Source organism: Hyperoodon ampullatus (assembly GCF_949752795.1).
Source record: "Hyperoodon ampullatus genome assembly, chromosome: 15".
Lineage (NCBI taxonomy): Eukaryota > Metazoa > Chordata > Mammalia > Artiodactyla > Ziphiidae > Hyperoodon > Hyperoodon ampullatus.
In genome coordinates, this window is record NC_136928.1 from 16,557,828 (window position 1) to 16,661,379 (window position 103,552).

Genomic DNA, 103,552 nt, shown 5'->3' on the forward strand with positions numbered 1-103,552 from the left:
ATATATATAATCTAAAAAAAAAAAAGGTTCTGAAGAACCTAGGGGCAGGACAGGAATAAAGACGCAGACATAGAGAATGGACTTGAGGACACGGGGAGGGGAAAGGGTAAGCTGGGATGAAGTGAGAGAGTGGCATGGACATATATACACCACGGCATGGACATATATACACCACCAAATGTAAAATAGATAGCTAGTGGAAGCAGCTGCATAGCACAGGGAGATCAGCTCAGTGCTTTGTGACCACCTAGAGGTGTGGGATAGGGAGGGTGGGAGGGAGACACGAGAGGGAGGAGATATGGGGATATATGTTTACGTATACCTGATTCACTTTGTTATACAGCAGAAACTAACACACCATTGTAAAGCAATTATACTCCAATAAAGATGTTTAAAAAAAGTCTTTTCGGGCTTCCCTGGTGGCGCAGTGGTTGCGAGTCCGCCTGCCGAGGCAGGGGACACGGGTTCGTGCCCTGGTCTGGGGGGATCCCACATGCCGCGGAGCGGCTGGGCCCGTGAGCCATGGCCGCTGGGCCTGCGCGTCCGGAGCCTGTGCTCTGCAACGGGAGAGGCCACAACAGTGAGAGGCCCGCGTACCGCAAAAAAAAAAAAAAAAAAAAAAAAGTCTTTTCAACACATAGTGCTGAGTTAATTGGAAATCTATATGAAATTTTAAAAATCTCAACACTTTCCTCAATTCTACACAAAAGTCAATTCCAGATGGACTGTTGTAAAATTAACAAGAAATAATGTTTATAGATGAAAATATGAGACACCATTGCAAACTTCAGGTAGGAAAAATTTTCTTAAATAGGACAGAAAAAAATGAACATCCATAGAGGAAATTACTGATAAATTGGACATTATTTTATTTTTTTATATTTATTTATTTATTTTGGCTGCATCAGGTCTTAGTTGCGGCGTGGGGTCTTCGTTGTGGCATGTGGACTTCTCTCTAGTTGTGGTGCGTGGGCTTCAGAGCGTGTGGGCTCTGTAGTTTGCAGCACGTGGGCTCTCTCCTTGAGGCATGCGAGCTCAGTAGTTGTGGCACACGGGCTTATTTGCCCCGCAGCATGCAGGATCTTAGTTCCCCCACCAGGGATCAAACCTGCGTCCCCTGCATTGGAAGATGGATTCTTTACCACTGGACCACCAGGGAAGTCCCAAATTGGACATTATTAAGAAATTGTTTATTAAGACACCATTAAGTGAGTGAAAAAGCAAGCCTTAGTGGAAGGTTATTTGCAACACATATATGGACTTGTATCAGAATATATAAAGAACTATAAATTAATAAGACAGAAAACCCAACAGAAAAGTAAGTAAAAGACTTGAATAGGGCCTCCCTGGTGGCGCAGTGGTTGAGAGTCCGCCTGCCGATGCAGGGGATACGGGTTCGTGCCCCGGTCTGGGAGGATCCCATATGCCGCGGAGCGGCTGGGCCCGTGAGCCATGGCTGCTGAGCCTGCGCATCCGGAGCCTGTGCTCCGCAACGGGAGAGGCCACAACAGTGAGAGGCCCGCGTACCACAAAAAAAAAAAAAAAAAAAAAAAAAAAAGACTTGAATAGGAACATCACAAATACATATACCATTGGGAAATAAGCATCTGAAAAGGTGTTCAACCATATTAGTCAGTAGGGAAATGTAAATCACAGCCACAGTGAGACACCATTTTACACCCACCACCTGGTGGGTGTGTAAATTAGTGCAAGTACCTTGGAAAACAGTTTGGCATTATTTACTAACGTGAACATATTCATACTCTTTAACCCAGTAATTCCAATTCTCAATGTATCACATGTGCACCAAGAGACATACACATAACTCTTCACAGCAGCATCATTCTTTTTCTTTTAAGTTTTTTAAAAAATAAATGTATGTATTTATTTATTTTTGCCTGCACTGGGTCTTCGTTGTTGTGCGCGGGCTTTCTCTAGTTGCAGCGAGAGGGGGATACTCTTCATTGTGGTGCACGGACTTGTGGCAGTGGCTTCTCTTGTTGCGGAGCAGGGACTCTAGGAGCGCAGGCTTCAGGAGTTGTGGCGCACGGGCTCAGTAGTTGTGGTGCACGGGCTTAGTTGCTCCCCAGCCTGTGGGATCTTCCTGGACCAGGGCTCGAACCCATGTCCCCTGCATTGGCAGGTGGATTCTTAACCACTGCACCATCAGGGAAGCCCAGCAGCATCATTCCTCTTTTTTTAAAAATTTTATTTAATTTATTTATTTTTGGCTGCGTTGGGTCTTCGTTGCTGTGCACGGGCTTTCTCCAGTTGTGGTGAGCGGGGGCTATTCTTTGTTGTGGTGTGCGGGCTTCTCATTGTGGTGGCTTCTTTTGTTGCGGAGCACAGGCTCTAGACATATGGGCTTCAGTAGTTGTGGCACATGGGATTCAGTAGTCGTGGCGCATGGGCTTCAGTAGTTGTGGTGCACGGGCTTAGTTGCTCTGCGGCATGTGGGATCTTCCCGGACCAGGGCTCGAACCTGTGTCCCCTGCATTGGCAGGCAGATTCTTAACCGCTATGCCACTAGGGAAGTCCCAGCAGCATCATTCTTAACAGCCCAAATAATAGATAGTGTCATATTTGTAAAATGGAATAATACACAACAATGAAAATGAAAAAAACCCTGAAACTATTATTACATTTAGCAACATGGGTAAATTTCAGAAACAAAATATTGAGTGAAAAAAAAGGAAACAAAAATACATACCCTAGGATTCCATTTATAAAACGTCTCCAAATAGGTAAAACTGAACAATTTGTCTTAGAAATCAGGACTCTGGTTATTTGGCAAGACAGGAAGAGTGACTGGGACGGGGTACCAGGGAAACTGCTGAGATGCTGGAGATGCCCTGGATCTTGACCCAGCCAGACAGTTGTTTTATTTGTAGTAATTCATTGTACTTTTCTACGTGGTTATACTTTACCACCAAAAATGCACTCTATGAAGTACCACTAAGATTTTATTTTTTTTATTATTAGATTTTTCTAATAATGAAATACAGAAAATTGGGATCAAATACTTCCCTTATCCCTATAGGTGACATTTTCTAGCCTTTCTCAGTGTATCCGGCATATCAGAATATCAGGTTTATGATCCTATAAGATCATGGTCACAAAGACATTTTGTCAGAAAAGAAAAAGTCCTACTTCTCATTGTAGAATCCAGAGATGTCTGCTCTATTTTACCCCAGAGAGCTCTGAAACAATGAATAACAGAGCACAAAGAGAGTAGCACAGAGAAACACACAGAGGGACAACAGTCTACCCTGTCTGGTTCTGAAGATCTGTGGAAACTCCTCAAATGGACGATTCCTATTCATTCTTTCTCATCAGAATTAACCTGTGTCAATCTGCCATTCACTGCTATAAAGGGAGATACTGTTCTATTGCTTCGTGTATGAATTAACCATTTGCCCCAGTGAAGGTGTTTATTTCAAAACCTTTAAGGGCTAACCTACTGCCAGATGGGAGCTTAGTGAAACCTGAAGTCATTTATCTTTGATCTACTTGCAGAAAATCCTTGCCTCTGAACAATTCAAACTTCACAAGTGACTGAGGTTTGTAGGTAAGCAGAGGGATTTGAAAGATGCTACAATGGGGGCTGCAATAATCAAATGTAGATCAGTTATAGCAGTAGCCAAAATTCAATCAAGGTACAGAATTGGAAGAAAAAATCTTTTTTTTTAATCTACAGCAAGTGTAAACTTCTGATCATAAACACAGTTTAGAACTTTTTAACACATGGAAATTTTTTTGCAATAGGAAATTGAAAGTCCTGGGTTTATGTGGACACATAATGTATAAATTTATGTGAGTTTATACATAAACCTATAACTTTCAATTACTTATTATAAAAAGTTTTCACTAGTCTGTGTAGTTATTAAGGGTTTTTTTTTAAGTCATTCAGTATAGCTTTTTTCTAGTAGAGGCAATCAAGTCCTTTTACTAATGCCTACAAAGCCCAGGATTAACTGTCCACTTCCAAATGGAAGTCCTGAAAATGGTCAAAGGGACTTGTTTCATCATGGATTAACTTGATTATTGAATTTTACAACTCTGGGCTGCTAAGGAAGAGATCTTGAATTTTTTCCCACCTGTGACCATCTTCTTCAGATCTGCCTTTAACTCGATTCTGCAAAGACCCACTGTCTGCTTTTTTCTGAGGAAATTATTATTATAAATAACTACATAAATGTATTAAAGCTATGTTTTGTTTAGCTAGAAATTTTTAGAAGGTGGAGAGAAGTGTAAATGCAGTTGAAGAGAATCCCTCAGCCGAGCAGAGTCTTTATCAGCCATTTGGCTGCAGTGAGGGAAACATATTAAGGCTGCCTGCACTGGAGCACACTGGAGCACAGTTCCAGTGAGTTCTTGGAGATACAGGGAAGTACTGAGGCAAACCTTTCATCCTGATGAATATAAAAAGTAGGTTTCACTCATTTGTTCATTCAGCAAATATTTATTGAACATCTACTATATCAAAGTCACTGGTACTTGAGTGTGAATTGGCGAAAAATGCTGCAACAGTACAATGAAAGAAAAATAGGAAGAACTATATGAAAGTAAATATCAAATTAAGGTTACACCTAAATACAGATAAAAACACTTTCCTCTGAAAACAAGATGATCATGAGGCATATTCCTGATTCTCTCCATCACTCTCATTAGTAGTAAGCCAAACCATAGGTCTATTTGTCTAGAGGCTGTTATCCTGAAGTACAGACATGCACAGATGGAGTTAATTAGCTGCCCTTGAGCTAGGCTTACTTCCAATTGCCTTGACTTTGATGGAAACATCATTAAAGAAACTGGTCCTTTAATAGCAATCCCTGAGATTCCACAGCCTGTTAAGAAAACTGAGGAAGCAGAAGAGATTTCTGTCATATCAAGGAGTCTGAAGTCTTCTCTTTCAGAATATTGCAAAATGGCCTCTCTATTATATCAGATGCTATAGCCTAAGAGATGATGCAAATGCATTAATAATTACTATAATGTCTGTTTCCTACTGAGACAAAACTGGTTTAAGTCCAGCTCAACAAAACACAAAGAGGCAGCAAGCAGAAGATAGATTTTTCCCCCTTAAACCTAAAACAGGACACTGTATTTGTCTTAATAGATAACAGCTCATGTTACCTTACATGTAATTAACATTACCTCCAAAAGCAAAATAAACATAAGATAATAATTCTTCATCCTAGGGAAAAAATGGGATATTTTCTATATTTTATCTTCTCTTGTTTGTTGAGCCTTTATGAAATTTGGTCTTCATTTTACTAAATGTGTAAGTGTAAGGTGCAAAATTTCCTGGAAGTACAGCAAGAAGAAATTTAGAACACAGAAAGCTTTTGCACGGCCAAGGAAACCATTAACAAAATTAAAAGGCAACCTACCAAATGGGAGAAAATATTTGCAAATCATATCTCTGATACGGGGTCAGTATGCAAAATACATAAAGAACTCATACAACTCAATAGCAAAAATGAAAAATTGGATTAAAAAATGGGCAGAAGATTTGAATAGATATTTTTCCATAGGAGACATACAGATGATGAACAAGTACATGAAAAGATACTTAACATCACTAATCATCAGGGAAATGCAAATCAAAACCACAGTGAGATATCACCTCATACCTGTTAGAATGGCTATTATCAAAAAGACAAGCACACCAGAGGGCAGACAGCAGAAACAAGAAGAACTACAATCCTGCAGCTTGTGGAACAAAAACCACATTCACAGAAAGATAGACAAGATGAAAAGGCAGAGAGCTATGTACCAGATGAAGGAACAAGATAAAACCCCAGAAAAACAACTAAATGAAGTCGAGATAGGCAACCTTCCAGAAAAAGAACTCAGAATAATGATACTGAAGATGATCCAGGACCTCGGAAAATGAATGGAGGCAAAGATCGAGAAGATGCAAGAAATGTTTAACAAAGACCTACAAGAATTAAAGAACAAACAAACAGAGATGCATAATACAATAACTGAAATGAAAACTACACTAGAAGGAATCAATAGCAGAATAACTGAGGCAGAAGAACGGATAAGTGACCTGGAAGACAGAATGGCGGAATTCACTGCCATGGAACAGAATAAAGAAAAAAGAATGAAAAGAAATGAAGACAGCCTAAGAGACCTCTGGGACAACATTAAACTCAACAACATTCGCATTATAGGGGTCCCAGAAGGAGAAGAGAGAGAGAAAGGACCAGAGAAAATATTTGAAGAGATTATAGTTGAAAACTTCCCTAACATGGGAAAGGAAATAGCCACCCAAGTCCAGGAAGTGCAGCGAGTCCCATACAGGATAAACCCAAGGAGAAACACACTGAGACACATAGTAATCAACTTGGCAAAAATTAAAGACAAAGAAAAATTATTGAAAGCAGCAAGGGAAAAACGACAAATAACATACAAGGGAACTCCCAAAAGGTTAACAGCTATTTCTCAGCAGAAACTCTACAAGCCAGAAGGGAGTGGCATGATATACTTAAAGTGATAAAAGGGAAGACCCTACAACCAAGATTACACTGCCCGGCAAGGATCTCATTCAGATTCGATGGAGAAATCAAAAGCTTTACAGACAAGCAAAAGCTAAGAGAATTCAGCACCACCAAACCAGCTCTACAACAAATGCTAAAGGAACTTCTCTAAGTGGGAAACACAAGAGAAGAAAAGGACCTACAAAAACAAACCCAAAACAATTAAGACATACATATCTATAATTATCTTAAACGTGAATGGATTAAATGCTCCAACCAAAAGACACAGGCTTGCTGAATGGATACAAAAACAAGACCCATATATATGCTGTCTACAAGAGACCCACTTCACACCTAGGGACACATACAGACTGAAAGTGAGGGGATGGAAAAAGATATTCCATGCAAATGGAAATCAAAAGAAAGCTGGGGGCTTCCCTGGTGGCGCAGTGGTTGAGAGTCCGCCTGCTGATGCAGGGGACACGGGTTCATGCCCCAGTCCGGGAAGATCCCACATGCCACAGAGCAGCTAGGCCCGTAAGCCATGGCCACTGAGCCTGCGCATCCAGAGCCTGTGCTCCGCAACGGGAGAGGCCACAACAGTGAGAGGCCCGCATACCGCAAAAAAAAAAAAAAAAAAAAAAAAAAAGAAAGAAAGCTGGAGTAGCAATACTCATATCAGATAAAATAGACCTTAAAATAAAGCATGTTATAGGAGACAAGGAAGGACACTACATAATGATCAAAGGATCAATCCAAGAAGAAGAAATAACAATTATAAATATATATGCACCCAACATAGGAGCACCTCAATACATAAGGCAACTGCTAACAGCTATAAAAGAGGAAATCGACAGTAACACAGTAATAGTGGGGGACTTTAACATCTCACTTACACCAATGGGCAGATCATCCAAAATGAAAATAAATAAGGAAACAGAAGCTTTAAATGACACAATAGACCAGATAGATTTAATTGATATTTATAGGACATTCCATCCAAAAACAGCAGATTACACTTTCTTCTCAAGTGCTCATGGAACATTCTCCAGGAAAGATCACATCTTGGGTCACAAATCAAGCCTCAGTAAATTTAAGAAAATTGAAATCATATCAAGCATCTTTTCTGACCACAATACTATGAGATTAGAAATGAATTACAGGGAAAAAACCATAAAAAACACAAACACATGGAGGCTAAACAATACGTTACTAAATAACCAAGAGATCACTGAAGAAATCAAAGAGAAAATCAAAAAATACCTAGAGACAAATGACAATGAAAACACAACAATCAAAAACCTATGGGATGCAACAAAAGCAGTTCTAAGAGGGAAGTTTATAGCTATACAAGTCTACCTCAAGAAACAAGAAAAATCTCAAATAAACAAGCTAAACTTACACCTAAAGGAACTAGAGAAAGAAGAACAAACAAAACCCAAAGTTAGCAGAAGGAAAGAAATCATAAAGATCAGAGCAGAAATAAATGAAATAGAAACAAAGAAAACAATAGAAAGATCAATAAAACTAAAAGCTTGTTCTTTGAGAAGTTAAAGAAAATTGGTAAACCATTAGCCAGACTCATCAAGAAAAAAAGGGAGAGGACTCAAATCAATAAAATTAGAAATGGAAAAGGAGAAGTTACAACAGACACTGCAGAAATACAAAGCATCCTAAGAGACTACTACAAGAGACTCTATGCCAATAAAATGGACAACCTGGAAGAAATGGACAAATTCTTAGAAAGGTATAACCTTCCAAGACTGAACCAGGAAGAAATAGAAAATATATACAGACCAATCACAAGTAATGAAATTGAAACTGTGATTAAGAATCTTCCAAAACAAAAAAAAAGACAAGTGATAAGAAGTGTTGCAGAGGGTGTGGACAAAAGGAGGAATGTGCACTGCTGGTGGGAATGTAAATGGGTGCAGCTACTATGGAAAACAATATGGAGGTTCCTCAAAAAATTAAGAATAGAAGTACCATATGATCCAGCAATTCTACTTCTGGGTATTTATCCAAAGAAAATGAAATGAAAATGAACCCCCATATTCATTCCAGCAATATTTACAGTAGCCAAGATATGGAAACAACCTAAGTGTCCACGGATGGATGAATGGATAAAGATATTGTGGCATGTATATACAATGGGATATTATTTAGCAGTAAAAAAGAAGGAAATCTTGCCATCTGCAACAGTATGGATAGGTCTTGAGTGCATTATGGTAAATGAAATAAGTCAGACAGAGAAAGACTGGTACTGTATGATCTCACTAAAACAAAACGAAAACCAAAGAATGAGCTCATAGATACAGAGAACTTATTGATGGTTGCCAGAGGCAGTGGGCTGGGGAGGAAGTGGGCAAAATAAATGAAGAGGGTCAAAGAGTACAAACTTCTAATTGTCAAATAAACAAGTCATGGGGATGTGATGTACAGCACGGTGACTATAGTTAATAATACTGTATTGCATATTTGAAAATTGCTAAGAGTAAATCTTTAAAGTTCTCATCATAAGAAATTAGGTATGATGATGGATGTAACTAGACTTACCACGTTAATCATTTCACAATGTAGACAAATATTGAATCAGTATATTGTATACCTGAAACTAATATAACATTATATGCCAATTATACCTAAATTTTTTTAAAAAGGGAAGTAGGTTTTCCCCAACATTAAATCATCGACTTGTAGAAAGAGAAGGGGCTCAGAAAGGACACTAGGAGCATGTTTCCCAGCTGAAAAGCTGATCTTTCTCAAAGGAGAGCTTCCCTGTGCATCGGGGCCTCTAAAATTTCTCTCCTTGGCTTCATTGGCTCCTTGTTTGACTCTCTCTGCCACACCTCTGCCCACCTTAACTGAAAGTAATAAAGGTGAACTCTCCAACCACAGTCCAAAGAAAGGAACTCTTATTATCCATGAATCTGGGTGCCCATCAAGTGCACGTTCTTTTCAAAGACCTAATCCTTTCCACTCCTCATCAATAGACTAAACTCACCATCGTTTCATTCCTCTATTTTCATTAGTAGATACAGCAAAATATCCTTTTTTTTTAAAAAAAAGAGGAAATAAAAGAAAAATCTCCTTTGAAATACTCTGAAAGTTTATCGTTAAAAATAGAACTCCCATAAGATCCAGTGATTCTACTTCTGGGAATATATTCAAATGAAAACATTAACTCAAAAAGATCTGCACCATGTTCATAGCAGCATTATTTACAAAAGTCAAGACAAAGAAAACCATAAACAAGACCAAAAGACAACCCTCAGAATGGGAGAAAATATTTACAAATGAAGCAACTGACAAAGGATTAATCTCCAAAATTTACAAGCAGCTCATGCAGCTCAATATCAAAACCACAAACAACCCAATCCAAAGATGGGCAGAAGACCTAAATAGACATTTCTCCAGAGAAGATATACAGATTGCCAACAAACACATGAAAGAATGCTCAACATCATTAATCATTAGAGAAATGCAAATCAAAACTACAATGAGATATCATCTCACACTGGTCAGAAAGGCCATCATCAAAAAATCTAGAAACAATAAATGCTGGAGAGGGTGTGGAGAAAAGGGAACCGTCTTGCACTGCTGGTGGGAATATAAACTGATACAGCCACTATGGAGAACAGTATGGAGGTTCCTTAAAAAACTAAAAATAGAGCTACCATACGACCCAGAAATCCCACTACTGGGCATATACCATGAGAAAACTATAATTCAAAAAGAGTCATGTACCACATTGTTCATTGCAGCTCTATTTACAATAGCCAGGACATGGAAGCAACCTAAGTGTCCATCAACAGATGAATGGATAAAGAAGATGTGGCACATATATACAATGGAATATTACTCAGCTATAAAAAGAAACAAAACTGAGTTATTTGTAGAGAGGTGGATGGACCTAGAGTCTGTCATACAGAGTGAAGTAAGTCAGAAAGAGAAAGACAAATACCGTATGCTAACACATATATATGGAATTTAAGAAAAAAAATGTCATGAAGAACCTAGGGGTAAAACAGGAATAAAGACACAGACCTACTTGAGAATGGACTTGAGGATATGGGGAGGGGGAAGGGTAAGCTGTGACAAAGCGAGAGAGTGGCATGGACATATATACACTACCAAACGTAAGGTAGATAGCTAGTGGGAAGCAGCCACATAGCACAGGGAGATCAGCTCAGTGCTTTGTGACCGCCTGGAGGGGTGGGATAGGGAGGGTGGGAGGGAGGGAGATGTAAGAGGGAAGGGATATGGGAACAGATGTATAACTGATTCACTTTGTTATAAAGCAGAAACTAATACACCATTGTGAAGCAATTACAGAGGACAGTCTCAGAGACCTCTGGGACAACATTAAACGCACCAACATTCGAATTATAAGGGTTCCAAAAGAAGAAGAGAAAAAGGAAGGGACTGAGAAAATATTTGAAGAGATTATAGTTGAAAACTTCCCTAATATGGGAATGGAAATAGTTAATCAAGTCCAGGAGGCACAGAGAGTCCATACAGAATAAATCCAAGGAGAAATACGCCAAGACACATATTAATCAAACTGTCAAAAATTAAACACAAAGAAATCATATTAAAAGCAGCAAGGGAAAAACAACAAATAACACACAAGGGAATCCCCATCAGGATAACAGCCGATCTCTCAGCAGAAACTCCACAAGCCAGAAGGGAGTGGCAGGACATAATTAAAGTGATGAAGGAGAAAAACCTGCAACCAAGATTACTCTACCCAGCAAGGATCTCATTCAGATTTGATGGAGAAATTAAAACATTTACAGACAAGCAAAAGCTGAGAGAGTTCAGCACCACCAAACCAGCTTTACAACAAATGCTAAAGGAACTTCTCTAGGCAAGAAACACAGCAGAAGAAAAAGACCTACAATAACGAACCCAAAACAATTAAGAAAATGGGAATAGGAACATACATATCGATAATTACCTTAAATGTAAATGGACTAAATGCTCCCACCAAAAGACACAGATTGGCTGAATGGATACAAAAACAAGACCCATATATATGTTGTCTACAAGAGACCCACTTCAGACCTAGAGACACATACAGATTGAAAGTAAGGGGATGGAAAAAGATATTCCATGCAAATGGAAATCAAAGGAAAGCTGGAGTAGCAATTCTTATATCAGACAAAATAGACTTTAAAATAAAGGCTATTATAAGAGACAAAGAAGGGCACTACATAATGATAAAGGGATCGATCCAAGAAGATATAACAATTGTAAATATTTATGCACCCAACATAGGAGCACCTCAATACATAAGGCAAATACTAACAGCCATAAAAGGGGAAATCGACAGTAACACACTCATAGTAGGAGACTTTAACACCCCACTTTCACCAATGGACAGATCATCCAAAATGAAAATAAATAAGGAAACACAAGCTTTAAATGATACATTAAACAAGATGGACTTAATTGATATTTATAGGACATTCCATCCAAAAACAACAGAATACACATTTTTCTCAAGTGCTCATGGAACATTCTCCAGGATAGATCATATCTTGGGTCACAAATCACAAATTTAAGAAAATTGAAATTGTATCAAGTATCTTTTCTGACCACAATGCTATGAGATTAGACATCAATTACAGGAAAAGATCTGTAAAAAATACAAATACATGGAGGCTAAACAATACACTACTCAATAACGAAGTGATCACTGAAGAAATCAAAGAGGAAATTAAAAAATACCTAGAAACAAATGACAATGGAGACACAACGACCCAAAACCTATGGGATGCAGCAAAAGCAGTTCTAAGGGGGAAGTTTATAGCAATACAATCCCACCTTAAGAAACAGGAAACATCTCGAGTAAACAACCTGACCCTGCACCTAAAGCAATTAGAGAAAGAAGAACAAAAAACCCCCAAAGTTAGCAGAAGGAAAGAAATCATAAAGATCAGATCAGAAATAAATGAAAAAGAAATGAAGGAAACGATAGCAAAGATCAACCAAACTAAAAGCTGCTTCTTTGAGAAGATAAACAAAATTGACAAACCATTAGCCAGACTCATCAAGAAAAGAAGGGAGAAGACTCAAATCAATAGAATTAGAAATGAAAAAGGAGAAGTAACAACTGACACTGCAGAAATACAAAAGATCATGAGAGATTACTACAAGCAACTCTATGCCAATAAAATGGACAACCTGGAAGAAATGGACAAATTCTTAGAAATGCACAACCTGCCAAGACTGAATCAGGAAGAAATAGAACATATGAAGAGACCAATCACAAGCACTGAAATTGAAACTGTGATTAAAAATCTTCCAACAAACAAAAGCCCAGGACCAGATGGCTTCACAGGCGAATTCTATCAAACATTTAGAGAAGAGCTAACACCTATCCTTCTCAAACTCTTCCAAAATATAGCAGAGGGAGGAGCACTCCCAAACTCATTCTACGAGGCCACCATCACCTTGACACCAAAACCAGACAAGGATGTCACAAAGAAAGAAAACTACAGGCCAATATCACTGATGAACATAGATGCAAAAATCCTCAACAAAATACTAGCAAACAGAATCCAACAGCACATTAAAAGGATCATACACCATGATCAAGTGGGTTTTTTTTTGTGTGTGTGCTGTACGCGGGCCTCTCACTGTTGTGGCCACTCCCGTTGCGAAGCACAGGCTCCAGACGCGCAGGCTCAGTGGCCATGGCTCACGGGCCCAGCCGCTCCGCGGCATGTGGGATCTTCCCAGACCGGGGCACGAACCTGTGTCCCCTGCATCAGCAGGCGGACTCTCAACCACTGCGCCACCAGGGAAGCCCTCAAGTGGGGTTTATTCCAGGAATGCAAGGATTCTTCAATATACGCAAATCAATCAATGTGATACACCATATTAAGAAATTGAAGGAGAAAAACCATATGATCATCTCAATAGATGCAGAGAAAGCTTTCAACAAAATTCAACACCCATTTATGATAAAAACCCTCCAGAAAGTAGGCATAGAGGGAACTTTCCTCAACATAATAAAGGCTATATATGACAAACCCACAGCCAACATCGTTCTCAATGGTGAAAAACTGAAACCATTTCCACTAAGATCAGGAACAAGACAAGGTTGCCCACTCTCACCACTCTTATTTAACTTAGTTTTGGAAGTTTTAGCCACAGCAATCAGAGAAGAAAAGGAAATAAAAGGAATCCAAATTGGAAAAGAAGAAGTAAAGCTGTCACTGTTTGCAGATGACATGATACTATACATAGAGAATCCTAAAGATGCTACCAGAAAACTACTAGAGCTAATCAATGAATTTGGTAAAGTAGCAGGATACAAAATTAATGCACAGAAATCTCTGGCATTCCTGTACACTAATGATGAAAAATCTGAAAATGAAATCAAGAAAACACTCCCATTTACCATTGCAACAAAAAGAATAAAATATCTAGGAATAAACCTACCTAAGGAGACAAAAGACCTGTATGCAGAAAATTATAAGACACTGATGAAAGAAATTAAAGATGATACAAATAGATGGAGAGATATACCATGCTCCTGGATTGGAAGAATCAATATTGTGAAAATGACTCTACTACCCAAAACAATCTACAGATTCAATGCAATCCCTATCAAACTACCACTGGCATTTTTCACAGAACTAGAACAAAAAATTTCAAAATTTGTTTGGAAAAACAAAAGACCCCGGATAGCCAAAGCAATCTTGAGAACGAAAAATGACGGTGGAGGAATCAGGCTTCCTGACTTCAGACTATACTACAAAGCTACAGTAATCAAGACAGTGTGGTACTGGCACAAAAACAGAAAGATAGATCAATGGAACAGGATAGAAAGCCCAGAGATAAACCCACGCACATATGGTCAACTTATCTTTGATAAAGGAGGTAGGAATGTACAGTGAAGAAAGGACAGCCTCTTCAATAAGTGGTGCTGGGAAAACTGGACAGGGACATGTAAAAGTATGAGATTAGATCATTCCCTAACACCATACACAAAAATAAGCTCAAAATGGATTAAAGACCTAAATGTAAGGCCAGAAACTATGAAACTCTTAGAGGAAAACATAGGTAGAACACTCTATGACATAAATCACAGCAAGATCCTTTTGGACCCACCTCCTAGAGAAATGGAAATAAAAATAAAGATAAACAAATGGGACCTAATGAAACTTCAAAGCTTTTGCACAGCAAAGGAAACCATAAAGAAGACCAAAAGAGAACCCTCAGAATGGGAGAAAATATTTGCAAATGAAGCAACTGACAAAGGATTAATCTCCAAAATTTATAAACAGCTCATGCAGCTCAATAGCAAAAAAACAAACAACCCAATCCAAAAATGGGCAGAAGACTTAAATAGGCATTTCTCCAAAGAAGATATACAGACTGCCAACAAACACATGAAAGAATGCTCAACATCATTAATCATTAGGGAAATGCAAATCAAAACTACAATGAGATATCATCTCACACCAGTCAGAATGGCCATCATCAAGAAATCTAGAAACAATAAATGCTGGAGAGGGTGTGGAGAAAAGGGAACACTCTTGCACTGCTGGTGGGAATGTCAAATGGTACAGCCACTACAGAGAACAGTATGGAGGTTCCTTAAAAAACTACAAATAGAACTACCATATGACCCAGCAATCCCACTACTAGGCATATACTCTGAGAAAACCATAATTCAAAGAGACATGTACCAAAATGTTCATTGCAGCTCTATTTACAATAGCCCGGAGATGGAAACAACCTAAGTGTCCATCATCGGATGAATGGATAAAGAAGATGTGGCACATATATACAATGGAATATTACTCAGCCATAAAAAGAAACGAAACTGAGCTATTTGTAATGAGGTGGATAGACCTAGAGTCTGTCATACAGAGTGAAGTAAGTCAGAAAGAGAAAGACAAATACCGTATGCTAACACATATATATGGAATTAAAAAAAAAATGTCATGAAGAACCTAGGGGTAAAACAGGAATAAAGACACAGACCTACTTGAGAATGGACTTGAGGATATGGGGAGGGAGAAGGGTAAGCTGTGACAAAGCGAAAGAGAGGCATGGACATATATACACTACCAAATGTAAGGTAGATAGATAGTGGGAAGCAGCTGCAGAGCACAGGGAGATCAGCTCTGTGCTTTGTGACTGCCTTGAGGGGTGGGATGGGGAGGGTGGGAGGGAGGGAGACGCAGGAGGGAAGGGATGTGGGAACAGATGTATATGTATGACTGATTCACTTTGTTATAAAGCAGAAACTAATAAAAAAATAGTGAAGTAAGCAGATTTCACACTCACTATTACTGTATGCATAGAAAGAGCCATATGCATTTTTGTTTTTTATAAGTCATCTCAGATCACTGCGATATGGCACATGAAAACAGAGATTCAGAGGCACAATGTTAATAAATTCATTTAACATTGTCAAGCATTCAAAAGATAAATGCAATCATATAGCAAAAAAAAATCAGTTTGAAACTTTGACCTCTCCCAAGGATATGAAGAATCTTTTCATGTGTCAGAAATCTCTATAGCAAAGATTCCTATAAGAGAGAAAAAAATTATGTAGATTAGTATTTTCAACTCAATGATTTCATGATGAATAAAAAAAATGTGTTCTAATATTACTTTGCTAAGACTTAGGATTTTTCCCTCAGCTTCTGTGAAAGAAAACAGATACAATGTATTTTTTCACTCAGTTTTCACAAGTTGTGATACATCCATATCATGGAATACTACGGATTCAACAATAAAAAAGAATGAACTATTGACACACACAACTTGGATGGATCTCATGGGCATTGTCCTAAGAGAGAAAAACCAGTCTCAAAAACTTACATCCCATGTGTGATTCCATGTATACAACATTCTCAAAAGGACAGAATTATAGAGCTGGAGAAGAAATTAGTGTTTGCTCAGGGATAGGGAGGAGAACAAGAGGACTGTGACTATAAAAGGGTATCATGAAAGAATGAGTTCCTCGGGGCTGATGGAACAATTCAGAACATTGACTGTGATGGTGTCATATGTTCTCTCTGTAAAAAAACTGTGCACACACACAAGTGCATGTAAAAACTAGTGAAAACTGAATAAGGCCTATAGACTGGTTAATTATGCCAATGTCAGTTTCCCGGTTTGCCATTGGGGAAGCTGGGGGAAGGATATGTGGGACTATCTGTACTATTTTTGCAACTACCTGTGAGACTGCTGTAATGATTTCAAAATAAAAAAAAGTAAAACAAAGCAATACAAAACTGTGTTACAGTCACACAATGGAATATTACTCAGCAGTTAAAAGAAATATCCAATAATATCTGATACATACAACAAGCCGGATAAATCTCAAATATGTAGTGCTGAGTGAAAGTCAGCCACTACAGACTACATACCACATGATTCCATTTATATGACAACTTGAAAAGGCAACACTATAGGAACAGGAAACAGATCAGTGGTTGGGGGAAAGTAAATTAAGTACATTGACTGTTGTCTGGATAATAGGTGGCAGTCAAAGGATACCATTTAAAACTAACAGCAAAAAGTTAAAATTTTTTAAAAAAGGGTACTTTAAGGGTACTATTAAAAGTATTAATAGAAAGGTAACCGTTATAATGAAACACAAAGCTTCTTGAATATCAAAAGAAATGTTCACAAGCAAAGAAGAATAATCAAATAAATATCACATAGTAAACGCGGTTATCATAACATAAGATGATATGACAGAGTTGAGGCTAAATTTAACAGTTATGTCAATAATATGAAGGAGCTTAACTCACCTGTTTTAAAAAAATTTCAAAATGATTCATAAAGCAAAACTCAAATCCATACTATATAAAAGCGAGATTCTTAAAATGCATTGATTCAAAACAGTTAAAAATAAAGTGATGGACAAAGATCTACCAGGCAAATGGAGACAATAAGGAAACAGGATTTGTAACTCTAATACCAGACAAAGTAGGTATCAAGTCCTTCCTCCTTCCAAAAAAATTAAATGCATCAGAAAAATAACACTTCATAAAAGCCACAGTCACAATAAAGATATGACAGTTCAGAATATCTATGCCACAAATAAAACAGCAAACCACCTATATAAAACAAAATTTATAGGAGACATAAGAAGAAATAAAAACATACTAATAATAGGTTTTAAAACACCATTCTTAGTAAAACAAGTAAACAAAAATTAAATGATATTATAAAAGAACTACATAAAATTAAAAAGGCAAATCTTTTAGATATATTACACTATACTCTGATAAGAAAGAATATATCTTCTCAAGTGCACATGAACTGTTCACAAAAATTGATCATGCAGTAAAGTACAAAAAAACATCAGTAGTGTCCATAAAATAGAAATATTATAGACAATATTCTCTGATCACAATGCAATAACACTAGGAATTAAAAATGAAACCAAAACAAACAAACAAAAAAGCTCTTCTCATTGAAAATTAAAAGATTTTCTATCAAATAACTCTTGGGTAAAAGTGAAAATACAAACAGAAATTACACAATTTCTGAAAAATAATGATCACAAAAACATTATATATCAGAATCTATAGGATATATTTAAAGCAGCGATCACAGAAAAATTCATAGCTCTGAATATCTACATCAATAAAAGTGAAAGAATGGTAATAAATGAATTAAATTTCTAACTCAAAACTCTAGGGAAAAAAAACCAACAAAGTAAATGAAAAAGCACAAGGAAGGAAATAATATAAATAAAAACAGAAATTAATAAGAAAGAAAAACAGATTAAATCAATAAATCAAAATGCTGGTTCTTTGAAGCAATGAACAAAGTAAACAAACCATAGGCTAAGGTAATCAACAAAAAAAGGAAGAAACATACATATACAAATAAGAAATGACAACAGGATATAACTGTTGATACAGAAGAAATTTTAAAATTTATAAGATATTGCATTGGTTACTTCTGTGCAAATAAATTTGAAAACCTAGATAACTGAAAATCTAGATAACTTTTAGGCAAATAGAGATAGAAAGCTTAAAAAGACCAATTTCCAAAGAAGCACTAGAGGACTTCCCTGGGAGTGCAGTGGTTAAGAATCCGCCTGGCAACGCAGGGGACACGGGTTCGAGCCCTGGTCCGGGAAGATCCCACATGCCACGGAGCAACTAAGCCCGTGCGCCACAACTACTGAACCAGCGCTCTAGAGCCTGCAAGCCACAACTATTGAGCCTGTGTGCCACAACTAGTGAAGCCCGCACACCTAGTGCACATGCTCTGCAACAAGAGAAGCCACAGCAATGAGAAGCCCGCGCACTGCAACGAAATAGCCCCTTCTCACCACAACTAGAGAAAGCCTGTGCGCAGCAATGAAGACCCAACACAGCCAAAAATAAATAAATTAATTAATTAATGAAAAAAAAAGAAGTCATGTCAAGGCTTTAAAAAAATAAAGAAGCAATAGAAAAAGTTATTGAGGAAGTACACCCCACAAAAAAAAAGAACCAAGGCTACGTGGTTTGACAGGTAAACTCACCCAAATCTTTAGAGATCAAATAATCCCCAACTTTATAACTTGTTTCAAAGCACGGTAAACAAAAAATTTTCAAATTCTTTTTTTGAAACAAATATAACATTGATATCTAAACTTGATAAAAAATAGCACAGAGAGAAAATTACAGACCAATATCACTTACAAATATTGATACACAGATCTAAAATAAATGAAATAGTAGTGAACACTGAGAAAATAATACACTATGACCAAGTAGGGGCCATGCCAGAAATTCAAAGATGGCTCAGTACTTGAAAATCTATTAATATATTCACATATTAATAGTTCTAAAGAGAAAAACCATATCTTCATAGATGATAAAAAGGCCCTTGACAAAAACATCCTTTCCTAATAAAAAGTCTTGAAAAAATAGTAATGAGTAGTATTTCCTTAATATCATAAAACATATAAACCTCAATCCTAAAGCCAGTATATTACTTAATGGGCAAACCCCATTGGCATTCCCACCACAGGTCAGAATTAAAACAAGAATGTCCACCTTTGCCACAGCTATTTATCATTATTCTGATGATACTGGCAAATGCAATTAACTAGAGAATACAATTCAAGAGATACATATAGGAAAAGAAGAAATAAAATGATCTCTTTTTGCAGATGACATGATAGTATATCTGGAAACCCCTAAAGATTCAATGACAAAACTTAATGAAACAGTAAAAGAATTTAGCAAGGTAATGTGACAGAAAATAAACATGCAAAAATAGCATCTTTTGAAGATATAATGAATGGAGGAAACCCCATTTACAATAGCAACAAAAAATAATAAAATATTTAGAAATGAACTTAACAAGAAACGTTCAAAACCTACATAAAGAAAAAAACTACAAGCCATGCCTGAAAGACACAAAGGCAAATTTGAACAAATGGAAAGACAGTTCTTCTTCTTGGTTAGGATATCTCAACATAATCAAGAAAAATGAAAAATGAAAGCAAATTGAAACAAATGAATCTAATGTATTTCAAATGTATACCATAACCACAGTGAAAGGAGAAAAAAAAGAATTAATCCAAGCAAGTTATGAACACAGTATTTGACTATATGCCCTCAAGACTTGGGAAAGGTAATGTATGGGGATAGAAAGGAAGAATTGCAAACAGATTCTGAACTTTTTTTTTATGTTGGCCTGTTTATTGTAGTGACATAGATGAAGACATTTTGAAAGTATTTTAGATGCATTCTGGGGTCGAGCAGGTGAATATCTGTGTTGCTGTTGTCGAGCAAATGTGCTGATGTTAAACCAGGGCTCTCACTGGAGAAGAAAGGATGTACAAATACAGAACAGAAGGAGGCAAGGGAGGAACCTGTGAGGATGGTTCAAGCTGGAGGTATTAGTTATTGTTTAAAAAAAAAAAGTCTGTTGAGGGGGTGGGGGAGAGGGTGAGAGAGAGAGAGAGAGAGAGGGAGGAACAAGTGCAAGAGTGTGAGTGCATGAGACAGCGTGTGTTGTCCCATAAACACATAAAAAGCAAATGCGGTAAAATTTTAATAGTGAGTATGGGTAAAAGGTTGCAGAGATGTTCTTTGTATTAGTTTACTTTTGTTAACTTCTTGTAAGTTTGAAATTATTTCTAAATAAAAATGTTTTTACGAAATTTGCGACATAGAGGAATATATCTAAATTATTTTCCTCTGAAAAATTAGCCTATTATTTTCCTGAAGTATATGTATTTTATGGTGCTGTAATAATTAGCCAATATTTTGTCAATGAAAGTATATGAAAAAACCGTATGTTGTAGAAAAAAAAAGAAAATCAGATTTTAAAAATATAATTTATGTATACATTAGATAAAATAGACCCTTCTTTAACATATTTATATAAAACTAATTATCAAAATACTTTATTTTTATGTCTACATATCTAATTATGTAATGATGTTTAAATAGCACTATTAATGGTAGACTGTTACAGAGTTTTCTTACCCCCTCAGATATTCAGTTTTTATTGCTATATGGTTCCCGAAGGATGGATCCTTAAACCACTTACTCTTCTAATGATCAATCCAGGCCTCGGTCAGGAGATCGATGGCGAGCACGTTCTGGTGAGTGACATTTTGTGCTTGGCTTTATTGTGGAACTCAAATGATAAGGATTAATTGAGTAATTCTGGCGGCGAAGTTCTTGCACAGCTCTTTCCCTAAAGCAAAACAGTGAGACTTTTACTAAACTTTATATCCAGCGACATCATTAACACTGTCATAGAACTATAGTTCAAATCATGCTTTAAAATCTAAGCATCATGAAATAACCAAAATCTGTGGTTATCCAAGGAACAATGCTTTCCAGGCTGAATGTGGCATAGAGACACACTCACCTTTCAAAGCGCTCTGTCCCTAGTTGTCTCTTGGTAATGTCTAAATCAGCTTCCAACTGCGTTATGACGTTCCTGAACTGGGCCACGTCTCTACTCTGGATGGCCCTGTGTAAAAGAATGTGAGTGACAGTTAATTATAGGTAAAATATGGCTAGGACTCCTAGAGTACATGAAACCATGTTGGCAATGGTTTCTCAGCTGGATCCAAGCAAAACTGTCATTTTCATGGATGTATTAGTGCATCTAAAATATGCCAGCTTTAGATGTAGTAAATGTGCAAAGTAGCCTACTAAAAGCCTAAGCTGTCCCAGCCCAATTCAATTAGTTAAACCTTTTCTGTCTCAGTTTCCCGATGTTTAGAGGGGTACTATTATCTATGATCTACCTATGTTACTTATTTACTGCAGATCATTTTTACAAGTGTACTTTAAGGTATTAGGTGCATATTCCAGTGCATATAATACTGGAATTCACTAGCACCATGATGAATGTGTGTGTATATATGTACATTTAATTGACCAAATGCCTTATATATATATATATATATATATATATATATATATATATATATATATATATATGAAATTTGATATATCTACTGTTAAAAACAAAATCTCTTCAATTTAACAGGATCTTCCTTAGGGCTAAACACTGCCTCCAAACCCCTGTGATAAGGCACACTACCATGAGGCAGATGACAGAGGTGAATGCTTCTTGCACAGAACATTCTATCCTCTCTGCTGGCTTTCAGGACTGCATTACAGACTGCTGGAGTCTAAACTTTAGAGACTAAGAACACACAACTTTATCAAGCTTACTTGATACTACTCACCAGCCAGTCTAAAACAGAATGTACCCCTTAAGGTGGGACTGTCGGCACACTTCACTGAGGCAATTTCCACCTACAGCTTGAGGAAATGATCCTGCAGAACTGGTTGGAGGTACCCCCAAAGCCCAGCTGCAGTGATTGAAAAGAATGACTCAATCACAGCTGCCAAAACCTAAAATCAGTTTCTGAAGGAAACGGGCCCTGGTTTTGCAGCCTTTGCTTAGTCGGGGGCTCCTACAAGTGGCTGATTCCTGAGACCGTGATTCCTGTCCTTCCCCACGTCCCCTGCTCGGATGGGAGGGCAGAGTTGAGGCTGGATGAAAAAGTGTTATAGGTGGGACAGATAAGAACAGAGGTTAAGGGTCCCCATGAAGTTTTGTGAGAGGTGAGTTTAATAATAAAATATTAAGTTTAATAATAAAATATTAGTTTAATATTTTAATAATAAAATATTCACTATGCAGGCAGGCATTTACACCTAATCGTCCAGTCTTGTAAATAAGGTGTTAACGGTATTAGGGATTCTTAAAATAAAAAAAATCAAAATCAATGCTCTGGGGGAAGTCTTCAGCATTCTGTAAATGCAGTAGTTCTTCCAGGTAACCAGTATACACTTACAGGTACATAGGTACATAGGGAAATATTATGTGACAAATGGAAAGATGGTGGCACTACCAGGTGGGTCCATAAATAGAAAAATTCTTCTGGTTTCAGAAGTGCTTAATTTCTTCTAATCTGGTTATTTCCTAAAGGCAATATGTTAGACCAATAGGTGTTCATTTATACCCAAACAATCAACAGAGATGGTTAAACTTAAATTTAGATAAATTTAGATAAACATATAATAGAAATAAGTACTAAATCTTAGACAAATCACAATATTTGGGGTCCTCAGTTTAATTAATAGCAAATTATGGCACTAAATTGTCTAAATGCCAGCTTTAAAATTCTACTAATCTATAAAGTACCAAAAATTTAGAAATATGACATTATGTTATCATATTGCTAACCAACTCACATTTTGTTTTCTGCCAAACAAAGGTGTTCTTTAAGAAGCTGAATTTCAGATTCCTTTTCTTGAAGTGCTATCTGAGACTGATATTCTTTGTCTCGATTGGCCACCAGCAAAGCTTCTAGATTCTGCATGGAGATTCTCTCATTTGTTATCTGACTCCTGAGGAGTTCTATTTCAGAACGAGCAGAATCGAACTCATTCTCCACCTGTACAATAATAAGAAGATACCTATACTTATTCCTATTTGTTCACTTAACTGATGTATTATCAGAGACTCATAAAATGTCTGTATTATGTTATAAACTGACAACCACTTTTAATTTCTTGATTGGAAATTGTGTCCTCCTTCTTACCAGATACACACACGCACACACACTGAGTATCACTTTCCCCAACTCTCTGATAATATCAGAAAGTTCATTAATTTAAGTAAAGAGTTATTAATCTCAAACTTCAAACAATTTCCATTTCCAGCTTTGATATTTCTTAATTTATTTCTGCAAGACTGACATGGTAGTATCTGTAACTACTGCTTTGTCCTGAGTTGGGTGAATTATAAACACCTAATTTCCTGATGGAATGTCATCGCGCTCCATAGTTAAGAAAGATAAGGAGTAATTGCACATTCCTTCTCTTGCATGATCCTGTGGAAAACTTCACTTTTTGAAGGTTATCTTGAGCCTAAAATACGTTCTGTAAGCCAAATGTTTCTTCAAAAGGAGGAAAACCAGACATCACTATTTAGAAAAAAATTATTCCTTATCTCATACTACACATTATAATAATTTATATATGCATTAAAAAAATTAAATCTAAAAAGATAAAACCCTAAGAAAAAAAAGTTAAATAAAAATGAAATTATTAGGAAAGGGGCGGGCAGGTAGGGGAAGAACTTTTTAGACTAGATACAATTAAAAAATGATGTCTGACTGTAGAAAAAACAAACATATTTATACTCATTATAAACAAAATTTACGAGAAAAAAACCAGATGAAAATAAACTCAGTAAATAGTTAATATATTATTAATATAAGGAAGATGAACAAAATGATGAGAAATATGAACTAGTGATGTGAACAGAAAATGTACAAAATACAGCTAATTAGTAAACATAGAATAACTTACCCTTACTAATAATCAAAGAAATAGAAATTAAATCAAGATGGTATTTCTAGTCCAGGATTTCTTAACTTTGACACTACTGATGTTTTGGGTTGGACATTTATTTGGTGTAGGGAGCTGCCCTATGCATTATAGGATGTTTAGCGGCACCCCTGGCCTCTACTTACCAGAGATCCATAGCATCCCCCCACCCTGGTTGTGACTGTCAAAAATGTCTATAGACATTGCTAAGTGTTTCCTGGGGAAATCTCTTTCAGGTGAACCAATGTTGTAGTTTATCAAACTGGCAAATTTCTTAGTTTCTGTGTTGATTAACATTAAAATGGGCAATGGCAATCTCATATACCTTGCTGGCAGGAATATAAAATGGAGCATCACATTTTTGGTAACAGCTTTATTGGAATATAATTCACATACCATACAACTTGCCCATTTAAATTGTACAAGTCAATGGTTTTTAGTATATTAACAGAGTTGTATGATCATACCATAATCTCACAATCTATTGTGAGAACTTTTTCATCATTGCAAAATGAAACCCAGCACACATTAGCTGTCATTCCCCCACTCCTACCCCAGTACTAGCCCTAGACAATCCCTTATCTATTTTCTGTCTCTATGATCTGCTTTAAACATTTTATATAAATGGAATCATACAATGTGTGTGTGGTGTTATGGGACTGCCTTCCTTCACTTAGTGTAATGTTTTCAAGAGTCATCCATGTTTTAGCAGGTATCAGTACTTCATTACTTCTATTGCCAAATAATATTCCCTTGCATAGATGTAGGAATATTTGAGTTATTTATACTTTTTGGCTATTATAAATAATGCTGATAAGAACATTTGTATAAGTTTTTACATGGACCTATGTTTTCATTCTTCTTTGATAAATAGTAGTGGGATTTCTGGACTTTACGGTAATCCTATTTTTTCACATTTTGAGGAACTGCCAAGATGTTTTCCAAAGAGGCCTATTTTACATTCCCACCAGCAATGTATGAGGGTCCCAAATTTTCTACATCTTTGCCAACATTTGCTATTGTCTTTTTAAAATTATAGCCATCCTAGTGGTTATGAAATGGTATAGTTTTGTTTTGCATTCCTCTGATTGTTAATGATGTCGAGCATCTTTTCATGTGCTTTTTGCCCATTTATGTAGTGTCTGTAGAGAAATGTCTATTGAGATCCTTTCCCCATTTTTTGAGTTGGGTTATTACTAAGTTGCAAGAGTCCTTTACATACTCTGGATACAAATCTCTTATTAGATATATGATTTGCAAATGTTTTCCCCATTCTGTGCATTGTCTTTTTACTTTGTTGATATCATTTGCAGCACAAAAGTTTTTTATTTTGATTAAGTTCTTCTAATCTATTTTTTCTTCTGTTGTACTTTTGATGTGACTCTAAAAAAGCATTACCTAACCCAAGGTCACAAAGATTTATTTGTATGTTCTCTTCTTAAGAGTTTTATATTTTTAACTCTTACATATAGGCCTATAAAACATTTGAAGTTAATTTTTGTATATGGTATGTGATAGGAATCCAACTTCATTCTTCTCCATGTAGATGTTCAGTTGTCCCAGTAGCATTTGTTGAAAAGACTATTCTTCCCCCCATTAAACTGTATTGCTACCAATTTTTTGGAAATCATTTCACCACAAATGTAAGAGTTTATTTCTGGACTCTCAATTCTGTTCCACTGACCTATATATCTTTTCTTATGCTAGTACTACACTGTCTTGATTACTATAGACAGTTTTGAAATTGGGAAGTGCTCTGACTTTGTTCTTCTTTTTCAAGATTGTTTTGGCTATTCTGGGTCACTTGCACTTCCATATTAATTTTATGTCGTCTTGTCAGTTTCACTGAGGAAGCCAACTGGGATTCTAATAGGCATTGTATTGAATTTGTAGACCAACTTGGGGTAGTACTGCCATTTTAACAGTGTTAAGTCTTCTGATCCATGGATGTGGGATGTCTTTCCTTTTATTTGGGTCTTTAATTTCTCTCTCTCTCTCTTTCTCTCTCTCTCTCTCTCTCTCTCTCTAAACTGGAAATAACAGATGTTCTTCAAAGGATGAATGATTAAACAAACTATGTTATAGGAATGAACCACTAATATATGCAACAACCTGGATGAATCTTCAGAGAATTATGCTGAGTGAAAAAAATCCAATCCCAAAAGTTTACATATCGTATGATTCTATCTATATAACATTCTTGAAGTGACAAAATTTACAAGTGGAGAACAGATTAGCTGTTTGTTTCCAGGGGTTAAGGAGAGGTTGTGGATAGGAGGGGAGTAGATAGCGCTAAAAAAGGGCAACATGATGGGTCCTGTGATAGAAATGTTCCATATCTTGCCTGAAACAATGTCAAAAGCCTGGTTGAGATATTATACTATGGTTTTGTAAGATGTTATCATGGGGGGAAGCCAGGTAAAGGAGACACAACATTTCTTTGTATAGTTTCTTATAATTGCATGTGAATCTACAATTATCTCAAAATCAAAATAACTTAGAAAAATTATTTGACTGTCCCTCATATGCATAGTACAGCTGAAGAAATACAAAGATAAATAAGATAGTTCTTGCACTTGAAACACAGCTTATTATGGGGATAAACATATATAGATAAATAACTAAATTCTAAGGCAAAAAAAATTTATGCCAGGAGTATTTAAAAATACTATGAGAATTAGCCTGATGACTTCACACCCATCTGGATAGTTATTAGCAAAAGAGAGAGAGAGGTGGGGGGAAGGAGGGAGGGAGGGAGGGAGGAGGGGAGAGAGAGAGAGAAGGAAAGAAAGAAAGAAAGAGAAAGAGAGAAAGAAAGGCTGAAAAACAACAAATGTTGGCAAGGAGGTAGAGAAATTGGAACACTTGTGCACTGTCAGTGGGAATGTAAAATGGTACAGCTGCTTTGGAAAACAGTATGGAGATTCCTCAAAAAATTAAAAATAGAATTACTATATGATTACCATATGATCCAGAAATCCAACTTCTGGGTAGAGACCCAAACAAAATGAAAGCAGCATCTTGAAGATAGATTTACACACCCATGTTTATAGCAGCATTATTCACAATAGCTAAAACATGGAAGCAACCCAAGCGTCCACAAACTGACAAATAAATAAGCAAACTGTGGTATATTCACACAATGGAATACTGTTCAGCCTTAAAAAGGAAAGAGAGGGTGGAGTCAAGATGGCAGTGTGGGAAGACGTGGAGTTAGCTTCTCCCCACAACTAGGGTGCCTGCTGGCCGCTGGTGGGGGACTCTGACGCCCAAGGAGATGGGAGGAACCCCAAAGTGAACCAGTAGGATGTGGGGGGACTGAGGGGGGAGGAGAAGTGGAGGCCAGACAGGACCTATGCCCCCTAAGGCCAGGGAGATCAGGAGAGGTAGGTGGGAGGGACTCTCCCAGAGGAGAGGGAGAGGAGTGGAGGGCCATTGCCTGGCCCACTAGGGCCGGGGAGCCTGCTGAGCTCCCAAGCCGGTTCCCCCTATCCAAAGCCCGATCCAGGCCACATGCGTTCTTGGGGGCATAGCAGGGAGGCCGGAGAGATCAGGAGATGCAGGTGGGAGGGGCCATCTGGGAGGAGCAGGAGAGGAGTGGAGGATGATTGCCCTACCCACTCGGGCCCAGGGAGCCTGCTGAGCTCCCAGGCCGGTCCCCTGCCCTCCAAGGCCGCCCACCCCTCATTGGTCCTGGGGGCATAGGAGGGAGGCCGGGGAGATCAAGAGAGGCAGGTGGGAGGGGCCCTCCCAGACCGGAGGAGCAGAAGAGGAGAGGAGGGCATTTGCCCTACCCCCTCAAGCCCAGGAAACCTGCTGGGCTCCCAGGTAAGGTTCCCTGCCCTCTAAGACCAGGGGTCGGGGGCACGCCTGGTCCCCTTCTGTTCCTAGAGCCTAAGCCCCACCTCCCACAGCTCCCAGGGTCTTTTCCAGCCCTGTGAGTCCTAAGCATAGGCCCCACCCACTGCCCAAACCTTGCCCTTGCTTAGGCCCTGCCCTCCACAGCCAAGGTCTTCCCCCCACCCCCTTTTTTTTGCTTTTCCCTCCTCTTTTTTACTATTGGGGTACTGATGTACCTTCTGGTTGTTGATTCATCTATATTTTTATTTTTATATTCTTTCTAACATATCTGTTAGTTTCCTAGTCGAATTTTATTTTTTACTTTGTTATTGTTCTCTCTCTTTTTTTTTGGCCACCCCATGTGGCTTGAGGGATCTTGTTCACAAGCCCAGGGTAAGGCTGAAGCTCCTGTAGTGGGAGCTCCGAGTCTGAACCACTGGACTAACAGAGAACCTCAGACCCCAGGGAATATTCATCAGAGTGAGGTCTCACAGAGTTCCTCATCTCACCATCAAGACCCAGCCTACAAACCCCAGTGTTGGAAGCCTCAGGCCAAATAACCAGTAAGACAGGAACACAATCCCACTCATAAAAAATAAAAAAAAAAAGAGACGGCAAAAAATATGTCACAGATGAAGCAGCAAGGTAAAAACCTACAAGACCAAATAAATGAAGAGGAAATAGGCAATCTACCTGAAAAAGAATTCAGAGTAATGATAGTAAAGATGATCCAGAATCTCAGAAGTAGAATGGAGGCACGGATTGAGAAAATACAAGAAATGTTTAACAAAGATCTAGAAGAACCAAAGAACAAACCAACAGAGATAAACAATACAATCACTGAAATGAAAAATACACTAGAAGGAATCAATAACAGAATAACTGAGGCAGAAGAACGAATAAGTGAGCTGGATGACAAAATGGTGGAAATAACTGCAGAGGAGCAGAAAAAAGAATGAAAAGAATTGAGGACAGTCTCAGAGACCTCTGGGACAACACTAAACACACCAACATTTGAATTATAGGGGTCCCAGAAGAAGAAGACAAAAAGAAAGTGTCTGAGAAAATATTTGAAGAGATTATAGTGGAAAACTTCCCTAACATGGGAAAGGAAATAGTCACCAAAGTCCAGGAAGCACAGAGAGTCCCCTACAGGATAAACACTAGGAAAAACACACCAAGACACATATTAATCAAACTAACAAAAATTAAATTCAAAGAAAAAATATTAAAAGCAGCAAGGGTAAAATAAAAAATAACATACAAAGGAATCCCCATAAGGTTATCAGCTAATTTTTCAGCTGAAATTCTGCAGGCCAGAAGGGAGTGGCAGGATATATTTAAAGTGATGAAAGAGAAAAACCTACAACCAAGATTACTCTACCCAGCAAGGATCTCATTCAGATTTGATGGAGAAGTCAAAAGCTTTTCAGACAAGCAAAAGCTAAGAGAATTCAGCACCACCAAACCAGCTTTAAAATGAATGTTAAAGAAACTTCTTTAGGCGGAAAACACAAGAGAAGAAAAAAACCCACAAAAACAAACCCAAAACAATTAAGAAAATGGTAATAGGAACATACATATTGATGATAACCTTGAATGTAAATGGATTAAATGCCCCAACTAAAAGACACAGACTGGCTAAATGGATACAAAAACAAGACCCATATATATGCTGTGTACAAGAGACCCACTTCAGACCTAGGGACACATACAGACTGAAAGTGAACACATGGAAAAAGATATTCCATGCAAATGGAAATCAAAAGAAAGCTGGAGTAGCAGTACTCATATCAGATAAAACAGACTTTAAAATAAAGAATGTTACAAGAGACAAGGAAGGACACTACCTAATGATCAAGGAAGCAATCCAAGAAGAAGATATAACAATTATAAATGTTTATGCACCCAGCATAGGAGCTCAATACATAAGGCAAATGCGAACAACCATGAAAGGAGAAATCGACAGTAACACAGTAATAGTAGGGGACATTAACACCCCACTTACACCAATGGGCAGATCATCCAAAATGAAAATAAATAAGGAAACACAAGCTTTAAATAACACAATAGCCCAGATAGGTCTAACTGATATTTATAGAACATTCCACCTAAAAGTGGCAGAATACACTGTTTTCTCAAGTGCACATGGAACATTCTCCAGGATAGATCACATCTTGGGACACAAATCAAGCCTTGGAAAATTAAAGAAAATTGAAATTGTATCAAGCATCTTTTTCTGACCACAATGCTATGAGATTGGAAATCAATTACAGGAAAACATCTGTAAAAAACCATAAATACCTGAGGCTAAACAGTGCACTACTAAATAACCAAGAGATCACTGAAGAAATCGAAGAAGAAATTAAAAAATACCTAGAAACAAATGACAATGAAAACATGACGACCCAAAACCTATGAGATGCAGCAAAAGCAGTTCTAAAAGGGAAGTTTATAGCAATTCAATCTCACCTCAAGAAACAAGAAAATTCTCAAATAAACAATCTAACCCTACACTTGAAACAACTAGAGGAAAAAGAACAAAGAAAACCCAAAGTCAGTGGAAGGAAAGAAATCATAAAGATCAGAGCAGAAATAAATGAAACAGAAACAAAGAAAACAATAGCAAAGATCAATAAAACTAAAAGCTGGTTCTTTGAGAAGATAAACAAAATTGATAAACCCTTAGCCAGACTCATTAAGAAAAAAAGGGTGAGGATGCAAACAGATAAAATTAGAAATGAAAGAGGAGAAATCACAACTGACACTGCAGAAGTACAAAGGATTATAAGAGACTATTACAAACAACTATACGCCAATAAAATGGACAACCATGAAGAAATGGACAAATTCTTGGAAAGGTTCAATTTTCCAAGACTGAACCAGGAAGAATTAGAAAACAAAAACAGACCTATCACAAGTAATGAAATTGAAACTGTAATTAAAATCTTCCAACAAACAGAAGTCCAGGACCAGGGGGCTTCACAGGCGAACTCTATCAAACATTTAGAGAAGAGCTAACACCCATCCTTCTCAAACTCTTCCAAAAAATTGCAGAGGGAGAAACACTCCCAAATTCATTCTATGAAGCCATAGAACCTGGAACCCTGATACCAAAACCAGAAAAAGATATCACAAAAAAAGAAAATTATAGGCCAATATCACTGATGAACATAGATGCAAAAATCTTGAACAAAATACTAGCAAACAGAATCCAACAGCACATTAAAAGGATCATATACCATGATCAAGTGGGATTTATCCCAGGGATGCAAGGATTCTTCAATGTATGCAAATCAATCAATGTGACATACCACAATAACAAATTAAGGAATAAAAACCATATGATCATCTCAATAGATGCAGAAAAAGCTTTTGACAAAATTCAACACCTATTTATGATAAAAACTCTCCAGAAGATGGGCACAGAGGGAACCTACCTCAACGTAATAAAGGCCATATGTGACAAACGCACAGCAAGCATCATACTCAATGGTGAAAAACTGAAAGCATTTCCACTAAGATCAGGAAAAAGACAAGGATGTCCACTCTCACCACTCTTATTCAACATAGTTTTGGAAGTCCTAGCTACAGCAATCAGAGAAGAAAAAGAAATAAAAGGAATACAAATTGGAAAAGAAGAAGTAAAACTGTCACTGTTTCCTGATGATATGATACTATACATAGAAAATCCTAGAGATGCCACCAGAAAACTACTAGAAGTAATTAATGTATTTGGTAAGGTTGCAGGATACAAAATTAATGCACAGAAATCTCTGGCATTCCTATACACCAACAACGAAAAATCAGAAAGAGAAATTAAGGAAACACTTCCATTTACCATTGCAACAAAAAGAATAAAATACCTAGGAATAAACCTGCCTAAGGAGGTGAAAGACTTGTACTCAGAAAACTGTAAAACACCAATGAAAGAAATCAAAGATAACATAAACAGATGGAGAAATATACCATGTTCTTGGAATGGAAGAATCAATATTGTGAAAATGACTATACCACCCAAAGCAATCTACAGATTCAATGCAATCCCTATCAAACTACCAATGGCATTCTTCACAGAATTAGAACAAAAAATTTTACAATTCATAGGGAAACACAAAAGACCCTGAATAGCCAAAGCAATCTTGAGAAAGAAAAATGGAGTTGGAGGAATCAGGCTCCCCAACTTCAAACTATACCACAAAGCTACAATAATCAAGATAGTATGGTACTGGCACAAAAACAGAAATATACATCAACGGTACAGGATAGAATGCCCAGAGATAAACCCACACACATATGGTCACCTAATTTATGACAAAGGAGGCAAGAACATACAATGGAGAAAAGACAGCCTCTTCAATAAGTGGTGCTGGGAAAACTGGACAGCTACATGTAAAAGGATGAAATTAGAACACTCCCTAACACCATACATATAAATAAACTCCAAATGGATTAAAGACTTAAATGTAAGACCAGACACTATCAAACTCTTAGAGGAAAACAAAGGAAAAACACTCTTTGACATAAAACACAGCAAGATCTTTTTTACCCCACCTCCTAGAGTAACAGAAATAAAAACAAAAATAAACAAATGGGACTTAATTAAACTTAAAAGCTTTTGCACAGCAAAGGAAACCATAAACAAGACAAAAAGACAATCCTCAGAATGGGAGAAAATATTTGCAAATGTAACAACAGACAAAGGATTAATCTCCAAAATATATAAATAGCTCATGCAGCTCAATATCAAAAAAGCAAACAATCCAGTTAAAAAATGGGCAGAAGACCTAAATAGATATTTCACCAAGGAAAACATACAGATGGCCAAGAGGCACATGAAAAGATGCTCAACATCACTAATTATTAGAGAAATGCAAATCAAAACCACTATGAGGTATCTCCTCACATGGGTCAGAAAGGCCATTATCAAGAAATCTAGAAACAATAAATCCTGGCAAGGGTGTGGTGAAAAGGGAACCCTCTTGCACTGTTGGTGGGAATGTAAACTGATACAACCACTATGGAGAACAATATGGAGGTTCCTTAAAAAACTAAAAATAGAACTACCATATGACCCAGCAAGTCCACAACTGGGCATATACCCTGAGAAAACCATAATTCAAAAAGACATGTACCACAATGTTCATTGCAGCACTATTTACAATAGCCAGGACATGGAAGCAACCTCAGTGCCCATAGACAGATGAACGGATAAAGAAGATGTGACACATATATACAATGGAATATTACTCAGCCATAAAAAGAAATGAAAATGAGTTATTTGTAGTGAGGTGGATGGACCTAGAGTCTGTCATACAGAGTGAAGTAAGTCAGAAAGAAAAACAAATACCGTACGCTAACGCATATGTATGGAACCTAAAAAAATAAAATAAAATGGTACTGATGAACCTAGTTGCAGGGAAGGAAAAAAGAGGCAGACATAGAGAATGGACTTGAGGACATGGGGTGGGAGGGCGAAGCTGGGGCAAAGTGAGAGTAGCATCGACATATATACACTACTGAATGTACAATAGTTGGCTGGTGGGAAGCAGCAGCATAGCACCGGGAGATCAGCTTGGTGCTTTGCGATGACCTAGAGGGTTGTGATAGGGAGGATGGGAAGGAGGCTCAAGAGGGAGGGTATATGGAGACATGTGTATGCATATGGGTGATTTGCTTTGCTGTGTAACAGAAACTAACACAGTATTGTGAAGCATATACTCCAATAAAGATCTATTAAAAAAAAAAGGAAAGAAATTCTGCAATATGCTACAACATAGATGAACCTTAAGGACATTATGCTAAGTGAAATAAGTCAGCCTCCCAAAGACAAATACATATGATTCCACTTATGAGAGGTACTTAGAGTAGTCAAAATCATCAACACAGAAAATATAATGGTGGTTGCCAGGGGCTGCAGGGAGGAGAGAATGGGGAGTTATTGTTTAATAGGTATAGAGTTTCAGATTTATAAGATGAAAGGAGTTATGGACATGGACGGTGGTGATGGCTGCAAAACAATGTGAAAACCACTGAACTTTAAAATGGTTAAGATGGTAAAGGTTACATGTATTTTAACACAATAAGAGAAAAAATATTTAAAGACTAGTAAGCAACAAAACCTGTAGTAAATACCCTTAAAAGATTAAAAAATAAATATAAATCATTATCAATTTTATATTTAGTTTTGCTAAGGGTAATAATTTTAAAGCTTAACGATTACTAATCCTTTTGGTTATGGTGTATTGGTGTATGTGTATCAACATATAACCAAAATGTGTTGATATTTCAATTATACTATGCAACTCGAATACATATCCCTTCAGGATTCAGGCTCCATCTATTTTTCCAGATGCATCTCAGCCACCTGGCCAATGCAAATGACTTACTACTCACTCAAGAGTTCACTTATAACTTCGGACCATTGCCTAAGTGGTTGTTCCCTCTGAAGGGGATGCCTCATCACTTCTGAGTTCAGTAGTGTGCCCTTGTGAACTCCTCTCTGACACCCACAGGCCAAAAAGGAATTCCCTCTCTGAAAACTTGAGTATTTCTTACTAGTAAAATATTCACCCCAAATAATTTGTATGTCAATACCAGGAGGCCCTTGAGGGCAGGGGACTGTATCTTTTGAACATTATATTCACAGTGGCAAGCACAATGTCAGGCACGTGGTAGATACAATCAAGTGAATTACAGTTTAAAAGAACTCAGCCAAATAGTAAATTTTGCTTAAAAGGATATCATTAAAGTTATTATTTTGCTAGATAAACCTCAGCTTCATGGTTCTTTGCTGATTGATATGTCAATGTGTTTTATAATTCTTTTGGCTAAAAGTAAATGCAAATTACACACTCAAAGGAAGAGCTTCTGTTATGGTCTTGAATTGTTTGGAACACAGCATAAATTGACTTCTTGGACTTTAAAAATAAAATCTAAAGTTGAAAGGCATGGCTTGATGTAATACTTTATTAAAAAATAGTTCATTTTTTGAAAATGGTGATAATTTTATAGTAATAGTAATATTAAAAGAACCATTTAAAAACATAATACATACCATTTCTATTTCTTTATCTTTAGCAACCAGCTGTCGATTAAGAAGTTCTTTGCTTGAGTCAAGTTTAATGCAAAGTTCCCTTGTGGAAGACAAGTCTGCAAGGGCAGACACTTTTTCAAACTGAACCTTCTGAAGCTCCTTTTCCATCTTTACAACAGACTTATGTAAAGTAGCAATCTGGGACTTGTAAGACCGTTCTGCATTTAAGTGCTGCAAGGACAAAATTATTATATATATATATATTTTTAACTTGAAAAAAACCTACAGCATGGAAAACAAAGTGGGGCAAATATTTTAATGATAGTACTTTTAGATTATAAGGAACTTTAGATGATATAGGTGGCAATAGTAAGCACAAAACATTCTGGGAAAGATAAATTTGGGCTTCAAATTTCTATATATAAAATCCAGGAGTAAAGTGGTCAACTGGTCGTTCTTTTTTTTTTTAAAAATAAATTTATTTATTTATTTTTGGCTGCGTTGGGTCTTCGTTGCTGCGCACAGGCTTTCTTTAGTTGCGGCAAGAGGGGGCTACTCTTCATTGCAGTGCACGGGCTTCTCACTGCAGTGGCTTCTCTTGTTGTGGAGCATGGGCTCTAGGCACACGGGCTTCAGTAGTTGCAGCACGCCGCCTCAGTAGTTGTGGCGCACGGGCTTAGTTGCTCCGCGGCATGTGGGATCTTCCAGGACCAGGGATTGAACCCGTGTTCCCTGTACTGGCAGGCAGATTCTTAACCACTATGCCACCAGAGACGTCCCTGATCATTCTTTTTAATGTATTTAGAAAACAATTTAAAAGTCTCATCCCCAAAGTTAGTTGAGATATACACGTTTGGCCTGTAGTTCTGTCTATATTTGCCATAGTTCCAATTATTCTACAGTATAAATATTATTATTGTTAAAGACAAAACATTATCTACAGTTTCATTCACAATACCCATTTTCTAATTCTTGAATGGCATGCTGATATGGATCATACTATCATAAAATGAGAGCTGATAACTCTCTAGCACTTACTAATATCTCTGAGGGAAAAAGACTCCGGCCAAGTATAAATCAAGAACACATCCACATTATGGAAAATAAGAGCATGTCTTTAAAACTGTAATATGAGAGTCAAGTTATATAAATGCTTTCAAATGTTCAAGATAATTCCACATCCCCCCCTTTTTTTCAGAAAACTGTCTTATGTAAGTGCACTGCCACCTACAGAGAAGTATTTGCTATTATGTGAGACTAACAGAACTGAGAGACAAATAAAGAAATGTTTCTGCTTTTACAAGCGTTTTTACAAGTACAATGCACAAAAAATTGCTCCTAGAATAAGTTATTTGGCCACAATTCACTCCTACCTTTCTGCCTTCCTTCCTTCCTCACTCACTGAATTTCTCACTCATTCTTCAAACAACCTTCTATCTATCCATCCACCCACCCGCCTATCCATTCCATACTTATTGAGTATATTCTATGTTCCAGTCAATGTGCCTAGATGCATATCCAATGATAAGCAAAATGGTCTCTGCTCTCATGAAGTTTCTAGACTATGGAGGAATCATGCATTAATAAAATAATCATACACATGAATATGTAAATATATATATTAAGCAAATATTTCTAGAGAAAAATGTGTAGAACACAGGAAAGTGACCTAGACTGATGGGATCGGGGAAATCAGGAAAGGCTTCTCTAAGTAAATGACACTTGAACTGAGATCTGAAAAGTGAGTAGATATACAGTGTGTTGGGGGAGGGTGGCTTTTCAAATCAGAGGATGCTAAGTGCAAAGCAAGAGCAGAGAGAAGGCTAGTATGGCTAGAGCTCAGAGACTACAGGGAAGAGTGATAGGAGGTGCAGTTGAAAAGGTATACAATTTACAAAATAGAGCCTAGTAAGCCATGTAAAATTTAGGTCTTTATTACAATTGACAGATCTTACAGAGTAGGTTATGTAATCGGTTTTGTGTTTTGAGAAGAATGCTTTGGACGTTTCAGGTTCTAGTAAAATAGCTGATTAAGCTAAGAGGAAAATCTGGATAAAATAGAATAAAAAATTATTTTTGCAGTGCATAGTTGAACTTGCAGGTAAGAAAGAGAAATTCTCACATGCCAAAAACAGAGAAAACAAAACCAGAGCAAGGAGCAAATGAGCAGGTCTGAAGCTAAGAGTTGGGGGTTAGAAGATCCAGTAATGGCGAATGGCTTAACACACTCAAGTAAGACTAGGAGACAAGAATTTAGGACTAATGGAGAGTTGGAATTGAGATCTCCACATAATCTGGGACCCTTGAAAGGAGGCTCCAGGAAAAAAAAAATCCACTCAACCTCACAGAGAGACAACCAAAAGTTTATCTTGACCTAGTCTCTGGATAGAGAAAAAAAAATGTCTTCTGTAAGAAACTGAAAACTTTGGTCTGGCTTCACCCAATTTTGGAGTCTGACTTTACCCTGCCATACCCAATTCTAAACTTTAACATAATGTTTGTTCCATGCCTATGATAACTCAGAGTCCTTTGTAGAAGCAGACGAACCTCCCTGAAATTCATAGTGAAGCACAACAGGAAAGATGAACGTTTTCTGGCTGGGTGGTGGAGGTCTTGAGAGCTACTCTCTATCACAAAACGATCCTCTAGTCTCCATTCCTGGCAGATTTAGGACTTAAGAGTTCCCATGAAATCCTTTCTCCCACATGTTCCACTTGTGTTTTTACAATAACTCCTGTTTTCTTGAACTAGCTGGAGTAGATCTCTTTCCCTTACACTTGAACAAGTTTTAATATATAAATGCATTTACTCAGACATGTGAACACATATTAAATGTCTTCAAAAATGTTTTCCTTTTAGAAAAAGTGAAAAATGTATCCTTAGGAAATCCCAAATTTCAGTAACATATATTCTGCTAAGTATATTTTACCAAAGTTCTGCAGAGAACTGGATTTTTAGAATTGGATTGAGCATGTTTTATACCAAACTCTTGGCCCTGATCACTATTGCCCTTAATATCACCTAAAGTCAACCCTCCTGGATTTGATCACAAGGTTTTAGGATCAAGGATAGCAATATTGTCATATAACAATGACAAAAACAAACAACACTGATATTGAAACAAGCATACCAATTATTTATAAGGTTCTTTGAGCAAGAGTTATTTACAGTGATTAAAGCAGATGATTTTTAATATATTCATGACAAAAAAAAGAAGCAACGATGAATGAAGAATTCTGTAAACATATGGGTAGATACAAATAAGGATTGACAAAGAATAAGAACAATAGTAATGATTTATTTTTAAGAATATAAAAACAAGGTGGAACTAAAATAGTACACAACAGTATCATAAAAGATTGGTGTACGTGTGTGTGTGTGAAAGAGAAAATAAGAGAGAGGGCACAAGATCTAGTAAGCAGTAGTTTTGTGCTCAGTATTCAAATTTTCTCAGGACCATATATTATTGTTTAGGAGGAAGGTTGTAGATTCTAACAACAGACTTTGTTAAGTACGCATATTACAATTTTAACTACTAAAAGAATAGATTGAGAATATATAACTTCCAAACCAATCAGCAGTGGGGTAGGAAGTGTGTAAAGAAAATAAACACATAAAAGACGTGTAAGAAAAGGAGGTTCTTCAGAAATGAGGGTGAAATAAATACTTTTTAAAACAAACAATACCTGAGAGAATTCAATGCCAACGTACTACAAGAAACTTTTTTCCCCCCTCAGTTGAAAAGAACTTAGCTCTTACCACTTTATTTTATTTTACTTACTTTTTGTTAAATTTTTTTTTCTATTTGTTACTTTATTTAGAAGAAATGTTTAAAGGAACTTCTTCTAACAAAAAGAAAATTATAGTAGATGAAAACTTGGATCTCCCCAAAGGAATGAAGAGCATGAGAAATAGTAAATATGTGGGTGAATGAAAAAGTCTTTCATATTTTAATTTCTTTAAAGATAACTATTTAAAGTTAAAATAATAATGTACTATGGGGTTTACAATATATGTAGAAGAAAAATGGAGGAACAGTAGGATAAAGAATGGGAGGGGGAAGTAAAGGGGTACTAAGAAGTAATCTATTATTTGAAGATAGACTGTGACAATTAAAAGATACATGGTCTATACTCCAGAATAATCAGCAGAAAAAAATAATGATGTACAGCTTATAAGGCCATAATAGAGATAGAATGGAATACTAAAAAATAATACTCAAAAGAAGGCAGAAAAAGAGTGAAAAGGAAACAAAAAAATAAATGGGACAAATAGAAAACAATAACATGGTAGATTTACACACAGCTATATTAATAATTCCATTAAATATAAATGGTCCAAAGACAACTAAAAGACAGATGTAAGACAGGATAAAAAAGCAAGATCCAACCATATGCTGTCTAAAGGAATATTATTTTAAACATAAAGACATAGAAAGATTAAAAACAAAAGCATGGAAAAAGATATACCATACAAACAATAATTAAAAGAAGTCTGAAGTGGCTATATTAATACCTTACAAAGTATACTGCAGAATGAGAAACATTACAATGGATAAAGAGATGAATTCATTAAGAAGTAATATAACACAGATTCAAATACATGAAGTAACATGACAGAACTGAAAGAAAAAATACACAAATGCACAAATATGTTTGGAGATTTCAACATTCTTCTCTCAATAATTGTTAGAATAAGTAAACAGAAACTCTGTAATGATAGGAATTGAAAAACACTATTGATGAACTTGACCCAATAGACATTTATAGAACATTTTACCCAACAACAAAATAACACACGTTATTTTCAAGTGTACATGGAAAACCCAGAAAGATGACCATATGCTAGCCATACAGTCTCAATAAATGTAAAAGACTGAAAAATCAATAACTAGAAAGGTATTTTTTTTAATCTCCAAATACTGAAAGTTAAACAATACCGCAAAATAATATAAGGGTAATCAGAAAATTATTTTGACATAAAATAAAATGAAAACATATCAACTGTGTAGAATAAGGTTCCATTTCTGGCATGGCAATGTGAGCAGCTCCATAGAACCAGTGAAAGTAGTGAAAACTATAAAAAAGCAACCTTAAATGGTCTTTAAATAATCTCTGGAAATGGTCTTAAGAACGTACAGTAAACGAAGAAACACTTTTAAGAAAACCAAGTAAAACTGGGAGGGAACAGGAAAAGTCCGTGGCATCTGAAGTATGACCCTCTCTCCCCACACCCAGCTCAGCACGATGGAAATTCCACTCCAGGTGGGTGCAGCTAAAAACAATGCTCCCTCTCCCCTCAGTACTCAGTCAAGAACTATAGTGTATTCCCAGGAGAGGCAGGCTATGAGCATTTCTCATGCCACTCCAAAAGCTACTTATTTCGGAGGCCAAGTTTCTGGCGACAATGTCTGGGAGATGGGGGCTCCCTTCTTCTGACCAGCCTCTCCACATGGGATGGAGGTTCTATCTTGTTTGTGGCATACTGAGAACACTGTGGCTCTGATTCTCCTTGACACAGGTTATTCATAAGGAAGAGGTTCCATACCTGGAGAGGCATGCTGAGAAGGCCAGAGGCTACAGCCATATACCCACCATCCCCTCCAAGTGCCCAGATCCTAAAGTGGGCACGTCACTCAAAGAGAACTGCACCACTGTCCCCATACCAGCTTTAGAGCCAGGGCTCAGAGATTTTGCCCAGGGAGAGAGAGAGGCCTTAAAGCAGGAAGCTCCTAAATTCTTCCAAAGGAACTTTACTTCATTTACAACATAATAGGAAAATTCAAGTCTAAGGCACTCTCAGGAACAATGGAAGGTACAGCGAAAATACTTCGAGGCTATGTTGAAAAGAAATTTTAAAAAGAATGGTAAACTCTTAAGAGATACAAGCTCAACCATAGGTCAGCTAGTTTACCCGCGAAAATTAGGGGAAAAGACTGCTAAGAAGAATGTTCTCGGGTTCAGAAAAAACTCAAACATTGACCTCAAAAGCTATCCCTGTAAAACAACCCAAATTTAATTGAATCAGTCTATGAAGCAATTTGTGCTTGAGGGCGCTGTTGAAAACAATAAAGCAAATAGCCAGAAATTAGTTGGGCTTAACAGCTGAATGTAGTAAAGGAAGAGAGTCAAAAAAGGCCCAGCCAGGGCTTCCCTGGTGGCGCAGTGGTTGAGAGTCCGCCTGCCGTTGTAAGGGACACGGGTTCGTGTCCCAGTCCGGGAAGATCCCACATGCCGCAGAGTGGGTGGGTCCAAGAGCCATGGCCTCTGAGCCTGTGTGTCCGGAGCCTGTGCTCCACAACGGGAGAGGCCACAACAGTGATAGGCCCGCGTACCGCAAAAAAAAAAAAAAAAAAAAAAGGCTCTGCCAAAACCACTGTCATTGCAGGGTAACTGTGGTCGCATTCAAGGTTGCACCTCTGAGGAGAAACATCAGAGGCTTCACACTTCAAGGGGAAAGGGGAGAAAGAGATTTCACTAAATAATCCAGCCAGTCTCTAATCATATAAACAAGCAGCCTTCCAGTTTCTGTTCCAACATGTAAAGAGCTTAGAGATCATCACTCCCATGCTCACAATATGAAAAAAGCAGAAACTATGACAATAAACAACTCTTCTTTGATCTATCAGAGAATTGAAGACATAAAATGAATCACTGTACCCAAAATATAGAGAAAGGTAAATACAGAGAATTGCAGCTTACCAGGAGGAGAAACTGCCGTTGGAGCTAGCAACCGGTAGCAACACTTAAAGGGTAATTGACCACCTGCTAGAGACTGAGCATGAACTAGCTTGAGAGATAGATACATCCTCCTGGCTCCCAGCCTGAGGAGAGCCCCACATTTTTATTAGTTTTACCTCCTGGAGCCCACTGGGTTTTCAGGATTAATATCCGAGAAAAATCCCCTCATGCTTCTAGCAGGGTGAGGGGAAAAGTAACCATTTTGAATAATCCCACAGAATTCTGTCCTTCTTGACCAAGGTCTGCCCCCAAAGGAGATGATTTCGTGACAGCATAACCAACATGGTTGTACCAGAGCCTAACCAATGTGGAGGGATGGTAGTACCTAACGCAGAGTCTCTCAAGCCTTTCTACCTCATCTCGGGGAGAAAAAAACTGAGAAACACTTGTGAAGGTCACATCCCAGGGGCACATGCCCACTAAAAGACTAAGACCTAATCGTAGGATAATAGAACGCGTCTCCTCCACCTACACTTCACTACCACATCAACAGGGCTCCTGTACAATAACAGGAGGTCACAGTTGAAAGAACTACAAGGTTCAGACTCTATTTAAGGAGTCTCTAAGTGAACCCAAAGACAACAGAGGAAACAAAGAAGGACACCAGAAGGAATTTTAGCCTCTCTGACATGCACGGCTACAGTAAACAGTAATCATAGCCTAACTCATAGACAGATAAACACAAAACTTCACAGTAAAGGCCTATTTACCTCAGTAACTTTTACCAAATGCTGTTTGTTGCAGCATTTTATTATAGAAAAAGTGAAGACAGTTAAATGTCCTTTAGTATGGGAATGAATTTTAAAAATAAAGTATTTTATTCAATGACTATAGAAGCAACTGTTTAGATGTACACTATATGTATTAAAATAGATACATTTCAAAATTATAATATTGAGCAAAAAAGGCAAATTGCAAATAGATACCTACAGTATATTATCACTTAAAAAAACTTAAAGCACACAAACATTATACATCATTTGTGGGTGACAGATATGTAGAAAAAGTACAAACATATGAAAAAGAGTTATACAACTGACACGAAAGTTCTACATACCAACCATTAGGGAGGGAGGAGAAGAAAGGATGAGGAGTTGTATCTGCAACGTTTTGTTTTTTTAAATAGAGACTTTATTTAAATAATAAATATATTCTTTATAAATATGGCAAAATGTTAGCATCCTTCAACTTTGGAGATGGGCATATGTGGGTCTTTTATATTACTTTTGGGGAGGGCACTGTTTTTGTATGCTTGAAATAGTTTCTAATTTTTAAAAATGCTAAAGATTATTCTAGTTGTAGAGTAGGTAAGAGATTAGAGAACCAGAGCGGAGAACAGTTAACAGACTACAATTCACAGTATAGTTAAATAACTTAAGTGTTTGTTTATACACTTAATTTACGGAAAGCCAAACAAAACTCTTTTAAATATGATACAGGATGTACCTACAAGCATATTTTACCAAACTTACCTGCTCGACCTCTCTGTTGAGGGCATCTAGTTTTTCTTTTAATCTGTTACCTTCTGCCTCAGCAGTGATAAGTTCTAATTTGAGGGTATTGTTATCTGCCTCTGCTTGACGGGCCTTATTTTCCCAGTTTTCAGCATCTTCACTAGCTTTTCGGAGTTGGTCCATCATTTGCCGGTTCTCAGATTCCTAAAAAGCAAATCTTAGGTATTACTTTAGAAGAGTAAAATGTTAAAACATGTGACGCAAATTAAACATTATTTGCCAGGTCACTGGGAATTTACTTGCCACGATGACCAACTGTACCATAATCTCAAGGACTCCTATCTCTACTCTCAGTTTAGAAAATTGGTCATCCTGTAATTAACAAAAGGGAATGGGACCAGGATCTGCCCTGGCTCCTGAGTCACACTCACTCATCTAGTAAAGTTTTCACTCTTATCTTCAAGACCTCAATGAATATGTTCTTATATTTGCTTTTGTTCAAACAAAATCCTCATTGCCTCCATATAGCTGCTTACTGACTACTTGCTGGTCTGGTTTCTGAGCTTCTGCCTTGACCTGACCTTTTGTATCTGTGTATTCCCTTGTTCCTGACTGCTCTTCTGGGTTGTACTATGGCTATAGAGCTTCTGCCTGCTTGCATATCTTAAGCGTCAGCTTCTGATAATTCTCTTGGTTTGGCATGTTTCCTATCTGGTTCCTGCCTTTCATTCATAACCCCAGCCTTAATTTCCTCGATCATGGACTGTTCTATAATTCACTTTTGCTCACTGTTCTAATAACTTGCCTGAAGTTGCTCAGAAGTAAAATATGAAACCTATGCCAATAAACACTACTCATAAATATACATTCATGTATATACTGGGCATACAATATAGAACCACTGTTAGAACCTATCATGATAAAGTTCTATCATGATGGACTGACTAAAGTAGGATCTCATTTCTAAAGGAAAACAATCAGCTCCTCAAATAATATATTATACTGAGTAATAATTATGAAGCTACTTTTAAAAATATTATTTTAGTAGTATGGTTTGGCCAACTCATTCTAAAGAATAATTTATAATTTTGGTAATTAATTAAAAAGGCGCTAGATCTCTTTCTCTCCTACCTGTTAATAAACAGTTCAGAAACACTGGAATAAGCAACATCTAATTGTATAAGGCAAATTACAATAAACAACATCTCATTGTATAAAGCTTTCAAATCAGATTTTTCTCATAAATATGATTAATCATGAGACTGGTTGAAATTCAGTTAATATTGCCACCTTGTGGTCTGGTTGTACCTTGACCAATATGAAGGATCTTTGCCCAGTCTGTTGATTAACAAGTTAACATACTAAACTACTGTATTGGCTTTTAAGATTCAGATATTCCAAATGTGCCGGTAAGAATCTGATGTGTGTTTTCTATTACTGTACTAAAAATAACAGTTGTGTACAGAGTATGTACTTGGGAGTTACATGATATAATATACATAAAATGAATTTTACCCACATTAATTTTTACCCTCTTTAACTTTCTGTAGCACTTATTGTGTGTGTCATTCTCTTAAAAGTGCCTTATAGCTTTATGTAGTTAGCTGTGGATGTACCATCTCCCCAGTAACCCCTCAGATTCCTCGAAGATACGAACCATTTTTATGTTGAATTCAGTTTTCTAAGGTAGGAATCATTTTTCTATTCAATTTGGCTTTGTGACTAGGTAATATATGGTTCCAAGTTTAAGCAGCAAAAAAGACTGCATTAAAACATCTCTCTGCCCTCTAACCACTTAGTGCCCTCCCCTCCCAGCAGCCAGCAACCACAGTTTACCCTTTTTTGTACCTGCCCAAAGCAGCCAGAGCAGTGTGCGGTGCAAGATGGGCAACATTATAAAGAAAGTGCAACTGATCTTTGGTATTCTCCAGTTCTCTCTTTGCAGATCTCTTTCCCCTCTTTCTGGTGCTTCCCCACCAGTTCCCTCTGGTTGACCACTGGGCTCTTTACACCCCTCCACCAGGGCAAAGGCAAAGCTGCTGCCTCAGCTGGAATCCTTTGCACTTCCTGTCTGAATTATGGATACAGCCTCTCCTAACTGCTCTTCCCCCTCTTTTGTTACCCTTCTGATTTCTTTTTCCAACATTTCCTGAACAATCTTTCTAAAAGGCAATTCTTCAAATAACTTCTGTGTATGTTGTAATGAAAGCTTCCTAAAAATACAGTTCAGACATGTCCTTCTTACCTCTTTATTACCACCCACCTTCACATTCCACTCTAGCTACAGGACCTACTCTTCCCCCCCTCTACTTGTTGTCCCCACTGCCGGGGGTGCCATTCTGTTTCCTCGCAGTTTTTCAACTCTGTCACCTCAGCGCCCAGCATACCGCACATTGAATGGATGAGTGATGAATAAAGTACTCGACAATCCTTAATGGACCTCCCTACCAAAACGGACCCGTGATCCTTTCTCTGAGGGGGATGCCTGGATCCATCCAGCTATGTTGTGAAACGGGGTCTCAAAAAAGAACTCACATGAGGGTGCTAAAAGCTGAGAGGAGTTTGATGTGTGATGTCTGAAAATACAATTCCAGAATTGAAAAGCCCCAATCCCTAATGGTGGAATTTCAGGTAATGCGACAGGCTAGGGAGAAAGAGTGTCTAACATTGTCTGAAAGCTTACTACGTTAAATGTTGTTCAGATAGTCTTTTATTTATATTCTGCCCTATTCCGGAATAGGCTTAGATGGCTCACTGTGCTAGGCATATCTTACTCACTTGGGTGTCCTTCCCAATTACCGTTGGGACACTGAGACTGAGGGAGGTTGAGTGGCCTATAGAAGTCTATGGCATTAGTGAGAGGAAGAGTCAGACCTACCTGACTCCAAAGCTTCTGTCCATTTATGACATTACATTGCTAGCAGCTTCAACTCAAGAAGGGTAGGAAATCACCTGCTTTGGCAACATGAGGCTGCTGCCTCACTGCCTGGAAACAAGGGTTGCAATTCAGGAGTCCTTAGAATCTCTCATCTCTCAAAGTCCTGAATGGTCTTATGTACACCATAAATAAATGTTCAAGATATGTTTATGGACTGAAATTAAATGATATGTTAAATACAATGAGGAAAACGGTTTGGGGGAGGAATTCCTATTAATGGTTTGATTGTTATGTAAGTAGGTAACACCACACCTATTACAGGAGTCAATCCAACACTATTTTATATAATAGTTTATCAAATGGACATACCTAACATCCTTGGTCTAGCTGTCTCTTTATTCCAGGGTTGTCACACATGTGCCCAAATTTATCGGGAATCATCTGATATCAGACATACCAGTCGACGTGTGTCTAGTCAACTGGTTACTCACAGAGAAATGGAGAAGAGAGCCATCTGCCCTCTGGTCCTGGGAAACAGGTGGCTCCACAACAGAGAGATCAATTCTGATCTGCTACACAATCAGGTGGAGCCTCTTTTGTCAAAGGTTTGTAACTGTAAACTACCATTTCCAAATATAAGTGAGCCCAACTTGATTCTGGCCCCTTGTTCTTCATCCAGTTAGGAGGGTTCTGCTTATCTAAAATGGCTAAGTGGCAAATAAAAGGGGTGTATCCTTGAGTTACCCTTCTGGACATTGGTGACATTCTAAATATATAGCTAACACGTAATTGTCAACATTAAAATAGGCTATGCCTTAAAGAAATGCACTTGATTCAGCTGTCCCTATGAGTGCAATCAATCAACAGCTTTAGTGAAAACTCAAGTATCTCGAGCCAAGGTGGAAATATATATATATATACGTACTTTGGACTTTAATATATTCTTCAGTCTATTAACCTCCAAATTAGTGTCTTGAACCTTCTGTTTAATGTCAGTAAGCTCATTATGAGTATCATTCAGTTTTTTAGACAGTGCCTATGAGAAAAAGACAGTTAAATCTGACTACAAAAAATTAAAAATTGCTCTGTCAAAACTACCATAAAATTTTAAATATTTACAGTAAATATGAAAAATAAAAATTAATATACCTAATATATAAAGCTCATATAAAGACAGTGAGAAAACACAAGGGTCCAAACAGTAAATGGGCAAAGAACCCAAACACAATTCACAAAAAGGAAGCATAAGTGGATAATACTTGAAAAAAGTTAAAATTTACTAGTAATGAAAGATATGGTAAGGAATGGGCATTTCCATGTATTATTAGAGTAAATGTAAATTGGAGAAAAGCAAATCTGTGATCTGCTACCTGGTGATGACATGAGACATTTTTAAAAGCTCATAAAAACAAGAAAGACAAATATGTTACTTTTTGTTAAAGGTAGGAGATGGATACTTGGGTATTCACGATACCCATGTCCACTTAGAAGGTTTTTTAATTTAAAAAAGAAACCTCATAAGCGTTTGATTCAATTTGAAACTAAATCTATAAAATTTAATGAAAAAGAATGTTTATTAAGGCATTATTTGCTATGTGACAATATTTATTCACATTAGGTGAATGATGCAGTAAATAATAGTATCTACATAGTGGTAAAACCACACAGAATACTATGCATTCATGAGAAATGTTTGGAATAATTTTTAATAATGGAGAAAAACGTTAATGTATATTTGAAAAAAATCAGGATAAAACACTAAAAACAACTCAATTTGTTTAAAATTGTGGTTTTGAGGAAGAAATACTTTTTAAGGTTTCTGCTTTCCAAATCTTTTATGATACGGGTTTTTTCTTTTTTTTTAACATCTTTATTGGAGTACAATTGCTTTACAATGTTGTGTTGGTTTCTGCTGTATAACAAAGTGAATCACCTATACATATACATATATCCCCATATCCCCTCCCTTTTGTGTCTCCCTCCCACCCTCCCTATCCCACACCTCTAGGTGGTCACAAAGCACCGAGCTGATCTCCCTGTGCTACGTGGCTGCTTCCCACTAGCTATCTATTTTACATTTGGTAGTATATATATGTCAATGCTACTCTCTCACTTCGTCCCAGCTTACCCTTCCCCCTCCCTGTGTCCTCAAGTCCATCCTCTACGTCTGTGTCTTTATTCCTGTCCTGCCCCTAGGTTCATCAGAACCATTTTTTTTTTTTAGATTCCATATATATGTGTTAGCATACTGTATTTGTTTTTCTCTTTCTGACTTACTTCACTCTGTATGACAGACTCTAGGTCCATCCACCTCACTACAAATAACTCAATTTTGTTTCTATTTATGGCTGAGTAATATTCCATTGTATATATGTGCCACATCTTCTTTATCCATTCATCTGTCGATGGACACTGAGGTTGCTTCTATGTCCTGGCTATTGTAAATAGTGCTGCAATGAACATTGTGGTATATGACTCTTTTTGAATTATGTTTTTTTCAGGGTATATGCTCAGTAGTGGGATTGCTGGGTCATATGGGAGTTCTATTTTTAGTTTTTTAAGGAACATCCATGCTGTTCTCCATAGTGGCTGTATCAATTTGCATTCCCATCAACAGTGCAAGAGGGTTCCCTTTTCTCCACACCCTCTCCAGCATTTATTGTTTGTAGATTTTTTGATGATGGCCATTCTGACCAGTGTGAGGTGATACCTCATTGTAGTTCTGATTTGCATTTCTCTAACAATTAGTGATGTTGAGCATCCTTTCATGTGTTTGTTGGCAATATGATATGAGTTTTTAAACAACCTGCAGTCCACAGAGGGATCCATCTTCTACTCTTGGGCCCTCTGACCCAAACAAAGGAAAAAACTATTCTTGAACATTTGTATATTGTTATGATACTAATTTTCTCTGATTATAAAAGATGTTTATGAAGGTGTAACAAACAACTATGATGTTATAGTAAGCTAATAACAGTTAAAAAATATTTATCTAGTGATTATGCTAGGCACTCTACATTCTTGCCAGGCATATTCTCATCTACTCTCCATTTTTACAGTTGATAGGATCACACAACCAGGCAGGGGACTTGAACTCATGTGGGTCTTAAACACTCCACTCTATTGTCTTCTCATGTAGAACAAAGCATGATATAAAGTGCTATGTGGTTTTATCCCAGCTACATTAAAAAGTTCATGTAAAAGATAGTATAAAAATTTTTAAAGTACATTGAAAATCAGTAAAAAATACAGTAACAGTGGGTAACTCTGGGTGGTAAATATGAGAGTTTTTAATCTAATTTTCATAAATATAAGTTATATTTACCTTTAGCCTATTTGCTTTAGCTATAAATAGAGCACACAAAGTAGATCCTATAAATTCACATCTCGTTTTTATTGCTATTAACTTAAAAAAAATAAACTTTCTTTTAAAATAGTTTTAGACTTATAGAAGAATTATTAAAATAGTATAGAGAGTGCCCATATACCCTACACTTAGCTTCCTCTATTATTAACATCTTGTATTAGTATGGTAAATTTGTCACAATTCATGAACCAATATTGATACATTATTAACTAAAGTCCATATTTTATTCAGATTTCTTCCATTTTTACATAATGTCCTTTTTCTGTTCCAGGATCCCATTATTCATTAATTTTTGAACAAAGTACTTTAACACCTCAGGCAACTTTTTAATAATTAATCAAGTTTTGCATCTTTATATCTGATTATGTAAATTTAAATATTGAACATTTAAAAAAAATACAGACTTGTATTATGCAAACTGAACACATTGAGAGTGATAGCAAAGCAAGGGAAATTATTTGGACCAAAAATTTTAAAGGGGGAAGAAAGTTTCCAAGTAGAATTTTTTTATGTGAAAATTAAAAGTGATATTGGTAATGAGAGCTCTGGATAAAGCTGAACTGTACTGGCTTAGAGAGGAAGTAATTAAAAGAGAAATTTTCCTAAAAAGAATCGCAGTGCTAAAGAGGACCAAATAATGTATCATGGTCTGTATACTCATATTCAAACAGAGTAACAGCCCATCAAATAAATCTATGCTTTTCTTGAAAATTTCAGAAGGTTATCTCCATTTGTTCGTTTATTCAAATATTTGTCCTTCACTAAGGAAGCACTTCCTAAGGTTTAATACAAATCTATTATACCCCTGTTCCCTCTTTTCTCTGATATCTAATACTATATGTCTGAAAATTTCATTTAGAAATTATGTGGCATATTCTGTGTAATAAAGGTACAAAATGGCTAGTTCCAAAGCCTGAGCTTTTCTACAAAATGAAATGAGGGCTATGCCTCAGAAGAAATACCTAGTTTTCTTGGAGAAAAAGATTGTAGGAACAAGTATACCTGGTTTTCTTGTTTAGCTTTAGAAAACCGTTCTTGGAGATTGTCATTCTCATGAGCCAAGATATCCCTTTCCCTGGCAATCTGAGACAGCTCATCATTTGTTTCATCCGATTGCCGACGCATTCTGGAAATGTCTTGTTTACACATAATTAGGGCTTCAGTAGACTGTCTATTCCACAAATCAAATAGTATATAAGAAGAGACATTTTACCAGAACAGAATAACAAATTTTCACAAGACAGAAGATAGACAGTTAGCATGAAAACATTTGAAGAAGTTTTAAATACATTTAAATTTGTAGGAATAAACACTGCAGAGATAGTGTGCACTGAAGTTCCTCTGTGTTGCCAACATTTCACTATAAAAGAGGATGCCAAATATACACGGTAGTCAATGATTTGTTAAGCATTTCAAAACTTCTGACATTCAAGTATAAGAAAGCCTTCATTCTAACTCTAGCTGCTATGGCTTAGTCTCCTCTGCAGGCTCCTCTTCCTCTGCCCTCTTAAAAATGAATGGTTCTCAGAGCTTAACCCTTAGCCTCCTGATTCTTCTCATGCTACCCCTTCTCTCAGACAATTCCTATTCATATCCGTGGCTCCCAACCCTGTCTACACTCAGATGACTCTGAAGTGATCACCCCAGCCTCAGCCTCTCCCTTACACTCTAGACCCTTATATTTAACTTCTTACTAGACATACTTATAAGGACATCTCAAAAGCTCTTCAAAGAAAAATCTTTTCTCACGTAGGTTCATCATGTCCAGTATTCATCCCCAGACAGAAACCTGGCATTTTCCTAGATTTTCTCCTTTACAAACACCACACTCTTGTCCTCCAAACTCCCGACCCCAATTTATCATCACCTCTGCAGCCTAGCTGATCTTTCCAGCATAAAAATCTCAAAATTCTTTCATGATTTCTCATTGCCCACAGACTCATTTGTCTGTAACACAGGCCTCTGCCTGCCTACCTAGCCTCTCCTCCCCCATTTCTCCCCTTACACTTTGGGTTCCAACACACTCACCTACTTGTCATTCAAGAGGCTCTTGAACATGATCTGTGGTTCTTTGTGGCTTTGTTATTCTTTCTACCTTGAATGCCTTCTCTTTCCTTTCCTTGGCAAACAGCCTATCCTCCCTTTACTTCCCTAAACTGACTTAGGCCTCCTTTCAACACTAGAGAGTTATCATCTTACATATAACATTAAGCTCCTTGTTTCTTACTATCTTTGTACAATACTTAACATAGTACTTTGCCCCCAATAAGTGCTCACATTTTTGTTGAATAAGTGACTTACCTTGATGCCTGTTCCATCTCAGCAATGATATTCTTCATGCCTGACATGGTCTTTTCCTTGAAAAGTAATATAAGTATTAAATAAAAAATTATCTTAAACTGTTATTTCTGTTAAAACTGAATAAACTAAAAGAATTTCCCCTCCCTTTTGGATTTCCATTTGGTTTTAAACATTTATGTTCTATTTTTCTTTGCTACACTTTAAAACTAAAGCCTAATATATCAGTGTGAGTATATGTACTGGATAAAAACAACAGATTATGCTCATTTAAGCAAAGACTATACTTACGTATATTGATATGAGATCATTATATCAAATACTGTTAAAAGATGTTTTGTGCAGTTATCCAGCAACACAAGAACCCCTTAAGCACCCTGTTTTTGGAAGAAAACCAATGGTTTGGCATTGTAGTGTTCTATACTGGGAATAATACTGATTTACTTCCTCATTTCTTCATGTTATAAAACCCAGGAAAGTGAATCATGTAAAACTGAATTTAGTTATTAAGAATAATAACTTCGACCAAGTATATATAATATATATATGTCATCAACATCATCTTCAAAAAGCTGTTCCAATGGAATTACTTATAAAAGTATATGATTAATTTTAGGTGTGAGTTAACAAGGAGGTAAGCATTAGGCCTAGAGCAAAGGTATAAAAAAATAAATTGCTATTCTTCCTTTTCAAGGGTATGGTGAGGAAGTAGAATTAATGGAGTCAATCAAGACTGAAATGAGGGGGAATATCGTAATGCCATCAATACCATTCCCACACCTCCTCCTTTAAAAACTCGCTGATCCTGAACTAGTTACAGATACTTTACATAGGTTCTTAGCACTAACATTAGTCCTAAAAAAGGAAAATTATTCTTTCACTAAATACCTAGATTTCACTTTGCTTTTTAAATTTTCAAATCCTTAGTAAACAAGTAGCAAGATGAAAAACTAAATCTGTATTTCCCAACTAGTGCTGTTTTTTTCATCAGAGAGACAGGTGTTTGTGTGAGTGTGAGTGTGAGTGTGTGTGTGTGTGTGTGTGTGTGCATGCGTGATCTTCCTTTATTCACATGCTCCTCTCTAGGGTATTTTTATCTCTGGTTTCCCATTCTGCTTTCTGGTAGAATGGTGCAGATTCCACATCTGGCAGTAATGGGTATTGAAGTATGGTTAAAATATCCATTAGCAAAACTGTTAAACCCCTTTAAAAAGCACAAGCCAATGGAAGAAAAACTCAAAGAGACAATACCACTTAAAATGGAATATTTACACATGCTTTTGAAATATAACTTAATACACTTCTAAATAAATTCGGAAAAGCTAATTGAACTTCTAGTGTTTCTGACAGAAGTTCCTTGGTTAAAATTTAAACATGGGGGCCTCCCTGGTGGCGCAGTGGTTGAGAGTCCGCCTGCCGATGCAGGGGATACGGGTTCGTGCCCCGGTCTGGGAGGATCCCATATGCCGCGGAGCGGCTGGGCCCGTGAGCCATGGCTGCTGAGCCTGCGCATCCGGAGCCTGTGCTCCGCAACGGGAGAGGCCACAACAGTGAGAGGCCCGCGTACCACAAAAAAAAAAAAAAAAAAAAAAAAAAAAAAAAAAAAAAAAAAATTTAAACATGGTTTATAAGCCTAAAAAGGACTTTCCTTTATCAATAGAAATTCATCTTGAAAGATTCTCTAAGAACACTGTAAAGTATCCGGGGCAACAAAATTACTGTACAGAATCCGATAATATATCCTCTTAGCCTATTTTTCTCTTAATATGACCCAAATAGTACTATTTCTTAAATTGTTGAAATTTATGCCATCATTATCAATTTGATAATCCTTGTACAACCTCAATACGTTTGTCCAACCAGTGACATAGATTCAAGTTAATTGTTAAAAATTCAACCTGGACAGGATGGTCATAAATCTACTCAGAAAAAAGAAACAAACTAAAATTTTACACAAATAATTCTGGCTTTTATGATTCAAAAATCTGTGAACTGGCTATTGAATTTTCTAACTTTAATTGGTAGCAAGTAGTAGAACATCTTTTAAAACTATGATTACCAGTAAAAATTCACCTTATTCACTATAATATACTTTTCCATAGTAATTTATTTCTGTAATCTCCAGATTAAACTATAAAACTACTGCTTTTCACTGAAAGGCATTATAAATTCTGCTCTGAAATATCACTCTAGAGAACATTTCCTCTTTTGAATGACTAACACTGCTTTGAAAAGTTATTTTCCTTTCATAGGATGGATGCGTTTACATTCATAATCCTATACAAAACTCTTAATTTTGAAATGGACTTGCAACTCAATATTCTTTGTGAAGGAAAAGATAATATTGGTACAGTTAGTAGAATGGAAGAAATGTGAAATACAAGATATAACAGAGGGAACAGATATTCAGAAAGAATTGAGTAATTTGTTTCTAAATATTAATGTTTTTAAAGAAAATGATGTTTAACTATTCAAAAAGTGGTTTGAATATAATGAGAAACAAAATCCCACCCCCCAAAATACCATAAAATTTCAAAAATATTAAAAGGTATTAACTATAAAGTAATGAGCCAGACTTTTCAACAAGTTAAAAGCCAAATTTTACTACCTCACGTATTTTGATACTTCAATTGTGCTCATGACTCCCAAATCTATTAACTTCAATTTTCTCTCCAAACCTTAAAATCCAAGAGCCTATGAATATTTCACTACATGTCCCAAAGGCATGTCAATAATCTTCCTCTCTAAGCTTGTTCTGTGTCCTGTGTTTTCTACTGCACGCATAGGAACTATTCATGTGGTTCCTAAGTCAGAAAGCGCGTGTTGTCAGTCTTACTTCCTAGAATTGCCTATTTTCTCTCATGGATACTGCCACTCTCCTAATACAGTTCTTATCATTTTACTCCTAACTAATGTCCTTGTCACTACTCTCATTTCCCTACAATCCACATTTTATGTAGATTAACAAGGGCTAGGATAATGTTTTAATGATCTAATTGTAACATTTCATTTTCATTATTTCAATGTTCCTCTATATCCATGATGATGGAACCTAAACTCAACATCATGTGTAGTTCTGATTTGTTGCTTATCTATCCCATCTCATCTTTTACCACCACACCCCCTTCATCCCCCCATACTCGCCTCTTTGCACTCTATTCTCTGGACATATTAAACTATCAAGGAATCTCATGAAATTCTCTTATGAAAGCCACTGGGCTTTCATATAATCTGCTCTACTTGTTTGGATCACCCTTTCTCTAAAAGGTGCTCTACCTGTCTGGATCACTCTTTCTCTCACTGTCCCCTTTCTCTAAATCTTTCCTTGGCTAATTCTTAGTCATCTTTCAGGGCAGTGTAGGCACCATCACTGCGTGGAAGGCTTCCTAGATCTTCTCCCTCCCCTAATCCAACCCCCAGGCTGAATCAGGTATGCTTCTGACAAACTTCACTCATACATTGTGCATACGTCATTATGGTACTTAGCACATTCTATCATAACAGCCTCTTTCTTTATCTTTCTCCAAATTATACCACAGGCCTTTGGAAGGTATGCCCACTCAACCTCAGTTTCTAACATAATTCCTGGTACATGTCAATAAATGTTTGTTGAATGGATGGATGGATGGATAAATGAATGAATTAGTTCCCTTAGAGAGGGGAAAGACCTCATGCCAGTGATGCTGCCTTTGCTTAAGACATTTGTAGAAAACAGTTTAGGAGTTGCCTTCAGAATCAGTTTATGAGCTAGAAAAGGGGGTCAATATTTCCCTGCCTTTTTGAGAACACCTTTTTGTGGTTGTTGTTGTTGTTTGAACAACAGAAATGTGGGATGAAGCTTATCATCTAACTTTATTCACCAGTTCCATGTGATCCACTCTCAAGGCTAAGGATGATGTAACAACGTGCCCCCAGTTCTGAATACAATTACAAAGGTGGTTTTAATGAAATACACATATTGCCTCCCAAGGTGGCTACCTGAAAACATAAGTTCTGATGTGCTTTTAAAAAGAAATCAGTCTCACTGCTTTTTGTTTATTATGCTTTACATTTTGATATTTGAATTAGTTATTGTTAGTGAATGTTGATCATAAAGTGATGACAGAAAAATCTATTTAAAAATATTAGCTAGTGGGCTTCCCTGTTGGTGCAGTGGTTGAGAATCTGCCTGCCGATGCAGGGGACACGGGTTCGTGCCCTGGTCCGGGAGGATCCCACATACCGCGGAGCGGCTGGGCCCGTGAGCCATGGCCGCTGAGCCTGCGCGTCTGGAGCCTGTGCTCCGCAACGGGAGAGGCCACAACAGTGAGAGGCTCGCATACCGAAAAAAAAAAAAAAAAAAAATTAGCTAGTGAATTTGAACACATATTTCCTAAGACTATCTTGAAATATTTCAAAATCAGATTTTAAACTTTTAGCTCTCTAGGAAAAAATTGAGAAAATCCTATTATTTTATTCAGATTCAAGTTCAAACATTTCTTTTAAACCACGGTTGTCAGAACATACTTTAATTGCCAGACTCTCTCCAAGGGATGCAATATTCTCAGATTTTTTATCCAAACATGCTTGCAGGCATTCCTTTTCTTTAGCCAGATCATTGAGGGTTGCACTGAGAATGCTGATTTCTTCTCGCTGGGCAATATTTTGTCTTGTAAAATTATCTAAACGTGTAATCATAAAGGCATTGTTTTAATCAAGATAAATTTTTTTCTAGTTCAAGCAGAGTGAAATACTTTTCAAAGAAAATTCTCCTATATTATATTCAATGACTAAATATAAAGTACTGTATCCCAAATAAATAATGGCTTTTGTTGTTAGTGATTAAAAATGAAGGTTAATCATGAAATTCTAAATGACATAAATGTAAAAGCACAATTAATACATTTGAATTAGAACAGCAAAGGATATATGTGGAATCTAGAAAAATGGTACAGATGAACCGGTTTGCAAGGAAGAAATTGAGACACAGATGTAAAGAACAAACATATGGACACCAAGGGGGGAAAGAGGTGCGGGGGGAGGTGGTGGGATGAATTGGGAGATTGGGATTGACATATATACACTAATATGTATAAAATAGATAACGAATAAGAATCTGCTATATAAAAAAATAAATAAATTCAAAAAAAACATAATGGAAAAGAATATGATAAAGAATGTATATATATATGTATAACTGAATCACTTTGCTGTACAGCAGAAATTAACACAACATTGGAAATCAACTATACTTCAATAAAGTATATTTTTTTAAAAAAAGAACAGCAAAGGAAAGTTCTTTATAACAAGTTCTCAAAGTAGAATGTGTGATGGGGTAGGGGAGGGTGTGTGGATGAAGCACGTGGACTATCAATTTTCCCCTCTAATTTCACCTCCCTCTAGCTTAGAATCACTGTTGGATGTAAGCTGGTAACTAACAGATCTTAATAAAATATCCAATTAAGTCATCTTCAGAGTCAAATAGCTTCTAGTATTTTGGTTTTTCTAAAGTAGTGTTATAAAAATTCCTAGAAAAAAAATCATCCCAGGAAGTCTGATTTGATTTGTAAGAATGCTGGCAAGCCAATGTCACTGTTGAAGGACTGAAAGATGGTGTAGAATAGTGGTTTCTAAATTGTGGTTTCTCAACCAGCATCACTGGCAGCACCTGGGAACTTGTGAGAAATACAAATTCTTAGGTCCCATCCTAGACCTACTGAATTAGAAATTTTGAGTGGGCAGACCAATTTATGTTTTAACAAGCACCCCTCCCAAGTGATTCTAATGCACAATAAAGTCTGAGAACCACTTGAGGAAATTGGTAAGGATACTAAAGCCCTGGCCGCATCCTACTTTGAGGAGCCCAGCTCAGTGAGCTTTAGCTCTCCAGGTAAAGACTGAAGTGTGAGAACCACTGGTCTAGAGCTCTACCAAGGAAGCTCTGTGTGACTAGACCTCTAAGGAAATGCCCGCCAAGGGCCACCCAGTGCAGCACTAAGAGACGTAATCCCATATGCCAAGAAGGTGATTTATATAATACATCACATCCCTTTTCCAGGCAAACCACATGTTTTGGGTGTTCTGTTATCTGAGTTCATTCCCATTGGCATAAAATAAACTCTAAAACAGCTAGTATCTCCTAGCTTAAAAAAATCCTCAACCCCACATCCCACTTAAGCTACCACCCCCATTTTTCTACTACTCTTAATAGCCAAACTTCTTAAGACTTCGATACTCTCCTGTCTCTACCTCCTCACTTCCCAATCATTCGTCAACCTACTCCACCTTCCACATCTAACACTGTAATTCAAACTTTATGGGGGGTCAGTGCTACCAAAACCTCCAATGTGCCAATCCAATCAATGTTTTTTCATTCTCATCTTATTTTGCTTCTTGAAAATATCTGACAATTGATCATATCCTCCTTTTTAAAACATGTTGCTCTCTTGCTTCCTAAAATGACACTCACTTCTGGGTTTTCTTCCTATGTCTTTGGCTTCTTCGTACTCAGTCCTGGATCCTCTTCTCCTCATTCTCTATATTTCCCCTAGGTGATTTCATGGTTTTAAAATATCATTTATATGCTGATGTGTCCCAAATGTATATCTTTAGCTTAGATTTCTCATCTGAGATACAAACTTACCTATTTACCTGCTTACCCTACCTTTTCACTTGAACTTAAAACATCCAGAAATGAGTTCTTCAATCTTCCCCTTTTATATTTTCTTTTAATACTTCCTGTCTCAATAAAAAGCACCTCCACCCACCTAATTGCTTATGTCAGATATTTTTGAACTGCATAATAGCAAATCTTAAAAATATTTATTCAGTTTTAAAATGGGCTCTTTTATAGTCCTGACCAAAATTTTACTTTAAAATTATAAGAAGATTAAGTTATGACCATATTTTCATAAAGATCACTGGTAAGAAACAATAATAGGAGACTTTATAAAAATAATTTTCTCTATAAACTCAAGTGATACCATAGATATAGCCAAATATATGTACACTTTCCACCAAAAATAGTATATATGTAATGTATTTCATTACAACAGCTATGGGCATGACATACAATACAAAAACTTATAAATTCAAAATTGATCATCAAAAATTTACAAAGTATTGCTGCTTTGTTTAGCTATTTCTTCATTGAAAAATATGAAGCCATGTCTAAGTATTTATGGTGCTAAATTTAAGTAAAAATTTTTATTATCAAAGAAAAATATATTTTCCCATGATTTCTGACTAAAAAACTTTAAGGGCATATTTCTAAGTTTATCTATGTTATAACTGAAGAGAAGAAAACTTTTTTTTAAACCAGACTTTAAAAAAAAAGTAACATCAGGAAAAAAAAAATACTCACCAATTTTTTCATCCAAGCACATAATTTTCTCCTGAGTAAGCTGTAGCTCATATTTTTTCTTAGCAAGGTGTCGTTGAGTATCAGAAAGATCTTTTTCTGTGTTTTCATATAAAAGTCTGTAAACATTTTAATAATAAAACTAATTCTGAAATTTTGTTTTATCAACTTTTTAGTGTATTTAAATCTAAAAACTTTTAAGAATACTAATGTACATTTTTTTCTTCTTAGTATTTTCATTATAAAAACACATTATAGGAGGCTTGAAATATAAAGGATAAAAAGGGATCCTCAATCCACCACTCCAACATAAGCAACTATTAGCACTTTGGTGTTCATTAGTTTGTATTTTTTTGGCTACACGTATTTTAAAGTTACCATATTCTAAATTCAAAACTGAATCCTGATTTTTTTTCCACCTACACTTAATCTTTAGCATTTTTTAATCTTATTATTCAGCCCTCCAAATTATCATTTTCTGGCTGAAAAACCTTATATGAGCAGTAACCATTTACTTAAGTACTCCCCTAATATTAGATATTTGGTTCATTTCATGTTTTCACTATTATAAATAAATCTGTAATGAATAGCATTTCATTGAGTCCACAAACATTTATTAAGTGTCTAGTATGTACCAGGCTCTAAGTGTTGAGGAAGCTATGGTGAAGTAGGTGGGCAGTGGCCCTGGTCTCATGGAGTTCACAGTCAATAAACAAATATTAATAAGTAAACAGACTACAATTTCTGGAAATATGGAAGCTAGATAATCTGAGAGTCTTCTCACCACAAAACACTTACACATACTAAATATGATGTAAGAAGCATCCTTTTAAATGTATAGCAAAACTTAGAAGGATTTGTAAGGGAAGTCCCCTGGAGCCAAATCAGAGCAATAAGACAATGAACTGATGTTATGTTAGATACAGTTGGGGTTTGCCTGTCTCTGTGGCCTAGAGTCTTGCCTTTTAACTCAGAAACAGAAGATGAGGCCACAGAGATGGCTGCAACACAAGTATTAGAACTAAGGGCTGGGAATTCCCTGGTGGTCCAGTGGTTAGGACTCTGTGTTCTCACTGCTGAGGGCCCAGGTTTGATCCCTGGTTGGGGAATTAAGATCCCACAAGCCATGTGGCATGGCCAAAGAAGAAAAAAAAAAAAAAGAATTAAGATCCTCTACCATAAGGCCACTAAGGGCTACACTATTACTGGAGAGGACAGACTAGAAGAAATCAGCTTGCCAAACATTGCTAGGGCCAGGGTAATAAAAATAACTAAAGTCTTCATTGGGAATTCTCAATCTCAAGATAAGAAATCAAAATAAAATCTGGTTCCAGGATGGTCATATAATCTAGAACATTCAGTGGAAATAAAAGTTCTCTGGAGGGACATGCCCTCAACTCAGGCAGGCACAAACTAAACCTCAGACAAAGGTCTGTTGAAAATGAGCTCACAATTCAATCTTAAAAACACATTAAGAAACAACCCAAACTTAGTGGGAGTCAAAAGACACACAAACTAAATTAAATCCCAAAGAACTTCAGATTATAGCATTACTAAATAGCAATTTAAAAATAGTTTTAAATACTAAGACATAACATAAGTAATAGAATACACAATGAAAAGAAAAAAGAACCAGCAGATTTTTAAAAGAACCAAAGGGAACTTCAGAAAATTAAAGTTGCTGAAAGAAAACTTTTAAAAGGACAATATCAAATGACAAGTTTAAGAACAAAATAGACACAGCTAAAGAGACAATTAGTAAGACAGAAAGAAAAAAAAAAGCCAGATCAGAGGAAATTACCTATAATAGAGCACAGAAAAAAAGATAGAAAAAATACAAAAGAAAGTTTAAGAGACATAAAGAATAGAATGAGAAGGTCCAATATTCACCTAATAAAAATTCCACGAGAGAATAAACATAATATTCAAAGAAACAATGGCTCATATAATACATGAAATCTTAAACTAAAGAAACATCAGTGAAAAACATAAACAGCAACTTTGAGGGAATGTAAATCACGGGTAGAGCACAAAAAAAAATCTGTATCTATTAAGACAATTATAAATGGAGGAGGGTAAAAGTATTTAAAGGGACACAAGATTTCTACATTTAAACTGATAAAATGTGACACCAGTAGGCTGTGTTATGTGTGTATAATGTAATACCTAGAGCAACCAATGAAAACATCTACATAGAGATACTCAAAAGTATTAAAGATAGATCCAAATGGAATTCTTAAAAATGTTCAAGTAACCCACAGAAAGGCAGGAAAAAGAAAACAGAGATAAGAAAAACAAAGGGAAGAAACAAACAAACAAAAAATAAAACAGGAGACTTGAGCCCTAACATATAATAATTACATTAAATACATAAGGTCTACCTTATTTGTGTTAGCTAAACACTAGAAACAATCAAAATGCCCCTCAATAGATGAATGGTTAAACTGTGGTACATCCATACCATGGAATACAATGATAAAAATACATAAAACTATACATACACATTGAACTAGTGACAATTTCTGCTTCTGATATTGTACCATAGTTATATAAAATGTAATAGCTGGGAGAAACTGGGTGAAGGAATCTCTCTGTATTTTTGCAACTTCCTTTCACCCTAAATTATTTTAAATTTAAGAAGTAAAACAAATTCTCAAATCCAAGCTGCACAACTAAACTAAATAAATAAAAATCTCAGGGTGGGAATTAGGAATCACTATTTTTTTTAAAGTTCCTTATTTGATTCCAATATGCAGCCAAGGTTGTTAAGGAGTGCCTCCTACTGCTGCTTCACCCAGGGGAGCAAAAGGTGAAAAACTGACAAAGCAGATGTTATGTAAGACAAAATGTTATTGCAATTTTATGGTGTCTCTCCCATCTTAGGACTCTTCCATCCCCCATAGTGTGAACTCAATGAGGCTGTTCCCCCCAAAGCACTGTATGACATAATAACTTACATCTTGATGGAAAAATGTGCTCATAGACCAAAATGACAAGACATTTGAAAAGACAAGTCATTTCAAAAGAAACAAAATATACTGATTACAGAATCCAGCAATACCAGATATATTACAAGAAATAGATCAAAAAATTTAAATTAGACTAATAAACATATTAAAAGAAAGAGAAAGATATCAGCAATATGAAAAAAGAACCAAGGGGAAAAACAGATGTGACAAGTATGAGAAATGTAGTAGATGAAATTAAAAGAAAGAAAAAAAAACAGATGGTGTAAATAGCAGAATGAATATAGTTGATCAATGAGTTAGCAAACTGAAAGATCAAATTGAGGATATTTCTCAGAATGAAGTATAAAAGGACAAATAAATTGAAAACATGAGGTGAAAAGTTAGAAGACTTACCAAACCTGACTTTAAGACTTACTATAGTAACCATAATAGAGAGCCCAGAAATAGGCTCACATTTATTCAGTCAATTAATTTTCAACGAAAAGCAATACAATGGGGAAAAGAAACAATTGGTATTCGAACAACTGAATAGCCATGTGGGGGAAAAAATGAATCTTGACCCCTACATCACACCACATACAAAAGACATAATATAAAAGCTAAAACTATCAATATAATGCTTTTGAGAGAAATCACAAACATATACATAAAAAGTTTTAACCAATTTTAGTAAATCAAATCCAAGAATATAGAAAAACTATAATACATCATGTCCAAGTGGAGTTAACTCAGGAATGCAAGGTTGGTTTACAATCTAAAATTATTTAATGTTATTCACCATATTAACACCCTAAAAAAAAGAGAAAAAAACCATATGACCAGATTAATAGATGCAAAATAGACATTTGACAAAATTCAATATCCACTCTTCATATGAACACTGAGCAAATTAGGAATAGAACTTTTTCAATCTGATAATAGGCACCTACAAAGAGCCTACAGCAAACATCACAATGGTGAATGTTTGAATGCTTTCCTACTAAGATTAAGAATAAAACAAGGATGACTGCTCTCATCCTTCTATTCAACATTATACTAGACGTTCTAGCCAGAGAAATAAGGCAAGAAAAAGAAACAGGCATTCAGATTGGAAAAGAAGAAGAAAAACCCTCTATTCACAGAAAACATGATAATCTATGTAGAAAATCCTACTGAATCTACCAAAAAAAACTATCTTAACAAGTGAGTTTTAGCAAGATTGCAAAATACAAGAGCAGTACACAAAAATCAATTTTGTTTCTTACACAGGTATACCTCATTTTATTGCATTTTGCTTTACTGCACTTTGCAGATATTGCAATTTTTTTATTTATTTTATTTTTTTTTACTAATTGAAGGTTTGTGGCAACCCTGCATCATACAAATCTATTAACACCATTTTTCTAACAGCGTTTGCTCACTTCATGTCTCTGTGTCACATCTTGGTAATTTTCAAAATATTTCAAACACTCCACCAGCAAAAAGATTGACTTGCTAAAGGCTCAAGTGATAGTTAGCATTTTTTAGCAATAAAGTCTTTTTATTTTATTTATTTTTGGCTGCGTTGAGTCTTCGTTGCTGTGCGCAGGCTTTCTCTACTTGCGGCGAGTGGGGGCTACTCTTTGTTGCAATGCATGGGCTTCTCATTGCAGTGGCTTCTCTTGTTGTGGAGCATGGGCTCTAGGCACACGGGCTTCAGTAGTTGCAGCACGTGGGCTCAGTAGTTGTGGTTCATGGGCTCTAGAACGCAGGTTCAGTAGTTGTGGTGCCTGGGCTTAGGTGCTCCACAGCATGTGGGATCTTCCAGGACCAGGGCTTGAACCCATGTCCCCTGCATTGGCAGGCGGATTCTTAACCACTGTGCCACCAGGGAAGTCCAGTAAAGTCTTTTTAAATCGAGGTGTGTACATTGCTTTTTAGACATAATGCTATTGCACACTTAAGAAACTACAGTATAGTGTAAACATAACTTTTATATGTATTAAGAAGCCAAACAATTTGTGTGACTTGCTTTATTGTGATATTTGCTTTATTGCAGTGGTCTGGAACAGAACATGCAATATTTCCAAGGTCTGCTTGTACTATCAAAACAACAATAGGAAACTGAAATTTAAAAAGCATTTATAATAGCATAAAGAATGTGGAATACTTAGGTATAAATATGACAAAGGGTGTACAAGACTTGTACACTGAAAAAATATAAAACACTCTTGAGAGAAATTTTAAAAGATCTAAATAAATGGAGAGAGATTTTCTGTTTAGGGATCAAAAGGCTCAATATTGTTCATAGTTAATTTTCCAAAACTGATCTGTAGATTCCACATAATTCTAAGCAAAATCCCAATAATAATTTGTTTACGTTGACAAGATGATCCTAAAATTTATATGAAAATGTGAAGGACCTAGGACAGCCAAAACAACTTTGAAAACGAACTAAGTTGGAGGACTTAACAGTTTGATTTCAAGACTAATTATGCAGCTTCAATGATCAAGACAGAGTGATACTAGCATAAAGATGGAAAAATAGATCGATGGAATAGAGTCCAGAAACAGACTCACATATATGGTCAACCAATTTTTTGGAACAGAGCCCAGAAACAGACTCACATATATGGTCAACCAACTTTTTCACTAAGATGCCAAGGCAATTCAGTGGGTGAATGGATAATCTTAACAAATAACCAATGGATACCCATATACAAAAAACAAACAAAAAAACGACCTCTACTTTTATCTCATACTTTACACAAAAATTAATTCAAAAAGGATTACAGACCTTACATTTATGTAAGAGCTAGAACTATAAAACTGCTAGAAGCAAACAGAGCAAAAATTTTTAGTGACCTTAGGTTTAGCAAAGATTTCTTAAGTAGAACGCAAAAAGCATGATATAAATGAAAAATAATTTCAATTGTGCTTCATCAAAATTTAAAGTCTTTGCTCATCAAAAGACACTGATAACAAAATAAAAAGGCAAGCTCTATACTGGGGCAAGATATTTGCAAAACATGTATCTGACAAAAAATTTGTATCTAGACCTTATAAAGGACTTTTATAAGTTAATGATAAAGAGATAAAGCAATAAAAAAATGGGCAAATACTTGAACAGATATTTCACTAAAGAAGATATATGAATGGCAAATAAGTAAATGAACAGATAATATCACTGATCATTAGGGAAAAGCAAATTAAAACTACACTAAGATACTACACACCTACTAGTATAACTAAAGTAAAAAGACAGATGATATCAAGTGTTGATCAGGATATAAAGCAACTGGCACTCTCATGCACGGCTGTTGGGAATATAAAATGGTAAAACAATTTTGGAAAACAGTTTGGCTGCCCTGGAAGCTATCAGGGGAACCACCACTGTGTCCTTGGGTAATAGGATCAGGGCAGCAAGGATTTACAGTTGTACTTATCCGGCTTTCGGTGGAGAGCTGCCCTTGACAATGGAGACCAACATTCTGTGCACTATACCTGACTGTTAAAAGATCCTGCCTGATAACCCTCATTCAGTATGCATCTGGGAAAAAAAAGCACCAATGCCTGCAGAATGGCATAGTAAATCAACAGTAATAAAGTATTTTAAAATATAGTTAAATTCTACTGTAGTCCAAGAATCCCTTCAAATGTCCTGACGGATTATTTTCTTAGCTTTCTTCTTGTAAACCACTTTTTTTTTTGCAGTATGCGGGCCCCTCACTGTTGTGGCCTCTCCCGTTGTGGAGCACAGGCTCCGGACGCGCAGGCTCAGCGGCCATGGTTCATGGGCCCAGCTGCTCCGCAGCATGTGGGATCTTCCCAGACCAGGGCTCGAACCCGTGCCCCCTGCATTGGCAGGTGGATTCTTAACCACTGCGCCACCAGGGAAGCCCCTGCATGTATCTTTTCAAATTAGTTATTTTCATTTTCTTCAGATAAATACCCAGGAGTGGAATTGCTGGGTCATATGGTAGTTCTATTTTTATCAATAGTTTTTTGAGAAACCTCTACACTGTTTTCCATAGTGGCTGCATCAATTTCCATTTCCAGTGCACGAGGGTTCCCTTTTCTCCACATCCTCCCCAACATTTGTTATTTGTGGTCTTTTGGATGATGACCATTCTGACAGGTATGAGCTGATATCTCACTGTGGTTTTAATTTGCATTCCTCTGATGATTAGTGATGCTGAGCATCTTTTCATGTGCCTGTTAGCCATCTGTATGTCTTTGGGAAAATGTCTATTCAGTTCTTCTGACCATTTTTAAATTGAGTTGTCTTTTTAAAACTGAGCTGTGGATAGCAGTTCTTTTATCAGAGGTGTCTTTTTGCAAATACTTTCTTCCAGTCTCTGGCTTGTCTTCTCATCTACTTGACATTGTGTTGTGTGGAGTAGAAGTCTTTAATTTTAATGAAGTACAGTTTATCAATTATTTATTTCATGGATTGTGCTTAAGGGTTGTATCTAAAAAGTAATCACCATACCCAAGGTCATCTGTTTTCTATGTTATCTTCTAGAGGTTTCATAGTTTTGCATTTTACATTTAGGCCTATGACTCATTTTGCGTTAATATGAAAGGTGTAATGTCTCTGTCTAGATTATTTGTTTTTTTGTGTGTGGGTGGGGTTTTGTTTGTTTCAGGGGTTTTTTGGGGGGGGGGTTTTTTGGTTTTTTGGTTTTTTTTTCTTTGCATGTGGATGTCCAGTTTTTCCAGTACCATTTGTTGAAAAGACTGTCTTTGCTCTATTGTATTGCCTTTGCCTTTATCAAAGATCACTTGACTATATTTATCTGGATCTATTTCTGGGCTCTCTATTCTGTTCCATTGGTCTGTCTATTCTTTTGCCAATATCACACTGTCTTGATTACTGTAGCCTTATAGTAAGTTTTAAGTCAGCTAGTGTCAGTACTCCAATTGTGTTTCTTCAGTATCTTTTAATTCTTTACCTCTCCGTATAAACTGTAGAATCCATTTGTTAATATACACAAAATAATTTGCTGCAATTTTGATCAGAATTGCACTGAACATGGAATATCTCTTCATTTATTTAGTTTTTCTTTGATTTCATTCACCAGTTTTGTAGTTTTCCTCATATAAATTTTACACAAAGTTTATTAGATTTAACTTAAGTATTTCTTTTGGAGGGGGTGCTCATATAAATGTGCTTTTAATTTCAAATTCCACTTCTTCATTGCTAGTAAATAGGGAAGCAACTGACTTTGTATATTAACCTTGTATCCTGCAACCTTGTTATAAATGTTTATTAGTTCCAGACTTTTTTGTTGATTCTTTTGGATTTTCTAGGATATCATGTCATCTAGATTAGATTTTAATATTGAAATCTTTTTAGCTTCAAATATCCAAATTCAAACCAAACCAGTTTTGGAATCACTGGACATGGAGACCCAAACTAACTTTTTAGTAACAGATACCTCTATTGATCATTCAACTCCATGGGATATTCTAACTTCTTGGGCCTAGAGATGTTTGATGCACAAATGCAGATGTAGAGACCTTTTTTTTTTAATGATATGCTTCTAGGAAATATTCTGAAAACACTCCAGCTTTTTAGAAGTGTTGAATTATCTGACATAGAAATCCAAACAGAAGAACTTCTACTACTAAAATATACCTGTTTAGCAAGAAAAGTTCGTGTAAGCAGTATAGAAACACAGAAAATGAGTATTGGTTTTGAAACCTGGGGATTTTTTTTTTTTCACTAGCAATGAAACATAAACAGCAATAGATACATTTCTTTCTGGCTGGTTCAGCCTGAACACTACGGAACCTCAGTTTAGAGTTACAGAAACCTAAGCATGTGCTGAACCGTGCTCAGGACTTAACTTCTAACGAGTGGAGTTCACATGTGGGATAAACTTAAAATTTTTCTCATGAACTGACAAAATGGAAAACAGAGACAATGGTATTTTAACTATGCATAGGTTCATTATAATTCTTTGCCTTTTATACGTGTATATATGAAATCTATGATAAATGTGAGTGCGTTATAAAGACATTGACCTATTAAACTAAACGGACAGCTGACTTCTCAGCAGAAATAATTTAAGTCAGAAGACAGTAGGATATCATCAAAGTGTTAAAATAAAAATAATTCCCAAACTGTAGAATTCTCTACCTAGCAAAAATATCCTTCAGTACAGTAAGGTTGCAAAAGAGGTAGTGAGAAACACTCAGCTCTTGGATACATTTTGAAGACAAAATCAACTGGATTGGATATGGGTATATGAAAGAGAAATCATGGATCACTTCAAGGTTTCAGTATGAATGGAGTTTCCACTGACTGAGATGAGAAGACTGAAAGAGTGGGTTTGGGTTTGTGTGTGTCAGAGGGGGAAGGGTGGAGAAACTCAGGTTTGGAAATGTTAATTTTGAGAGGCCTATTAGACATCCTAGTGAAGATGACAAGAAGGTGGTTGGACATTCAAGTTTACAGTTCAAGAGAGAAGTCTAGGCTACAGATATACATTTGAGAGTCAAGACTAAATACATGATAGTGAATGAGATCACCTAGGCATGAGTATAGATATAAAAAAGAAGCAGTCTAAGGACTGAACTCAGGGACACTTCCAACATTTGGAGGTAAGGAGATGAGGAAGAACTATCAGGAAAGACTGAATAGGACAGCCCAAGAGATAAAAAGAAAATCAAATGAGCATGGTATCTCAGAAGCCAAATGAACAAAGTGTTTAAAGGAGCAGAGAAAGAGAATGTAACTGATCAACTTTGTCAAATGTTGCCGATAGGTCAAATAAAATGAAGACTGATAACTGACCACTGGATTGAGCAACATGAAAGTAAATATTACCTTGAAAAGAAGTTTTGATAGGATGGTGAGGGAGAAAGGCAGATTATAGTAGGTTCAAGAGAAAACAAGAAGTGAGACATTGGAGCCAGAAGTTCAGGCAACTCTTTCAGTGAAATTCCTGTAAATGAAACACAAGATTTAGTACAAATAGAGGACATCTGAATAACATGATTACAAATCTGATTACAAAGGGACAAATACAAAAACAATGCACCGACTATTTCAGAATTTATAATTTCTCAAGTATACACAGATCATTACCAAAAACTGCCCATAAAAGTAGAGAACAACAAATTTCAGAAATTTTAAATCTAACAGTATGTTAACAAAACAATGTAATTAAGCAAGAAATCAATCACAAAGGGAAAATTCATTATGTTTTTTGAATATTTAAAATCACACATATAAATAACCAATGGATCAAATAAAAAGTCATAATGGAAATTAGAAAATATTTTATAAAGAAAGAAGTACATAACAAAACTTGTAGCTTACATTAAAAGAAGTATTTTGAGAATTTATGGCCTTAAGTGTTTATATGAGAAAAAAGACTTAAAAGTAATAAATGTAAGCATCCATCTTAAGAAATTAAAAAATAGAAAATAAATTTAAAGAAAATAGAAGAAAGGAAATAATAAAGAACAGAAGTCAATGAACTAATAAGACAAACAATAGGGAAATTGGTCCTTTGAAAAGACTAATAACAGACTAGAAAAAGAGCAAATCACTACTGATTCTGTGGACAGTAAAATGTTGATAGAATATTGTATACAACATTATTCTAAAAATGTTTTAAAATTTAGGGAAAATGGACAAATGCCACAAAAATATATATATTGAAAGGCATAAGAAGAAATTTCTGATTGTCCCTTTTTCCATTAAACAAAATAAAAGCTTCCCTCAAAGAAAAATTGAGACCTAATTGGCTTCACTGGGAAGTAATAAAGTATTCCAGATAATGAAAGAAGACAAAATGAATTGGAAAGATTATTATAAAGTTTATATTACCTTGATACCAAAATCTGATTAAAAAAACCAAGATTGGCCAATTATTAGCCAATCTCATTTATAAAAATACAGTTAAAAATATTTTAAACAAAGCATTAGTTAACTGAGACCAGAAATTTATAAAAAGTATAATATATCCTGACCAATTTGATAAAGTACATCCATTCCTGAAAAAACACTCTCAGTAATCCACAAATAGAAGGAAACCTCTTCATTCTGATAGAAAACATCTGGGAAAAACATGCAGCTAACATCATACGAACTACTGAGAGTCTGAATGCCTCCCCTAAGATGTGGAACAAGACAAGGATGTCCACTTCACCGATTCCATTCAACAAATCACTGGATGTTCTAGCCAGTGTAATAAGGCAAGAAAAATAAAGGGAAAAAAAAGCATGCAGATTGAACAAGGAAAGGTCTTTATTTGCAGATGATCTAATTATCTATGTAGAAAATTGAACGGAATCTATAAAAAGGCTACTAGAACTAAAAGGTATATTTAGCACGGTTGTAGAATACTGGATAAATAAAAATAAATTGTAGGACTTTTGGTTTTAGCCTTGACATGTAAAGAGCTTAGGAGCCATCATTCCCACTGTTGTGGGGGAAATAAAAAGAAAGATGAATAAGCTGAGAATCAAAGACTTTTCATGGACATATCAGAGTAGTGAGTTGCAAGACAAATCACCACCCCAAAAACTGAAAAGGATGGCAAATTAGGAGACTTACAACTGAGATCTGCTTATCTAAAGCAGAAGTCACTGGAATTATAATTGGTTAAGAACATTTAAACAATAAACACCTCATCAAAGATATACAGATGGCAAATAGCAATATGAAAAGATGTTCCACATTACTTGTCATTAGAGAATTGCAAATTAAAACAATGAGATATCACTACACACTTATAATGGCTAAAATACAAAAATCTGATAATACCAAATGCCGATAAGGATGTGGAGCAACAGAAACTCTCCTTCACTGATGATGGGAATGCAAAATTTTACAGTCACTTTGGAAGAGAATTTGGCAGTTTCTTACAAAGCTAAATAAGTTTTTCTATATATGATTCAGCAATTGTGTTCCTAGGTATTTCCTGAACTGATCTGAAAACTTCTGTCCACACAAAAACCTGCACATGAAAGTCTATAGCAGCTTTATTCACAACTGCCAAAAACTGGAAGCAACCAAGATGACCTTCAATAGGTGTATGGATAAATACAATGTGGTACATACATATGATAGAATATTATTCAATGGGAAGAAATGAGGTATCAAGGTATGAAAAGACATGGATGAACCTTAAATGCACATTACTAAGTGAAAGAAGCCAGTCTGAAAAGGCTATGTGCTGTATGATTTCAATTATATGACATTCTGGATAAGGCAAACATTACCTCAGCCAGGTGACCAAAGTCAAAATCAACAGTAATGAATCATATCAATAAGATGTACTCATGACACCCTGGGTATCTGTGTATACTAAAATGGCACTTTAATTCTGTGATCTTTCTCTCAAAAACATTACCCAACCTAATCATGAGAAAACCATCAGACAAACCCCAACTGAGAGATATTCTACAAACTACCTGATCAGTACTCCTCAGAACTGTCAAGGTCATCAAAAACAAGGAAAGTCTGAGACTGCCAAGAGAAGCCTAAGGAGACATGACAACTAAATGTGATGTGGTATCCTGGATGGGATCTTGGAACAGAAAAAGGACATTAGGGAAAAACTAAGGAAATCTGAATAAATTACAGACTTTAGTTAATTATAGTGTATCAATGTTGAGTCATTAATTTTAACAAATGTACCATACTAATGTAAGATGTTATTAACAGAGGAAATTGGGTGTGAGGTATGTAGGAACTTCTCACTATCTTCACAATTTTTCTGTAAATCTAAAACTGTTATATAATACAAAGTTTAGTTTTTAAAAACAATTGTATTGATATTTTTGTATACAAGCAATAAACAATCAGAAAGTGAAATTCTAAAATTCCACTTACAACAGCATCAAAAAATGAAAAATACTTAGGGATAAATCTTACAAAAGAAATGCGAGATCTATATGTATAAAACATTGCGGAGGGAAATTAAAGACCTAAATAAAGAAATGGAAAGTGTTCATGAGTGGGAGTTTTACCCCAATTCCAGTCAAATCCCCAAGCAGGCTTTTGTGTTTACACTATGAAGCTAATTCTAAAATTAAAATAAAATTCAAAGGAACCAGAATAGCCAAAACAACTCTGAGAAAGAACAAAGTTGGAGGACTAACATTACCTAATTTGAGGATTAAAAAAAAAAAAGGAATCAGGAATGTTGTATTGGCATCAAGATGTATATAGATCCACCAAACAAAATAGATAATCAAGAAACAGACCTAAACATATATGGACAACTGACTTACTACAAAGGTACAAAACAATTCAGTGTAGACAAGTAAGGAAAGTTTTTCAACAAATGGTGCTGGAACAATTGGATATCCATATGCAAAAAAACTGAACTTTGAGCTACACCTTGTACTATATACAAAAATTAACTTGCATAGATTTAAATTGAAGAACTGAAACTATAAAACTGCTAGAAGAAAACACAGGAGAAAAATCTCATCTTAGCCTTGACAACAATTTCTTTAAAAGAACACAAAAGCTGGATATAAGTTTTTAAAAATCAGTAAGTTTTACTTAATCAAAAATCAAAAACATTTCCTCTTTAAAAGACATTTAAGAAAATAAAAAGGCAGGCCATAGACTGGGAAAAAATATTTTCCAAACATATATGTACCTAACAAAGGACTTTTATCTAGAATATAGAGAGGATTTTTATGACTATAAAAAACTCAATAAAAGTGTGCAAACGTTCTGAACAGACACTGAAGAAGATATATGTATGGCACATAAGGACATGAACGGATGCTCAAAATTACTAGTTATTAGAGAAGGCAAATCAAAACCAAAATACGTACCTATTAGGATGGCTAAAACTATAAAGATACTGCATACCAAGTGCTGGTGAGGATATGTAACAACTGGCACTCACACACTGCTGGTGCAAATGTAAAATAAAATAATACAACCACTCTGGAAAACAGTTTAATGGTTTCTTCAAAAGTTAAACATATATCCATGATATGACTCAGTCTTAGGTATCTACCCAAGAGAAATAAAAGCATATGTCCATGCAAAGACCCATATAAGAATACTCATAACAGTTTTATTTGTTATAGCCCTAAACTGGAAGCAACTGAAATATTTATGTGGTATATTCATACAATGGAATACTACTCAGCAATAAAAAGGAATAAACTATTGATTATATGTGACAACATGGATAAATCTCAGAATAATGATGCTGAGTTAAAGTAGCCCAACAAAAGAATATATACTGTATGATTTCACTTATATAACACTTTAGAAAATCCAAACAAATGTCTATGACAGAAGCCAAATCAGTGGTTGCCTGGGGAGGGAAGGGTAGGGGAGAGGTTAGAGGAGTACGAGAAGACTTTGTGGAGTGATGGATAGGGCCACTATCTTGAGGGTGGTAATGGTTTTACAGGTACACACACATGTCAAAACTTACCACACTGAATACTTTAAATATGTGTAGTTTACTGTACATATATCAATTAAACTTGAATAATACTGTTAAAAGAAAACAACTGTACACAAAAAACCCTCTAACTTATTTGTACATTTATCTGTTAGAATATTTTAATAAACCATGATAGTGCTTTCAAAGAATTTCTAATGACATGTGTAAATGTTTATGGTATACAATTAAGTGAAACTGGCCAAATATATAACTTAATATAGGATGATATCAATTACACAGAAAGCTTTTATACACACAGATAGATCTATTTCTGGTTAGAAAAATGATCTATATTAATAATAGTTTTCCCTGGGTTATGGAATCATGGGTGATTTAAATTTCCTGTATGTTTTTCTCTATTTTCCAAAGTTTTCTTTGCTGTCCTTCTTATTTTATTACTATTTTTATTTTACCTGAGCTTGCAATATCCTTTTAAGCAGGAAAGTAAAAAATAAATGAAGGGAAAAAATTTAAGTGACTCTCTGTCCTGACAAGTGATTCCAATATATGCACCACAGACCCGTGAAAGACCAAAGAGGAGATTCTGGGAATTCACATATGAACCAAGTATTATATGTAGATTTAATAATATACTTCATACTCATATGAACTATTATATTTCATATGTTCATAAATGCACTGAAATTCAATCTTACTGAATCTGTAGAATGTCTATTTCTCACATCGATACTACAAGTAAAACACTAACATGGAGGTCTTCAAAAACTTATTCCCCTACGTCATTGCCTGTAGGTTGCTTCAACTGGAATATCTTCTGCTACCTTTCTGCAATATGTAGAAAGTGCTAAGCACAGTACGTGGCATTCAATTAATAGAAGTTCTATTACATGTTCCTATTTCTCTGCTATGGCTTTTATTACATGCTAAACTACCCCTTTCCTAAGCTACTATCAAACCGGTGCTTTGTGCTTTCTTATGTCATTCAGATCCCAGAACATAACTAAAGTTATAAGGTAAATTAAACAGTGAGGGCTTCCCAGGTGGTGCAGTGGTTAGGAATCCACCTGCCAATGCAGGGGACATGGGTTCGAGCCCTGGTCTGGGAAGATCCCACATGCCGCAGAGCAACTAAGCCTGTGCCCCACAACTACTGAGCCCACGGGCCACAACTACTGAAGCCCACACACCCTAGAGCCCATGCTCCACAACAAGAGAAGCCACCGCAATGAGAAGTCCATGCACTGCAACGAAGAGTAGCTCCCTCTCGCTGCAACTAGAGAAAGCCTGCATGCAGCAACGAAGACCCAATGCAGCCAAAAATAAATAAATAAAATAAAAAACAAAAATAAATTATACAGTGAAATACCAAAGTCAAATATGCTCTTTACACAGAAGGGCTTTGTAAAAGCTATTTCAGCTAAACATTGAGGCTTTCTGCAAATATAAGATTAAGATTACTAGTTAAGTGTAGCATTCCCAGTCTGTGACTGACCTTCAGGAAATCATTTAATGTCTGCTAAGGTGTCTATGACTGCTTCATAATAATCCTCTCAGAAAATACAGTCAACAAATAACTTAATTATCGCTATAAAATACACTACAAAAAGCAGAGCTATTATTTATAGTTAAACTATTAGTTGTTTAATGGTAATTGAGTTTACCTCAAAGAATTATTTTCTGCTTTTTGTCTGCCAAGTTCACTTTCAGTATCCACTGCCTTTCTTGCTAGTGATTTCATTTCTTTTTCCATGGTGGTTATGGTTTCCTTCAACAAAGTCATATTTGACATTTGTTCCATACGTTCATCATCAAGCTATATAAGCAGAATGACAAAGTTACTGCCATCACTAAAAACGTTTCAGTAATCTTCCTAAAGAGACATCCTCTCTCTGTACAAACCGGTATATAAGATTCACACAATGAGATGATCAGATTAGACTTGAACGTTGCAGGAGACTTTATGGACAAGGCGACCGTGGAGCAGGAACTCAGACAAGCCATTGCACAGCTTTTCCATAAAGCCTATCACAGTATACGCATCTATATTTTCAGTCTGGTTCAGCTGGACTATAGCACACACAGTTTATTTGCAAAAGGATTTCTTATTTGTTGCTCAGCATTAACAAATTACACATATAAAGTGGGATTATGAAAAATAATGTTTTTCTCCTGTCTACTGCTTTTTAAAAAACTCATTATAACAACATAAAACAGATGAATTCAGAAATATAATCAATTAAATTTGGTTAACAGAAAGTTGAATTCCCTTAATTCTGCTTATATAGTCAAAACATTTCAAATATATATTCATAGCATCTCAAATGCTTGATTAGTAAAAAGGTGATGCTTCACAATTAAATTCAGTTTAAATACATTTCATTAATTGCCATTTCATTATAATTTTATCTACCCTAGCTACTCTTTAGGTAGAATAAGCCAGTTTTTCTATCTCTGGCAATGTTATAGATAATGAAACAGGGAGATGAAAAAGTTGCTAAAATCCCTTAGAATGCATCCCTAATGGTTTTTTTTTAAAGAACACACTTTGCAACCTAACACAAAAAAAGACTTCACTCACATTTTTTAGAAAGAAATAAATAATGAAAAAGTGACTATTTACACCATAAATATATTAGGATAAAAAACCAACTTCTCTGAACACAGAAAAGGGGGAAAGGGGGAATCACTGAGAGTTTATAGCCAAAAGTGCAAAAGCGATTTTTCTTTACATTATGAACTGTACACTCCAGCTCCTCTATCCTTTGTTCCAAGTGAGCCTTCTCATTAAATGCTGTCTCTTGGGCAATCTGTTTAAAAAACAAAAACAAAACAGAGCGCTTTCAATGTCACTGCATTGTGTCTCCTAAATGCTCGTATAGATAAAATTCTTTCAAACCTTGAGCCTTTCCCTTAGACGATCTCGTTCTGTGGTCATTCTTTGTAAATCAGTGAAGGCCACATCTCTCTCAGTCTCCACCCGCTGGAGGATGGCATGTGCTGTTGTTGATTTAGGAGACTTACAGCTTTTCATCATTTCTCGTCGAAGTCGGGCAATTTCTTCCTGTGCCTATTATTTAAATACAAAGATAGACTTTTATTTAACAAGCTTTAGAACAGAAATAAATACAGCTATCTTATAACCAGCCAGTTAAAATGCAAACCTATATTAATATGCATGCAGCAGCATAATGGTATAATTCCTTAATGAATTTACACATATAAATGCAAATGATGCCCCCATATGTAAATGAATGTCTACAAATAGAGGCTTGGTTTACAAGCTTTGCCAAAAATTAAAAAAAAACTAATTTGGAAGCAGTCAATGAAAGAGACAGTGTTTTACGAAGAAATATATATGGTACTCCATCCATTTTTTTTTAGACTTTTTTTTTAACATCTTTATTGGAGTATAATTGCTTTACAATGCTGTGTCAGTTTCTGCTGTATAACAAAGTGAAACAGCTATATGTATACATATATCCCCATATCCCCTCCCTCTTGCGTCTCCCTCCTATCCTCCCTATCCCACCCTTCTAGGTGGTCACAAAGCACTGAGCCGATCTCCCTGTGCTATGCGGCTGCTTCCCACTAGCTATCTATTTTACATTTTAGTGTATATACGTCCATGCCACTCTCTCACTTCGTCCCAGCTTACCCTTCTGCCTCCCTATGTCCTCAAGTCCATTCTCTACATCTGCGTCTTTATTCCTGTCCTGCCCCGAGGTTCTTCAGAACCGTTTTTCTTTTAGATTCCATATATATGTGTTAGCATACGGTATTTGTTTTTCTCTTTCTGACTTACTTCACTCTGTATGACAGACTCTAGGTCCATCTACCTCACTACAAATAACTCTATTTCATTTCTTTCTATGGCTGAGTAACATTCCATTGTATATATGTGCCACATCTTCTTTATCCGTTCACCTGTCAATGGACACTTAGGTTGCTTCCATGTCCTGGCTATTGTAAATAGTGTTGCAATGAACCATGTCTCTTTTTCAATTATGGTTTTCTCAGTAGTGGGACTGCTGGGTCATATGGTAGTTCTACTTTTAGTTTTTTAAGGAACCTCCATACTGTTCTCCATAGTGGCTGTATCAATTTACATTCCCACCAACAGTGCAAGAGGGTTACCTTTTCTCCACACCCTCTCCAGCATTTATTGTTTGTAGATTTTTTGATGATGGCCATTCCAACTGGTGTGAGGTGATACCTCATTGTAGTTTTGATTTGCATTTCTCTGATGATTAGCGATGCTGAGCATCCTTTCATGTGTTTGTTGGCAATCTGTATATCTTCTTTGGAGAAATGTCTACTTAGGTCTTCTGCCAATTTTTGGATTGGGTTGGTTTTTTTTTTTTTGATATTGAGCTGCATGAGCTGCTTTTATATTTTGGAGATTAATCCTCTGTCAGTTGCTTCGTTGGCAAATATTCTCTCCCATTCTGAGAGTTGTCTTTTCGTCTTGCTTATGGTTTCCTTTGCTGTGCAAAACCTTCATTAGGTGCCATTTGTTTACTTTTATTTTATTTCCATTTCTCTAGGATGTGGGTCAAAAAGGATCTTGTTGTGATTTATGTCATAGAGTGTTCTGCTTATGTTTTCCTCTAAGAGTTTTATAATGTCTGGCCTTACATTTAGGCCTTTAATCCATTTTGAGTTTATTTTTGTGTATGGTTTTAGGAACTGTTCTAATTTCATTCTTGTACATGTAGCTGTCCAGTTTTCCCAGCACCACTTATTGAAGAGGCTGTCTTTTCTCCACTGTATAGTCTTGTCTCCTTCATCAAAGATAAGGTGACCATATATGCGTGGGTTTACCTCTGGGCTTTCTATCCTGTTCCGTTAATCTATATTTCTGTTTTTGTGCCAGTACCATATTGTCTTGATTACTGTAGCTTTGTAGTATAATCTGAAGTCCAAGAGCCTGATTCCTCCAGCTCCGTTTTTCTTGCTCAAGATTGCTTTAGCTGCTGTCTTTTGTGTTTCCATATAAATTGTGAAATTTTTTGTTCTAGTTCTGTGAAAAATGCCATTGGTAGTTTAATAGGGATTGCACTGAATCTGTAGATTGCTTTGGACAGTATAGTCATTTTCACAATGCTGATTCTTCCAATCCAAGAACATGGTATATCTCTCCATCTATTTGTATCATCTTTAATTTCTTTCATTAGTGTCTTACAGTTTTCTGCATACAGGTCTTTTGTCTCCATAGGTAGGTTTATTCCTAGGTGTTTTATCTTTGTTGCAATGGTAAATGGGAGTGTTTCCTTAACTTCTCTTTCAGATTTTTCATCATTAGTGTATAGGAATGCAAGAGATTTCTGTGCATTAATTTTGTATCCTGCTACTTTACCAAATTCATTGATTAGCTCTAGTAGTTTTCTGGTAGCATCTTTAGGATTCTCTATGTATAGTATCATGTCATCTGCAACAGTAACAGTTTTACCTCTTCTTTTCTGATTTGGATTCCTTTTATTTCTTTTTCTTCTCTGATTGCCGTGGCTAAAACTTCCAAAACTATGTTGAAAAATAGTGGTGAGGGTGAGCAACCTTGTCTCATTCCTGATCTTAGAGGAAATGGTTTCAGTTTTTCACCATTGAGAATGATGTTGGCTGTGGGTTTACTCCATCCATTTTGTGATAAATTTGAATTCAGCACAATTCAGGTAGAATACTGGTTTAAAAAATATCATAGTGCTCCAGTCTTTCTCTCCAAAATGTATATGCCATTTCCATGTCCTGGCTACCTGACAGAAAGGCCCATCAATCCTTACTGACAACACAACAAACTCTTTACACACTTGTTCAACAACCATCCTCAGGTTCCAAATCTATTCCATATCTACAGATGATTTCATAGCCTACTTTTTGAATCCCACTTTTGTTTCACATCTTACTTTTTTTTGAATACCACCCTCTCCACTGGCTCTTTCTCTATTTCTTCAACCATGCACACGATTCCCATATCTTGAAAAACTGTCACTAAATCCTGTTGCCCCATTTACCATCAAATGTCTCTTTTTCCTTTGACAGGCTTTGTTTTTTTTTTAAGTGCCATGGATTGTACATCTTGCCTGTTCCTTACCTCCCACTCTCTCCCCCCAGTCTAACCTGGCTCCCATACCCACCACTCTGCAGAATTTCAGGTAATGACCTCACCAAATCTAATGGCCTCTTCTCAGTTCCTGTTCTTGATATTTTGGTAACACTTGCCATTGCCTTCAACACTCTCCTTGAGATTCCTTCCTTCCTTGGGCGTATAACACTGTTCTGCCTTAGTTTCCTGTCCTCTTTATCTCTTTCAAAGGCTCCTCTACCAATTGAATAAAACTTCCCAAGATTCCATCTTGACTTCTCTGTTCCTCTATTTATACCTTTCTCATTCGGAAACTTCATCCATTCTGAAGGCTCAAAACAGACGACTTCTCAATCTACATACTCAGCTCTTGCCTCTCTCCCCACTCCAGTCTCACATTTCTTACTGCCTGATGGCAGTTACTACTTGATGTACGACCATCACCTTACTCTATCTCTCTGAAACCAAACACATCTTTTCCCTCAAATCACCAATGACTTTCCTGTTTCTTTTTCTATTACCAAAATTCTTCAGTCATTCAAAACAGAACTTCAGTGATCTCCATTTGTCCCTCCTTTGTGCTAAAATCAAACCTTGTTAAGTCTTCTTTTTCAGTGTCTTTTGCATCTGTCCCTATCTTTATTTCCACTGATAGCATCCTAGATTAGTCCCTTAGTGCTTCATGCATGGACTACTGTAAACAGCCTTCTAAAGAGTCCATGGAGACTTCCCTGGTGGTGCAGTGGTTAAGAATCCGCCTGCCAATGCAGGCGACACAGGTTTGAGCCCTGGTCCGGGAAGATTCCACATGCCGCAGAGCAACTAAGCCCGTGGACCACAACTACTGAGGTTACATGCCACAAGTACTGAAGCCCACGTGCCTAGAGCCCATGCTCAGCAACAAGAAAAGCCACAGCAATGAGAAGCCTGCACACTGCAATGAAGAGTAGTTCCCACTCACCGCAACTACAGAAAGCCTGCGCTCAGCAACAAAGACCCAATGCAGCCAAAAATATAAACAAATAATTAATTTTTTTAAAAAAAGAGTCCATGGTTTCCCCCTCCTCCAATTCTCCTGAAGGAGAAATTGTTATATAAGATGATAACATAGAAAGATTACATAAGAGATAATAAAGAATTGTTACCAGATTAAAATTGTAAAAATGTAGCTTTCATCATATTTCTTCCACTTAAAAAAAAAAACAGCATGTCCATTGCTTATAAGAAAGCAAAGTATAAACCTCTTATAGGGCCCACTGAACAGCTTCTACCATGTAGTCTAGAAATTGGCAAACTATATGTAGTTCACAGGCCAAATCCAGCCTGCCTCCTATTCTTGTAACTCCGTAAGTTGAAAATGTTTTTTATATTTTTAAATGGTTAAAAAAATCAAAACAAGATGAATATTTCACAACAGGTTAAAAGAATATGAAACTCAAATTTCAGTGTTCATAAATAAATTATACTGGAACACAGCCAAACTCATTCATATATTATCTATAGGTGCTTTCACACTACAACACTAGAGTTGAATAGCTGTGTCAGAAGTCACATGGCCTGCAAAGACCAAGCTATTTCTTATCTGGGCCTTTACAGAAAATGTTTTCAGACTCCTGCTCTAGTCTAGTCTACCTCTCAAGCCCTTACTCCACTGACATATACTTTTACTCTAGTCATAAACTGATCCATTTATGTACTGACTTTCCCACCTTTATCCTTTGCTTCATACCATTCCTTTAGTCTGGAATGTTCTTTCTTACCCCTTTCAAGACAAAAGAAACCCCATTCATCCTCAGGACTCAAACTCCACATCGTCTAGCAAAGATCTTGATAACCATAACTAAAAGTACTCACCTCTTTTATTTCTTACAATATCTTCTAGACTACTTATACTAAAGTAACAAAAAGTAACTACAAGACAATATATTTTATCTCCCCAACTAGATTGCAAACATAGAAAACAGTGTCTGGCTTATTTTTTCTATCTTTTAGAGTAGCAAGCCCAGAACCTTGCACTTAGTAGCTGTAATTCTTAATAAAATTTGATATTTTAAAAATAAATTATATTGGTAATATATGGGGTTTATTTGTTGAGTCAAGAAGCTATTTGATTAATAAGGGTTATATAATCTTAAGCTAAAAATAGAGATAAACTACAAACTTATTTTACTCTCTAAATTAAATTACATGGCAATTCCTAAAGTGACTGACAGTACATCAAAGTGATGTGTTTGTATTTTTTAACCCCCAAGTCCAAATTTTTTACCTTGAACTCACCACACCCTAACATATAACACTTTCCCCATTTCTTATTCCAAAAATCAGACTATTTCTATGCATGTATATGAGCTTTTTCAGATATGGGGATAACGTGTGTGTGTGTGTGTGTGTGTGTGTGTGTGTGTGCATTACATTACATTTCATTAAGAATATCATAAGAACAAAGGCAATTCCCAAATGTTAGATTAATTTGATTGACAGATTTAAGCATTCTCATAGAACTTAAAGAATTACCTATCTCTAGAATTGAATATTAGTATTTCCATATTTTGTTTACTTATAAATAAGTTTACCTGCTCATACAGAGAAAAGGTCTTGTCTCTCTCAGATGTGAGAACCTTGACATTACCCTGAATTTCTACCAAATGACGCTCGTATTTTTCCAGTATGCATTTGAGTTTTTCACGGTCTCTTCTTGTCTTCAAAAGCTCTACATCACAGTTTGTACCCTACAATTATTACATAAGAAATCTGAATAAACAACAAGGTCCTTCTGCAGAGCACAGGGAACTATATTCAGTATCCTGTGATAAACCAAAATGGAAAAGAATATGAAAAAGAATATACATATGTATAACTGAGTCACTTTGCTATACAGCAGAAATTAAACAGAACATTGTAAATCAACTATACTTCAATAAAATTTTTTAAAAAAAGAAATCTGAAATTATTCTTTGACATGTGTTACTGATAGAAAGGTGCTACTGATGGCAGCACACGATCTCTAGTTAAGCAAACATGACGATATAATGAAATGAGAGAAAAGTTTAAAAATCGCCTCTCTTTTAAACAACTTCATCCCAAATTGCTCCACATTTGTATGATTACCCCCAACCACTACTAATGCTGGGGATAAAGGGCAATTTCAACGGTCCACTGTGCTATCAAAGACAGCTCTGTCTCCCATCCTCCTTGGTATACCAATTCATGCCAAATTAAAAGGAATTATTTCCAGATTAGATAAATCAAAGAATAAAACTCACTGAGCAACAAACTCCAAAATATTTACAAGTTTCCAAAACCTACCCGGGAAGATGGAGATGGGCGTCTTGGGCTTTCAGATCTACTTCTGATCATCTTTCTCAAATTTTGAGCTTCTCTCTTGTAGTATTCTCCGTTTGCTTCTAAAGTTTTGACAAAGGAATCAAGTCTGGAAGGAGATTTATTTTGTGCTTTTTCAGTCTCTAAAATTATCTTGCCAAGGAGGAAAAAATTAGGCCATTATTTCAAGCTAAACTATAGCATCATTTTCTAAATGAAATTTAAAAGCAAAAGGATCCTTAAAAGGATCCTTAAAAATAATAAATTTGGTATTTTGAAAATAATTCAAAAAATAATAATTCACCAATACTTTTTAAAAAGCAGTTAGATACCTTTCTTTTCCAGCATTTCTGAATGTAGTGTATTTTTATTTCACTGAAAATGTCCCTACATTTACTCAATAACTTTGAAGAAAAAATAGTAAAGAAATTTCAGAGGCCAGAATTGTTTCTTATATCAGATCTAGTAACAAATCCTAGAAATGGAATTAATTTGCTTAGAGAAACTTGTATGCTACTATTAAAGCATCTGTTCGTAGCATTCAAGCTCTGTTCAATAATTGTTCAATGAATGAATAAATTAAATGAATGCTGGATATTCTATACTTGTATATACTTTCAAGTGCATTTCCATTCACTTTAATATATTTAGAAACATTTGTTTTACAACATTTATTTTGCCAATACTTTATTGGGAAAAAAGTACAGATATTTTAGAGAGGATGTTTCAAATATTTTAAATGATAACACTAAAATGTCTAATCAGAGCAATTTTCATTTCACACTGTTAAAGAGAACATATTACTCAGAACTAAGTAACAACATTTGACTTAAAAATATTTATTATTAAGAGGAATAAATGTGTACACAAATACATCTTACATTTTGAGAATTAAATTACTCACAGCCGTCATTTTAATCAAGTAACAGCTAAGAGTATTAATAAAACCAACCAAAAGTTCTCTCCAGCCCCAGGAAAGAAAGGGGTAATGATGAAATAGAGCAAGAATAGCATCGCTCTTACGGATGGGAGTACCCCTAGGCATCAGGCAGAGAGTGCTGATTTTAGAAAACAAACATTTTTTATTGTTCACAAAATGCATGAGAGCCAAAACATATGTACAATTTTTGCTGTCCTACTAACAGAATAAACATGATTCCGTAATATATATTTATGAAAAATGTACTTACAGATCTGAGCCTTTTTATTGTATCTTCCAATACTATTATATTATCTTGCTGGCAAATGAGTTCAATCTGAAAAACAAGCCAGAAAAAATTGTTATTTAGGTGTAAAATGTTTAAACTGATTTCATTGGAAAGAGAGCATCAAAAACAGAAGCCGCTTAAAAATAAAAACATGCAGACAGTGAATACTTTATGAAAGAAAAGATAATCCACTCTTATGTTTACCTACTTTTGATGGTAAAAGAACCTAGAATGAAATGAAGCAGTTCCTTTAAATTGTCTAATGTTTTGTATAAAATACGAATTGATTTTATTTTGTCAAATTACTCCTCATAAACTGGAACTGTTAATACTAATTATAATTCTGAAGGTGATAATGGGGAAGAGTCAAAAGAATGACTAGAGTAAGTTTTCCCCGGTCACCACAGTCAGAAGTGATTGCTCTTTCCTTTGAATTCTTTTAATAATTTAGTTCAATCCAACCCACAAAATACTTTTTGTATCAGTTTTATAACATTGTCTTAAAAGTCTTACAGTATAGCCACCTGCAGTCATATATCTAGTCTATGACTAGATTATACGTTCCTGGAGGATAGTGACTGTGTTTTTATGTAAAGCTGTAAATCTCTTTGTTAAAAGTTGGCATATTAGTTTAATGGATTTATTTCTCAATTAGTAAACCTCCCCCTTGTTATTCTAATCAAAAATGTCTCCTGTTATATTTTATATATGAATTTTCTGCAATTATTGCTTCTCATTTGTTCTTTAGACCAAAGTTCTAAGATTTCTCTGGCAGTTATATTTTAGTTTATGAAATACTAAGGGGTGTTAAGGTATGGAATATAACTTACATACGGTTTAGATAAGGTTATATATAGTTTTGGATAATTTTGATAATTTTTCAATGCTTTAATGTGTACTACTATGTAGACACTAAAAAAAATGGATCTATACTGAATTATGTGCAAAGATGTCCCTATATATTAAGTATAAAAACTCACACTGCCAAAATTTTTATCTAGTGTGACACACTCTTGTAAAAAATAAATTTATACACACATATCCTAGATACAGATGGAACATAACCAATAAGTAAATTGAGCAAGATAGATTATGTCTAGGTATAGCAAGGTGTGATTACAGTACATATTATTTTCATTATACTCTTCTATTAAAAAAATACATATTACTTTTATAAAGATAAAAAAATTAATGCTTATTCCACTCTGAAAAACAAACTTATAACTGGCCCAAATGAAAAGATGCCAGCCCAGTGCTTTCATTTATTTGACAATTGTTTAATGAGGGTCTACTATGTGTCTGACATTGTGTTACATGCTGGCTATAGCAGTGAATAAAACAGACAGAAACCTCTACCCTCATGGAGCTTACATTCTCATTGAAAAGAGAAAAATAAAAGATAATAGGTAAAGTATATATCAGACAGTCATTGTGTCATTCAAAAATATATAATGAGTATTCACATCTGTTCTATACTTAAGATTTTTAAAAAGGGAATAAAATAGACAAAGATCCTTGCCTTTGGACACCTTACATTCCAGCTGGATAGACAACAAAAAATAAACCTAACGAATAAATTACATACTACATTAGAAAAAAAGAGCAATATCCTTAAGAATATTGGGAGTGTTTATGAAGGAATAGGCTGGAATTTTAAAGGGGGTGATTTTTTAAAGGGAAGTTTTAAAGGGAAGTCCCCACTGAGGGAGTCAACCATGTAAAAATTCAGGAGAACAATATTCCAGGCAGAACATTCAGCTATAGCAAAAGGCAAAAGATTGTCTGCTAAATTCCAAGGAATAGTAAGGAGGTCAGTGTGGCTGCAGCAGAGGGAAGGAGGAGGAAAGTAGTAGGAAAGTGCTAGAGAAAAATGAATCAGGGAGAGAGAGAGGGAATAAGCATGTGTGGTTGGGGGTGCAGGTCAGAAACCGATACAGGCTTTATGCCTTGTCTTCCTCATGGTAGGTTCTGAAGCATTTTTGACCGAATCACATACAAAGTAATAGTAACGACAAGAGCTACCAGAAATCCAGTCCATTAATGGCCCCATGTTAATTAAAAATATAAACTGTATGAAGAAACTAGTAATGGTAAAATTGCAATTCTGTTTCTTCATATTTCACAAACTTGTGTTCAGTAATCTGGGAAACACTGCATTAAGTCATGAATGATAACAACTCAAGAAGAAAAGATCAAAGAAGGCTTACGGTTGTGGGAGCTTTAAAATATGTCCCAAAATTCTGATACTCTTTCCTTCAAAAGATGGAGCTTAATTTCTCTCCCCCTTAAGTGTGGTCTATACTTAGTGACTCACTTCTAAAGAACAGGATATGGTGGAAGTGACGGTATGTAACTCTTGAGACTGGATCATAACAGGCACTGGAAATTCTTCCTTGTTGTCTCTTTTGGATCATTGGCTCCAATGGGAAGCCAGATGCCATAAAGAATATATCAAGGGACTTCCCTGGTGGCGCAGTGGTTAAGAATCTGCCTGCCAATGCAGGGGACACAGGTTTGAGCCCTGGTCTGGGAAGATCCCACATGCCGCAGAGCAACTAAGCCTGTGCACCACAACTACTGAGACTGTGCTCTACAGCCTGCGAGGCACAACTACTGAGCCCACGTGCCACAACTACTGAAGCCCGTGTGCTACAACTACTGAGCCTGCACTCTAGAGCCCACGAGCTACAACTACTGAGCCTGCACTCTAGAGCCTGAGAACCACAACTACTGAGGCCACGTGCCACAACTACTGAAGCCCGCGCACCTAGAGCCCGTGCTTCACAAGAGAAACCAGCTCAATGAGAAGCCCACACACCGCAATGAAGAGTAGCCCCCGCTCACCGCAACTAGAGAAAGCCCACGCGCAGCAACGAAGATCCAACGCAAACAAAAGTAAATAAATAAATAAATAAACATATTTTTTATAAAAAGAATATATCAAACAACCTAGGGAGAGGTTCACATGTCAAGGAACTAAGCTTCCTGCCAAAGCTAAGAGTCACCTGAATAAGTCATCTTAATGGCAAATCCTCCAATACCAATCAAGCCATGACTGCAGCCTGGCCATCACCTTGATTACAATTTCCTGAGAAAGCATGAACTAGAACTACTTAGCTAAGCTGCACTTAAAACTGTGAGATATAAATGTTTGTTGTCTGAAGTCATTAAGATTTAGGGGTAACTTGTTACATAGTGATAGATAATAGTAAACCCTCAAAACATTTTCATGGAATGAATGGTGGAGGAAGTTACTCAGTGGACTTTAAAAACATGACTAAAAGTAAACTCTTCTGAGTAAATAAATTTAATACTATCTCAATTCTAGACAAACAGTAGTTTTAGCTCAGACTCTACCTCCACATATCTAAAGAATAATCTCAAATAGTACAGGGACCCAAACATTCTCAGCTCTCAAATTAGAAATTCTCCCGTTTCAAGTCTCATCTCGCAAATCAGACAAGGAATCTCTCCCCAGTGACTGGATGCCTAAACTGTACACCCAATGACTTCATGATGATAACAACACGCATTGGTATTCACATTCCCAGCACCTTTCATGCATCTTTCTAATCCCTATTCTACCTGGAACATCCCCTTATTGAGGATGGTGTTTTCATTTCAGGGCATTTTACCAACATAAAGGACCTATTTCCATTTTGTCCTCTCTTTATTAACTTTCCAATGTTTTCCCTGCATCAGCAATGTTATCTCTACCCTAAGACTATAGTCCACCTCTTCTACAAATAGCTTTCCAATTCTCGAATACACTAAACATTCCACATCATACATATATGGATATCTATTTCCTAGAAACACTCTTTTCTGAGCTAGGCAGAATTTCCGTCTATGAATTTAATATTTTCAGTTTTAGGTAAATCCTAGCTCTTTTATTTTAGATGTTCTGCATTCCTGAAATTCTTCTTTTTGATAGCAGAGGATTCACCCTCAAAGAGTACTCACTCTCTCTCTAGAACACAGACCTTAACAACCCTTTAAAATTGATGACTTCTAAACCAGGCATTCTCTTTATGGGAATTTGGCCAACTAGGCTTCCCACAGTCTGGGAAGGAGTGCTGTTAATTTTAAATTTGAAGAAGAAAAGAAGAAAGACATAATAAAACATCAATCCAGTGTTTTTCGACAGTTTTTATAATTAAGACTGAACTCAATTTACCATTAAACTGTGAATGAACGATAACTATTACTAAAAAAGAAACAATACAAAAAAGTTTGTTGAGAATGTTGAAAATAGTTAAGTTACTTTTAAATATCCTTCAAATACTTTGGTAGCAACTATTACAAGATAAATAATTTGCAAGTTAAAAACAAATCATTCTTATCTACTCTCTCAAACAGTTCTCCTAAGGACCTCCTCCAGGCAACATTGTTCAAGATGATTGTGTCCTTATATTAAAGTAATAAACTTCATGTATTTAAATATTCCATTATTCAGACTTTTCACTAATACAGACTTATCCTTTACACACTCTAAATAAGTGAGGCTACTGTATGTAAACAAATATCATCCTAGTGTTCATTAACTAGGCTCTTAGATTTCAAACTACTGTAACAAATAATGTCTTCAATAACTTATGTTTATAGCCTGATCATTTATTTAAGTGCTTTATCATATGCTACCAAGAGTACCGTATAATATGCTTTATTATATTATTATAATAAATAATAATATAATTATTTTTTATTATATTATATAATAATATATGCTTTATTATATTATATATGCTACCAAGAGTATATTAAAAGGATGTGTAGGAAATAACATGTAATAACAATTAGCTTTCGGAAACTACCACCTTGCAGACACAATTTACTAATTTGGTGATAAATAAAATCAAGATGAATAAGCACATGTTATCACGTAAAAATTCAACAGGTTGTTTTCTGGCTTTCAGATATACCATGTGTCTTGCCTGTAAGCCATTAGACAACAATGAGAAATCAAACTGTCTTCATTTTATAGTAGTGTTTAAATTCCTAGTTTCTAAAGGTCATGGTAGGATACTAAAATTTAATCAAGAAATCAAATGTTTATCAAAATATCATAAAGCTATAGTTATTAAAATAATATGGTAGTGGCATAGAAGACGGCAAATCAATCAATGAAACCAAATCATCCAGAAACATATCCATGCACATATAAGAATTCAGTAGCTGTTAAAATGGCACTTTAAATCAGTGACTGAAGAAAGGACTATTCAACCATACCTCATACTAGAACAAAAAGAAATTCCAGAAGGATTAAAACTTTAAATATACATATTAAGAAGTTTTTAAAGAAAACTGTAGAAAATATTCTTGAGGTGAGAAGGCCTTCCTAAACAAGGATCAAAACTAGGTGGAGATAGAGGGTTTTTAGGGCAGTGAAATTACTCTGTTTGATACTATAATGGTAGATACATGTCATTTTACATTTCTTCGAATCCATAGCATGTACAACACCAAGAGTGAACCCTAATGTAAACTATGGACTCTGGGTGATCATGATATGTCAATTCTTTTTTAAAATAAATTTATTTATCTATTTATTTATTTTTGGCTGCGTTGAGTCTTCGTTGCTGTGCACGGGCTTTCTCTAGTTGTGGCGAGCGGGGGCTACTCTTTGAGCAGGCTTCTCATTGCAGTGGCTTCTCTTGTTGTGGAGCACAGGCTCTAGGCACACAGGCTTCAGTAGTTGTGGCACATGGGCTCAGTAGTTGTGGCTTGCAGGCTCTAGAGTGCAGGCTCAGTAGTTGTGGTGCATGGGCTTAGTTGCTCTGCAGCATGTGGGATCTTCCCAGACCAGGGCTCAAACCCGTATCCCCTGCACTGGCAGGTGGATTCTTAACCACTGTGCCACCAGGGAAGTCCCAATATGTCAATTCTTTATCATAAAATGTAACAAATGCACCACTTTGGTGGGGGATTGCAGATAATGGGGGAGACTAGGCATGTGTGGGGGCAGGGAATATATGGGAAATCTCTGTTACCTTCTGCTTCACGTTGTTATGAACCTAAAACTGCTCTAAAATAATAAAGTCTATTTAAATATATATTTTTAAATTTTTATTTATTTTTGCTGCATTGGGTCTTTGTTGCTGCGCGTGTGGGCTTTCTCTAGTCGTGGTGAGCAGGGGCTATTCTTCATTGCGGTGCGCAGGCTTCTCAATGCAGTGGCTTCTCTTGTTGCGGAGCACGGGCTCTAGGCCCGAGGGCTTCAGTAGTTGTGGCGCATGGGCTCAGTAGTTGTGGCTCGCAGGCTCTAGAGCGCAGGCTCAGTAGTTGTGGCACACGGGCTTAGTTGCTCTGCAGCATATGGGATCTTCCCGGACCAGGGATCGAACCTGTGTCCCCTGCACTGGCAGGTGGACTCTTAACCACTGTGCCACCAGGGAAGTCTCATTCAAATGTTTTAAAAGGGGGTGGGACCTCAAAAAAATAAAAGATCAAAACTCAGAATTCAGTAAAAGATTGACAAATTTGACTACATAGAAATTAAAAAGCTTTGGTTAAAAAAACACCTTTTTTTAAAGTGTGAAATAAATTGTGTATGTGTGAAAACAGAAAAGAAGAATGGAAATATATATATATACTTGTTGGTAGATACCTCTGCAGAGGAAAAAAGGATTAGGGAGAAAGAGAAATGTTCTATATAAAGAACATTCCCATTGCTTTGGGTTTTTACTATGACTACATATTACTTAGGAAAATTTTTGAGTAAAAATTTTTAAAAGAAAATGTGAGACACAAAACAATTTAATCCTTAGAATAGACATTTAATTACAATGTCAAATCTAAAAAACTTTCAAATGATGTAAATGAGAATGCCACTTTTTCCACTGCATTAATAACTAACTACATGATGTTTAAAGCAGAATTAAAATCCTGATCAGTAGTTGGATGTTACCTAGACTTGTGGTGACCATTTCACAATACATACAAATATTGAATCATGTTGTACACCTGAAACTAATATAATGTTATATGTCAATTATACCTCAATTAAAAAAAAACCTGATCAGTGATAAATCTAATACCTCTGCTTCTTCAAGTTCCTTGTCGGCAGTATCCACCACAAAGTTTTTCTCTTTTTCTAGTTGCTTTGCTAGTTGGTCAATTTTAATCAATTCTTGACAAAGATGCTCATTGTGGCTGGTTAAATCCTCTACTTGACTGCTTACCACCTCCTTACCATCCAAGAGTTTCCTAACACATTCTTCCAAGCCACGATTTGTCTGTTTGAGATCTTCAATCTGTTGTAAGTAGAAAGAAAATAATCACATTAAACTATTTCCTTAGCTTCCCTCTGAGAAGAACAGCTAGGTGACTGGATTCAGGAAGGGAGGTTTGCTTCCCTGGCAAGGAGACTTAACTATTTTTTTACTTTCTGAATTTTGTACCATGTGACCATATTACCTATCTGAAAAAGATATACTAAGTGAAAATTTAAAGGTTTATAGCTATAATTCTCAAAACAATTTACAGCTTAATAACAAAAAACCCACTTAGTGTTGATATTTAACAAAACTATTAGAAAAATTGCCAAATATTTATATCTGCAGAAACCAGTCTTGAAATTATTTAATTTTAATAATTAATATCATCAATTAGGCATTCTTTAGAATTAAGTTTCTAACTACTGTCATCAAAATATGTTAACTCTTTAGAAAAGTCCTTTTGAACATATCGGTAACTTACTTGACTAAGCTAAATACCAAATCAATCAAGTATTTGCTGACTAACGTGGAGGACCACAACTTTCTTTCCCAGCCCACTATCAAACCATCAATGGATGAAGAAAAGGGCCTTTTCTATCACGAAGCTATCCAAATGCCTTTAAAGGAAAAAAAAATATGTTAGACCCATTGAACAATGATAATATGTCAAGAACTATGTTAAATTCAAAAGATACAAAGATAGGTTAGCTATCTGCCTCAGAGAATGTATTGTTTACTTGTGGAAATACATACACAGTATGTTAAGTGCCGTAAGAGAAATATCTGAGATAAAGGGGTGGCACAAAGTCCTTTTCCACAGGATTTGTCTCTCACTGTATATTTAACAAATATTTATCGAGCACCTACTATATTCAAGGCACTGTGTGTGCAAGATGTGAAAAGGCAGAAGAAAACAACAGTCTTGGCCTTTAAAGAGCATCTAAAATTGCTAAATCCCTTATGTAATGTTATTCTTAGTTCTAACATTATTTTTGCTGTAACCTTGCCCTTTTCAAGTAACTAGAGAGAGCTCTTTCCAAATTGTCAAAATCAACAAAGTTTTCTTTAAAAATATAAACTTTATTATTTGTCACTATATAAGGAAATATCCTAAAGGTCATGAATTATATATAACTAACTATACCACAATGACATTTATTATACTCAAGAAGCATAATAAAAGCCATTATTTTAATCCAATTCTCACTTTGGTATTTTGTAAGGCACACTAACTTGTGAGATTTACAGGAAAAGAGTTTAAATTGTCAAAACCAGGAGACAAAAAAAACTTGAGGAATTTTTTAAAAAGCAAAAAGGCAAACTGTAAATGCACTTATTTCTTTAGTTGAGCCTTTTATCACAACCAGGCTGAATTTCAGCAATACCTCTTACTTTCTTCTTTTTTGGCATTCTCCCAACTACAGCTAAAAATTCTTTGAAAATGCAAATTTGAAGTAATTCCTGTAGCCTTATGGTGCTTCATTACACTGAGAATAAGATGAACAAATACCATTTGTGGTCCCAGGCCTACTGCCCTGTCCAAGCCCTCTCCACCATTTCCAATATACACCTAAGCTCTAGACGTGCTGTAAGAAACTTGCTAAACTCATTTTAAAACCTCTGTTAGGGAATTTATTGAAAATGTTATATACTATATCACAGAACCCTCTCTATAAGAAACCTAAGGGAAAACTTCACTCAGGTCTCAATTTCAGGAAAACATGTGCTTCTTTTGTATACCTCGTTTGCTTTTATTCTTTGGACCGTGAATTACTTAACTACAATTTCCTTGTTGCTTCTGCCTCTAGTAATTTTTTTTTTTTTTTTGCTGTACGCGGGCCTCTCACTGTTGTGGCCTCTCCCATTGTGGAGCACAGGCTCCGGACGCGCAGGCTCAGCGGCCATGGCTCACGGACCCAGCCGCTCCGCGGCATGTGGGATTCTCCCAGACCGGGGCACAAACCCGTGTCCCCTGCATCGGCAGGCGGACTCTCAACCACTGCGCCACCAGGGGAGCACCCTGCCTCTAGTAATTTTAAAGAAATCTGCAGCTCACCTCTAGCAACTAGTACAGAAACCATGCAATGATTTCCTGTTTGCTCTTCTTATCCATGCTTTCACTAAGTTTCTTTACTTTCCCGCACTCTTATTACCTCTTTTCATTACTAGCACTTTTTTTTTTTAACTATAGGGATAAACAAAATTCAATTTACCTATCTTTTTGTCTTTGTTCGTGGCTTCAACAGTGCCACGTCTCTGACCAACAAGAACATGCTAAAAATGTTTCCTGACCTTCCACTGCCCCAGGAGAGGTTACATGCTTTTCCTCTCTGGGCTCCCATACAGCCTTATATATTTTTATCTTAGTATTTTATAAGATGTGTTATAATCATTTGTTTCCCTGTCCCTTCCACTAAGTTCTAAGCGACTTTAAAGGGATCATGTCTCTAATTTCTGTATCAACATACCTCTTATTTCTGTATCATTTATTATATATCTAGCACATGATGCTCAATTATTAAATGAATAAAACAAATACATTATAAATAAATAAATGAACACTTCCCTCACCTTGACATCAAGCCCCACTTTTACTTAATTCCAAGACACAAGTACTTTAGAAGAGGAGGTTACAAAGGATGTGGGCTTTGGACTGAGGCAGACAGGTTTAAATCCTGCTGCAGTTCCTCACCAGTCACTTAACCTCGGACAATTTACCATATTTTCTTGATCCTAAGAGATGCATCTGACTTCAGAAAAAAATAAATGGAAGCTTCTTGAGTTTCATCTGTTAAATGGAGAGAATACCTACAATTTTCAGTGTGTAGTTAGAGAGATATAAAAGTTCAAGTAAAATCTTTGGCAGATAATAGGTACTCAAAAAGTAGCTTTTATTAAAAAAAACCTTTTTATTTTGAAATAACTAAAGGTTCACAGGAAGTTGCAAACGCAGTACAGAGGTTCATGTGCCTTTATCCTGGTTTCCCCAAACAGTTACATCTTAAATAATTACAGTAAAATATCAAACCCAGAGATGTGACATTGGTACAACATGTGCCTATTGTTCTATACCATTTTATCATGTGTAAATTGCTGTTACTACCACCTCAATAAGACAGAACTATTCCATCACCACAAAGATCACCCTCCCGTTACTCCTGTATAGTCACAGCCTTCCCTCCCCACCCTTAACTCTTAGCAACCACTGATCTCTATAATAATTTTGTCATTTTGAGAATGTTACATAAATAGAATCATGTGATAGAGATCACAGTATGTTATCTGTTGACGGTGGCTTTTTCACTCAGCACAGTGCCCCTGACATCTAAGTTGTTATGTGGATCAACAGTTCATTCCTTCTTATTGCTGAATAATATTTCATGGTATGGATTACCATGGTTTAATAATTCACCAATTAAGGGAAGTTTTAGATGTTCCAGTTTGGGACTATAACAAATAAAGCTGCTATGAACAACTGTGTAACTGTATACAGGTTTTTGAGTGGACATAGTTTTCATTTCTCTGGAATAAATTCCCAAGAGTGCAATTGCTGGGTTGTATGGTAAATGTATGTTTAGTTTTTTAAGAACTGAACTATTTTCCAGAGTAGCTGTACCATTCCCCATTCCCACCAGGAATGTATCAGTGATCCAGTTTCTCCTCATCCTTGCCAGCATTTGGTATCATGACTATTTTTTATTTTAACTGTTCTTAACAGTGTGCATTGTTATCTCATCATGGTCTTAATTTCCCTGATGTTTAGAAAAGATGAACAGCTTTTTATTTGTCAACAATACATCCTTCTGTGAAATATGTCTTTATATCCTTTGTTCATTTTCTAACTAGATTGTTTGCTTTTTACTGTTGAGTTGTTAGAGTTCTCCACATGTTCTAGATACGATTCCTTTGACAGAAACAGGGGTTGTAGCTTATCTTTTCATCCTATTAACAGGGTCTTTCACAAAGCAAAAGACTTTAATCTTGATGAAATTCAAATTATCAATTTTTTCTTTTATGAATCACACTTTTGCTGTCATGTCTAAGAACTCTTCAGCAAGCCCAAGGTCCTGAAGATTTGTTCCTATGTTACCTTTTAAAAGTTTCATAGTTTTATGTTTTACATTTAAATCTATGATCTATTCTGAGTTAATTTTTGTATAAGGTGTGAGGTTTAGGTCTAGGCTCATTTTTGTTCCTAAAAGATATCCAATTGCTCCAGCACATTTTGTTGAAAAGACTACCTTTCTTCATCAGATTGCATTTGCACCTCTGTCAAAAATCATTTGGCTGTATTTGTGTAAGGCTATTTCTGGATTCTCTATTCTGTATCACTGATCTATGTCTGTCCCTCTAGCAATACCATACAGTTAGGATTACTGTAGCTATATATTAAGTTTTTAAATCAAGGAGAATGACTCTTTCCACTTTGGACTTTTTCAAAATTGTTCTTTGCTGGGATTTTGATGGGAATCGTATTAAACTTGGATATAGATTTGGAGAGAACTGATATCTTACTATGTTGAGGCTTCCAATCCCTGAATATTTATTTAGATAATCTTAGATTTCTCTTATTAGCATTTTGTAGTTTTCAGAATGTGAGTTCATACTTATTTTGTTAGATTTACATCTAAGGATTCCATTTTCTATTTGAGTGATTGTAAACAGTATGTAATTTTTAATTTAGATTTCCACAGGTTAATTGATAATATACAAAAATACAGGGCTTCCCTGGTGGTGCAGTGGTTAAGAATCCGTCTGCCAATGCAGTGGACATGCGTTCGAGCCCTGATCCGGGAAGATCCCACATGCCATGGAGCAACTAAGCCCGCGAGCCACAACTCCTGAAGCCCAGGCACCTAGAGCCCATGCTCTGCAACAAGAGAAGACACTGCAATGAGGAGCCCGTGCACCACAACGAAGAACAGCCCCCACTTACCGCAACTAGAGAAGGCCTGTGCACAGCAACAAAGACCCAACACAGCCAAAAAATAAATAAAATAAATACATTTAAAAAATATAGTATGTTTGTGTTGTATTCTGACCTTTTGAACTCATTTATTAGCTCTAGTTTTTACACTGTAGACGTTATGGGATTTTCCAGGAAGAAGATCATGTCATCTATAAACAGGGATAGTTTTATTTCTTCATTTTGGTCTGAATGCCTTTCAACCTAGCTATATCATTATATTTGAAGTGAATTTCTTATAGACAGCATAATGCTAGGTCATGGTTTTTTAATCCACTCTGCCAATTTCTAGCTTCTAATTGGTGTATTTAGATTACATATATTTAATGTACTTACTTTTATGTTAAGATTCAAGTGTGTCTTTTCTGTTGTTTTCTCTGTTGTTTTTTTTAAAATTTTTTCTTTCTGTTTTGTTTTACCCACTTTCCTCTGGGTTACTTGAACATTTTTTAGAATTCCAGTTTGAGGTATCCATAGCAATTCTGAGTACATCTCTTTGTACAGATTTTTAGTGGTTGCTCTAGGTGTTTCATTATATGTTCATAAGTTATCACAGCCTACATTTTACCAGTTCAAGTGAAGTGCAGAGACCTTACCTCCCTTTACATCCCTCTACCCTCCTTTATTAATAATTCTTAAATATTTCCTCTACATGCACTGAGAACTACATTCGACAAACATAATTTAGAAAAGTAGAAAAGTAAATTCGATCACGTTTACCCATATTTTTGCTCTATATGTTGTTCTTCCTTCCTTCCTATTCTTCCAAGACTACTCCTTTTATCACTTCCTTCCTTGTTAGAGAAATTCCTTTAGATATTCTTTTAGGGTAGCTTTGCTGGCAACAAATTCTCAGTTTTCTTCATCTAAGAATATCTTAATTTTCCCTTCATTTCTTAATTTTCCCTTCATACTTTTCTAAATACAGAATATGCCCTGGGTTGACAGTTCTTTTCTTCCAACACTTGAAAAATGTTGTGCCACTTCCTTCTGATCTCCACGTTTTCAGACCTGCTGTCATTTGAATTGGTGCACCCCTATAAATAATGAATTGTTTCTCTAATTTCTTTCAGGATTTTTTTTGTCTTTAGTTTTCAGTTTGAATATGAAGCGTCTCAGTGTAGATTTCTTCGGGAGACTCCTGGTAGGTTTTCACTCACCTTCTTCCATTTGTATGTCTTTTGCCAAATTTGGGGGCTATTTAGCCATTATTTCTTTGAATATATTTTCAGCCCCACCTTCTCTTACCTCTCTTTCTGGGACTCCAACGATCCAAATGTAGATCTTTTGTTATATGCCCACCTGTCCCTGAGCCTCTGTTCACATTTTTTCAATCTATTTTCTCTCTATTGTTCAGATCAGGTAATTTCTTTATTTCTATCTTCATGTTCACTGATTCATTCTTTTCTCCTCCTCTTCATGTTTTTGTTTGAGAACACTGAGTTTTTAATCTCAGTTACTGTATTTTTTTAAACTTTTTTATTGTGGTAAAATAGAACATCATAAAATTTACCACTCTAACCATTTTTAAATGTAAAATTCAATGGCATTAAGTACATTCACAACATTGTGCAACCATCCCATATCCATTTCCAGAACTTCTTCATCATCACAAACTGAAACTCTGTACCCAATAAATAATTATCTATGAATTTGCCTACCTCATATAAGTGGAATCATACAATATTTGTCCTTCTGTGCCTGGCTTATTTCAATTAGTACACTGTTTTCAGGGCTCTTCCATCTTGTAGTCTCCTTTCAGAATCAAGGTTGAATAACGTTCCATTGTTTGTACATACCCCATTTTGTTTATCCATTCATCTGTCGATGGAATCTGAGTTGTTTCCACCTCTTGGCTATCACAAATAATGCTGTTATGAACATTGGTGTACAAGTATCTGTTTGAGTCCCTGCTTTTAATCTTTGGGGGATATTCTTAGGAGTGGAATAGCTGGATCACATGGTAATTCTATACTTAACTTTTTGAGGAATTGCCAAACTTTTTTGTACTATGCTTAAACCATTTTACATTAGCAATGCACAAGAGCTCCAGATTCTCCACATCCTCACCAACACTTGTTATTTTCTGTTTTTTGATAATAGTGGTCCTAATTGGTGTGAAGTGATATCTCATTGTGGTTTTGATTTGCATTTCCTTAATGACTGGTGATGTTGAGCATCTTTTCATGTTTATTGGCCATCTGTGTATCTTCTCTGGAGAAACATCTATTCAAGTCTTTTGCCCATTTTTGAATTGCGTTGTTTCGGGTTTTTTTGTTGTTGAGTTATAGGAGTTCTTTATATATTCTGGATATTAATCCCTTATCAGATACATAATTTGGAAGTATTTTCTCTCATGTATTTTTTTAATAGACCTTACATTTTTTTAGAGCAGTTTTAGGTTTACAGAAAAATTGACCAGTAAGTACAGAGAGTTCCCACATACCCCTTCTCCCCCCTCCAACTCACCCCAGTTTCCCCTTATTTACATCTTGTTTTAGTGTGGTACATTGGTCACAATTGATGAACCAACATTATACATTATTATTAACTAAAATCCAGAGTTTAATTAGGGTTCACTCTTTGGGTTGTTGATTCTGCGGGTTTTTACAAATGTACAGTGACATGTATCCATCATTACTGTATACAGGATAGTTTCACTGCCCTAAAAATCCCCTGTGCTCCATTCACCCCTTCCTCCCTCCAAATCCCTGGCAATCAGTGATCTTCTAGTGTCTCTATGTTTTGTCTTTCCCAGAAGGTCAAATAGTTGGGATCACAGAGTATGTAACCTTTTCAGATTGGCTTTTTTCACCTCACAATATCCTTTCAAGGTTTCTTCATGTCTTTTTATGGCTTTATAGCTCATGTCTTTTTATCAGTGAATAATATTCTATTATGTACCACAGTTTGTTTATCTACTCACCTACTGAAGAACAGCTTGTTTGCTATCAAAATTCCACTTGCCTCTACTTTATATCTTTTATTTCGAACAGCCTGTTTGCTACCAAAATTCCACTCGGCTGTACTTTATATCTTTTATTTCTTTGATAAGGTTTTCTGTTTGTTTCAGGCATGCTCAAAATTACTTGTTGAAGCATTTATATGATGGCTAATTTAAAACCCTTGTCAGATAATTGTCATATCTGATTCATCTCTGTGTTGGCATCTCTTGTCTTTTCTCATAGAGGTTGAGATCTTCCTGATTTTTGGGATGAGGAGTGTTTTGTTTTCTTTTTTTATTGAGACCTCATAGTCTAAGACACCGACTCTTATCTTTCAGTAGGCTTCCTGTGACACCGCTCCAGCAAGAAAAGGGGGACACTGCCTTGTTACTGTTGGATGGGAGTAAAAGTCCAATTACTCCACTAGGCCTCCTGTGACACCTGGGAAGGGTGAGGTTCCTTGTTACGGCTAGGCAGGGATGGGAATTCAGGCTCCCCACCAGGCCTCTGCTGATACCACCAGAGCTGGAAGAATGGAGGCTCCTTATTACCGCTCCCACGTATCCTCCACTGCCACTGTGGGTGGGTGGACTTGTTACTGTTGGAGGGTGGTAAAGGTTCTGACTCTGCATTAGGTCTCTTCTGATACCATTCCAGCAAAGAGGAAATGGGGCACCTCTTACTACCAGGTGGCAGTGGACTTCTTGGCTCCCCATGTGGTCTCCACTGACAATATGGGGTTGGGGACTTCCTTACTTCCTGAATGACACAAAAGTCTTGGTTCCCCACTCAGTCTTCTTCTTTGATACCACCCTGGCGGGATAGGGGCCTTGTGGGGCAGGGTGGGGGGATGAGGGAAGGATGGGGTTCTTTGTTATAGCAATGAGAAGGGTGGACGTCTGGGCTCTTAGCCTTTGCTGGCAGGAATGGAGCTAGTTTTTTTCCTTGGTGTCTGCTTAAAGTGGGCAGTTCTTGTCTAAGAGTAATCTGCCTTGCTAGATTGCCCATTTCCTAGTCCTTCAGCTAGAAAGGGATGGCTTTTCTGAGACCTTTATAAATCTGCACCCATGACTTCTGGTTGCCAGTTTTTCCAGTACTCTGCCTGGGATATATGGAACAAAAAGAAAAACCAGGAACTCCCTAACATGTCCTAACATTCATTGTGTGCTGAGGTCTCTAGCCAGTCTTCCTTCTTCCCACCTTTCAGAGTGTTCTTATGCTTGTTTTATACATAATATTCAGGGTTTTTAGCTGTACTTAGTGGGAAGAGTAAGGAAAAGTAAGTCTACTCCATTTTCCTAGAAGAGGAAGTTTCTTTTAATAGCCTTTATTAATAGCTATACCACAGGTCAGAAACCAGGAGAACAGAAACAATAATGAACTTGGGAGTTCAGAGAACTGGATTCAAATTCTAGCTAACCTGGGAGTTCAGAGAAATCCTAGCTCTGTCACTCATTAGTCAAATATCATAATTCTTTAGCCTCTTGGAACTTCGGCTTCCACGTCAGTAAAATGGAAATAACATCACAATTTCACAAAGTTGGGAGGATTAAGTAAGATTATGTACTTGAAAGCATCTGATACAACACCTGGCATATAGTTTGCACTCACTAACTCTGAATCTATGTGTTTCAAAATGGTTAAAATAAAAATGGAATGATTTTAGACCCATACAATTTAAATGAGCACTGAATTGGTATTTATTCTCTATCTTATTTTAATATAGGCCCCCATCCCAAATTAATTTAGGGAAATATGCAGAGAAATTAAATGTAACCTGTAACTTCAGTGAAGAAATGAATTTGTCTTGATTTCTCACTTCTTGTTCTAGCTGAAGAATATTCTGGTATTTTTCAGCTTCAGAAACTGAAGCCCCTAGACCAAAATCACATTCTTTGGTGGTAACCTAGTGGAAGGAATAGGAATAATATAGAGACAGTCAGGTTTAAAACAGCCTTGTGATTTCCCACAACAATCATAATTTTGAAAATTAACAATATTCAATTAAAAAATTGTTTTTAACCTGTTCCACCAGCTAAAAGGACTTCATCAACATTTACTTTCTTAAAACTTTATATTATAAAACTTCTTCTGTGTGTTTCCCAAATATGAAACTATAGTATTGAACATGCTTTTTAAAAAAGACATACTCCACCCTATCTAAGGGAATATGGGTCAGCAGCAAATTAAGTGGTCTACTTCCAGGGCTATGATGTTCACTAGCTACCTGTTTATTGTTATTTTTGTATATTAACAAAAAGGTTTGCTACCCATATCACAAAGGGCTAATTTCCCTAATATATAAATAATTCCTATAATTCAAAAAAGGAAAAGAAATACCCTAATATAAAAATTGGCCAAGAATATGGATATTTCACAGAAATGGCTTTTAAATAGATTTAAAGATATTCAATCTCACCATTTAGAGGAATACAAATTAAAACAACACTGGGATACCATTTTTTAACCATCACATTGGCAAAATCATAAAGTTGGATATATAAATTAGCATTCTGTGGCAGTGTAAATTGACACAGTATTTATGGAGAACAACTGGGTAAAATCTAGCAATATTACAAATGCACATAGCTTCTGTACAAATAATTCCATTTCTCAGAATTTTTCTACATACATATTTGCACATATGCAAAATAAGAGTGTTAAAAGATTTCTCACTTTAACATACTATACATACTACTCGGCACTGTGCTTTTTTTACTTGACTATGTATCTTAGAAACTGTATAATTTAAGGAAATAATTTGTTCTTTCTCTGAATCAAGGCTGCCATTATGTTAAGAGAGAATTTGCTACAAGCAAAGCACCACAGATGCTATGCTCCAAAATCTAGTGCTTGGGAAATTACAGGCTCAGGATTCCCCAGTCACTGACCTTGTGTTACCGCCCTGTACAACCTAGCCCTTAGCAGTCTGACAGGTTTATTTCCCTTTTTCCCTTTCCCTAAACAAGACACAAATCTTCTTTTTCTGTTCTCCAGTCCAGCAGTTCCTGCCTCTTCCGGAACTTCAGCATTAGATCTCACAAAGCATTTCTAACTATGAATCGTTTTAGGCCTTTATGGGTTAGGCTGAAATCCTAACTACCATTTCTTACATAGTTTCTGTTGAAAAATGTGTTCCTAGTTATAAACATGTGACTAAGTATAACTGAATCAAATGACTCCTCACTATAGCAGTACTTTTCAAATTTTAGTAAACATACGAATCACTTGGGAATCTTGTTAAAATAAGATTATTACTCACAGTAGGTCTGAAATACTGCATTTCTAAAAAGCTGCTCAGCAATCCCTATTCGGCTAGCACACAGACTACGCCTTGAATAGCAAGAACCTAAAATCTAAACCTGCCCAGCATACAGAGTTCTTCATAATTTGGTCCCTTCCTACTTCTTCAAATTTATCTCCTACTTGACACCTCCAAGAACCCCTCTATTAAAGACAAACTATTCTACACCTTCTTTATACATACATTCAGAAACATATTATCTTTTGTTCATGAGCTTTGCCCTCACTCTTTTCTCCACTGAAGTAAAGACACTTCTAAGGCTCAGCTTGAATTCCATATTCTCTAGGAGGTTTTCTCTGTCTTCTCCATCGAATAGTGATCAGCTCTTCATTGAGACATCCAAATATCTTGGTAATAGAACAATTTATGTAGCTCTTTACTTTTTCTGGATATGTCTTCCTCACACAGTTATTAGAATCTTAACAAATAATATCCTAGAGCTCTCTGTATTCCCACCAATCTGCACAGAGTTCTTTGGATAACAGGAAGGTGTCAATACAAATTTGTAGAGGTTGATAATGAAGCAGTGTACTAAAGCAGATAAAATGGAACCTTCCCTCTTCTTTTTGGTAAAATGAACAGTCAAGTTTACTATCAGTCTAGTCTAGAAATTAAAAGTATAAAGAGACCAAGAGTCTACCTGACAATTGTGAGCCATCATATTAGAGCTGTGACTTTCCCTGCACTAACTTTGGAGGCAATAAAAAGGGAGAGAAATCAATGTATCTGAAATGCCCATGCCTGGCATGCCAGTGTCTCCACCTCAGGCCACCTGAATATCTTCTACCTTCCAGTGATCTCTAGATGGAACTTTGAATGGAACTTGTGTTCCTGTACAGATCTCAGAGAACACAAGTAATCTGTTAGCAGCAAATTGTCATCATA

General features: G+C 36.1%; 1 protein-coding gene across 3 annotated transcripts; it reads right to left on the reverse strand.

Moving 5' to 3' along the window:
- Positions 1-21,043: 21,043 nt before the first annotated feature.
- Positions 21,044-83,063, reverse strand: TSGA10 (testis specific 10; the record flags this gene model as incomplete). 3 transcript variants are annotated; one of them, XM_079720500.1, is made up of 15 exons in its annotated part: positions 21,044-21,182; positions 21,360-21,464; positions 23,207-23,409; positions 35,244-35,453; positions 43,435-43,620; positions 47,220-47,330; positions 50,664-50,832; positions 51,963-52,018; positions 56,466-56,620; positions 59,302-59,417; positions 75,289-75,440; positions 76,357-76,434; positions 76,524-76,694; positions 82,280-82,435; positions 83,013-83,063. In XM_079720500.1, 15 exons carry the CDS (start codon positions 83,061-83,063, stop codon positions 21,044-21,046), a joined length of 2,058 nt encoding a protein of 685 aa, XP_079576626.1. The 3 variants fall into 3 exon arrangements, with proteins under 3 accessions (XP_079576626.1, XP_079576627.1, XP_079576628.1); XM_079720501.1 differs by lacking the exon at positions 35,244-35,453; XM_079720502.1 differs by lacking the exons at positions 51,963-52,018; positions 56,466-56,620; positions 59,302-59,417.
- Positions 83,064-103,552: the final 20,489 nt, after the last annotated feature.